At 40.7% G+C, this 144,179-nt stretch overlaps 1 protein-coding gene across 5 annotated transcripts; it reads right to left on the bottom strand.

Moving 5' to 3' along the window:
* Positions 1 to 85,503: 85,503 nt before the first annotated feature.
* Positions 85,504 to 140,235, bottom strand: LOC134349538 (transmembrane protein 182-like). Of its 5 annotated transcripts, none has more exons than XM_063054020.1 (7): positions 139,912 to 140,235; positions 119,289 to 119,384; positions 118,576 to 118,713; positions 108,760 to 108,856; positions 99,573 to 99,668; positions 98,269 to 98,406; positions 85,504 to 89,929 (listed from the first exon to the last, which is right to left on the bottom strand). In XM_063054020.1, exons 1-7 carry the CDS (start codon positions 140,068 to 140,070, stop codon positions 89,697 to 89,699), a joined length of 957 nt encoding a protein of 318 aa, XP_062910090.1. In that variant the 5' UTR covers positions 140,071 to 140,235; the 3' UTR covers positions 85,504 to 89,696. The 5 variants fall into 5 exon arrangements, with proteins under 5 accessions (XP_062910090.1, XP_062910088.1, XP_062910091.1 ...); XM_063054018.1 differs by having other exon boundaries at positions 119,289 to 119,390; positions 139,912 to 140,234; XM_063054021.1 differs by having other exon boundaries at positions 118,576 to 118,710; positions 139,912 to 140,233.
* Positions 140,236 to 144,179: the final 3,944 nt, after the last annotated feature.

The following is a 144,179-nucleotide window of genomic DNA, read 5'->3' as shown; positions in this document are numbered from 1 at the left end:
TTACAACATTTTCAGTTTCTGTATAGATGCTGGAAATGCTTTATTTGATATCCTCGTTACCCACTCTCTTTTTTGTAGCTATTAATTTTCCTAATTCTTTTGGTAACTTTACCTACAATTATTCAAAGTGTGGGTAGCCAAGCTTTTCTCTAAAGTGTATAATCATGTATTGGCAATAGCAAGTTCCATTGCTCAGCAGTAATCTATACGGTGCCATACAAAAATATCACCTTCTCTCCTCAAGTGTAATTAATTAAGGCGCTATCTCTTGTGTCACATAGTTGAAAACACCTTAATTATTCACCTACTCAAACTGCAAAAATAATTGACAAAAGAAATATCTTTTATAATTGAAAACCACTAGTAGAATGATTAATATTTTTACAGAGAAGACTCCAATAAATTTGGACTTTGTTTATCTGTGCTAATAACTCAAAATAATTGGTGTTATTAAGATATGGTGTCACACTGACAATATGAATTAGTACAACTAGAAACAGGGTGCTGCAAGTATCATTTTCTACCCACCCGTACTCTTTTCAACATCACTTTTTTCGATTATTCCAAAGAATTTGTGCTCATCCTATTGCTATCTCTCACAGAGTTTGCAGCAAGTTACAAATTTAGGATAAAAGTCAAGGTCAGATGAGATCAGAGTGTTGCTAAGGTTTTGACACAACAATGGAATTTGGTGCCAACCTGAACTGGACACTTTAAGCGAAGTCTGTGTGCTCTTTAGCAGGTGAGCAGATTCAGTCTAAATTTCTCATCCAGAAGATTAAATGTTTGGGCAAGTATATAAAATAGCTGTGTTGATGGAATACCAAATAACTTCAGCTGCTGTATAATGTTAGTCTTAGACTGGTCACACAGAGCAGGAAAGGCAGCATGTTTATCATTAAAGTCCAGTCATGTGAGTCATCTTCACCCAAAATTCAAGAGTGTCATGAAAAGCTGGTAGGTAGGATGGAGATCATACACCAGACATTAAAGTCAGGCTTATGATAGCAAGCAAGAATAATTCCAAGCTTGAGGGTTCTAACGTAAGGGTAACATTTGTTGCGACTGTGATCGAAGTCATTGTAGAGACACTGAAGCTGGTGAAAGAGAAATCATTATTCATCACAACAAGCAAGCATTTTTCTGGAGACCCTCACAGTAGAGTCTCACAAATTCAAAAGTGTATCACATATTTATTCCTTTACAATCAATGGTAACATTTTAAATGACATTGTTTACTTCAAGTACTTTTGGTTGACAATTGCGTATCTACAATGGGTGAAACCACTGAATGTTCAAACACTTTTGCTGGGACAAACTAATTGACATAATAATTTATTAGTCTGGTCTGAAAACTTCAGTAAACTCATGTCACAATGATGCAAATTACCTAAACCCATAGTTGCCTGGATTGATGCAAGCCAATTAATACAATCTCATTGTTTTACAGTATGTCTGATGCATATGCAAAGTCTCAAGGTCATAATTTGCACACCATACCTCATAGTCTGTAAGCCAGCCTGCGCTTTTAACTTCAATTTACTGCTTGCAAATAATGATAAAAACTGAAGAATGGTTCTTGCTTGAATTAATATTTGCTATATTCAAGTAACTCCAGAAAACTCTCTAACCTTCTGATAACAGAAGGACACAAAGAAAAGACTTGGCTAGCATGGTGTTTGATGAGCAGCCTGAAGGGTAAGGATCAAACAGTATAACTGCCACTGGAAAGTGTTCCAGTTTCAAATTTGAAGTGAAGATAGTTGACCAGTGTTTCAAGATGGACATTACCACAATTGCTCAATACTGAATTATGGGGAAAAGCATAGCCAGAGGCAATTTTAAGCAAGTCATCCTAAATTTCTTAGAGAATTTTAAAATAAATTGTTTCTTGTAAAGAGACAGGACACTGTGGAACTCACCACCAGCTGGTTGAAATGCAGTACAGAAACATTTCAGGGGCTAGGCGAAGATATGAGGGTGCAAGATATGCTGATTGATTTAGATGGGCTAAAGTTTGAGGAAGATCAAAAAGAGCATAAAAGACAGCTTGGATTGCTTGGTCAAATGCCTTGCTTCACTGTCTCTGATGCTAGAAAGAGCATGGTTGAGATTTTTATATTCATAATAATGTCTATTTATGTTGGCTCATCTAAGATAGACACATAGTTGTCTAATTCAGATTGAGTTCAGATCGTCTGTGTTCAGGTTGAATTCAGCCATGGGGTCACTTGTACAATCAAGTGGCTCTCTCACAACATAGTTACCTCCTTTTTCTCCTGTAACTCACAAATTACCTTGGCTTCAGCATAAAATGAGTGTTCTTTCAATGGTCGTGGAAGACCTAAACTACCTAATAGCTTGGTTGGAGAATCTTCACTACTCAAAGTCCAGTAACAAAGTCTTAGCTTTGGCCATGCCATTCATAACCTATGAATAAATATTAAAGAACAGAAAAGAAAAACACATAAAACTTCTGCCAAGCCTCAGAAATAGTTAAAGTTTCTCAATCTCCCTAGAGGCCTAGGACAACAGTTCATATACAAAATCAAAAGAAGAAAACAAATGGCATAAAATGGGGCTTTGGGCAAGAAACAAAGCAAAATGTGAATGATCTAATTTGAGTGACAAACAAGGAAGACATTTTGTTCGTGAAGAGGAATGAAAAGCATTCTACAGTTTGACACACCAGACACTCTTCCCAGATAGTATTGGAACCTCACTTCTTGCAGAGATAAAAAAAGGGAGTAAACAGCAAACGTTAACAAAAAATGCTTTAAGTACAATTAACCAGCAAGTCCATTCTATAAGGAAAGTTCAGAAAGTTAATATCATCACCTTTGTTATGGTTTTTAACCCCTGTTTTCCATCTTATAAGCAAACACATCTTAAAAGACATGCAGGATGCATCTCCATTTAGAAGACTTGACATTTGTATCTTCCAATATGTTAAGCTTTTGCGTCTGCAGAGCATTGGTGTGGTCCCATCAAAAAGTACAGACATTTGTCCCATTGGGAAAATATAGAACCTGTGTAAGAACTATATATTTAATCTTCGGTTTTCAAGTTTGTAGGATCTGGAATATAGATTGTAATCTCATTACAGCTGTTTCACAATGAAGGCATCACATCTGGGAAGTCAGATTTGTTTTTTTAATTTTAAAATGTGCCCACTTTCTGTCATCTTCATCACTCACTTTGGGGCCACTTACAGAGGTGCCTGAATATATATCTAAATGACATGGGAACATGTAGATGGGCTGATTAGTAAGTTTGGAGATGGCACAAAAATCCGTAGAGTTGCAGATAGTGAAGAAGATTGCCAAAGTATACAGCCAGAAATAAATCAGTTGCTTTTTATGGTTAAAGAAGTAGCCAATGGAGTTAAATCTAAATAAGAGTGAGGTGTTACACCATGGGACATCAAAATAAGGGAAAAGTAAATGGCAAGACACTTAAGAGCACAGACTTGAGGGATCTTGAGGTCATCAATCCCTGAGAGTGTCACACAAGCAGATAGGCTGATAAAGAATGAATAAGGAATTCTTCCTTCATCGTTCTGGGCATTGAGTATGGATTTCAAAATCATGTTGCAGCCATATGAAATTTTGGTTCGGCTACGTTCAAAGTATTGTGTGCAATACTAATCACACCACTACAGGAAGGATGTGGGGGCTTTGGAGAAGGTGCAAGAGAGGTTTATCAGGTTCTGCTAAGATTAGGGAGTATTAGCTAAGAGAAGAAGTTGGACAAATTTGAAGGCAAAGGGGAGACCTGAATGAGGATTATAAAATTATGACTGCAAGGCAAGGTAGATGGTGTCTTTTTTCCAGAGTAGAAATGTCAGTTACTAGAGGACAGAGCTTTAAGGTAAGAAGAAGACGGTTTAAAGGAGATGTGCAGAGTAAATTTTATCACAGAGAATAGGAGGTGCCTGGAATGCACTACCAGAGATGTAGTGGAAACTGATCTGATAATGACATTTAACAGCCATTTAGACAGGCATATGAGCATGCAGAGAATGGAGGGATAATGATCATATAGAGGCAGACAGGTTTGACTTAATTTGGTATTATGTTCGGCAGAGACACTGCAGGCCAAAAGGCCTGTTCCTGTGCCATGAAGTTCTATGTGTTAACTTAACCCCAAACCCCACTGTAAAGTACATAGCCTTGTTTCTGCTGTTTCATTTCAGAACAATTTACAAAGTCATAATGAGATACTATCAAAATAGCAATAGATTTTCGCAGGGGTCTGTATTTAAGGTGCTGTAACAAAAATCTTAAGGATTGAAGCATGCTGAAGTATGATGGAAGTATGCTTTATACTCTAGTAATGCTGTAAGCTCAGACTGGAGAAAACAATATATTATTTTAACTGTCTCATAATGGAAATCTTCGACAAATGGTCAGGTCTTTGGTAATACCAGCTATCAGTGCAACAGCTCTCACATCTGAATTGCTTCCAAAAGCATGATGTAATCCTCAATGTTCTTCTGAAGACATATCAGTTTTTTGCTACATTTCAGCTTCACTGGGAAGAATACATTTTAAAACACTGGATCCACTGGAATGTCTGTATTCACAACAGCTGGCGTGCATTACATTTTAATTTCTTTGCACCTGACACATGAAGTACAGAAGTTCTGAAATGCATGAGATTAAACCTGCTCTGAAATAATTATGCTGAGAGAAAATACCATATGGACATAGTTTTCCAAATATGTGCTAACACTAGTTTACTATCTATGAAAAATGGAACTCATTCAAAGTATCAAACAGGAAATCATGGATAAGTACACCTGTGATTTTTGGAAACAGGTTGGCAGAGGGTAATTTGACATGGTGTGCATGCACATGAAAATGATACCTTATCCCTGACAATGACATGGTTGATTTTTCTGGCATCAAATACAGTGTCTTTTGTTGTCATCTGTATTGCAACTTAAACATCCTGGTGAATCCCAGCTCATTTCTTCCACTCTGTAATGGCATGTAACATTTGTTACTACATACTGTGAGTTATAAGCATCAAACACTTCAAAGTGAATTTGATGTGATCTTTACTCTACATGTTGAATCAACAATGCGACTGTCAATCATAAAGCAACATCTGGAGCAGGGGGTGGGGGGCCAGTTATGAAACTTCTCAAAATTCCACATCCTGTTATTTTCAATCCAATATCAACACAACTGTCACTGTAACAATTGCCTTCAGTTGAACAGTTAAAAAAACTGTTGGTTAAAATAAAACAATTAATTTCTGGTGCTGGTGCTCATGTTTTTCTACCATCATATATTCTATTGCAACAAATGTTGCATCACCTTGGAGCCATTAAACACATGGTTATGTTTTAAAGAAAATAAGCATGTGTGGCAATCAAAAAGGCTGCATTTCAAATTTCATTGTCACTCATTGACTATATTTCCATATTAAAAGGTATATTTTTGAAGAGCTTTTTGTAGAATGACTGTCATTGATTGCACAATTGTTATGTTTAGCAAAAGCAATTATACATTTTATGTTGTAGCTAAATCAATAAAACATTCATAATTTTTAAATCTGTGATTTGCTAATGTTTAATTTGTGAATCTATACTATGAAGCATAATGCAGATGGAATAGAAGTGAACATGAATTTCCATGTTACAGCTTTAGGAATTAAATTATTGCTTGTTGCAAAGGCAGATATAAAATGATGTAGAAATCAAAGGGCTGATATTACAAATACAAATTCTCAATAGGAACACACACTTATCAGGGAAAATAGTTTGCAGCTCACAAGTAAACTCCCAATGACCTTTCCGAAATACTGCTAAGAATATGTGTCTATATATTGAACATTTAGGGTAACATGTTTTAAAATATCTAGAATTAATTAGTTCATAATTATGTTAAATGCTACAGTTATGGATGTTTATGCTTTTTGGATTTATCTTAAAATGCTACCAACGAGCTAAATTTTGATCTCCAGCCATATGTAGATTTGAATCCAGACAAATTGACTTCCCAGGTTTCTGGAAGGGGGTGTTACAAATCTTTCGGTATGTTTCATGCTTTAAAAATTGTGACATAGATTGGCTAGTTGAGTTGTGTCACAGCAAACAAGCTCACACTCAATCTCAGCATGAAGAAGGAATAGATTGTGGACTTCAGGAAGAGGGTGCTGGGAGAACACACACCTCTCCTCACTGAGGGGTCAGTGGTGAGAAGGATGAGCAGCTGCAAGTTCCACAGTGTCAGCATCTCAAAGGATCTCTCCTGGCCCCAACGCATTGAAGCAATCGTGAAGAATGCACACCATTGGTCATACCGTATGTCATTAGGAGATTTGGTATGTTACTTAAGACTCTTCCAAATTTCTATAGATATAGAGTGGAGACATTCTGACTGGCTGCATCACTGCTTGCTATGGAGTCTCAAATCATAGGATCACAAGAAGCTGCAGAGAGTTTTACACCCATCCAGCTCCACCATGGGTTGAAGCCTCCCCACCATTAAGCACATCTTCAAGAGGCAGTACCTCAACGGTGCAGTATCCTCACCATCCAGAACATGCCCACTTTTCACTATTCCCATCAGGGAGGAGGCACAGGGGCTGAAAGACCCACACTCAACGATTCAGGAACAGACTCTTCCCCTCCGAAATCAGATCTCTGAAGTTCCACAAATCCATAAGCCCTACTTTATTATTCCATGTTTTGCACTATATTTTGTAGTTTATAGTAACTTGATGTGTTTGAACTATACTGCAGCCCCAAAAGAACAAATCCCGTGACATATAAGATGGTGATAATAAACGTGGTTCTGATTCTGAAGTACTCTGTCCATTTAATTTCAGTAAGTGTTCAGTAGATGTTGGTTTCAAGCAGCTTACACCAGAAGCATGGCAGCTGATACAGCTTCTCAGCAGTAGGAAGGGTAAAAATCAATCTCTCAACTACATATTAGTTAGGGATCAAAAGAGCAAGAGAACACAAGATCCAGTTCATTTCAGGAAGATCTGGGAAGGGAGCCAGGCCTTGCAAACAATAGATCTATCTTCTGATAGAAAGACGTGAATGATTTTACAGAAAAATAAGTCTTCGGTCCACTGGCAGGAGTACACAGGGGCAGATGTCTTATTTTTGTTAAGACAAATGATCAGTCTGCAACCCTAGCAGATTGCAGACTGATAATTCAGTGAAAGAATGTGTTTACCTTTTGAAATTCCGAGAAAGTTAGTGTGTAGGGACTCGTAACAGTATTGTATCATAAAAGGATTTGTTTCAATCTCCTGATATCATTCCCTGCCACAAACTTTATCACCAAGACATCAACTCCATCTCATTCTCTGGTAGCTTTCTAGGGCTGAACCAGTGATGAGCTTCCAACTACTGTATACACCTATTACGCCATGTAGGCCATGTTCTTTTGTCTGCATAGTATCACTAAACAATGTCTTGATGTTAAAATTCTTATTTTCATATTCATATTCAATCAAGGTCTTTCTGTCTTCTACCTTTATAACCCATTCTCTGTGCTTCCCCAGTTCTGGCCATTTGTACCTTCCTAATTTTAATCACTAAGCCATTGACACTCATGTCATCAGAAGTCCAGATCGAAGCTCTGAACTTCCTGCCTGTTGTTTACTTAATATTTGAGTAATAGTCTAATCTATTGTTTGATTAAGCATTCTTTGTTGTTTATATAATTCATTATGGGTATGTGTAAAAGTATGTGAATGGTATACATCATAAAGTCATCACATCAGATGTGCACGCATCACTTAAAGTAAAAATGAAGTTAGACATGTTATTCCCAGCTCCATGTTTTTACTTCAATTAGTTTTATGTTTGAAGTTACAAAACATAACAATAGCAACAAGGAAGTTCCAAATGAACCCAAGACAACTACCTACCTGTTGAAGCGCGGCAAGATGTTGGAGTTAAAAAAAGCATATTGAGGCATTCGAGTTAAAAAAATTTGCAGCACTGTTTTTTCTTTGCAAAAAGAGAAGCATGGTTGAGCTATAAAAAAGGCAGAAAACAGAAGAAATGTGCAGGTTCATAAACAGTGAGTACCAGATGATAATAATCATAATTTTTTTTAAAAAGCAGGAATTGCTGGCTACATCAGAAAGGTATACTTGTTCAATTGCATAAAATGTAATGGAATATGTACACTGAGTGATTTGAGCTGTATAATGAAGCAAATAAGATAGCCAATGAGAAGTGAGTGCCAGTTTTACTGAGTACAGTAGATTTAAAGGAATACAGTTTGCTTAGAAGTTTAACTGCTCTAAGCAAACCAGTCAAAATGAGCTATGCTGATATCATGAACATTTAAAACCAGAACTATTGATCATTGCAGAATGCTTTAGGATTCATTAGCAGAATCAAAAAGAAGTGGAGTCTGTTTCAGCATATGTGGCTGAATTGAAAAGATTGTCTAAGCATTATACCTTCAGTGATTGGCTTAATGAAGCACTGAGAGATTGTTTAGTTTATGGAATCTTACAAAAATTATTCAAAAACGGCTCCTAACTCAAGCAAGATTTACATTTACAAGTGCAGCTGAAATGGCTGTATCAATGCAAACAGCAGCCAGAGATGCAATTGAGTTGAAGTCAGTAACAAAAGTGAGTGTGAGCAAAATTGTAACGTCTACATAGAAACTGGCCTGGTAAAGATATTGTGTTACCATTGTTGCAGGGGCTTTCATGAACCAGATCAATGCAGATTTAAAGGTGAAAATTGCAGAAAATACAACAAAGGAGGACACATACAAAGAGCATGTTGGGCAGATTAAAATAAATGGACTGCATAGGGATGAGAAAAAGAGAAAAAATCAAGTTGCAGTTTCAAAAAGAGCACTAATCTGCATGGTTTTGAAAAATCTGATAATGATGAGAGTGACACAGTACTGAGTAGCTTTGAGATTTATAATATGAAAAATAACAAAAGACAAACAAATGGCTTACAACAGAAGTGAACAGCAAATTAATTAAAAGTGAATTGGACACTGGCTCGGCTGTTTCAGTCATTCCACAAAATTAGTTTAAATCCATTTCAAAGATATTAAACTAAAGCTTGCATATATCCATCTAAGAATTTATATCAGAGAAAGATAACTTCTGTGGGAATGACATTTGTAACAGTGAAATACAACAACCAACAAGCCATATTGGTCTTGTATGTGGTAAGGTCAGCATTTTGGTGTCATGATTGGCTGAGACAACTACAACTTGATTGAAGATCTATTCACTATTTGCATGCCACATCCCCTACAATTGATTCAAATAAAAGCAATTTCAGAAAGGTACTGTTATGATGCCACACAGTGGTCATGGATGGCATTGGAAAATCCAAACATATCAATGGTAAAGTAATGTTAAATGAAAATGTCACACCCAAGTTTTACAAAGCCCAAACAACAGGAATTCTGCAGATGCTGGAAATTCAAGCAACACACATAAAAGTTGCTGGTGAACGCAGCAGGCCAGGCAGCATCTATAGGAAGAGGTACAGTCGACGTTTCAGGCCGAGACCCTTCGTCAGGACTAACTGAAGGAAGAGTGAGTAAGAGATTTGAAAGTTGGAGGGGGAGGGGGAGATCCAAAATGATAGGAGAAGACAGGAGGGGGAGGGATGGAGCCAAGAGCTGGACAGGTGATAGGCAAAAGGAATACGAGAGGATCATGGGACAGGAGGTCCGGGAAGAAAGACAAGTGGGGGGGACCCAGAGGATGGGCAAGGGGTATATTCAGAGGGACAGAGGGAGAAAAAGGAGAGTGAGAGAAAGAATGTGTGTATAAAAATAAGTAACAGATGGGGTTCCACCACTAAGCACATCTTTCCCTCCCCCACCTCTCTGCATCCCGCAGGGATCGCTCCCTACGCGACTCCCTTGTCCATTCGTCCCACCCCCCCATCCCTCCTCACTGATCTCTCTCCTGGCACTTATCCGTGTAAGTGGAACAAAGTGCTACACATGTCCTTACACTTCCTCCCTTAACACCATTCAGGGCCCCAAACAGTCTTTCCAGGTGAGGCAACACTTCACCTGTGAGTCGGCTGGGGTGATATACTGCTTCCGGTGCTCCCGATGTGGCCTTTTATATATTGGCGAGACCCGACGCAGACTGGGAGACCACTTTGCTGAACACCTATGCTCTGTCCGCCAGAGAAAGCAGGATCTCCCAGTGGCCACACATTTTAATTCCACATCCCATTCCCATTCTGACATGTCTATCCACGGCCTCCTCTACTGTAAAGATGAAGCCACACTCAGGTTGGAGGAACAACACCTTATATTCCGTCTGGGTAGCCTCCAACCTGATGACATGAACATTGACTTCTCTAACTTCCGCTAATGCCCCACCTCTCCCTCGTACCCCATCTGTTACTTATTTTTATACACACATTCTTTCTCTCACTCTCCTTTTTCTCCCTCTGTCCCTCTGAATATACCCCTTGCCCAACCTCTGGGATCCCCCCCCCCACTTGTCTTTCTTCCCGGACCTCCTGTCCATGATCCTCTCGTATCCCTTTTGCCTATCACCTGTCCAGCTCTTGGCTCCATCCCTCTCCCTCCTGTGTTCTCCTATCATTTTGGATCTCCCCCTCCCCCTCCAACTTTCAAATCCCTTACTCACTCTTCCTTCAGTTAGTCCTGACGAAGGGTCTCGGCCTGAAACGTCGACTGCACCTCTTCCTAGAGATGCTGCCTGACCTGCTGCGTTCACCAGCAACTTTTATGTGTGTTGCGTTTACAAAACCCGCCCAGTTCCTTATACCATCTGTGATAAGGTAGCCAGAGAGATAGATCAGGCTGTAATATGCTTATTTTAGAAGAAGACTCTGCACCTGCACTCTGGCAAAAAGCTATTGATCAGGTAATGCAAGGCCACTCAACCACTCAGTGAAAACTTGATAACATCATTGCACCGGTAAGGATGACAAAGAACATCTCCAAAATCTTAAGACAGTGTTAAAAAGATTAGAAGATCATGGTCTCAGAGCATAACACAACAAGTGTGAATTCTTTAAATCAACCATCGCTTGCTGTGGTCACATCATTGATGCTCAAGTATTACACAAGAGTGTTGAGAAATTTTACGCCAAGGTGGATGCCCCAAGGCCAAGGATGTGTCACAGTTGTGGTCCTATTTAGGATTACTATAACAGGTCCCTGACAAACCCCGATAATGCACTCCTGTCTTTGAACTCATTACTACAGTTTGGGAAGAAATGGCAATGGACAAAGCAGTGTGAGGTGGCTTTCCAAAAGGTAAAGGAAATGGTGATGGCAGAAAATGTACTCACACATTATAATTCACGCTGTCCAGTGAAGCTTACCAGTGATATCTCACCTTATGGTATCGGTGCAGTTATGTCACATATTATGAGTAATAGAAGTGAACACCCCATAGTCTTTGAATCACGTTCCCTTACCATTGCACAGAAGAGTTAAGCACAGGTTGACAGAGAGAGACCTTGAATCTGGTTTGGGGTATAAAACGTTTCAACCAGTACTTGTATGGGAGAGAATTTACCCTCATTACTGATCAACAACCACTGGTGTCCATTTTCAATCCACTAACAGCAGCAGCACAAATGCCTAGAGGGCACTGTTTCTTCGAATACACAATTACAAAATCGAATTCAAGAGGACAACGAATCATGGAAATGCTGGTGGAGTATCTTGGAGAAGGGAGAACCACTTCGTGAAGTCCCAGAACTTCTACAACCACCACAGAGGAGGCTCCAGAACCTGAGATTGTTTCACAGCCATAATCCTCACCTGCCAAGCGGAGTGATCTCCCTTGTCAGGAATGACAAGGTTATCCCAGAAGAGAAAGGAAGACTCCATAGAGATTTAATCATTAGGCCTGAATGGGACAATTTATGATTTACTAAGCTGTGGATGTTTCTGTAGTAATTGTATTATATAGTATACTGTATATACAGTGGGTATGTATATGTTGAGTTGCATTCCATATTGAGTTGGAGTTTATAGCTAAGCAGGGAGGAGTGTTGTGTACTTCAATAATATTTGAGTAATATTGTAAATAAATTGTTTGATTAAACCTTCTTTGTTGTTTATATAATTATTTATGTGTTTTATATATGAAAGTACGTGAATGGCATATGTCATTACACCACCATTGCAGAAGTGCATGTATCGCTTAAAGTAAAAACAAAATTAGACATGCTATTCCTGGCTCCGTGTTTTTATTTTGGTTAGTTTCATGTTTTGGATTTACAAAACATAACACTTCCGAAGCCCCTTTACCTCTCTATTCCTCTCTCATCTGAGATACTCATTAAAAATGTTGAGCGATCAGCCTCTACATGGTAACATCATTCATTCCAACTTCCTTTCCGTTGCACACTTGTCTAAGTGGACATGATTATCCTGGAATTCTCTTCCTAAATCCATGCTGGAGCAGTAACATCACAAAGGATACAGCACTTTAAGTAAAAATATGCCCTTACATTCTCAAGATAACAGGTATCAAGAGGCACTTAAAGTAATAAAGCAAAAATGTGTTATTGATTGCATATAGTAAAGGACATTTACATATAATCCTCTTCTGAAATCTCATTCCAATGAAGATGGTGGAATTGAACTGCAGAAGCAAATTACAGCAACATATACCACTGTGTTGAATATTTTACTCTGCAATCAGTAAAAAAAACATACTATAGAATGCACAACACCAACGTTGAGCCAGAATACAACCTTCTTGCTACAACTCTTCATTTGACTTTTAAACATGTAATTGTGGTTTTGCCTTTAAATGTGTCTACTTTACTTGCCTATGTGATTGACGTTCTTAACTCACTTCGGGTAAATAAATTAATATTGTTTGATTTGGTTATTCCTTATGTTCTTAACTCACTTTGGGTAAATTAATTAATATTGTTTAATTTTGTTATTCCTTATACAATGATTGACCTTTGGTTTTGGACTTCATCCATGTTACAAGTATTTTACCTTCTTCATTTTCATTGAAGCTTTTCATTGCCTTAAACACTTTGGTCTGGCTACTCTTCACTTCAGTATTTTTTTTCTGGAGCAAATAGCTCATCATGTTGCTACACTTATGAGTTATTTTACACCTAGTTTTGTAAGGCAGCATCAAGAGAAAAGAAATTATAATGACTGGTTTGGGTCGATAATCTTTTGTCAGAATAGAAACATACAGTTTATAGAAGTTGAAAAAGGCACAAACTACTGTAGAAAAGGGCTGTGTAGCCATCATGATAGAATCAGACTACCTCCACATCAGGATTCTGTCCTTACTCCTTTGCTGAACCTCTAACAGTTTTGTCTTCAAGTGTTTATCTAATTCCCTCTTGAAAGTTGTTATTGATTCTGCTTCAATAGCTACTTGTGGTAATGCATTACATAGTCTAATAACCTGTTGCCAAAACAAAAAGCTTTTGGTTTTCTTTTTAACCTCGCAGAACTAAACCTAAATTTAAGCTGTTGAAAACCCACAGAGACCATCCCAATAATCAATTGGTCATGCATTTGATTAAGTAATGTTTCTACCAGGGAATTGATAAAACCAGTAGGATCACATCTGTTTTTCAATGGACATGGAAGTATAACAAGTCTATTCTATATTGAAGAAACCAATGTATGCACCATATCCCATGGCATGTACCTCTTCCATAGTATATGGTTGCCCTCAGTGAGCTGATCCATGTAAACGTAATTTCTCACCGGGGGAAGGAAATATGCAAGTATTCATTTCAGACTAACTTTAAGGATGGCTTTACATTATTTAATACATGTAACAACTTTGCCTGGCAACTATAACCTTCATTTTACATTGATGTTAAGTCAAAAGTGCATTGTATTGATTAGGAACATATAAGGCATTTCACGGAATATGGCTTGATTTAAACCAAATAGCTTTTTTCTTGTCATGCAAGCTACCAGGTAACAATGATGAACTTTCTCAGCAGTAATAGTACATTCACACCAAAATTTGTGGCATTGTTGTGAATAAGGTAAAAATGTTATTAAAGTACCTCACATTTAATGTCACATTTCTGAACTGGTAGCTACAGTGCAAATGTGTACTGATGATTTTATACAAACAATGTGTGAACAAAACAGTAAAGATTCTAAAGATTCTGTTTGAAAGAACATAGCAAAGGGGACAAAATTGGAAATATTTGGGAATACTGTGCAAGATTAATTGTGTTTATTTTAATACAATGCAGAATGGACATAATATTTATCCCCTGTCCTCCATTATTATTATTTCAGTGACCAGTCCTACCTAATTATACTGTTAATAGCATTGATACATAACCACAGACTCATCTTTAGGAATAGACAGCAAGCTGAATAATGCTAACTGAAATAATTAAGAATCTCTTAAAAGAGGGGTGCTGTAGGGCTGGAACCCATGAAGGTTATGCCATGTCTTTTGAGTTACCAGAAGAGGTAACAGTGACACCCAGAATTTCAAACAGAAGACATTGGTGGGAGTGTAAGAGAGGTACTTGTTCTGCAATGTACCAGGTATTCCTCCAGTCAAATACTAGGTTGACAATGGAGAAAATTGCATTCAAGATCAAACTGACAACTCATCCCAAGGTACCACAATGCTAGCATGGGGCAGCATGTTAATGTAATGATTAGCACAACACTTTACAGTACCAGTGACTAGAGTTCCATTCCTGTCACATTTTGTACATTCTCCCCGTGACTGCGTGGATTTCCTCTGGGTGCTCCAGTTTCCTCCCACAGTCCCAAGATGTACCAGTTGATAGGTTAATTGGTCATTGTAAGTTGTTGTGTGATTAGTCTAGAATTGAATCAGGAGATTGTTGGGCCTTTTGTATCTCAATCAATAAATAAATACAGATGTTGCGCAGGGAGAAGTTCGATAGCCTCACGTGTGAGATCAAGCTTTGGAAATACATTTTCAAATCCCACTTCCCAGTAATTCCTCCACTGGTTAAATATCAAAGTGAACATTAGTTTTATGATCATATGCACAAGGTCATGTATGTCCACGTGAAAGGAAAAACTTTCCTGCAGTAGCATCAGATCAGCAACATGCACGAGGAAAGCATCAAAGATACTCAATTTTTACAAAAAGGAGCATCATTAGAACAAAATAAGAATGAAGTCCATTGTAGTGCAATGTAGTGAAAATAGTCATAACATTGCTATTAATGAGGAAGTGATTAGGGTAGTGCAGGTTGGTTCAAGAACTGTATTGTTGAAGGGAAGTCGCTATTCTTAAATTTGGTCATGTGAGACTTTAAGCTTCTATACCTATTGCCTGATAGTAGCTGCAAGGAGTTGGATTGGACAAGATGGTGGTAATCTTTGAAGACAGATGTTGCTTTCTAGAGACAGTACCTCATGTAGATACTACTGATGATGGGGACAGATGTCAGTGATGTATTGGCTTGAGTTCACTACTCTCTTCAGCTTCTGATGTTCCTGTACTTTTGATTTGCTACACCAAACAATAATGCAACTAGTCAGAATACTTCCAAAAATACATCTGAAGATGTTTGTGAGAGCTTTCAGTGACAAGCCAAACCTCCCAAATCTTCTAAGAAAATAAAAATGCTGACATGTCTTCCTTGTTATTGCCTTTATGTGATAGACCCTAGACAAGTCACCCAAAAGGCCACACTCTTACTGAGCACCTGAAAACAATATATACTTTATTTGCCCTATGAAGCCTTTGCACTTCCCTTCTTTTGCAGAGTAGATGACGCATCACCAAAACCACTAATAGCAACCCAGCAGGGACATACATTAATTCAATTGTTCTAAATAAGTAAGCAAAGGAGCTTAAAGATTGTTGTATACCTTCTGTCATAACCATAGTTTGAAAAGTTAATGCTGGGTCATGTTTTGATGTGGTGTTTTGGAGCCACACAGAGAATGAAGGTAAGAACTCCAGTGGAAAGACAAATGTGTTCACTGGAAGTGCAAAAGATGGAATGAACCAGGCTCTGTCCAGCCAGGAAGGAAATACTGAATCTATTTTCTCTGTCTTTTTACCCTCCTTCTCCACCCTGCCTTCTCCTCCCCACCCAATCTCTCCCACCCACTCCTCCCCACTCACTCTCTCCCACCTACTCCTCTCCCACCCATTCTCTCCCACCCACTCTCTTTGGATTATCCTTCACTTTGACTGCCAAGGCAACCTCATGTCTTCTTTTTGCCCTCCTGATTTCTTTCTTAAGTATTTTCTTGCACTTCTTATACTCCTCAAGCACCTGATTTACCCCCTGTTTCCTATACATTTCATACAACTCCCTCTTCTTCTTTATCAGAGTTGCAATATCCCTTGAGAACCAAGGTTCCTTATTCCTATTCAATTTGCCTTTAATCCTGACAGGAACATACAAACTCTGCACTCTTAAAATTTCCCCTTTGAAGGCTTCCCACCTACCAATCACATCTTTGCCAGAGAACAACCTGTCCCAATCCACGCTTTTTAGATCCTTTCTCATTTCTTCAAATTTGGCCTTCTTCCAGTTCAGAACCTCAACCCTAGGACCAGATCAATCCTTGTCCATGATCAAATTGAAACTAATGGTGTTATGATCACTGGAAACAAAGTGCTCCCCTACATAGACTTCTGTCACTTGTTCTAACTCGTTTCCTAACAGGAGATCCAATATTGCATCCCCTCTAGTTGGTCCCTCTATATACTGATTTAGAAAACTTTCCTGAACACATTTTACAAACTCTAAACCATCTAGACCCCTAACAGTATGGGAGTCCCAATCAATGTATGGAAAATTAAAATGCCCTACCACCACAACTTTATGTTTCCTGCAGTTGCCTGCTATCTCTCTGCAGATTTGCTCTTCCAAGTCTCGTTGACTACTGGGTGGTCTGTAATACAATCCCACTAATGTGGCCATACCTTTCCTGTTTCTCAGCTCCACCCATAAGGACTCAGTAGACAAGCCCTCTAATCTGTCCTGCCTGAGCACTGCTGTAATATTTTCCCTAACAAGCAATGCTACTCCCCCACCTTTCATTCCTCTGCCTCGATCACATCTGAAACATCGGAACCCTGGAATATTAAGCTGCCAGTCCTGCCCCTCCTATAGCCAAGTTTCACTAATTGCTACAACATCATAATTCCACGTGTCAATCCACGCCCTCAACTCATCCGCCTTCCCCGCAATACTCCTAGCATTGAAATATATACACCTCAGAAGATTTTTACCACCACTCACAACCTTTCTATCAGCGGATTTGCTTAAACTTTCAATATCATTTATTTTCACCCCAGCCACACTGTCAGCTCTGGCACTCTGGTTCCCATCCCCTGCAAATCTAGTTTAAAGCCTCCCCAATAGCACTAACAAACCTCCCTGAAAGGATATTGGTCCCCCTGTGGTTCAAGTGTAACCCATCTCTCTTGTACAGGTCCCACCTGCCCCAGAAGAGGTCCCAATGATCCTGAAATCTGAAACCCTGTCCCCTACACCAGTTCCTCAGCCACTTGTTCCTCCTCCAGAGCATCCTATTCCTACCCTCACTAGTACCTAGCACAGGTAGCAATCCTGAGATTACCACCCTTGAGGTCCTGCTTTTCAACTTCCTACCAAGCTCTCTATACTCACTGTCCAGGACCTCTTCACTCTTCCTTGCTATGTCATTGGTGCCTATGTGCACCACGACATCTGGCTGGTCACCCTCCCACTTCAGAATGTCATGCAATCGATCAGAGACATCCTTGACCCTGGCACCCGGGAGGCAACAAACCATCCTGGATTCTCTGTCACGACCACAGAACCTTCTATCTGCACCTCTAACTATCGAGTCCCCTATCACTACCGCTCAGTTACCGCTCAATACATCACAGAATTGTTTTCATTTTACAATCCCGTTCAAGCTCTCAGTTCTTCTTCTGCCAGACTCTTAAATTTAAGCAATCTCACTCAAAAGATAATTGGCAGGTCAGATTTTTTTTTGAACTGTGCAATCCTAAACTGTGGAATTTAATGCCTAAAACAATAAAGGATGCAGACTCAGCTGACACTTTTAAACATCAGCTCAAAACCTATTTATTTAACCTTGCTTTGAACTAATTTTAATCTTTCATTTTTATGTTTACTTTTATTTTAAAAAATTTTTATATTATTTTTATGTTTGCACTTTATCCCATTGTAAAGCGCTTTGAACTATATTATTTGTATGAAAAGTGCTTTATAAATAAATCATTATTATCATTTCTATACTTGTTTGTCCTCCCAACCAATCTCATTTCACAAATATTCTGCTCTTCTCATTTCACCTACATCTCCCCTTCATACTCCACCACTTCACATTCCTTTGTGCCTGCTCTTTCCACTCCTCCTGCTCCTCATGCATGGTCCCTGCCCCCTCCTCCTCCACCTCCTGCTTCTGGAGCTTCTGAATTGTGCTGCGCTGACAAGGTGTGCAGAAAAGAAGTATGCATAAATGCTGCCTTTTACACATCAGAATTCCTCCTTCCATGCGGAAAACCAAATAGAGTCATCATTTCACAACACTGTGTGGAACACTGGAACTGCCTTGCAAGTGGAATACACTCTAGCTGCATTGTTGGGTCCAAATCAATATAATTAGCATCAATTTAATAACCTACCTGCCTGCCATGCATCTTTACAGTATGTGAGTGTGCCATTCAGAGCACCATGTCTTCCAACATGGAGAATTACACTTCAAATATGGGCATGCACAGTACGTGATGCATCAAATTCAAAACAAAACGGCATCAAAGGAAATCTCCCCCACCTCCAAACAATAGGTGCCATGAGGGCAAACTTCACAGCCAATATCACTGGTTGACAGAAATCAAGTTTTGCTATACTGTCTTCTGATCTCACTTAATTGCAGCTTTGTAGAGAGTGTATTCAAAGATACCCGTGTTTTTATGATAAAAACATTATTACATTAAATCAGCTGCCTTTGATGTACAGCACTTGTAGACCACCTGTAGCTTTGAAAAATAAAGTCATATGATAGATTCTGTGAAAATGAAGAGGATGCTACATCACTCTGATGTAGAGCCTGAAAGAAAATAAAACACGTATAACAATGTTTCATATTCAAGCTTTCATTAATTTACCTTTTATTTTGATCAAGAGGAGGTTTGAGAAAATTGTTCTCACATCTTAGATGCTTTTCATGAGAGTACTTTCAAAGAAAATGTCTCTTTTTTTATATTGCTGTGTTCTTTGATGCAACAGCAAAATCCAATCATCTAACAGCAAGAACTGCAGCTTCTACTTTCACAATTAAGGCACAAGGTTCAAGAAAGTTTGGTGCATTGCTTGAGAACAGCAAACTAAAGAAGACTGATGAGAATATTCAAAAATACAACTTTGAGAAGTTTTATTTCCCTGCCTGAGCAGCAAAGAAAACTAACATTTAGTTAACAGACATCTGATGTACTTTGCAGCTTTTGAGGTCCTTTTGAATTGCACTCACAGTTGTAAGGTAGTAATTTTAGTGCCATTCAGCTCTGAAAAAAGGTCACGAATCATGATTTGCCATTTATTTTTGTGTAATGTGAAGCGTGTTGCACAACTTTCATTTTTTATTGCTAAGAAATAATAAGTACTGAGAATCTTCCAGCAGAATTGTTAATTTTACAAAGATTGTCAGCGCTGAAACGTTTGTCAGATTGTAGAAACTCATTTAATTTTGAAAAGAAAACTAGAGATGGGAAGGGTTAGATCAGTGGTGGAACAAGAATGTGCAAAGTGAAATATCAGAAAACTGCAGTCAGGGTTTACCCCATCCAGTTGCACTTTAACCCCACAGGCTTCCTTCTTCATACATTGCCTGTCTGAAAGTCAGATGGATAGACTGGTTGTACTTACAGTCTGCCAGGCAGTACTCTGGAACAGTTCTCTCCGGGACTCCTGGAGGATATAATCTCTCACATAGAGGGTTTGATGCTGGGGTGAGGGTAGATATAATGTAATGCGGTCTCCAACATGAGCACTCTTCCTGTTCCTGCACTACAAATCTCACCATGAAAGCACTTCACTTTCCCTGAAGCTCAGCTTAGTCATCGGTTTTCCCAATGCTTAGGAATCCAATGGCCTGCACAGCAGGTTGACTCATAAGAGGCCAAGCTCAATACTTAAATCCTCATTTACTTTCTGAATGATAGATCCATTGAATCATAGAGCATGGAATTAACTGTTCGGTCCACTGGGCCTGCATTAACCATCAACACCTATTTGCTTTAAACCCATTTTATTCATCCCACATTACCACCAAGTATCTCCAGATTTTACTCTTCACACAGGGACAATTCACTGCATCCGATCAACCTACAAACCTACATTGTTTAGGAATGTTCCTTCCTGCTTCTGATTATGAGCAGGCTGCAATTGGCTTGTGATCAGGCTTCAGGTTTTTAATATTTGGACCTTTGACCCTACAGCCAGCTTTCTTCATTAAAAAAATGAGGTTTTCCACTGACTTGGTAACAAAAAGCAGTGGGTATATTGAGATTATGAAGCAAAAAACTTGCAACTTGTTTTTGAAAGGTGTGATCACAAAAAAGATGAGATATTATGGGAAGACAAAGGGAAAATTGCATGACGAAATGAGAGCAGAATATGATGTGGCAGAACAAGAAAGAAGATAAGGTTGCTTTGGGATGGAGAATGAGAGCAATTCATAGAGAGCAAAGGAAAATAGACTATTGAAGTCAGGTAAAGAAATGGTGCTGCTTTTAGTGAATAAAACCATGAACAATTTTAGGAGGAGGAGTGGTAAAATTAGGAAGAGAGATCAAAGAGTTAATAACCATCTTAAATATAGTAAATAGTCTGGTCCCTGGCAAGCTCCAGGGCAGAGAATTCCCGTGATTCACAACTCTTTGGAGATCAGGTGATGGGAGGTGAGGAGGATGCACCAGCAGCATGTTGCTTCAACTTCAAACAGCCAAATTCAATACATCCTAGGAGAGAGGACATGTGTAAAAGAAAGAGAGGAGAAACTGAATGTCCAAAGGAAACAGAAAAATATTTGGTAGTGAGTAAAATGGAGTATGATGAAGTATTGAGACTTTATAAAGCACTGTGTTGAGGCCTCACTTGGAGCATTGTGAGCAGTTTTGTGTCCCTTATCTTACAAGGGATGTATTGAAACTGGAGAGGGTTCAAAGGAGGGTTACAAAAATTATTCCAGGATTCAATGGCTTGCCATATGAAGAGCATTTGATGGCTCTGGGTCTGTGTATACTAGAATTCAGAAGAGTAAGAAGTGACCTAATTGAAACCTATTGAATGGTGAAAGGCCTTGATAGGGTGGGTGTGGAGAGGATGCTTCATATGTGGGAGAGTTTAGACCAGAGGACACAACCTCAGAATAGAGGGGCGTCTTTTTAGAACAGAGATGAGGAATAATTTCCTTAGCCAGAGAGTGGTGGATCTGTGAAATTAATTGCCACCTGCAGCTGTGGAGGCCAAGTCTTTATATAGGAGGGGCGATTGAGAAGTTTGTGGCCTAATGTAGAAGGAGTCAATTTTAGAAAACCTAGCACATTTATTTTTCAATATAGTCCCCTCCTACATTTACACACTTAGTCCAGTGGTCGTGGAGCATACGAATCCCTTCTTTGTAGAAGTCGGTGTCTTGGACTTCCAAAAAGTGGTCCACAGTAGGGTTGATTGATAAGTTCGTGGCCTAAGGTAGAAAGAGATGAGTTATACAGCTCCCGTTACACGCACGTGCAGTTAAACTCTGAGTGATTATGCAGAAAGTTTGAAGTTAATAAATCATCTCCTTCTACCTTAGGCCACAAACTTATCAATCACCCCTGCTGTGGACCAATTTCTGGAGGTCCAAGATGCCAGCTTCTACAAAGAAGGGATCCGTATGCTCCACGACCATTGGACTAAGTGTGTAAATGTAGGAGGGGACTATGTTGAAAAATAAATGTGCTAGGTTTTCTAAAATTGACTCCTTCTACCTTAGGCCATGAACTTATCAATCACCCTCATATATTTAAGGCAGCGGTTGCTAGATTCTTGATTCATTGGGGCATAAAGGAATACGGGGACACGGGGGGGGGAATGAGACAGGAGATTGGGGCTGAGGGGAAATATAGATTAACCATGATAAAATGGTGGAGCAGACTCAATGGGCCAAATGGCCTAATTCTGCTGTTATATCTTATGATCTTATGGTCTTACAGTCTTATTTATATGTGCTGTATGAGTTCTTTATTTGTAAATTTTTGGAATCAAGTTATTAGCATACCGTATCACAGTCCCAATAAAACATGAAAAGTAGGCTTATTGATTATCAATGAGTCACTCCCCCCCCCCCCACCCCTGAATGCAGAATCATGCAGAGTACAGGTCAAATCATTTGGTAGAATCGTACATAGGTCAGATCACATATTTGGTCAAATCAATTCTCTCACCTTAGATCTGAGAACAGCCACTGGTGACAGATAAGAGACTATTTCACATCCTGACATGGAAACTTCTATCTGAGTGAAGGAAATACCCTGAGTACTGATTTATCTCACTGACAGGTAGCATTGGTTTGAAATATCTTCTAATTGCAGACGTCTTCCAATGGCTGCAGAATTACTTCAGATTCGGTAAAAGAAATGCACGTACGGTGAAACCTCCACTCTAATGGAGAAAATACTTCTCTGATGATGAACTGAATGCATTAATTGGAGAATCACTTCGGGACAATTAACTTTGTGATGGTGAATTGGATGATAGGTTATGGAAACTGCACACAGAGACCCTGGTGATGTGAAAGTTTCAGTGTCCCAGGTGGAGTGGGCATTCCTCAGTTAAAAATTTCAATTCAAATGAAAAATACTTCTCAAACATCACTGCACTCTTGATCAGAGAGTGCTTGTGAGTATTTTGACAAATCACTTGGGAAAACTTTCCTTTTCGATCCCTTTTTGGATGATGATTGGCATCTTACACTGAGGCTGAAAAACCTTTACAATATGAATAAATCTGAAATTAGCAAAGGAGTTGGTGGCAGTTTTATATTAGATTGGACTTTATGAACATTTTAATGGAACATTTTATACTCCTAAAACAAGTTTAATCTTCTGACTCCATTAATTAACTCCACTAGAAGTCTTAAGCACTTGCCATTATTTTTTAAAATTAGACTCATCTTTGTTCAATACTGACTGGAACTTACTTTTTCTTAATATTGTTATTTTTTCTATTCAATTGACAATTGGTCAGAATCTGTTGCTTGATTTAAAAGTAAGTTGTATCACTTTCATTGTGAAGTGCACTCAGTGGCCACTTTATTCGGTACCTCCAGTACCTAATGATGTGACCGGTGAGCATATGTCCATGGTCTTCGGCTGCTGTAGTCCAACCACTTCAAGGTTCAACGTGTTGTGCTTTCAGAGATGCCTTTCTACACACCACTGTTGTAATGTGCGGCTATTTGAGCTGCTATCATCCTCCTGTCAGCTTGAAGCAGTCTGGCCATTCTTCTCTGACCTCTCTCTTTAGCAAGGCATTTTCACTCATAGAACTGCTACTCCCTAGATTTTTTTTTTGTTTTGTGTACCATTCTCTGCAAACTCTGTAGACTGCTATGTGTGAAAATCCCAAGATATCAGCAGTTTCTGAAATACTCAAACCACCCCATCTGGCACCAATAATCATTCCAAATCAAAGGCACTTAGATCACATTTCTTCCCTACTCTGATGTTTGATCTGAGCAACAATTGAACCTTTTGACCATCTCTGAATGCTTTTATGCATTGAGTTGTTGCCACATGATTGGCTGTTTTGATTTTGCACAAATGAGCAGGTGTAGAGGTGTGCCTAATAAAGTGGCCACTGAGAATGTATAACATTGTCAATATTTCAAAAAGCTCTATTCAAAAACAAGGTTTAAAGTACGTTTTCACATGTTTGTAAATCATTGTTACAATGCAATTTAGTTGATCCCAATGGGACTAATTTTCTCATTGTAAATGGACATTGCACTTATTATCTGTTAGTGGCATTTACATAGTTGCATTAGAGTTAATCTAGAACACTTCAAAATGTACAATGTAAGCAGAGATGTATTATGAGTAAATTCATTATAAGAAAAGCTGTCCACATGAAGAGGTATTATATTTACATAATTGGACACAACCTCATCTGCTTTTCATTGTGGGCTCACATATTTTTCCAAGAGTTTCAAGTTTTTTAATCAATTATCTGTGCAAAATAACTTGGATTTGCTTAGGAATGTGTTGCTTCATCTAAATGTGAGTTACATCAATTTGCTTGTAGGTTGTAGTATTACTAATATTTACAAATGCAGCTAATTATATTAAAAAAAGATCTAAAATATTTTATAGTTATATCTTTGTTTATTGCAGTTCAATGGGCTAATTCTAGCATTCCAAAGGGACTAACTTCCTCATTATAGATGGCTGATATATTTATTACCGGCTAATAGTGTTTACATCACTACATACATTAGAGTTAATCTAGAAATCTTTTAAATATAAAAAAGTAAATAGAGATTTTTAGGAATAAATTCATTATGGGCAAATTTGTATATATGAAGACAGAAATGTTTTTTCTTAGCTTATTTGGTAAAGGCATTAAATATAAAGCTGAAGATTCTTGGATCAGTTCTGAATTTTGGTTGGGTAAGATAGGTATCTCAGTTAGAGTGACAGCATGGCAGTTATCATTGCCTTTAATCTGGTTAAGATTTTAGGGCTAATTCTCTGATCCCACACTCCCAACATGACCCTCACTTGAAAGGAGAGCTAATTGAGGTTACAATGTTTTAGCCCCATCTCTGACCTCCTGGGAGCACAGGCTGTTAGAATTAACCTTTGTAGCCTCTTGCATGCCAGCATTTGATTCTAAAACCTTGTAATTAATCGACATTTAACTTCAAAGAAATTCTAATCCCAAATTAAAAAGTATTTGAATGTTCGTCCACCATTCAAACATAAATAGTCCCATCCAGTCCCTTCAGGGTAGTTGGGACTCCATTTCAAGAGCTTTCCTTAAACTGCCATTTGCAGTAACCATTCAAACAAAGAATAATTTAGGAACATAATTGGCATGTGGTATATGAAATGTCCAGTCACCAAGAAGCACAAGGCATGTGAAGGAGTGTAACTGAAAGTGAAATACTATAGTTGTAGTTAGCTGATTGGACAACAGCCTCACCAAGTTTTCATTCAGTTCTCTGCCCACATTCTTTACCACAGTCTCAAATTTCTTAATCAATTGTTACAGTCCTATTCATCATAATTTTGTTTTAGTGTAGTAAATTCAGCAGGTTTGTTTTCTAAAATGTATTTTTGGAACACTAGCGAGGCACTTTAGATGATAGTAATAATAGGTACAAAACACTGCAATTTGTAAATGAAAATTATATTTTGCAATTACGTGCTTCAGAAAAATACACAATAATAAACAGTGTACACAGGGAGAGCAGAATAAACTCAAACATAATGACTAAAGCTGCAAAAGCCTGAAAGAACCATTGCACAACTTATCTATGTTGAATGGCTCAAACCTTCACAAAAGAAAAATATTTCATTTGAAATCTGAAATATAATGGAAAAGAGTGGAAATGTTAAGGCTGAAAATCTTCGATGAAGAGACCAACAGTTAATATGCCAAATTGTGACAGATGTGACTCACACTTCTAGTTCATTGTCTTTGTGTACTGCCAACATCATACTAACCTTCTGCAGCCACACAGCCCCTTACAACCTCACTACCACAAAATAGAAGAGCAGCAAAAACTTCAATCTATACCCTGAGCAAGAAAATTAGATTTAAAAGGTTACGAAGAACTCATTGTTCTCAACCAAAATTCATTGGTTTAGGAAAATCCATTGCCATCAAATGACAAAATACAATAGGAGTCTGGAAGTTTTTTGACAGAGAAGGATTTTCATTGCTGATTAACACAAGGCAAGGAAGTGACCCAGTGATTCTTCATGGGCACAGAAAAATAAATGAAAGTTATTTTCTTCAAAAGAAGTTGATATCTGAAATTATATCATATTGCCTACATACACAAAGGTCAAATATTGTACAACTATAGAGTAAATTATGGAGCTTAACATAATCAATTCAACTAGAGACTCGTGATATTGATTTAATGAATGGATACTTATCATACTCTGATGTTAATTAGTTTACTATGTTAAGTTAAACATTAATCTATTTATTTTAAATGGTTGAAACATTGTCATTAAAATAAAGAGAGCAATTTGAGAAAGGCATATTAAATGTTTGCCCACTAATGTCACCAGTAGCTAATTTCTAGCAATTTTTCCCCCTGTTACTTTATTGGGGTCAGGTTTCCTCTGCAATTTTAGTGCAACTGTGACAAATTTGGCAAGACAGATGAAGGTGGGCATCAGGACAATGCCTTATTGATTGGCAAACCCATCCATTTCTCTGCCTGCAAAAATTTCTATCCCCTTTGGGAATGGTTGGACAATGGAAGTCTACCCCACAACTACGATCAGTCTCTCCGGGGGAACACATCCACCAGAAGAACTGGATTGCACATAGTTCCATACCTGAAAAGGTGAACTAAAACAGAGCTGTTTAGGATCCTGACAATAATGGTATGCAACAAAAAACTCATTTCCACAGCAACTCAAGGCACTGTATGCCATTGGACAGTACTTTCACATATTGCTGTATAAAGCCTATTGCGCCATCCATTTCTGCCATTGTATACCTAGAGGAAGATGTCATTTGGGCTCGAGATGGGTAAGAAATAGAGATAGATCATAAAGTTTGTAGTAATATTGATATATTGGGGAAGTGAGAAAATGGTGATGGCGGAGGTAGAGGTGCAAGATAGAAGGGGTTAGAGTGGAGGCCAAGCAAAATAGTGATCTGGGGTTTTGAGGATATCAACAATTAGCTTTGGATAGGGAACAAGCACTTAAAGAAGAATTTACCTGGAAGTCTTTGAAAGGCTCCAACTTCCCTAAAGCAGAACAGATAAAGCTGAATCAGCTTTAAAATTGATAGAGCCCTTAAAACCATAGCTAAAACCTATTTACTTGAGTGAGGTCAGAGACATTTCAAGGCCACTTAGATCCATTACAATCAGTGTGCATTGTAAGCTGTTTGATATCACTATACATGCTAGTGCCTCTGCATGTCATATCTGGGAAGGACTTCCATCCAGTAATTCAGGAGGGAATTGGGTTTTAATGAAGTTCAATCTGGTATCTCCAAAAACATTCAATTTTTCAACAAATAATTCAGTCCAGGCTTCATCAGAATAAAATTATTGCTTTGTACCAGGCTTCACTGCAAGTTTCCTGAGGCACTGTGACTGATGCAGGTGTCTTCACAACGTATGGAAATGCCCTGACCTAAAATGGGACAGGGTCAGAGTGCAACTCACGGGTAAGCAGATGTTGGTCTGAAACAAAAATTCTAATCAACCCATCAAAGAGTTCATTTGTGCAAAATGCCTATGTTGTTAGATTTAATATGCAATTGTTTGGTTTAGCAATTGTTTGCATGTTATATAGATAAGAAATGTGTGATGACGACTTTGGCTGTGTTTTTGCTGTTCATAAATGATATTGTTAGGAAAATGTCTTTGACAAAATGTTTTTAAGAGAAGTAGGATACAATTACACAAAAACATTTGTGTGAATTATTAGTTTATAAAAATAACAACAACTCTGTTCATTAAATATCAGCAAAGTCAATGAAATATTCCTTCAATGATACTTCAGCTAATTCCTGGTACCAGAACCTTTTCTTTAATCCTTATTAATCTCAGTTTCTATTGTAGCCACAATATCAACAACTACTATTCTTGGTCATTTTTAGCTGTAGGAAAACCACCTCAGTAAGACACAGTGGTAAAACACGGCTCTTAGTTATTGGTATTGATTTTTTTTAATATTATATGTCTTGTATGCTGTTCGTATAGATCAAGTTATTACTCAGTGCATTGAGCTAGAATAAGGTAAAATAATAACAATGCAGAATAAAGTGCAAAAGCTACTAAAAACGTGCAATACTCGTAAATGATAAAGTGCAAGATCATAATGAAGTAGATTGTGAGGCCAAGAGTCCATCTTATCATACAGAAGGTTCATTCAAGAGTCTGATAACAGTGAGATAGAAGCTTTGCTTGAGCCTGGTAGTACGTGCCTTTCAGACTTTTGTATCTTCTGCCCAATGTCTAGTATAGACTGTGGGTTCAAATCTTAATCCAAAGAGTTAAGCACAACATCTAGGTTAAATCTGCTATGTAGTTCTAAGGGTGTGCTATGTTGCTGAAAGTGGCATTCTTTGGATGATATATTAAACCAAGGTCTCAGATGGGTATAGAATAATTGTTTTTTTAATTACCCTAGACAAATATCCCAAGTTGTAGCAGCCAATCATCATTATAATCACTGATTCTGGGATTTGGTTGCACATAATTGGCTCTTGAATGCTCTATATTTTTCATAATGTGGGTTCAGTCAGCAACTCCACCTCAATAGTACTTCACTGTTTTGAAAGCAGTTTGAGATAATGAGGCTGTGAGAGAACTGTGTTAATGTAAGTCTTTCTTTTACAGACACGTACTGATTAGTACATGCATATCTGAGCCCAGGAACCCAGGTGAAAATAGCTTCATCTGACCAGTGATATACACTGAGTGCCACTTTATTAGATACAGAAGTGGAACCCATGCGGCTTTCTGCTGCTGTAGCCCAACTACATCAAGATTCAACATGTTGTGTACCCAGAGATGCTCTTCTATACACCGCTGTTGGAACGTGTGATTATTTGAGTTACTGGCACCTTCCTGTCAGCTTGAACCAGTCTGGTCATTCTTCTCTGACCTCTCTGATTAACAAGGCAATTTTGCCTACTGAACTGTGACTGACTGGATGTTTTTCTGTTTTTTGCACCATTATCTGTAAACTCTAGAGACTGTCATGCGTGAAAATCCCAGGAGATCAGCAGTTTCTGAGATATTCAAATGACCATGTCTGGCATCAGCAATCATTCAGAATCAGAATCAGAGAAAACAATAATAATAATAATAATAAATAAAATATAATAAATAAACAAGTAAATCAATTATGTATATTGAGTAGATTTTTTAAAAATGTGCAAAAATAGAAATACTGTATATTTTAAAAAGTGAGGTAGTGTCCAAAGCTTCAATGTCCATTTAGGACTCAGATGGCAGAGGGGAAGAAGCTGTTCCTGAATCACTGAGTGTGTGCCTTCAGGCTTCTGTATCTCCTATTTGATGGCAACAGTGAGAAAAGGGCATGCCCTGAGTGCTGGAGGTCCCTAATAATGGACGCTGCCTTTCTGAGACACCGCTCCCTAAAGATGTTCTGGGTACTTTGTAGGCGAGTGCCCAAGATGGAGCTGACTAGATGTACAACCTTCTGCAGATTCTTTCGGTCCTGTGCAGTACCCCCTCCATACCAGACAGTGATGCAGCCTGTCAGAATGCTCTCCACAGTACAACTATAGAAGCTTTTGAGTATATTTGTTGACATGCAAAGTCAAAGTCACTTATACAACATTTTTCCCCATTCTGATGTTCTGTCTGAACAGCAACTGAACCTCTTGACCATGTCTACATGCTTTTATGCATTGAGTTGCTGCCAACAGATTGACTGATTAGATATTTGCATTAACAAACAGGTGTGCAGGTGTACCTAATGAAATGGCCACTGAGTGTACGTTTGTTTTCCATTAAAATGGAGTATGTAATCATGTTATTACATTTTTTTTCCTTTTTTTGTAATTGGGAGAGGGTTTCGTGCCTGCATTCCTAATATTCTTGTGGTTGTGGGCCCTGAACAGAATAATACCATTTCATCTATTGATTGATTTGGAAATGGCTCTATTGGAGCTATGCCAGTCTTGTTAGTTTTGCTATTTGAATTACTAAGTATTAATTAATTTAATTGGAAGATAAATGGACATCTTATTTCAAATATATCCCTGTTACCAAGGAGCTAAAGAAATTCTAAAACTGATCAAAATCAAAAGACAGAAATGTGCTTAGAACTACTGGCGATCTCAAGGGTTAATAATTCAGAGGACTTAACAAAGCAGCAGCTAACATAAACAGAACCTGAACGGATAATATCTGACGTTAAAGAAAAATAAAGATAGTTTTGAGAGATGTTATTGTACTAACATTGTCAAGAATTACTGAGTTTCTAACAAGGAGGGAAGAATGAGTGGCATTTCATTTTTTCTAGTGTTACCTTTCTGTCTTCAGCCACTTCCACATGTTTCTTGTTCACAGATAATTTGTAGAACATATTTTATCATTCAGTTCAAGACAGAGTTGAAAGCCTTTTGCCTAAGGCTCAGAACACTTTCAGAAATTATACACCATTCTCCCCGTGCGTTCGTCTGCTTCACTGTGCAATTAGGTGACTGTCTTTCAGAACACATTAAGGTTGGCATCACCACTATATTTAGGTAGCTAGGTGAGCTGGTAGGAAAAAAAGTGCTTGTGTATTGGCTAATGAAGAGCTGCAGACTAAGTACAATGTCAATTACATTGATTTGACAGGAGCTGAACTTGCACTGACATGAATAGCCTATTCATTCCACCAGAAGACAAGGTTAAGCATTGCAAACAAAAGAACTAAACAGCTCTGGATAAGCCATAGGAAAGTAAGGGGAGGGAGAAAAAGCAGTTAAACAACACTTGGAACTTCCTACAGAAGTACGTCCACTTTAGTTCAGATTATCTCTTGGGCTGCTGTCAGATAATTTTACTGGTAACTATCTAATTGTAAGGAAAATTGATCTGAAACAAATGAAGTACAATTCATCATTTCTGGATGAAAGGAATGAGATAAATGGACCAACTTCGCCACCTACTGTAAACTGAAGGCATTAACATAGCTTGAAAATTCCCAAAGAATCATCACTGGAAAATGGTAAACTTAGATATTGCATCACACAAGGACTTTCCAGACATGTTGTCCATTTAATTGTCCAGTTAGTTGATTCTATTGAGTTTGTAATTTTGTTCTGTTGGCACAATGCTAATTTTACAAAGCAGGTGCTATAATGACATACTACTTGCTGCAAAAGATTAAAAAGCAAAAATATAAATTAATGCTATCAAACAAGATTTACAGTAGGTTTTGTCAGATAAACTTATGCAGCATGCAAGAAGAATTTATTTGTACCACTGAGTAGATATAATTTGGAGAGGGATAGGGAAAATCAAGCTGACTCCTTTTGCTCAGTTTGCAGAAATTATTTGCAGCTTTTGTGAACTTGGCATTTGACTATTGTAAACAACAAAGAAAATTAATATCAGCTCCTGAATGAATCTACGATCAAATGTTAAAAGGAAAATCATTAAGGAGTTGCACGCTTGCTTGTCTGGTTTCTTTCACTTTTATTTCTAACTCCTTTGAACATCAGACATCTGTGTAACAGAATCATGTTAGTCAGTGATGAATGTGCTTGAGGCACAACTGCATTTAATGAAAATTACAACCTTAAGCGCTGTACATAAACATGATCTTAAAGCCTTACAAATGTCTATTAAAATGAGCCTGATCGTCATGACCAAAATACTTAGGACAGAAGCAAAAACAAAAAATGCTAGCAATACTGCCAGTACAGCCTATGGAGTACTGATAAGTAAGAGATTTAATTTTAATAAGAACATAATTTTTCTTGCAAAGTCAGATTAAAGTTGGAACTGAAGTGAAGTCTGATCCATAAAAACACAGAACAATAGATACCACAATAGGAAGTAGGAATTAAATTGTTTCTGTCAACAAAATTGTTCAAATTGTTGAATGTGTCATCTCATTCGTCATAGTGGTAAACACAATGAATTTGGTCTCAGCTTTACTGGAGTAAAATATCACTGGATGTTCACGCTCCTACTCATTATCCCACAGATTCTGCTGGAAAATGCCCGCGCGCAACCATCAAAAGATGATATCATTGAGTTCTGCTATTGCCTCTTACCCCCTCACGCAATACAGGGTCAAATCAATTCTTGATAATGACTGTTAAAGAATGGACAGGGATGAGGTTCAGAAACAGATCTGGCACTTACAGTGGTGATAAAAAAATATTTCAAACCAAACTCACATCTGGTCTATCATAAACAACTTAATTTTGCCCTGTAGAATCACACAGTTTTATCCCTACCTTATTTCTTATTATGAAGATAATCATCACAAATTCATAACTTATCTTTAAATTCCTTATTGGCCACCTAGTTTCAATCCTATCTAAATTAGAACTCATCTAAAGCTTCAGCAGCCATGTCACAAGAAAGTTTAGCAACCTTGCTCCACTTTCTTTTTCCCCTGTACATTAAGCTCAACATGCTTTTCATAAATTTACATTTTACCCAACAGATTCCCTCTATCCCACCACCATAGTACCCATATTATATCTTCTGCTTTGCCAAGACAGCTGTGTTTATGCCTTTCTTTTACCGTTGATGACATTGCGTGCTGAAATCTCACTTCAACCATTTCCACTTTTCTTCTCATTTTCAAAAGTCTATTGCTTTAACTAACTTCCTAACTTGCCTTTCTCTTCCTTGCTTTGATTCTGGGGAGGCACCTTGGGACATATTACTACCACATCGATGCTCTCCAAGGGCTGTTATTGTTGTTAAAGAGAAAACAGTTGAAAGAAGGCAAAGTAATTGGTGCAATTTGTAGTGTAATGTGATCAATACATCTGAGACAGGAGGCAGAGTTTTTGGAAAGGTCAGAATTTGAACTTCAGATTTGACTTATGCAGTGCATAAAGTAATCTGTGCATAAAGCTCCTTGAGAAGTCTTGACATAGGAGTCATTGTCTCAAAGTATATGTTATTATGCTTGTAAAAAAATGCTAAGAAGTGTCAAATAATTATTGCCTGGTCTTTAAAGACATAAATATGTCATGAAGAGTTAGTATTATTGTTAAAAGTATGTGGCTATCTCCATTATCTACAAATAAAAATTGTCAGATTAATAGCTAAAACTTTCATTTGATTGCATACTGTCATATAATATGGTTATTATTTTACAACTCTCACACAAAAAACTTTAAAGATATCCCATCAAAAGAAAGAGGTTTTCAAGATATTGATCCCTTCCTATGGGTCACTCAAAATATTATGAGCTCACTTACAATAGCCTTAATAATTACTTCTTCACCCTCAACTTTGTCTAAAATTCAACATCTTCAATATTAATATATGAAGCATTCTGTGGTTCAGCTCCCTCCATCCCCTCTGTCAATATGTCTTCAAGTACAGTTGATTCAGCCAACTTTCCTTTCTGGGGAACAGAGTTAAAAGCATTAAGAAATTAAACGCATTAAGTAATTCCAGCATTCAGAGAAATGCAAAAGAAAACTAAGGGTAATGTATTGAAATTTTAGAGCTAATTTCTCCTCACATGTAAAAAGCGTCTTACTTCCAGTAAGAAATCCCTTGTAAAATATGGACCTCACTGAGGAAGTAATAGTGATGTAAACCAAATCTTATTTTTTTAAGTAGAATTAAGTAATTTGAACAAGAGAAGATAGCATATTTGTACATTTGCTTTCTGGCACACCTCCAACAGGTCCCGTAACACTGCAACATTTTAATTTGAACCCCTAACAGTGCTAATTAACTTGCACACAGAGACGGGAATTTGCTTTTGCTGATTTTCTAGTTTAGATCTGTTAATCTTTAAATTTCATTTTTATCAAACATAGTGGAAATTACTGAAATCCATTCCTTCAGTAATTTGGAAATAAGTCCAGTAAATTTGTTCGGCACTGACATCAAATGCTTTAAGAAGGACACACAAAAATTCATGGAGAAATGATAGTAGAGTTGGAGTAGAGCAGGGCTGAAATAGAATTTTTAATTTTGCACTAATTGGATGTGATTATTTATATGCAGTAGGCATTCTGTATGTATTTGTCTGGACATTGAGTGATGTAAGAGATTCCACACATAAGCAGCTTCAAGGGTGGCTTTTGCTGTTTGTGACGAGAAGATTTATTGTTACGATTAATTTATTGTCATATGCATCAGGGTGCAATGAAGTTCTTTGCTTGCAAGAAGCTTGCAGTGTAAACGTTATACACTGTAATGCTAAATACAAAATAAATATAGCGATGAACCGAAAAAGGATACAAAAATAGTAGTGCCATGTGAGGCAGTGCAAAAATGTAGTGAATGCTACACTGACACTACCGGACTAACCGAGAGAAGTAGAATTAAGAGTCCGGCAACGTGGCAACACTACCAGGAAGGGGATGTAAAGGAGGCGATAGGTTCAGAAATCTGAGAGCAGTGGAGAATAAGTTTTTTATGAGTCTGGTCATCCAGGCTGTTGAAGAGAGAGAAAGAGGAGGAGGAAGAAAGGAAGGAACACGTGTGCTGCCTTTGCAAATGCTCGCTCAAAATTCTTAAACAAATTGTAACAAAACATGTTTGCCTTTACTGCCTTCTTAGGGCTTTCCCTGTCTTTGAAAGATCTAAATGAGTGCAAAGTTTGCCATTTCATTACAGCTTTGCCTGCCCCCACATGCTAAGTGAAAGAGGAAATTTGAATTTATATATATGCCACACTTAAATCATTCTTTGGCAGTGTAAAGTGTGTCAAATTTTAAATTAATTTGAATCAAATTCATTAAATCTATTTCAAAAGAGAGATGCAGGAGGTGGTGTTAAGGTAGCTGCAGTCTGTGGCATTCAGAAGATCTGAAAGTGGGGGAGGGAAACTTTTAATAGCCTCAAGATGTCTGTGCAGTGAAGGCAGGCTGGCAGAGCACTACATCAAATAAATGTGCTAAGAATGCAGGTTCTAACAATTTAATTTCATCTTCTTGACCGAGGCTGCATGATGAACTCTCAAACAGCAGTTCTTTGCATGCTTCACATGTAAAATGCATGTTTATAGATTTGCTTGCAGGCTGGGAAGGAATTGGTTCTCGTCTCACTTTACACTCTTCGGATTGTCAGGAGATCTGCATGTGTAGGTGGCTGAGTGGTATAGCGGTTAGTGCGGCTGTCCAAGGCTCTCGGGACCTGGCATCAGTCCCAGCCACACATGCCAGTGGTGTGGAGTTTACATCTTCTTGCTATGATTAAATAGGTATATCCCTGGGCACTCCATTTTCAAGATCCAGGATTAAAGATTGTGTATCGTTTAGTACATGAATGTAGAGGAGAGCAAGTTGATTGTTATTCCGGATGCAATGTAACATAATAAAGCACAATAAGCATAACCAACACAATAAAACACAAAAAGACAATAAACGTAAATATAAATGAAATCCTATGAAGCACGATGTACAAGTAACTGTTATATACATAGACTGTGATGTATCACCATAAAGTGATGCTTGGTGATGTACATGTAGCAGTGATAGATTGGTGAGATGGATGATGGGTGGAGGTGTTTATCAGCTTGATGGCTTGGGAGAAGTAATTGTTCTTGAGTCTTGTGGTCCTGGTGTGGATGTTGTACAATCCCAAACAAATCCATAAGCAGGGTTGGATCCTTGATGATATTGCTGGCCTTTTTCTGGCACCTTTCTGTATATACGTCCTTGAAGGCAAGTAGGTTGGTGCTGGTGATGCGCTGCACAGTTTTGACTGCTAGTTGTAGAGCTCTCCTGTCCACCACAGTGCAGTTTCCATACCACACGGTGATGCAGCATGTTTGGATGCTCTTCACTGTAGAAGGACATGAGTATTGGTGTGCATAGTCCTGCTCTCTTCAGCCTCCTTAGAAAGTAGAGGGGTTGTTGATCTTCCTCGACTGTGGCGGATGTGCTCTGGGGCCATGGGAGGTTTGTGCAAGATGTGCCCTCCCAGCAGTTTAAGGCTACTCGCCGTTTCCACTGCTACACCACCGATGTGAAGAGGAGTGTGAATTTCTCCCACATCACAAACACATGCTGGCTTGTAGGTTTTCCCTCTGAAACCCATTCTTCTGCCTTCTCCCCTTAACCTAAACAAGAACCTGTCAGACTCCACTTGAAATGGAACCAATGACTTGGTCACAATGACAAAGGAGAATAAAAAGACAGAAATGCTCTCTGTACTAAACACATCATGTAGCATCTATGGAGAGGGAAATAGAGCTGGTATTTCAGGTAAATGACCCCAGAAGCATTAACTCTGTTTCTCTCTCCACAGATGGACTATCCACAATATTATCAGATATTATTTCAGGTGCCAGCAGATGCATTTGTTTTTCAGGCATGACAGATGTGTGGCATTCAAAAGTAAAATACAGCAGATGCCAGATGTCTAATATAAGTCAGAAAGTGTTGGAAAGGCACAGCATATTGAGCAGTTTGCATGATGATAAATGAAATTACATTTGACTTGCTGAATGTTTCCAGATTTTCTTGTTTTATTTCAAATACTAAACTTTATTGCAAGGGAAACTTTACAGGATATTATATTGTATGTTATTTTGTTGTTTCTATTAGCATCTTTAAACATGGGAAAATGGCCATGTTCAACCCATAAATACAGCACTTCACTGCACTTGGCATCCCTCATCCTGCCTGCAATAAGTATTGGGATGGGTGATCCACTCTATGGGAGTTCAAGTGCACACACACACATAGACACAAACACACACAAATGCAAATACACAGATACATATACACACAAACACAAACGCACACATACAAACACGCACACAACACACACACACACACACACACACACACACACACACACAATGCACATACACACATGCACACACACACACACACACACACACACACACAAAACACAGAAAATGCAACAAAGTAGGTGTCAGGCTGACAAAAATAAATGGACTGCACAAAGAAAAGAGAAACATAAAAAGTCAAGTTGCAGTTTCAAAAAGAGCACTAATCTGCATGCTGTTGAGGAAAAATCTGTTAATGACGAAAGTGACACAGGACTGAGTGGCCTTGAGATTTACAATGTGAAAACTAACAGTGGACAAGCAATATGGCTTACACCCGAAGTGAATGGCAAATTAGTTAAAATGCAATTGGACACTGGCTCAGTAGATTCAGTTATTCCACAAAATGAGTTTGAATGACGTTTCACAGATACTGATTGGGTGTGTATGCGGTAAACATAGGAGGGTTAGGACTGGCTGAGAGACAATCCTAATTTGAGATCTAGCTGCAATTTGTATGCCGCATCCCCTGTGAACAAACTAAGATAGATAATGGATAATGCCACAGCCATGTTCAAGGATGGCATTGGAAAACTCAAATATATCAAGGGCAAAATAGTGTTAAATGAAAATGCCACACTCGAGTTTTACAAAGCCCATCCGGTTCCTTATACCATCTGTGATAAAGTAGTCAGTGAGCTAAGTCGCATGGAGGTTGAAGGAATTCTTTCCAAGTTTGAATGGAGCCCAAGGGCAATGCCAGTGGTCTGTGTAGCCAAGAAGAATGGGTCTGTCAGGATCTGTGGCGATTTTAAGGTCACCATCAGCTCAGTTCTGAAAGTAGGTCAATACTTTCTGTCCAGGGTAGAGGATATTTTTGCAAACTTTTCTGTAGGAAAATACTTCTGCAAAGTGGACTCAGCTAAGGCCTACCTTCAGATCAAAACGGAAGAAGAGTCCAAAATGATTCTCACCATAAACACTCTCAAGAAGGCTTTATCATTGTAATAGGCTTGTTTTTGGAGTAGTATCTACACCTGAAAGCCATGGACCGAGTGCTGCAAGGCTGCCAGGTACTCAGCATTACCTGGATGATGTCATTGTTACCAGTGAGGATGATGAGAAACATCTCCAAAAGTTATAAGATTATGGGCCCAGAGCCCATGGCGCAACAGATGTGAATTCTTTAAACCAAGCATCATTTACTAAATTCACACCATAGATGCATCAGAATTACTAGAGTGTGCTGAGAAAATTCAAGCAGTGGTGGATGCCCCGAGTTCAAAGGACATTTCATGGTTGCAGTCCTTTTAGGATCTATCAATTACTATAACAGGTTCCTGCCAAACCTGAGCACTGTGCTCCACGACTTGAGCTCATTATTACAGATCAGGAAGAAATGGCAATGGACAATGCAGTGTGAGGTGTCTTTCAAAAAGGTAAAGGAAATGATGACATCAGATACTGTACTGACACATATTGATCCATATCGTCCAGTGAAGCTTTCTTGTGATGCCTTGTTTTATGGTATAGGTGTAGTTATGTCACGTTATGAGTGATGGAAGTGAATGTCCTATAGTCTTTGCATCACATTCCCTTACCACTGCAGAGAAAAGAGTACTTACTTACATGTACACACAGATTGACAGAGAGCCCTGGAGTCTGATTTGGGGTGTAAAATGTTTCAACCAGTACTTGTATAGGAAAAAGCATACCTTCATTACTGATCATCAACCATTTTCAATCTGCAGACGGGTGTCCCACTAACAGCAGCAGCATAAATGCAGAGATGGGCTCTGTTTCTTGGAGGACACAATTACAAGATCAAATTCAAGAGGACAGCTCATCATGGAAATGCTGACGGATTGCCCCGTTTGCCCTTGGAAAAGAAAATTTCTGAAACATTTGCAAAAGAGGACACTCCTCTTGATGTATTCTCCTTAATACAAATTGAAAGTCTTCCTATTATGGCAGAGGTTATACAAATAGAAACCAGGAAAGACTTCACACTGCCTCAGGTCTACATGGAACCCAAAATGGCTGGAATGTGCAGCAGAAATTCCAGTTCTCCCATTTTTTTCAGCACCGGGATGAACTTGCCCTATGTAGGGATTGAAGAATTGTTGCATCATCCAAGCTGAGAGATAAAATTTCAGAGCAGCTATCTGCAGGTCATCTAGGCATGGTCAAGATGAAAGCATTGGCTCAAAGCATTGTCTGGTAGCCTGGCATAGATCAGCAGATCAAACAGCTTGCCATGCACTGTTCAGGATGCCGACACGTTCAGAAGATGCCAAAAGCAGTACCTTTCCATTCCTGGGAATTCCCTGCATTGCCCTGGCAGGAGATAAGTATGGATTTTGCCAGAACATTTATGGGCGCAAATTTTCTCCATAGTAGTGGATGCAGCTACAAAGTGGCCAGAATTGTTCTCAATAGCCTTCTCAAGGCTTTGCATGCTGCTGATGTGTTGAGAAGCCTCTTCTCAAGGACTAGTGTTCCAGAACACTTTGTCAGTAGCAATGGACAGCAGTTTGTTGCAGAACAGTTTCAGTCATAGAAATATAGAAAATCTACAGCACAATACAGGCCCTTCGGCCCAAAATGCTGTGCAGAACATGTACTTACTTTAGAAATTACCTAGGGTTGCCCATAGCCCTCTATTTTTCTAAGCTCTATGTACCTATCCAGAAGCCTCTTAAAAGACCCTATTGTATCTACCTCCACCACCGCTGCCGGCAGCCCATTCCATGCACTCACCACTCTCTGCGTAAAAAAACTTAGCCCTAATATCCCCTCTGTACCCACTTCCAAGCACCTTAAAGCTGTGCCCTCTCGTGTTAGCCATTTCAGCCCTGGGAAAAAAGCCTCTGACTATCCATCCAATCAATGCCTCAAAATGATTCCTGAAAATGAATGGAATAAGACATATTACATCTGCACTGTACCACACAGCTACAAATGGCTTGGCGGAAAGGTTTGTCTAGAGTTTAAACAATGCACTGCAGGCAATGTCAACAGGACATGCTACACTGGCACTGAATCAGAAGGTCACCACATTCCTCCTTGCATATCGCAATGCAGCGCAGTCCACAACCAACAACTCAGCAGCTATGCTGTTCCTGAGTCGACTCTCTCACATACATTTGGACCACCTCAAGCCCAATCTCAGAAGGAGTACGCAGGATAAACAGTTCAGGCAAATTGAAGGACCCTCAAACAAGAAGGTTTGATATTTCACTCCTGGATAAGCAGTCCCGGTGAGGGACGACAGGTGAGGGACGAGAACTGGAAGTGCAAATCTGCAGAGAGATAGCAGGCAACTGCAGGAAACATAAAGTAGTGGTGGTAGGGGATTTTAATTTTCCATATATTGATTGGGTCTCCCATACTGTTAGGGGTCTAGATGGTTTAGAGTTTGTAAAATGTGTTCAGGAAAGTTTTCCAAATCAATATATAGAGGGACCAACTAGAGGGGATGCAATATTGGATCTCCTGTTAGGAAACGAGTTAGGACAAGTGGCAGAAGTCTATGTAGGGGAGCACTTTGGTTCCAGTGATCATAACACCATTAGTTTCAACTTGATCATGGACAAGGATAGATCTGGTCCTAGGGTTGAGGTTCTTAACTGGAAGAAGGCCAAATTTGAAGAAATGAGAAAGGATCTAAAAAGCGTGGATTGGGACAGGTTATTCTCTGGCATGGATGTGATCGGTAGGTGGGAAGCCTTCAAAGCAGAAATTTTGAGAGTGCAGAATTTGTATGTTCCTGTCAGGATTAAAGGCAAAGTGAATAGGAATAAGGAACCTTGGTTCTCAAGGGATATTGCAACTCTGATAAAGAAGAAGAGTGAGTTGTATGACATGTATAGGAAGCAGGGAGTAAATAAGGTGCTTGAGGAGTATAAGAAGTGCAAGAAAATACTTAAGAAAGAAATCAGGAGGGCTAAAAGAAGACATGAGGTTGCCTTGGCAGTCAAAGTGAAGGATAATCCAAAGAGCTTTTACAGGTATATTAAGAGCAAAAGGATTGTAAGGGATAAAATTGGTCCTCTTGAAGATCAGAGTGGTCGGCTATGTGCGGAACCGAAGGAAATGTGGGAGATCTTAAATAGGTTTTTTGCGTCTGTGTTTACTAAGGAAACTGGCATGAAGTCTATGGAATTAAGTGAAACAAGTAGTGAGATCATGGAAACTGTACAGATCAAAAAGGAGGAGGTCCTTGCTGTCTTGAGGAAAATTAAAGCGGATAAATCCCCGGGACCTGACAGGGTGTTCCCTCGGACCTTTGAAGGAGATTAGAGTTGAAATTGCAGGGGCCCTGGTTGAAATATTTAAAATGTCGCTGTCTACAGGTGAGGTGCCAGAGGATTGGAGAGTGGCTCATGTTTTTCCATTCTTTAAAAAAGGATCGAAAAGTAATCCGGGAAATTATAGGCCAGTAAATTTAACGTCGGTAGTAGGTAAGTTATTGGAGGGAGTACTAAGAGACAGAATCTACAAGCATTTGGATAGACTGGGACTTATTACGGAGAGTCAACATGGCTTTGTGCGTGGTAGGTCATGTTTGACCAATCTATTGGAGTTTTTCGATGAGGTTACCAGGAAAGTGGATGAAGGGAAGGCAGTGGATATTGTCTACAAAGACTTCAGTAAGGCCTTTGACAAGGTCCCGCATGGGAGGTTAGTTAAGAAAATTCAGTCGCTAGGTATACATGGAGAGGTAGTAAATTGGATTAGGCATTGGCTCGATGGAAGAAGCCAGAGAGTGGTGGTAGAGAATTGCTTCTCTGAGTGGAGGCCTGTGACTAGTGGTGTGCCACAGGGATCAGTGCTGTGTCCATTGTTATTTGTCATCTATATCAATGATCTGGATGATAACGTTGTAAATTGGATCAGCAAGTTTGCTGATGATACAAAGATTGCAGGTGTAGTAGACAGTGAGGAAGGTTTTTAGAGCCTGCAGAGGGACTTGGACCAGCTGGAAAAATGGGCTAAAAAATGGCAGATGGAGTTTAATACTGACAAGTGTGAGGTATTGCACGTTGGAAGGACAAATCAAAGTAGAACATACAGGGTTAATGGTAAGGCACTGAGGAGTGCAGTGGAACAGAGGGAATACACATACAAAATTCCCTAAAAGTGGCGTCACAGGTAGATAGGGTCGTAAAGAGAGCTTTTGGTACATTGGCCTTTATTAATCGAGGTATTGAGTATAAGAGCTGGAATGTTATGATGATGTTGTATAAGGCATTGGTGAGGCCGAATCTGGAGTATTGTGTGCAGTTTTGGTCACCAAATTACAGGAAGGATATAAATAAGGATGAAAGAGTGCAGAGAAGTTTTACAAGGATGTTGCCGGGACTTGAGAAACTCAGTTACAGAGAAAGGTTGAATAGGTTGGGACTTTATTCCCTGGAGCGTAGAAGAATGAGGGGAGATTTCATAGAGGTATATAAAATTATGATGGGTATAGATAGAGTGAATGCAAGCAGGCTTCTTCCACTGAGGCAAGGGGAGAAAAAAACCAGAGGACATGGGTTTAGGGTGAGGGGGGAAAAGTATAAAGGGAACATTATGGGGGGCTTCTTCACACAGAGAGTGGTGGGAGTATGGAATGAGCTGCCAGACGAGGTGGTAAATGCGGGTTCTTTTTTAACATTTAAGAATAAATTGGACAGATACATGGATGGTAGATGTATGGAGGGATATGGTCCGTGTGCAGGTCAGTGGGACTAGGCAGAAAATGGTTCGGCACAGCCAAGAAGGGCCAAAAGGCCTGTTTCTGTGCTGTAGTTTCTATGGTTTCTATGATCAAAAGTAGATGTTTGAAAAGATTAAGGACAGAACTGGACTACTGTCCTGCATGATGCAGATTGTGTCTGACGTCATCTGGAGATGGCACATCAATCAGCTGAGGAGAGCAGAATCAATTGTTCGAGAAGAAAGGCGTCCATGCTGTCAGAACCACGTCCTACAGTCCCAGAGTCAATTCCTACAACCACCACAGAGGAGGCTCCAGAACCTGAGATTGTTTCACAGCCACAAGCCTCACCTGCCAAGCAGAGTGACCCCCACCCCCCACCACACACACCAGCCAGGAAAGATGATATCCCACAACAGTAAGAAATCCTCCATAGCGATTAAATCTTTATGCCTTAATGAGACAATTTAAAATTTACTATGCTGTAGATGTCTGTATAGTAGTTGTATTGTATAGTATACTGTGTATGTAAGTTGAGATGCATTCTATGTAGAGTTGGAGTTTGTAGCTAAGCAGGAAGGAGTGTTGTGTATTTAATATATCAGTAATATTTGAGTAATCTTGTAGATATATTGTTTTATTAAGCATTCTTTGTTGTTTATATAATTCATCATGGGTTATATGTAAAAGTACATGAATGGCGTACAATATGTCCTTACGTCACCATGTCATAAGGTCACGCCTCACTAAAGTAAAAAGAAAATGAAGTAGACACACATTTTCTCGGCTCCCATCTTTTTCTTTCAATTGGTCTTGGAGTTACAAAACATAGCAGCTCCCATTCATACCTGGCTACTGGAGATGGAAAGTGAAACCTTAATGCAAATAAAATCTTTTCTTACCACCTACTGTGTCATCAAAGGCCAGCAATGTTTAAGAAATGCCAGTAGGACACATGATACAGCCTGAAATTTGGCCGCATTTTATTTCAACTATTTCAAACAAATTTGCTTGAAATTGTGCATAATAAGTTTAGAAGATATGAGGGGATCTAATCGATGGTAGTTTATACATCCGTACATGAAGAAGTACAGAGACAAAGCTCTGACAAACGAGATCCTGCATTTATGAAGATTGCGACATGACAAGTAAACCGAGTTGGAATATCTTCTCCCTCCTATTTCTAATCTTGTTTTGTCAGAGGCTGCACATTGGCTATTCTGTTTCATCGGTTGGCAATTTTTAAGCCATAATGCAGATTGTGATAAGCTGAGAACTCTTATTAAGTATCGAAGCCTCTGAAATACTACTTAACAAACCGTACTTATGTTTGATAATAGACCTGATTATGTTTACCATTGCTGTTTATGATGCTTCCAATCAGCACTGAATAACAGAGCCTACGGCATTAACGATCCTAATATTGTACAGAGATTGTGGCACGCAGGTAGTCCTTTGTAAGAGAAAATCTGCAGAAGCTGGAAATCAGAACAACGCACACGGAATGTTGGAGGAACTCAGCAGGCCAGGCAGCATCTATCCTGGCAGGTTTCAGCCCGAAACATCAGCTGTATTTTTTTCCATAGATCCTGCCTGGCCTGCTGAGTTCCTCCAGCATCTTGTGTGTGTTGCTCAGTAATCCCTTGTATAAGGTCTTGAGTTCAGCTCTGCAGCAAAATTTGAACACTAAAGTGCACACTGACTTTTGTGCACAGCTGAGTGAATATTACCATGGTTTGGAGAGCAGCTTGCTGATACACCATGGTACTGCTACTAATGGACAATTATGCATTAATGTTTGAGCAATGTTTGCAACTTAATCAACATCACAAAATGATTATTAGCCATAATCATATTGTTATTGTAGTGTTTGCTGTGTTCAGATTTTTTTCCTCCATTATAATTGATCACAAACACCTTTGGATTTTCTAAATGGGATGGAAAGAGCTTTATATAAATGTATTTATATCTTTCTTTCTATGATCTACTTTTGATCGAAACTGATGGAGTGCTATGATTCATAAGGACCAAGAAACAAAAGAACTGTAAGAAAACTTTCAGTGACTCCTTGGGCTCAAGGGAGTCTTACCATACAAAATCTTCTAATGCACTCTACATGGAATGCCAAGGCGAAGCTAATGAAGCTGATGAACTATTCAATCACTCACGCGACATGTTTACAAAATGCTGATTGATTGATATTGCTGATGTTCCTATCACAACTTGGAAACAAATATGAAGCATGGAAGATCAGGTCTGTGGTACTGTGGCAGTGCAGCTCCTTCAACGTGTTGAGCTTAACTTGGCAAAGAAAGTGCTGTGAACACTCAACAAGTCAGCCAGCGTCTGTCAAAAGAGAAACAGAGTTAAGGCTGATTTACACTTATGCGTACCAGCTTACGCCATAGCCTACGCAAGTGGGCTACGGTGTTGTGAGTAATTATCCTTGTGCGTTGGTGTGTCTGTGTCGCTCTGCAATTCGTGCACATCACTCATGCGCAGACACCTGCCTGTGCAAGGCTTCATGGTCATGGTAGTCTTTCTCGGGGTAAACAAGGTAAAGCGAACGCCTTTTTTCGTAAAAGCGAAATGTGTCCTCCATAATTTTGGAGGTCTGTAAAGCTTTATGGAAAGTATTGCAGCCAGAGTTCCTTCCCTGCCCTTCAGTCGCCCAATGGGAAGCTATTGCAGCGTAGGAGGAAATGTAATGCTACCATGCAGACCAATCGCAGTCATTGCGGTCTGCGTTGTGCGACGCGTAGTTACATTTCGGGAGAGGGGCGCGTCAGCCTACAATGTAGGGATCCACGTCAACTCTGCATAGGGTTCGTGGCTACGCAGTACCTACGGCGTCGATTTGACGCAGAAATATAAATCAGCCTTTAATGCTTCAGGGCAGGACCTTTCATCAGAGATGGAAATTAGAGAAAAATGTTAGTTTTTAGTACGAGACGGTAGCAGGGGTGAGAACAAATGGGTTGACATAGCAAAAGGAGCAGCAGTTAGGACACAGATTATGCCTTTTTTGTCATGTAATGTGTTGCTAATAGCAAATGTTCTGTATATGCTCAGCAGGCCAACTTCACAAGTAATTAAGAAAAATTAAGGCAACAGAAAGACAGGCTGTGATACAGACAGAAAGAAAGAGTGAGGTTCGAGAATTCAATATTGAGTCTTGAATCCAGCAAAATGCCCAGACAGAAGATGAGGTGCTTTTCCTCAGATATGCGTTGTGCCTGATGTAAAGTGCAGGTAGGCATTAAACTACCAGAAAGTCTTGATGAAGGGTCTCGGCCGGAAACATCGACTGTATATTCCTTTCCATAGATGCTGCCTGACCTGCTGAGTTCCTGTAGCATTTTGTGTGTTCCTCTGGATTTCCAGCATCTGCAGAATCTCTTTAATCATCTATTTTAAATAAACTTACCAGAAGACTATTTGAAACAAGTCTGGAAAATATTCCACAAGTATTTTCTGTGTGTAGGAATGCTTGTGTGTGTCTGTGTCTGTGATTGCCTGTGTGTGTATGCATGCGTAGCTGTGTGGGTGTATATACAGTATGTGTGTGTGTGTATATATACATCTGTATGTACGTGTGCATATGCATTTGTGCGTGTGTGTGTGTGTGCGTGTGCAAATACGTGCGAAACAAAAGGACAAATACAGGATGCAGTCTGTCATTCATATTCTCTCTCCAGTGCAGCAGATCCTGAGGGAGCTGAGTTCCCTGACAGTTTAAGGTTCACAGACCCCTCCACCAGAATTGTGTTCACAAATATAGGTGGGCAAGAATAACCTGCCTTTAATCAATCCAGTTGCTGCTTTATTAAATATTTCATTTTGACAACATGAAATCTTTAGATGGGGGTATTGGCTGCTCTGAAGCACTTAATGTGTTATAGGAAATTAACTCAAAGAACATAAGGGAACACCATTTCATCTGTAGAGTCTGCTGCTTCCAAAGACTTGCTGTAATTTATTCTGCCCTCTACCTAACTCATTTGACCTCAGGAGGAAACATTCTACAAAATTCCTCTTGGCCCCAGAGGTCAATTTGCTGAAACTCTATGACATCCAGCCTGCATTATTCATCCATGAGTGACTGACTTCCTCAGCACATTTTCATAGCTCACATACCATGTTCTGAGAAGCATTCAATCATTCCTCATTGCAGTTATCCTTATCACCCTTTGGGCACTGGGCTTCTTTTATTATTTTCATCTTGATGACAGATTTTTAACTTTGATGCATGATATGACTGACTGAACCTGCAGAATAGCTTTCAAATTATATGCATTTCTACAAGTTACTTAAACCATAAGTAGATTATTATCAAGTATTGCCCATTTTTAGCTCTATATAGTAGATGTAGTTACTGAGATATTGACAACAAATCAGATGAGGGAAGTTCACTTCTCAGTAAAGCAAGTGTATTCAAATCTAAAAGAAAATGCTTTAAATTAGGGTACTATATTTTCCTTAGTTAAATAGTAGAGCTAATAAGACGATGTTTCAATCCCTATGATAAGTCGGCATTCTCGATGTTGGCAGTGGGCTTGGAGTGGTGACAAGGAGGGTAGGTACCTCATCGGAGTCATCAGGTGAGCACCCTCCTTCTTTGACGTTTCATTGATAAGCTCACGACATCTCCAGAGGGCTCAACGGTGCTACCTGGTGTCCCAGATACACCCCCCTCAGTTCCATACCCTCCTGTCTTCATCTTGCAGCCCAGTTGTTGTCTTTCCTTTTAATCCAAATCCAATTGTTGCTTTCTTCTGCTGCATTTGACAAGGACTTGATTGCTTGTTGGAGTGAATAACACCTCACCCCCATCTTCTTCAATAGACTGGTCGTGGATGTAGCCATGAATCCCCTGCATCCCACTTCTACAGGGAAAATCTTGGTCTTCCAGCCATTCTGGGCAGCTTCAGTTGCCAGTTCAGAGTACCTGGTCTTTTTCCTCTCATAAGCTTCTTCAACACCAACTTCCCGAGGTACTGTCAATTCCTCAGCATATGCCAGCTTGGCTGTTGTGGACCACAGGACCACGTCTGGCCAGAGTGTTGTAGCGGCAATGTCTGGGGGGAAACACAAGCTTTTTTTCCAAATCCACATCCATTTTCCAATCCCAAGCAACCTGCAGAATGCTTACATCTTTTGATGTTATATGGTGCTCTGGAGGTTGGCCTGCTGGTACAAATCGTGTGACGTGAACATTTCTTGCTGATATTTGTGGGAGAACATTTGTGGTGATTCACTTCTGTTCCAAGATTGTTGCCACCTGTCTGAGAACTTGGTCATGCCACCAAGTATACCGCCCCTGGCTGAGGCTCATGGTACATCCTGTTAAAATGTGCCTTGGTGATCCAGGTGCTTGACAAAGAGAGCAAGCGAGATCTTCTCCCAACCACTGGTTCAGGTTCTGGGTTGTGGTTAGGAGGTCATAAATGGCTCTAATGACAAAACTTAACCAAGATCCCTCCATCTCCCAGATGTCACGCCAGCTGAGTTTCCTCTTTTCCAGGCTCTCCCAATTAGTCCATTGGCCCTGCTTGGTCATTGAGACGGCCCTGGCGTGTCGCTCTGCCTCCTCCTGTCTTCTCACCTCCTCCGCCATGAGCCATCTCTTCTGCACTGATGTTGCCTTGTGCCACTGAGGAGCTTTTGGGACGAGCTGAGACCAGCTCTCCCAAGTTGGACTTGGCCAACCACACCCCTGAAGTGAAGAGCAGACTTAGCACTCTGAGTGGCTTCAGATGGGGCTCACTTCCTCCCCGTTACCACACAGGGGGTGGGAGCACTGTTCAAATAACAGTATCTTCAGATTCAGTGAGGGTCATGACCAACCTTGCTTTGGTGCATTTGAATTCTTCCACAAGACTTGCAATTGGTAATTCCAATTCGCCGTTCCTGTACACTCCAACAGGACTTAAGCATCGTGGAAGTCCAAGCCACTGTTCCACATGTGTGCTGATCACTCTTTTGAGCTTTTCCACTTTATTAATGGGGATTTCATACACTGTTAAAGGCCACATGAGTCTTGGGAGTAAGCCGAACTGGAAGCACCACAGCTTGACTTTTCCTAGCAGTAAGGTCTTGTTGATGCAAGCTATGTACATGATGGTATCCTTTTCTAGTTGTTTAAACTGCTCAGTGTCCTTGAGCTTAGCATCATACCATCAGTCCAGGATCTTCACTGGCGTTTCTGACACAGTTGGGACAGGTGTACCGTCAATATGAAATCTTTGATCCGTAAACTGTCTAAAATTGTCTCTAATTGTCTATTGGCTAAATAAATTGCTGGATCATCAATTCAAGATTGAATTAGTGAAATTTCATATTTGTTAACAAATTAGAAAGGAGAACTTCCAGTTACACCAACAGTATCAACCTTCCAGTACTTTTGTGCCAGAGAGTCAGGCACCAAATTGATCTTCACTGTGGAACACCCAGTGAGTTATCAAGCATCAATGACAAATTGGCACTGGGGACAAGGAGTGATAAAGAGCCAACTGGAATAGGGCAAGTACTTTATTTGTAGTATGGCCGTCATTTGAAGTACCGTCTCTAGTAGATCATCTTTCACAGGCTGGTTCACATATTGTATAAAGACTTACCTGTTCAGGCAAGTGAACTGAAGTGGTCTGTATTATGAGGGGAATCAGCATCTCAATGTGCACTGTCATTCAGAAACACTGCAGTCTACCATTGCACAGATTTGACACTGGTGGCATTTGCAGTGGCCTCCCTTGTCTACCTACACTATCCATTGGATTTCCTTTCCATCACGCCTAGGGGATTGATTCTTGGTAATTGTTTTGGAGCTACAAACCCGGGGCTTGGGATGGTTGTTTACCTCCTACACCATCAGTATTGCAGGGCTGAATTGCCTTATCGTGAACTGTTTGATATGCTAGTTAGTGGTTGCTGCTCTAACAAATGTATTGTGTGCAATCCTGATTTCTGCTAAACTTTGTAAGAAGAAGAAAATATCAGCCATGGTTTATTTAAAATACGGTCCACAGAACAATGCACAAAAGTAAACTGACATAACATAAGCCAAATAAGTATGTAACAGGACTGAGGCTTCTTGAAAATTAATTGCTTAATATTGTCCACACAACTCATGCAGTGATATCACTTCTCTCACTTTGCACAACCCACAGTATTCTGGTATTCTGTTCATACAGTGTCTGTAAGACTCTTCCCTTATTTTCAGATGTTTTTGTTAGCATGGCTTTGGTTTGGAGCCCGTTTATTGTCCTAGCTGTGTACTGAGCCACAAAACAGAATAGTGCTTTTATTTTCAAGACCCACTTGAGACATAAGTTTAGGGAGCAACATTGTTCAGCCGCATGGTGGCTCACAATCCATCTAAGTGGATCAATCATCCAAATCCCTTCCCTATGACCCACGTCCAAACACCATTAAATTCATCCAGAAAATCAAACATAGATCTTCACAATTCAATCTGCTTCTCAGTTTTTAAACTTCAGTTTATCCTCTTCTCTCTGTGGAGCATTGACACTCCTGATGTAAGTGATATTTGCTGGCTATGCAATTGATAGTGTGATATGATAATGTCTCTTTTGCTGCCACTCATTGGAGATTAAACCTTTCAGTGTGGTCCGTGTGTGCTAAGTAACCTGTTTTACATAGTGGTAGCTATAAAACTTGCATCCAGTTCAAATCTCAAAGTAAATATATATTTGCTAGGAAATCGTATGCCAGGTTTCATTTAAGCAATACCCTTTAAAGATTACCAAGTGACCCAGAGTCCAGCCTGGGCACTTTTTCACATTCGATAAGCACAGTAGCAGCACTTACCTTACAGATAGCTTTTCCTCTATATTTAATCATTGTTACTGAAAAGGCAGTACCTAATCTGATGTACTTCAACAGGGCAGTTTAGTCTGACTGAGCCCTCGGGCTTCATTAACTCCACATATTTCTAATAGCTGTAAGGTAGTCCCACATATAGCTCTTCACAATTTACAACACGCTCCATATTAAAGCGCAGTACAATCACCAGATCCAGTTAGTTTGATGCAGTTGGTGCAAATGAAAACAGTAAAGGATAATTAGGTATGTTACCAATCCAGCAGCTATTTTTACCTTCCTCTTGATGAGGAGCTTTGTGGAAGAGAAAGTTTATTCATTCTCAATAACTGCAATCTCAGTAATCATGAAACCCAATTAGCTTTCAGTGTACTCAGCTATCTAAACTATCTCCTTACTGCTCTACGTCGGTACTTTTAGACGATCTCTAATTAGCCTTCATCTTAAGAGGCTAGTCAAAGGAGAGAAGGGGGGGAGGGGAGGCTTAAGTGATTGTACCACCCCACTCAGCTTTCAGCAAAATAATCATAAGCAATTTCAATCAGATTAATTTTGTCACAGATATCACTGAAATTACCTTCTTCTTCTCTCTCCTAGGATTAGGATCAATCTTCGTTCCCAGAATACTGGCAGCAGAAGAATGCTAATATAATTACAAACTATTTAAACTAGAGCAGCCTAACAAAAATATTTTCAGTAGGTTTCCAGATACACCAGGTACTGTTTAACAAATGCCAGACATAATTGGGTTTGTATAGCTATATTCAGGAGCAACTGAATACAATGGAGGAGTACAACCAGGTACAGCAGTGATGTATAAAAGCATCAAGTCTGTGATAGAGGACCATAATGACAGCACTTTGACTCCTTCAACATTGTGTTTGTTTAGGAAGGTCCCAGAAATTGTATTTCACAGACCACATTCACTATCAACACACAATTATCTGGCTTAATCATGTGGAACGGTGGCAAATTCACCTGGGGCTTAGGAACTAATGACATTCTCGTATGAGCTGCTTTAGTGAAATAGCCCAGTACCTGAAGCAGGAACAGCAAGATTGTTGAAGAAATTTGGTTTTCTTATTTTTATCTCATTTCACAGTATAGAAACTCGACTCAAATCAACAAGCACTGTTGATTTTACAGTGGGATAGTTATATTATTTTCACGTGTCGGTGTCGAACAGAATGCCTGTCAAAAATCTGTTCTTACAGAGTACCGTCTTTTCCTTTTTCATGAATAAAGCATCTGTCAATAAATGTGCGAAGAAAAATCACAATGCTTCTAGTATTTTTAAATGTATGGCAAAGTAGGTGAAAATATCATTGAAACAATGAAGTAGGGTGAGATTAGAGTTTTTTTTAAAATTGAGATGGCTTGAAAAATGAATTCACCAAAAGCCATTGATTTTGAATGCGAATGTGAAAGCATATTTTTTCTGATAAATAATCTAAAATCTCAAGATATTTTACACACACCTTACTGAAATATTTCTCAAGCCTCAGTGAATTTCTTCAGTTTATATCTAAAATCAGCACTACTTATTGAACCAAACAATGTTCAATTGTATAAAACTGAATCATCTGTCTGAAATAGCCAAGTTATTATCCATGCAATGAAAGTCCACAGACAATTACACTTTTTAATTGTTTTCATTCCCATGCTTCTATTGAGAACAGATGTGGTCTGAATATTTGTACAAAGTATGGAACAATTTCAAGATTTGCTCACAATAAGTGCAAATTTTATTAATAGAATGTAAACCCCTCCAACAATTAATGTCAGGAATTAATGGTAGGAATCTTCTTAGCTTCTTGCTTGGATGCATATTGCCCTTCCAAATAATTTGTTAAGGAAGTGCAGCTTGTATCTGAGCTATAATACTAGAACAGGACCAGACTCAACTTTCCAACAGCCAGTTACAATCTCTCAGGGAGGCCACACTTGTGTATATGGCTTTCTGGGCAAAGGAGAAGAAAAATATTTGACTTGAAATCATTATTCTGTCACAATGGCAGGACATTGGGAGCAAGGGTGGACCCAAATGCAAAACACATCTCGTGAGGTTACTTAGGTTTACTTTATTGTATGATACCAGGAGAGCAAGACAGAAGCAGGAATAGCGAACAGGATAAGGACTCAGGACTATGACTAGGCTGGGACCAAGGGTCTGGACTTGGACTTGGAATCAGCTCCCAGAACTAGAGGAGACATGAAGAAGCTAGGATATGGACTCCGAGCCAGAGACTGGGCAAGGGCCCAGTACCTGGGTCTTGCCTCGGGCTTGGACCCCTGAACCAGGCATGGACATGACATGGGCTAGGGAGAGGAGGAACATGGAAAACAGCCTCGGTCTCGGGAGAGCAGGTACATGGAACCATGGACACGTACACAGAACAGAGAACCGGGACTCCTCCTTGGGTAAAGGACATAGGGCCGGGACTCATGACCCTCCACAGGGCGATGGCAAGACGGCCTGACTTACCCCACGGAGGCAAGGACAAGACAAGACAAGACACGACTCCCCGTGGGGCAACGGCAAGACGGCCTGACTTACCCTATGGAGGCGAGGATAGGACAAGACAAGACACGACTCCCCGCGGGGCAACGGCAAGACAGCCTGACTTACCCCACGGAGGCGAGGACAAGACAAGACAAGATCAACACGAATAGACACCAGACAGTACCTATCTAGCTTCGTTGATGGAACTAGACCGAAGTGCAGGCAGGGGCTGCAGACGAGGGCTAGAGGCGAGAGGGGCAGAGAAGGGATTCAGACAAGGGGGTAGGACAGGAATCAGACTGCCAGGGCCAGGACTTGACTAGAACTGGGAAGCTGCAAGGGACAGGACTTGATGTGGTACTTGGATGCCGCCGGAGCCAGGACATGGACGTGGTTCTTGGATGCCGCCGGAGCCAGGACGTGGTGCTTGGAACCTCTGGGTAGTGCAGAGCTCTCGACTCAGCCCGGGAACAGTAGACAGCGGCTCTTGATTCTCTCCAGTGGGTTAACTGACGGACCCACCTTGATGAGGAAACTTTGCAGGCTTGCTTCGGCGAGGTAACTGGACAGGGTTGCTCCAGTGAGGAAAGGCGAATTACTGACAGTCACTTTGGGCGGAGACAAGGCTTGATCCGGCCAGATGACAGTGGCATGCCGTGACTTTGCAGACGCTCCCGCGCTGAACGGCTGAAAGCCGAAGACTATAAACTACCAGTTCAGCCGAGTGTTAATTACCTCTAATCACCAAAGTCGAGGGACATGGGAAAACAGGGAATCAACGGTCCGGATCATAACATAAACAAGCTAAATTTAAAGGGACCCCGATCCGGACCATGACATATTCAGGGATTCGTGCTGCAAAATGAAAGGTGACACCACAAAAGTTGAATGACCCTTTGACACACACACTCTGTAGGTTTGCAGATAAAGAATGACTTCTTGGTGAGACACCTCCAGCACCTGTAAAAGCATCTAACCGTAGGACCTGATAAATTCAGGATGAAAGAAAATGAGTAAAATAGAAGAAAAATATAACAATTTCAAGTTGAACTGGGAGTTTGCTGTAGTTCACCCACTTTCTAGCCCAGAAAGCATACCTAGCCACATACTGAAGGCCTGTGCTCATCATCTGGCTGAAGTGCTTAAGGACAAATTCAACCTCTTGCTTTAACAGTCTGAGATTCCCTGCTGCTTCAACCATACTGGTCCCCAAGAAGAACGTGGTAACCAGCTTCATTGAGTATTATCCGGTCACACTTACATCCACTGTAATGAAGTGTTTTGATCATGTGAGTGGCTGGAAGGTGAAATAGGCTAGAATGTTACAGTAAACGAAATTTTAAAAAAAAAGCAACTGCAGACACTGGAAACCTAGAATAGAGATATTTATGATATGCTTCATAGAACCATGGTGCATATCAACTGATGCCTGAGGAGTGACCTGGATCCACTCCAATTTGCCTACTGTCACGACAGGCCAACAGCAAATACCATCTCATTAGCTCTTCAGTCAGCTCTGGAGTGCCTGGATAACATAGGTGTACATGTCTTCATTGATTAGAGTTCAGCATATCATCCCCTCAAAACTCAACTCTTCCTGGGCCTCATTATATCCCGGTGCAACAGAATCCCCAATTTCCTCACTTGCATAATCCTGACTTGGGACCAGAATGCAAGTGCCATCACAAAGAAGACTTGACATCACCTCTACTTTCTTAGAAGTTTGCGTAGATTCAGCATGTCACCAAAAACTTTGACAAACATCTATAGATGCGCAGTATCCTAACTGCTTGCATGACAGCCTGGTATGGAAACACCAGTGTCCAGGAACGGAAACATTGACACAAGGTGCAGATACAGCCCTGTCCAACAAGGGCAAAGCCCTCCCCACCATTGAGCATGCATACACAGAGCACTGTCACAAGAATGCAGCATTCGTCATCAAGGGCCACCACCATCCAGGCTATGCTCTCTCCTCACTACTACCATCAGACAGGAGGAACAAAGTATTTAGGTCCCAACCTACCAGGATCAGGGACAGTAATTACCTCACAATGATCGGGCTCCTGATAGGCATGGGTAACTTCACTCACCATAACTCTGACCCGATTCTACAATCTACAGACTCACTTTCAAGGACTCTTCACAACTGATGTTCTCGGTATGATTTTGTATTTGCACAATTTTCTTCTTTTGCACATTGCTTATTAGTCTTTGTGCATGTATTGAATTTTGTAAGTTTTATTGTATTTTATTTTCCTTTATTTTTCAAGGAAATGTATCTCAGTGTAGAATATGGTAACATATACGGTATATACTTTGATAATAAATTTTACTTTGAACTTTGAAAAACCTTGGTGTTCTTCTTACTTGATCACACTGTCAGTCAATAATACTCAATTAGTTAACTTTTGATACACAGCACATCAATGAAGGGAGTATTTTTATGGCAAGATAAAAGCATCTGAAGACCTTGGTATTCCAGAAGACAATACAAACCTCTGAGCAGGCTATCTATCTTTCTGTCAATATGTTGCTGTCACATTAAATAAAATGGAGATGTATTCATCAGCTCTTAGTGGAGCATGGTGATGTGAAATGTTTAATAATAAGGTTTAAAAGTCAAATTAAAAGTGGATTGCACTTGACAAGCCTACCAAAGAAGGCCTAATGCAATCATTTTATATACTCCTCAAAATACTCAAATTATTATTAGTATACCACTGAGTACATACCTCTGACATTTTGTTAATTCCCATTGATTGCAGGTGCAGTACTGATATAGTGATCACAATCTTTATATTCCAGTATAAATGTTACAGAGGCATTGTTTTGCAATGAAGTTCACTAATTTTTTGGAATACCGATGTCACCAGAAAGGTCTAGGTACATGGCTCATGCATAATTGCCTTTGAGAAGGGTGGGGAGAGATACCTTCTTGAACTACTCCAGCTCTTCTCCCGCAGGGATTTAAAGTCAATGATATTGAGGGAGTGATTACATATTTCCATGAATGCTGCATGACTTGAAGGGATCCCATAGAGTGTGTTCCCATGCTCTTGATAGAGGTCTCAGGTTTAGGAGATGCTGTTGGAATAAGTATCCATGGTCCACCGTGGTGGGACAAATGAGTGAATGAACAGATGGCATAAAATATTGTATATCACAGTTTCACTTGTTGGAAAGGAAAATCAATCCTCTTTGCATCTTTAAAGTTGTGCTGTTTGGGTTGTTGGGAGCTTCATGACCTTGGCTACTATTGAATATGCAAAGGAGATTAAAGCTGCAGAACTAGGCCAAATATATGAGGGTGGGGAAAAGTGAAGACTGACTGGCCTGTTTAGGGCTTGAGAAGTGGTGGAAATGACTGGTGAGAGGTTAACACTTTGTAGTGGGTGTGACATTAATAGGTGATGGCATCTGAAGTGTCCAAAAGTTCAGATGGGAGGCAAATGGGCATATAAAGTGGAGTCTTAGCCAATATGGAGTGATTGATCATGATTTTCCTTAAGATTTTTCTAAGAAGTAAAGCCTGGATGATTTGGGCTAAAAATGTTGTACAGGAATTACACAAGTTATGCATCTGCAGCAGAAATTGTGTGAATCATGAAGAAATTTCAAGAGTGGCAAGATTTCAAACAGAATTGGTCACAATCATGTCCAGTTTGGAAAAATTTTAATTTTATCTGGATAGCCCTTAAAAGCACTGTATTATGTGTATGAATTTCCAGACCATATACATCCTTTTATACATCAAGGTAAGCTAAAAATTGCATGATGCTGCAAATTCTTACAGATACCATTAAGGCTTCTAAATGTCAAACAAATTCTTTTGTTATTAGTTGCCAATACTAGGGCCAGATTTGCAACCTTCCCGCTCATCTTGTCTCACCTATCACCTGCCAATTTGTACTTCTACCCCTCCCTCCACCTTCTTACTCTGACTTCTGCCGCCCTCCTTTCCAGTCTTTGAAGAAGAGTATCAGCCGAAAACATTGAATGTTTATTCTTCTCGATATATCTTGCCTAACTTCAAAGTAATTATATTATTAAGCATATATGCAACTGTCTACAACCCCGAAACTCATTTTCTTTTGGGCATACACAGTAAATCCAAGAAACACAATAGAATCAAAGAAGAGCCACACCCAACAGGACGGACACACAACCAACATGTAAAAGACAACAAACTATGCAAATCCAAAAGGGGAATAATAATAATAATAATAATAATAAAAAGCAATAAATATCGAGAATATGAGATGGAGAGTGCTTGAAAGTGAGTCCATAGGTTGTGGAGTGAGTGAAGTTGAGAAAAGTTATACCTTTTGGTTCAATAGCCTGATGGTTGAGGAGTAAAACTGTTCCTGAACTGGTGGTGTGGGTCCTGAGGATCTTGTACCTTTTTTCTGATGACAGCAACGAGAAGGGAGCAGGGCCTGGGTGGTGGGGGTCCTTGACAATATATGCTGCTTTCCTGCAACAGCACTGTGTAGATGTGCTCAGTGGCGGGGACGGCTTTACCTATGATGCACCGGACCATTTCCACTACTTTTTGTAGGATGTTATGTTCAAGGGCATTAATGTTTCCATACCAGTCCATGATGCAACCTCTGCATATACTTTCCACCACACATCTATAGAAGTTTGTCAACGTTTTAGATAACATGCCAAATCTTTGCAAAAATCAGATGCTGCTGTGCTGTCTTTGTAATTGCACTTCTGTGCTGGACCCAGGACAGATATTAAAATGATAACACTGAGGAATTTAAAGTTGCTGACTCTCTCCATCTCTGATCCCCAATGAGAACTGGCTCGAGGGCCTCCAGTTTCCTTCTCCTGAAGTCAATCATCAGCTCTTTGGTCTTGAGGACATTGAGTGTTATGGCACCATTCAGCCAGATTTTCAATCTCCCTCCTATATGCTGATTCGTCTCCACCTTTGACTCACCCAATGATGGTAATATCAGCAGCAAATTTAAATGTGGCATTGGAGTTATGCTTAGCCACACAGTCATAAGTGTAAAGTGAGTAGAGCAGAGGCCTAAGTACACTGCCTTGTGGTGCAGCTGTGCCAATGATATTGTGGAGGAGATGTTGTCAATCTGAATTGACTGGAGTCTGCAAGTGAGGAAATCGGCAATCCAATTGCACAGGAAGGTATTGCGGTCAAGGTCTTGAAGTTTATTGATTAGTTTTGAGAGGAATGATGGTATTGAAAGCCAAGCGGTAATCGATAAGGAGCATCCTGATGTATCCATCTTTGCTGTCCAGATGTTCCAGGCTTGAGTGAAGAGCCAATGAAATGGAATCTACTGTGGATTTATGCTAGTACGCAAACTGGAGTGGATCCAAGTCGCTTTTTAGGCAGGAGTTGATGTTTCATCACCAACTTCTGAAAGCACTTCACCACAGTGGGTATAAGTGCTACTGGATGATAGTCATTGAGGCAGGTCACCAAGTTCTTCCTTAGTATCATTATAATTGAAGCCTGTTTGAAGCAGATGGGTTGCTGAGTTCCTCTGGCAGCTTGTGTACATTGCTCAATATTTCTAACATCTACAAAATCTCTTGCGTTTATGAACTCCTTAAAGCTGGGCTGTTTGAATTTTGCCCTTTATATTAGCAGATGACAGCCAAATAGTTTTTTCCTAAACACGGCATTTAAGTTTTCCCCTGTGATATACCTGCTTGAGGAGAGTCTTGTGCAAATGTAAGCAGCTACTGTTATTGCAACCTTTGTGAGAAAAAAAAATAGGCATTTTAGTGCCTCAGAGTATTTTCAAGGAGTCAACTAGATTTCACAAGTGCTGGTCACCAGAGATCTCAAAGAGAAATTTGCATGAAACTGAATTTACATTCAGTTGTGCATTCAGCTGTAATCCATTTATTTAGTTGATGAGATACTACTTGCCTATCTATATTAGCCTTCATGAGATTTATACAAATTCTTCTCACAGAGAATGGTCAGCCTCTGAAATTCACCACTGCAGATGGCTGTGAAAGCAGGATCACAGGGATTTTATAAGCGGAAATAGACACATTTTGAAAGATCAGAGAATTGAGGGCTCTGGGGAACCGGTAGAAAAGGAGATGAGGCCATGACTGGCTGGATAGGCTGAAGGTCTGATTAGCCTACTGTTGCTGTATTATATTCCTAATGGATCACCATCCTTACATTTCCAAAGGCTGACCTCACTGAGTGTCAGCAACTTCCAGTATTGCAGCAAAAACAACTTCAAACGACTTGAGAACAAAAAACAATGAAACCACTCTCTTCATTTGAAATGCTAGCACTTTTATACAGGGAATAGAATTATCCCATATAATACATACATTACAAAATTACTTACATACATACATTACAAAATGACATTACAAAATACTGCATAACTTTGCACATATGCTTTTGATGTCAACAGAACTACTTATTGTACTAGTGTCTTATAATAACTTCCTCCCAAGATTTATCATTTTATTCCTAATCCTTCCTATGCTGTGAGCTATTTTATTCTATCAGATTTATCCTGTTGTAATTTGACAGCTTTACTGAGATCTAATATATCATAATATGCTAGCTATAAGGTTGAGCAGAAGGTGACAGTGTTTGTTTAAAAATACACAATGGATGAATGACGATGAGAGCTAAAAATGACAGGTTTGTTCCACGGCATATTTTGAAATCACAACATAAAAATTACAAGATTATTTTCCATTCTACTGCATGTCTCTTTGCTGCTCAGTGAGGGGCAGTGGCAAATCCCGATTCTTTCATTTATATTCCACAAGATGTAACTGGTTAAGTACTTCAAGTCGTCCACATTTAATGCTGAACTCTGATGTGTTGAGATAATTTTTGCTATATAATTTGTTTATATTTAGTAATAGCCTCATGCAAAGGAGAAAGACTTCACAAAACACAAAAGTTGAACTAGAGTGCTCAGGATAATGAGATTGACGAGAATGATCCCAGGAATGAAATGGTTAACATATGAAGAGCATTTGATGGCTTTGGGCCTGTGTACTCACTGGCATTTAGAAGCATGTAGCACCTCTACTTTCTCAGGAAACTGCGGAGATTCGGCATGTCATCTGAAACCTTGACAAACTTCTATAGATGTGTGGTGGAGAATGTGCTGACTGGCTGCATTGCGGCCTGGTATGGGAACACCAAAGCCTTTGAGCAGAAAATCCTACAAAAGGTATTGGATTTGGCATCATGGATAAAGCCCTCCCAACCACTGAGCATACCGACATGAAATGCTGCCATAGAAAAGCAGCATCCACAACCAAATATCCTCACCACCCAGACCATGCTCTCTTCTCACTGCTGCCATCAGGTAGAAGGTACAAGTGCCTCAGGACTGGCACCACCAGGTTCAAGAACAGTTACTACCCCTCAACCATCAGGCTCTTGAACAAAAGGGGATAACTACACTCATTCTACTTCTGATGTTCCCACAACCATTGGTCTCACTTTAAGCACTCTTTATCTTGTTATTTCATACTCGTTATTTACTGCTATTTATTTATATTTGCATTTGCACAGTTTGTTGCTCATTGATCCTGTTCACAGTTACTGCTCTATAGATTTGCTAAGTATGCCTGCAAGAAAAAGAATCTCGGGGTTGTATGTCATGACATGTATGCACTCTGATAATAAATTTTGCCTTTACTTACTTTACCTTAAAATCCTGAAATGTGGCTATAGGCATCTGATCACTGATATGTAGCCATTAAATCATGCGATGTATAGAATCAGATTACATTGGTTTCAATATACTGAATGCCAGATTTAATAGCTCAGAGGAAGGTAGTGTTCAGGAATCAGGGAGACTGCAGAAGGTCTTGGACAGATGAGTGGAATGGACAAAGAAGTGGCAGCTGGAATACAATGCAGGGAAGTCAGTGGTCATGTACATTGGTAGAATGAATACATATGTGTATTATTGTCTCTACAGGCAGCAAATTCAGATTTCAGATGTGCAAAAAGACTTGAAGGTCATAATGCGCAGTTCCCTAAAGGTTTACTTGCAAGGTGAGTCGGTGATAAGTTCAGCAAATGCAATTTGTTTGAAGAGGGCTAGTATATAAAAACAGAGGGGCATTGCTGAGATTTTATAAGGCTTGGTTAGTCCATATTTGGAGTATTGTGAGCAGTTTTGGGCTGCATATCTATGAAAGAATGTAATGGCATTGGAGAGGATCCTGAGGAGGTTTACAAGAAAGATCCCAGGAATTGTGTTTGATAGCTCTGGGCTTGTACTCACTGGAGTTTAGAAGAATGCAGAGGAATCGATGAAATATTGGAAGGCACAGACAGAGTAGACAAGGAGAGGATGCTTCCAATAATCAGAGAGTCTAGGTCCAGAGCGCATGGACTCATAGTAGAAGGATGTCCCTTTAGAACAGAGATGAAGAGGATTTTTCTTTTTTATCCAGAGGTGGTGAATCTGTGGAATTCATTGTCACAGACAGCTATGAAGGCCAAGTCATTGGGTATATTTAAAGCAGAGCTTGATAGGTTCTTGATTAGTAAAGGTGTCAAAGGTTATGGGGAGAACGCAGAAGAATGGGGCTGAGAGGGATAATAAATGAGCCATGATGCAATATGAGGTAGACTCAATAAGGCAAATGGCTCAATTCTGATTTATATCTTATGGTCTTATGAAAATTACATTGAGTAACGTCTACTTCAAAATGCTTAACATGTTTATGTCAATTTTTTATCCCCAGTGTCTTAATATAAAGCAATAACAATTGAAACAAAGTCAATGGCTCTTTAACAATTATGATATTTATGATATTTATAAGGTAGTACTGGGTTAGCATTGTGTATAACTCTAGAGGAATAATTTGTATTTGCATCACTTTAAAGCTAAAGCAGGACAATAATGAAATAATTGCTCATGTTGATTTAGTTTTTGACAATTAACCTTTAACCTTAATTTCCAGGACAAAGTATTAATTAAACCAGAAAAATCTGAACTTTGCTGCAATAAGTTTCAAGGACACGTAAGAGGTTCAGAGCTATTGGTTGTCTATGTGTAGAGCCTCAGGAGATGGGGGATATCTTAAACAGCTCTCGTTTTCTCAGTATTTACTCAGGAAACTGGCAGAGTGTTATATGGAAGTAAGGGAAACAAGCAGTAGTGTCATGGAACATAAAGAGATTAAAGAGGAGGAGGTGCTTGCTGCCCTACAGTGAATAAAGGTAGATAAATCCCCTGGGCCTGACAGGATATTTCCTCGGACATTGAGAGAGACTAGTGCAGAAATTTCAGGGGCCCTGGCAGAAATATTTAAAATGTCCTTAGCCACCGGTGCGGTGCCGGAGGACTGGAGGGTGGCTCATGTTTTTCCGTTGTTTAAAAAAGGCTCTTTTTTGAAAAGGCTCTGTGTGGATGTTGTTTACATGGACTTTAGTAAGGTCTTTGACAAGGTCCCACATGGGAGGTTAGTTCAGAAGGTTCAGACACTAGGTATCCATGGAGAGGTTGTAAATTGGATTTGAAATTGGCTGTGTGGGAGAAGACAGAGAATGGTAGTGGATAATTGCTTCTCAGACTGGAGGCCTGTGACTAGTAATGTGTCTCAGGGATCTGGGCTTGGACCATTGTTGTTTGTTGTCTATATCAATGATCTAGATGATAATATGGAAAATTGGATCAGCAAGTTTGCTGATGACACTAAGATTGGAGGTATTGTGGACAGCGAGGAAGGTTTTCAAAGCTTGCAGAGGGATCTGGACCAGCTGGAAAAATGGGCCAGAAAATAGCAGATGGAATTTAATGCAGACAAGCGTGAGGTGTTGTATTTTGGAAGGACAAATCAAGGTAGGACATACACAATAAATGGTAGGGCACTGAGGAGTGCGGAGGAACAAAAGGATCTGGGAGTTCAGATACATAATTCCCTGAAAGTGGTGTCACAGGTAGACAGGGTGGTAAAGAAGGCTTTTGGCATCCTGGCATTCATAAATCAAAGTATTGAGTATAGGAGTTGGGATGTTGTGGAGAGGTTGTATAAGACATTGGTGAGGCCAAATTTGGAATATTGTGTGCAGTTCTGGTCACCTAACTATAGGAAGGATATCAGTAAGATTGAAAGTGTGCAGAGAAGATTTACTAGGATGTTGCCGGGTCTTCGGGAGTTGAGTTACAGGGAAAGATTGAACAGGTTAGGACTTTATTCCTTAGAGCATAGAAGAATGAGGGGAGATTTGATAGAGGTTTACAAAATAATGAGGGGTATAGACAGAGTAAATGCAAGTAGGGTCTTTCGACTTAGATTAGGAGAGATAAATACGAGAGGACATGGCTTTAGGGTGAAAGGGAAAAGATTTAGGGGGAGCTTCTTCACTCAGAGAGTGGTGGGAGTGTGGAATGAGCTGCCATCTGACGTGGTAAATGCAGGCTCACTCTTAAGTTTTAAGAACAAATTGGATAGATGCATGGATGGGAGAGGTCTGGAGGGTTATGGACTGGGTGCAGGTCAGTGGGACTGGCAGAATAAAGTTTTGGCACAGACTAGAAGGGCTGAATGGCCTGTTTTCTGTGCTGTAATGTTCTATGGTTCTATTCATGATAAAAGATCCCACTTGATGGTAGCACACTGAGCAGCATACACATTGTGTTCCTCCACCAGCAATCATTGTAGCTTTGTTATGTACCCCTACAGAACTGATTGTAATTACTCATCATGGCTACTCTGATTTTACTTTCTAACCTGTGACCACTACACAGTGGAGGGTTAAACACATGGAAAACACTACCAGCAGTGTCAAACAGTATTCTTCATCAGAAGTACAATGCATCACTAGTCCTTCATCATCACTGGATCTGAACCCTAGACTCCCTGCCCAACAACAGTGTGGAGGTCTCTTCACAAGAAGGACAGCAGAAGTTCAAGAGGGCACCTTACTGCCACCTTCTAAATGCTATCCTTAACAATAACACATTCACCTCCACCATTAGTCAAATAAAACAGAGACAGCAAAGGCTGGTTATGTATTTAAACACTTGACAGATAGGAATCCGTAGAGATTTACAAGGGTCCTGAAAAAGAAAAAAAACAACAGAATGTTGGTGAGATAAATAAACTGAACATTCAATGTATAGGTTTGCTGTATTGTTTTTGTTTGAATATTTGCCTTGGTTAACAGAGGGAGATGAATGAAAGCTGTAGATCAGAAAGAGTTATGACTGCAGGTATTGAAAGCACCTTTGGTAAATCTCAGATGGTTATGAGGTTCAGTGTGCTGAAACCCACTCTAATGAAAGGTCTGTAAGCAGATATGATAACTTTACTTCCCTTTTCACAGATGCTGCCTGAATTTTTGTTTTTCAAGCACTTTGTGACTTTATATTTTTGTATTAATGTTTTCACAGGTCTTTATCTTCACACTATATTTCACTCACTATAACTGAGTGAAGTTCTTGGAGCTTTGGTCAAAATGCATACAGGGATATTGGAGTTATGTTTCACAAAGTTACCCACAGTAATTTGATCAGGAGGTTATATAGCAGACAGGGTTTGTGGACCATAAAGCCATAAATTGAAGAGAAGTGGAAAACCCCCAGCATGTCATTAGAGAAGCAAAGTCTCCGCAAACATACAAGCTCAGACAAGTAAGACATAGATGGAGTTTAAACATGTCCATTCTTCTTGCAGTATTTAACCATCTGTAAATCTGTAATATTCACTGTGTAATCACAAACAAAAGATCTACCGTATATGGTGGCATGCAAAAGTTGGGCACCCCGGTCAAAATTTCTGTTACTGTGAATAGTTAAGTCAGTAGAAGATGAACTGATCTCCAAAAGTCTTAAAGTTAAAGATGAAACATTCTTTTCAGCATCTTAAGCAAGATTAGTGTGTTATTTTTGTTGCGTACAATTTTAGAGTGAAAAGAAAGGAACACCATGCAAAATTTTGGGCACCCCAAGAGATTTGAGCTCTCAGATAACTTTTACCAAGGTCTTAAACCTTAATTAGCTTGTTAGGGCTATGGCTTGTGCACAGTCATCATTAGGAAAGGCCAGGTGATGCTAATTTCAAAGCTTTATAAATACCCTGACTCCTCAAACCTTGTCCCAACAATTAGCAGCCATGGTCTCTTCTACGTAGCTGCCTAGCACTCTGAAAATTGAAATAAATGATGCTCACAAAGCAGGAGAAAGGTATAAGAAGATAGCGAAGTGTTTTCAGGTAGCTGTTTCCTCAGTTCATAATGTAATTAAGAAATGACAGTTAACAGGAATGGTGAAGGTCAAGTTGAGGTCTGGAAGACCAAGAAAACTTTCTGAGAAAACTGCTCGTAGGATTGCTAGAATGGCAAATCAAAACTCCCGTTTGACTGCAAAGGACCTTCAGGAAGATTTAGCAGACTCTGGAGTGGTGGTGCACTGTTCCACTGTGCAGCATGTCGCACAGTAGAACAAATATGACCTTCATGGAAGAGTCATCAGAAGAAACCTTTTCCTGCATCCTCACCACAAAATTCAGCATCAGAAGTTTGCAGAGGAACATCTAAACAAGTCTGATGCATTTTGGAAACAAGTCCTGTGGACTGATGAAGTTAAAATAGAACTTTTTGGCTGCAATGAGCAAAGGTTAGTTTGGAGAAAAAAAAGAGTGCAGAATATCATGAAAAGAACCCCTCTCCAACTGTTAAGCATGGGGGTGGATTGATCATGCTTTGGGCTTGTGTTGCAGCCAGTGATACGGGGAACATTTCACTGGCAGAGGGAAGAATGAATTCAATTAAATACCAGCAAATTCTGGAAGCAAACATCACACTGTCTGTAAAAAAGCTGAAGATGAAAAGAGGATGGCTTCTACAACAGGATAATGTTCCTAAACACTCCTCAAAATCCACAATGGACTACCTCAAGAGGGGCAAGCTGAAGGTTTTGCCATGGCCCTCACAGTCCCCAAACTTAAACATCATCGAAAATCTGTAGATAGACCTCAAAAGAGCAGTGCATGCAAGACAGCCCAAGAATCTCACAGAACTAGAAGCCTTTTGCAAGGAAGAATGGACGAAAATCCCCTAAACAAGAATTGAAGGCCTCTTAGCTGGCTACAGAAAGCGTTTACAAGCTGTGATACTTGCCAAAGGGGGTGTTACTAAGTACTGACCATGCAGGGTGCCCAAACTTTTGCTTCAGGCCTTTTTCCTTTTTTCCCATTTTGAAACTGTAAACGATGGAAATAAAAAAGTAATGTTGCTTAAAATATTGAGGAAATGTGTCATCTTTAACTTTATGCCTTTTGGAAATCAGGTCGTCTTTTACTCGCTTAGCTATTCACAGTAACAGAAATTTTGACCAGGGGTGCCCAAACTTTTGCATACCACTGTATATCTAAGTGCAGTACTTCAAACCATTGGAAAAGTTGATGGATGGAAACTACTAAGTTTTAAGAAAAAAGGAAGAGTAATTCAGCAAGCAAAGCTGTAACAATACTGGAACCCACCTGTGTGTATGGAAGAGTTGTCCTTTGATAAATGGCATTTTATTTCCAAGTGTGATTAGTTTGTTTCAACAATTGAGAAGAAGGCAGAGGAGTTTTGAGTTTTGAAATTTGATCTTTCACATCTAAATTTTAAGCACGTTGTGAATATGTAAGTCATCAAATAGAGAACACAGATACCCAGCAAGAAAGAGGGCCAAAACCAGAAACATATCTTTGTTTAAAGCAGGATGTGAAAGGCAAGTACAACACTTAGTGTTAGGTAAAAGAGAAAGATGTAATTACAGTCGTTTCTGGATAGCAAAATTACACCTTTAAAATAAGTCTTTTCTGCCACATGGATTTAGCAAGAGTGAGCCAGTTGCCTGAAGCTAAGACTTATCAGATCATCAGCAGATTGACCTCTGAGATGATGGTGAGCACTTGGATGTCAGCTCTTAGCATCGGGGGCTTGAGAGAATGGGAGGGTTGTAACAATATCAGCTGGCACATTAAGATTTAGCTTGTCCTCTCAAACATTAGTCAAGAATCTTTACTGCAAAATGTGGAATTTTGGTCTTGTATTACTTATTTATTCCCTAATCAGGACTTCTATGTAAATAGCAATAATTGAAATACTGACTCATTATAAATTTAGCCAGGCAAGTGTAACCCTCGGTTCGCCTAGAGGCTTAATCTAGAGGATGATAGCCCCCAGCCCAGCCAAACTTAAGAAATCTTGTTTGGGTGGATGCTGCGCGATGTGTCCCCTGTTACAAATCAGTACCACAAAATAACAAACAATACAGAATATGCGATTAAATGACTGAGCTTTATAATTCTTAATGTCTCTATATGGTTAGTAGAGAAACAAAAAGGAAAAGGGTCCATTCTCATGAAACAGTCTAATGTGCAAACATTGAAGCTCACGGTTTCGTCCCTTTGTTCCCGTTGACCTCCGAGCATAGTTGACCCTCGGACCCTCAGACCCTCGCTCCTCAGTCCACTCCGTCCGGCGGTCTACCGACTCTCTCCATTCATGTCCTCTCTCTTCATTGCTTCCCAACAAAAGACCGCAAAATCCCTGCTCCCAGACACACAAGAAAGAACAACATCCCGCTCATTGGCTAACATACCCCATTATCTCTAGTCATAATCCAAACATTGTTGCTAGAGAGAAACCATTACCTTAGCAGTGGAACATTACTGACAGGCCATTATATTAGCAGTGAAACCTTACAGCGTGTTACATAAGTACCAGTCTTATAGCACACTATGTCACTGTAGTGGAACTTTGACCTTTTAATTTAGATCCCTCACCTGCCACTAAGCCAAAACATACATGTTGTGAAGGTTGTGTGTAGTTTTGGACTCTGCATTATAGAAAGAACATCAAAATTATGGATGCCTTTACAATATAATTGATCTAGGAATGCAAAGCTGGAGATATTTTGAATATTTCCATTAGAACAAGGAAAGTTATGAGAAAATTTAATAAATTACAAATTATGTTTCAAAGCAAAGACAATACAATGCGAGTTTGTACATTGAATGATAAAGGTGGTTTTCAATTCGGTGGAATCATTAAGAAGGTAAGGAGAGAGAAATGGCAGGACATTGGATGCATTGACAGAGTGTATCTTGGAAGTAGTGACCTCTGGAATCTTTAAAAGGAAGGTGGATGAATATTCAAAGCTGAGGTTGGAATAAGGATATAGACAAGATGAGAAAAAAGCAAGGCAATGGCATTAGATTTGGATTATACCACTAAATTGTTGGCATCAGCATGCTGGGCTGAATAACATCCTTACCATAGTGCCACTGGAGGCACTGCTTATTTCTGTTTCACTAGCCACGCAGATTGTGGTCACATTTTTTTCATTAGAATTTTCAGTTAGGGGCCTGCCACTCTCTGCTGCTTTCTGCAAGATTGGACACATTTGTGATCCCCTACTGTCCTTTCTATCAGAACCCTGCGAACCCAATCTGCCATGATAATGATGGACTGATTGCACTGTCCCTTCTCTCTCACTGCACCTTGCCACAGTCTAATGTAGAGTAAGGACACAAAGGAGTAGTTGTAAAATATATCATTAACACTGTCCTGTAGGAAATGAAAAGCTGCCAATGAGATAATTTTATCTATTTTATTTGCCTGATGGACTTTGTCATTCACTGCTGGCCCATTGTTTAAAGAATGAACCTCGTATTAGCTTTCTACTTCATAAGACTTTCTCATCTTACAGGAAGAATTTACTGGCTAGCTTCAAGGATACTGGAAATATATTCTCTCCAGCTATTAATGCAAACTCAGCTGGGTTTTATATCTACAAAGTGCAACTTATTCTACATTTTCGGTGGTAATTACATAAGAAATCATGTATACTGAGAATTGCCAACTGATAATTACTCTTGTGTTGTTTTTGTCCTGACGAAAATAAAGTGCCATTTTTTTAAAGTATGTTTTGCCTTTTCAGGAAATAATCGACACACTGTTTGATGAGTGAGCAAGAGATTTTTGAAAGTCAGATCTTTGTTGTATTAATGCTTCTTTCATCTATTTGCTTATGAAGATAAATATTCAAACACAGGAGATTATGGCTTCAAATTCCAGCAGCAATTTATGTGAGGCATACTGATAAGAGAAAACATTTTTTTAAACTGGTGTGCAGATATCTTGCAGACCTCAGGTACTGCTTGACTCGTATGTTGGTGCATTTTTACCTTGTTTTAGCTGTGCTGAAGGTTGTAATGAGAAATTACTCCATATAAAAGCAAAAAAAAAATCTAATAAGGAGGTGGAGATTATTAACAATGTCTGTACTTTGTAGATTAAGTATTTTAATACACTTCCTATAACTCAGGAGTTTCCTTCTTATTAGTTCTAACTCTCATCTACCACCTATATATTTTTTCATTGTGCAACTCAGGCAATAACAAATACAAATATTTAGAGATGTAAATAAATGCATTGCTTTTTCTTTTAATTTCAGTTATCGGTATATAAGTAATTTTGACTGGCTTGACTGATTTTGGATCTAGCGTCGGAGATGCAGAAGGCTAAGCTGAATGTTCAAACCATAAGCAAATTTAGTTATCCACAAGAAAATAAACATTTGTAAGTTATAATTTGGGCATGGCTGGGTACAATATTTCTGCAATGTGTGAATTTCTCCAGACATTAAAAATATCACCGACGGATAATGCTGAAACTCCTGGAGATTCACGTTCCCAGAATCATGATGGTGGAGATCAGCCCCTGCTTGCCAGCATAAAGGTTTTGTCACAGGTCTGTCCATCAGAGTTATCTGTTTCATCCACAGCTCCAAGGGACACTAGCAGGACCAGCTTTTCATTACAAGCAGAATGCAACATCATTGCAATTATGATAACAGGAGGCTTGCTGATAATTTGCCTTCTCTTTGGGTCCTTTCCTCCCAGTATAGCAGGCAAGTCCAGTTGGGAATTAAATTTACGGCACCTTGTATAGGTGACATGATTTGAGCTTTCTGAGAAAATGAAAGAAGATGGACATGGCCCACATTGACTCCTGAATTTTCACCAAGAAATGATAAAACATAAAATGAGGATGTAATAAATTTGCATCTCTTTCCTGGACCCACTGTAGACATATACAAGGAAATTACTCAAACCTACAAATTGAGTTTTAATATTGTTTTAATGGTGGTGTTTTCCATCCAAAGCCCTCATTAACAACAAGCAAAGAAACATAGAAATGCTAAAGTACAGGATGTGTAAGGGAAAATAATGTTTTGCTGATATTGAAGACCAGTAAATGTCCTAGAGTTAGGTAAATGAATCATGGTATAAAACTCCTGTTATACAACATGGAGTACTGTCCCATACTGATGACTTATAATACCCTCAATACTTTAAGTAATCCTTCACCCCAGAATATCATCTAGAATGTTATGGGCACTGCAAAATATTGTATGGTTGAGAAATGGATACTTGGGTTTAAAGTTTGACAGATTTTTGCTAACCACGCTTGCAGCTGGCATTCTGGGAAAAATTCATTTTCAAGTAAGTATCATTCAAAGTTCAAATTTTTAAATAAAATATATTATCAGAGTATATACAGGTCACCAGGTACAACCCTAAGATTATTTTCCTGTGGGCATACAATACTTCAATGACTAATCAATGGACACAAAAGATCATCCATGTTATGGAGAGAGAGAGATTAAAAATGCACAGTTTGGACTGCCCAGTCCCTTTTTTTCTTGTTTTATTATAGTGTATTGTTGATTTTTCATTTAAAACCCAATGTTTTTTCCCTTTCTCTTCATAAACTAGTAAGAGAAGAATTGTTATTTTCATTTTTTAATTATTATATATTTTATACTAGTTTAACAATATCTATGATTTTGACGTTTGTCTTAATCTTGGTTTATATTGTTACTGATATATATTTGAACTAATTCTCCTTTTGACTTTTGACTGTATTTATGCTTTTTTAATCAATAAAAAGATTAATAAAAGAAAACTGCACAGTTGATAATTATTCAACAAAGTGAAGCTTCTTTTCAAATGCAGCAAGCAAACCTTTCAAATGATTGAGATGAAAGGAAATATACCCCAAAATGAATTAAGACTAAAGACAAACATTTCTCCACATTGACATACCTGTCTGGCAATGATTATAGAGGAAATGTTTCTCAAGCTTTAGGACAACAGATAGATGGTGCAGAGTTTTAAGACCATTAGATATAGGAGCAGAATTAGGTCATTCAGCCTATTGAGTTTGTTCCCATCATGACTGACTATTATCCCACTCAACCCTGTTCTACTGTCTTCTCCTCATAAGCATTGATACGCTTACTAATCCAGAACCTATCAACTTCTGCTTTATATATACCCAATGACTTGACCTCCACAGCCAACTGTAGCAATGAATTCTACAGATTCACCACCCTCAGGCTAAAGAAATTCCTCCTCATTTCTGTTCTAAAGGGACTACTTTGTATTCTGAGGCTGTGCCCTCTGATTGTAGACTCACCCACAACAAGAAATATCCTTTCCAAAGCCATTCTATCTAGGTCTTTCAATATTCAATGGGTTTTAATGAGATTCCCCCTCCTTCTTCTAAACTCCACTGAGTATAGGCCTAGATCCATCAAACACTCCTCATATATACAGACACAGAAACAGAATCACTAATATCTGAAGCATTGCATTTCAAAGATGACCTCAATGCCAAGTGTGATCTGACCAGTCCTTATAAGTCACAGCATTATACCCTTGCTCTTATATTCTAGTCTTCTTGAAATGAATACTAACATTGTATTTACTTTCCTTACCACCAACTCAACCTGCGATAACCTTTGGGGAATCCTACACAAGGATTTATAAGCCCCTTTGAACCACCAAATTTTGAATTTGCTCCCTATTAGAAAATAGTCTATGCCTTTATTCCTTCTACCAAAGCGCGTGATTATTCGTGCCCCTACACTGTATTCCATTTATCATTTTTTTGTTGAAGTCCATGTCTACAACATTCATTGCCTTGCTTTCATCAATTTTCCTTGTAACTTCCTCAAAAGACTCTATGAGATTGGTTAGACTCCACCTTCCATGCAGAAAGCCATACTAATCATCTTTAATCTGTCCATATCTATCCAAATACTCATATTTCCAGTCCCTTAGAATATCTTCCAATAAATCTCCCATTACTAATGTCAGGAACATTGGTCTATAATTTCATGGTTTATTTTTAAAGCCGTTCTTAAACAAAAGAAGTATATTAGCTATTCTCCAATCCTTCGGTACCTTTCCAGTCACTGTCACCTGTATCAGTGTTACAGCAGACTAAAGGGAATTACAGAGGCATGAGAGAGGAGTTGTCCAGAGTTGATTGGAAAAGAACACTGGCAGGGATGATGGCAGAGCAGCAATGGCTGGAATTTCTGGAAACAATTTGGAAGGCACAAGGTATATGCATCTCAAAGAGGAAGAAGTATTCTAAAGGAAAGATGACACAACCATGGCTAACAAGAGAAGTCAAAGCCAATATAAAAGCCAAAGAAAAGGCATGGAATAGAGCACGAATTAGTGGAAAGTTAGAGGACTGGAAAGCTTTTAAAAACCATCAGGCAGCAGCTAAAAAAAAATCATTAAGAAGATAAAGCTGGAATACAAAAGTAAGCTAGCTAATTATATTAAAGATGATACTAAAAGTTTCTTCAGATACAAAAATGTAAAAGAGAGGTGAGAATGGATGTTAGACTGCTGGTAAACAATGCTGGAGAGATAGAAATGGGGGACAACAAAATAGCAGACAAACTGAATAATTATTTTGCATCAGTCTTCACTGTGGAAGACACTAGCAGTATGGTGGAAGTTCCAGGTGTCAGGGCATGAAGTGTGTGAAGTTACCATAACTAGAGAGAAGGTTCTTGGAAAACTGAAAGTTCTGAAGGTAGATAAGTCACCTGCACCAGATGGTGTGCACGCCAGCATTCAGAAAGAGGTGGCAGCAGAGATCGTGGAGACATTAGTAATGATCTTTCAAGAATCACTAGATTCTGGAATGGTTCCAGAAGACTGGATGGAAAATTGCAAATGTCATTCCACTCTTCAAGAAGGGAGACAGGCAGAAGAAAGGAAACTATAGGCCAATTAGTCTGACCTCAGTAGTTGAAAGATGTTGGAGTCGATTATTAACAATGAGGTCTCAAGATACTTGGAGGCACATGATAAAACAAGCTGTAGTCAGGAAGGTTTCCTCAAGGAAAATCTTGCCTGTCAAATCTGTTGGAATTCTTTGAAGAAGAAGTAACAAGCAGGGTAGACAAAGGAGAATCAGTTGATCTTGTGCACTTGGATTTGCAGAAGGCCTTTGATGAAATGCCACACGTGAGACTTACATAACAAGTTACGAGCCCATGGTATTACAGGAAAGATTCTAGCATGGATAATGCAGTGGCTGATTGACAGGAGGCAAAGAGTGGGAATAAAGGGAGTCTTTTCTGACTGACTGCCAGCGACCAGTGGTGTTCCATAGGGGCCTGTGTTTGCGCCAATTCTTTTTACATTATACGTCAATGATTTGGATGACAGAATTGATGGCTTTGTTGCAAAGTTTACAAACAGTCTGAAGATGGCTGGAGGGACAGGTAGCTTTGAGGAAGTAGAAAGGCTACATAAGACTTAGACAGATTAGGAGAATGGGCAAAGAAATGGCAAATGGAATACAGTGTCGGGAAGTGCATGGTCATACACTTTGGTAGAGAAATTAAAGGGTTTCCTATTTTCCAAATGGAGAGAAAATACAAACAACTGAAATGCAAAGGGACTTGGGAGTCTTTGTGCAGGATGCTCTAAATGCTAATTTGTAGTTGAATCTGTGGTGAGGAATTCAAAAGCAATGTCAGCATTGATTTCAATAGGACTAGAATATAAAATCAAGGACATAATGTTGAAAATTTTTAAAGCACTGGTGAAGCCTCACTTGGAGGATTGTCAGCAGGTTTGGGCCCCTTATCTTATAAAGGATGTGCTGAAACTGGAGAGGGTCAAAGGAGATTCATGAAAATGTGCCCAGGATTGAATGGTTGTCACAGGAAGAGCACTTGATGGTTCTAGGCCTTTATTCACTAGAATTCAGAAGTATGAGGGGTGACATTGAATCCTATCGAATGATTAAAGGTCTTGATAGAATGGATGTGGAGAGGATGGTGGGAGAGTTTAAGACCAGAGGACACAGCCTCAGAATAGAGGGGTGTCCTTTTAGAACAGAGCTGAGGAGGAATTTCTTTCGCCAGTCAGTGGAGAATCTGTGGAATTCTTTGCAACAGGCAGCTGTAGAGGCCAAGTCTTTATATATATCTAAGACAGAGATTGATAGATTCTTGATCAGGAGATGAAGGACTATGGGGAGAAGGCAGGAAATTGGAGCTGAGAGGAAAATTGGATCAGCCATGATGAAATGGTGGAGCAGACTCATTGTGCCAAATGGCCTAATTCTGCTCCTATATCTTATGGTCTTATGGTTGCTAATGATAATTTAAATATCTCTTCTACAGCTTCTGCACTTGACTTCTCCAGGGTCTAAAGGAACCCTGTCAGGCCCTGGGGATATATCCACCTGATTTGCCTCACGAGAGCAAACACCTCCTCCTCGGCTCACTGTGGGATCAGGACCGAGGGGTGAGCCGCAGACACCCAAGGAACCAATATCCACAATGTCCAATACCCAGGGATATGGGCCAGCAGAGATCACTCAGGAACTAATATTCACAATGTCTGATACCCAGGGACATGGGCCAGCAGAGATCACTCAGGAACCAGTATTCATAATGTCCGATACCCAGGGATATGGGCCAGCAGAAATCACTCAGCTACCCAGTTGGCTGAGACACAGTGGAGACCAGCAGTAGAGTTTATTTCCAACATTATTTCTGAATAAAGTCACATCGATTTGCAGATGGGTCCAATCTATTATACAAAGCTGTGTTCTAGGAACTTCCAGGTCCTTCTTAATTGCATGAATTTTGTTGATCCGAGCCTTCCTTCACATCCAGTCTTGTGGCTGTGGCAAGATATCAAAGAAACACAAGGGGTATTTTGAAACTTACTCAGTGCTTGACTAAATTATCATTTTTAGCATTAATACAGATCCAAATATGGTTTACACAACTAGTTACAACTTTTTCTGTTCCAGAGTATTCTGTAAAATTGATGGAGGGAATAAACAGTTGATGTTTCGGGCCAAGGTTCATCATCAGGACGGGAAAGAAAGGGGGAAGAAGCCAAAATAAGAAGGTGGGGGGAGGGGAAGAAGTACAAGCTGTCAGGCATTAGGGCAAACCATTTGAAGGGCAAGATGGGTGGGCAATAGGGTAAACCGTATGAAGGGGAAGGTGGGTGGTAAGCGAGGGGAGATGAAGTAAGAAGGTAGGAAGTGATAGGTGAGGAAGTAAAGGGCAGAAGAAGAAGGAATCTAATCGGAGAGGATGGTAGACCATGCGATAATGGGAAGGAGGAGGGGAACCAGAGGAAGGTGATAGACGAGTGAGGAGAATGGAAGGAGTGAGGGGTTATCCAGAATGGGGATTGACAAAAGGGGGGGGGGGAGAGAATGGAGTAATTATTTGAAGTTAGAGAAATCAATGTTCATGCCATCAAGTTGGAGGCCACCCAGATGGATTATAAGGTGTTGCTCCTCCAGTCTGAGTTTGGCCTCATTGGACAAGGAAGGAACATAGTGAGTGGTCCTATTGACAGCCATTGTGGCGGTGGGGAGAGGGGGGTGGGGGAGTGGAGAAGACGAGTTTGGAGGAAAACGTGTGCTTAGTGGTGGAGTCCCATTGGAGATGGGCAGAAGTTGTGGCGAATCATGCCCTGGATGTGGAGGCTCGTTGAGGCTAGGTAAGAAGATAACCCTTATCCCTGTTATGGTGGCAAGAAGATGGGGTGAGGTCTGCTGTGCAAGAAATAGAGGAGATACAGGTGATGGCAGCATTGATAATGGTGGAAGGGGAAACCTGCATTTTTCAAAAAGAAGACATCTCAGATGTTCTAGAATGGAAAACCGCATCCTGAGAATAGACAGAGGAACTGAGTGAAGGGAATTGCATTTTTACAAGTGACAGGTTTGGCTGAGGTAGTGTCAAGGTAGCTATGAGAGTCAGCGGGTTGTAAAGGATGTCAGAAGATAGTCTCAAGGTAGCTATGAAAGTCAGCGGGTTGTAAAGGATGTCAGTAGATAGTCTCCCTCCAAAGATGAAGATAGAGGCATCGAGAAAGGAGAGAAAAATATCAGCGATAAACCAAGTAAATTTGAGGTCAGGGTGGAAGTTGGAGGCAAAGATGATACATGAGTGCAGAAAGCAACATCAATGTAGTCATCAATGTAGCAGAGAAAGAGTTGGGGAGCATTATTAATGTAAACTTTGTCTGCCGCATATTTCAACTCATTCCCATTCCCATACAAACATGTCTGTCCGTGGCCTCCTCTACTGTCACTCTGTCTGCAGTTCATCCCTCTCCTCCTCCAACCCGCCCACCTTACCCCTCACTTAGTCTCAGCTATCACCTTCAGACTGTACTTTCCTCTCCCACCCCCACCTTGTTATTCTGACTTCTGCCTTTTTCCTTTCCAGTCCTGATGAAGGGGTCTCAGCTGGAAGTAGTGACAGTTTATTCCCTTCTCTAGATGCTGCCAGACTTACTGAGCTCCTCCAGCACTTTGCGTGTCTTGCTCAAGATGTCCAGCATCTGGAGAATTTTGTGTGTTTATTCTACAAAATGTACTTTTGCACTTCCTTAAAGAAAGAAAATCTTGGAAATGCAGCAAGTCAGACAGCATCTGTGGAAAGAAAATGGAGCTAATGTTTCAGGTTGAAGATCTTTGGTTAGAACTGGGAAAGAGAGAAAATAAACTTGTTTCAAATTACAGAGAAGGAAGGAGAAATATAAAAAGGACAGGGAAAATCTCTGTTGGGTGAGGTCAGGGTTGATGTGAGAGGAACCATATACGCGATATTCCATCTCCATTTGATGCTAGTTTAATTGCTTTATTCATTGTAGTTATTATGTTTCCCTTCTGAGCACAAAATATAGAACTGTACAGTGCAGGAACAGGCCCTCAGCCCACAATGTTGTGCTGATCTAATTATTCTAGTTAAACTAATCCCTTCTGCCTGCACATGACTCATACCCCTCCATCTTCTCCACATTCATGTACCTATCTACAAACGACATTAAGAGCCTTTATCGTGTCTCCACTACGACCCCGACAGTGTATTCCATGCATCCATAACTCTCTGCGTTAAAAAAAAAATTGCCCCACACATCTCCTTGGAACTTCCCCACTCACTTTAAATGTATGCCCTCTAATATTAGACTTTTCAACCCTGGCCGTTCTGCTGGGAGTTTTCAGTGAATCGTTCATCCCAGATAACCCTGTCGCTGATTTCTGCATCCGTGCATTGTAGTGGGGAGGTTGAAGGTGAGTTGAATATCAGCTGTTGCCAGATCTCAGCTCTATTCCAATGCTGGATTCATCACTGAGGTCAGAGGCAGAGCACAAATGTCCTAATCTGGGGGGTTGGATGCAAACCAAACTACCTATTGACTCAGAGAGAATGAGGGAATTGAGCCCAATACCCACTAATCAAGCTATTCCAGTTGTGTGTGTAAATTCATCCCTTAGACTGACAGGATGGCTTCAGTCAACATTTCTGTTCTCGCTTTGCTTAAGTAACATTTTATAGTTATAAAGTCATAGAGCATGGAAACTTGTTCTCCAATCTAACTAGTCCATGCTGACCAAGAATCTCATCTACAACTGGTCCAATTTGTCTATGTTTGGCCCAAATCCCTCTCACTCTCTTTTATCCATGTGCCTGTAGTCATCCATACTAGCCTGGCTTGGCACATCTAATTATGCTTTTGTTTGTTTAAATGGTGTTGTTGACTTCAATAATCAAGTCCTTGGTTTTAATATTTAATATTAATATTTTAAATATTTTCTAATGATTAAAGGTATTTTAAAGTATGTTTATTGTTAATTTATTTAAATATTTTTAAATGATTTTAAGTGTTTATTATCACTAGAGACTTTCAAAATCAGTAATAAACTGAGAAAAGGCCACTGATGGTTTGGAGATACCAAATCTCAAGATCTGCCGCTTGAGGAGTAGTTACCACATTGGTACCAAGTAGTTCCAAGTCACAGCCCCAGTAATGAAGCATGGAGCATGAGTGATCAGCAAGGTTTTATGAATAAAGTGGAATCCAACTCAACATATTCCAGAGTCATGACGAGATCCCCTCCCATTGCTGTGAAAGATATGCAACAGCTCCCTCTAGTGGGCATGCTTGGAATATATTGAGAAATGACTTTGCTATTTAACTTTATTTGAAATAGTACTGTATGTAACAAAAGGCCTGCAATATAAAATGCTTTAATGCACCATAGCTGCAGCATACATAAACACTGAACCAGCATCATGTCAATGTCACCTTGATGTTCTCATACTGATATGTATTTTTGAACAGTTAACATGTGAATGTTTTCCTCTTCTGCCCTAAGATTTGAAGATTCTGAGTTTTATACAATGATTTAATGTACTGCAAATATACAGTATTTTATTGGTGTGAGTATGTAATGAATGAATTATTTCTGCTAGTGAAAGGGGGTAGACTTAAAAATACTTTTGCTCCATCTTATGCTAGAATAGATATTGATAGGAGAAAATGGTTTCTCCAGATTTTGTTTAATGTGTTTCATAACTGTGTGTAAATTATTAGCAGCAAAACCTATCGACTCAGACAGAATGAGGAAGTTGAATACAATCCCCACTAATCTAGCTATTCCAATTGTATGTGTTAATTCAGCAGAGAGAGAGAGAGATCTCTTCCTTATCATTTCTGAATATAGAGTGTTCGCAAGGAAATATCTCCAGTGAATGTCGCGTTTGGTTTCTGCAAGATGATCATTTTCAATCGGAGCATATTAAGCCACTGAACTATTTGCTTAGAAGTTAAAGTGTGAACTGATAACCAGATAAATCTCTTAAATTATGAGATGGAAAGAGTAGAATAACAGCAAATCGAATAATGGCAGAGAGGACTGTAAGCGGAAGGCTGTTTACAGTTCCCCCTTATGTGGTAAGGAAAGGCCAGTATCTTCAGCACTATTACTTTACTTGCATTCACTGCTCACAATATGGACAATTCGGGTCAAGACCCTACATCTGGACTGAAACATAAAGGATATCCTCATATTTTACTCCAGATAAAGGGTCTCAACTCAAAACATCAGCTGTCCATTTCCCTCCACAGATGCTGCCTAACCCATGGAGTTCCTCCTGCATCTTGTTTCTTCGCTCTATTTCTCATCTTCTGCAGCCTTTTGTTTCCATTCTGCAATTTACTTTATCTAAATTGATAAGTGACATTTTCTAACCTGAAGACAAACTAGCAGTGTTTTGAGAAACTTTTTATTTCACCTCCGGATCAATCTGAATCCAGTGTCAAACTGCGCCCAAAATTAATGTTTAGTAAATCTCCCAAGTCAAGTTATGCTTGAATATAATTAGATTAAACAACTAAAACTGAAGTATTTTAGACTTCATGGCTATCACTGCAAGCAGCAAATGCAGTCTTTGTATTTATTACAATCTGAGCAAAACTGATCCTTATAATCATTCTTCATTAAAATTAAACTTCTCAGCAAATAGAAATATGTGATTGTTGGTATGTTTCATGAAAATGCGTAGTCACAGAGGGATGGCAGCTGAGCTCTGATAAAACACATATGAATTGTTAACACTCCATCACTCTCACTTAATTGCAGATCACACAGTTCTTTTGTTAAACATTTTCCAGAGAGAAAAATATTGCATTACTTTTCTCTGCTCCTGGAACTCCTCATCGACATTTATTTTTAGATCACAAAGTTTTATGACTGAAAGGTTAATTGACAGTGGGCTGCATTGTTCAATACTGAGTGACCTATATTAGTCTTTCATTTTAACTTGCTACGTAACAATTATTGCTGACAGGCCTAATGCAGTACAAATTAAGCGAGTTATGAAGATATTGCTGGTGTGCAATGGTGAGTGAAGAAGAGAGCAAATTATGACTGGGTCTCTTCTGGGTCAGTCACCATTTCATTGTGAAAGACATAAGTGGCTATGTCTGCTGGCACTTGGCAACTGTGCATTTGATGGATTGTAATTTTACATTACACCAACATTTGCGGACATGAGGACATCCTGTTATCACTTGTTGCTGTCAGACCAACCATGTTAAGATTGCCATTAGCTGTCTGATTATCCAAAGTGGTTGAAGCTGGAAATGAGGCTGTTCCTAAACTGAACGACAGATGGCAGTGTTCACTAATATTTTGAGCACAGAAAGACAATATTTGATTGTCAACAATTGCAGTGAAACTCATTAAAATTTTTCATTGAATTGACTTTATTAGAGACTGTGAGTTCTCCGAGGGCAGCCCTCACCTCCTCCAGAAGAGCCATAAGGTTTGGCTAACTTTAAAAGTGCTGATAAACTAAACAGAAGCAAAATAGAAATACGTGTTATAATGTGGTTTTTATATTCTCAATTTTTAAAAAAAATCATTTATTCATTTCTTTTTCCCCACCTAAATGAGAATATATACATGGGAGGAATATAGGGAAATCATTTCTGTGTAATGGACATAGTTTTTTTTTTACTTACTTTTATGGGTACTGCAACGGGGTCCCTCAACCCACAGGTAGGAAGGACTATCCCCCACGGCTAGACTTTTCTTCTAGCCCAACCCAGGGTCATCTAGAGACTCCAGCCTTGGAACCACACCTTCCTTACCTTTCTTTTTATTATTCACTTTTCTTGGTTCTTATTTGTTCAGGGAGTAGATCGATTAAGTTATATTCTGCAAATTTCATTGAGATACTAACTTAGAGAGTGAGACCATATATTTTGGGTATATACCTCAAGAATGGTTGAAAGGAGGGAAATATAAATATTTAATGAATGTACTGCTGGTGACTGGTAAAAAGACCCTTACCAGGAAATGGTTATCACAGGAGAGCCCAACTTTAAATGTATGGATGGAAATTACAATGGACATTTACAAAATGGAGAAGATAACAACATCTGTTAATCATAAGTTGGAACAATTTTATTCATACTGGAAAAAAATAGTTTAACTACATAACATCTTATAGGCCTGATTTTATTCTCACAAACAATGAATATGTTGTTTAAAAAATCACTCTCTACTCTGCATATAGTTTTCCTCTTTCAATTGTTCTTTCTTTCCTCTTCTTTCTATAAGAGAAATATTATGTGGAGATTTGTGACAAATATGATTATATGATATATATGTACAGTATCTGAAATACATCTTATGGAAAAGTTTATTTGATGATGAAATTCAATAAAAAATAAATTACAAAAAATGAATTGACATTATTGCTTACATCCTTCACATACATGAGGAATAAAAATCTTTGTTACATCTCGGTCTAATGTGCAATGTGCAATTTATAGTAATTTGTAATAAATAGTATGCACAACAGGACAGTCAGTATCTCATAGGAATACAATTGTATCAGCGTGAATTAATCAGTCTGATGGTCTGGTGGAAGAAACTGTCTCCGGAGCCTGTTGGTCCTGGCTTTTATGCTGCAGTACCGTTTCCCGCGTGGTAGTAGCTGGAACGGTTTGTGGTTGGGATAACTTAAACCCCCCATGATCCTTCTGGTCCTTTTTACACTCCTGTCTCTGTACATGTCCTGAATAGTGGCAAGAGTTTATTTTCACTGCAAATTTAATTTTTCAACTATAGTAACTTTCTTGGGTCATCAATTAGTTGCCACTGGGACGGAAAAGGAAAATAGATAAACAAAAGACTCTACCTTTTACAGCTTCAAATAAAGTAGATACTCAGATAAAAAATAATTGATTTCTATGATAATCTCTACTTCTTCCTTAAAGCCTCATCAGGAATTCTAGAATTCCTTCCTCCAATCCAAGCGACTCAGTTTCACCCCACTAGTTTTGGTTCCACTAAATTGCTTGAGCTTACAGATATCTGTCTGCCATTCTCCCAGAACTTACATTAATAATGCCTATCTTTGTTCCTTTCACCAAAATATATAACTTTGAACTTCTTTAACAGTAAAATTCACATCTTAACTCATCTACTCTGCTAGGGCAGGGCTTACATACTAAATCATGTACATTGCTAACACAGCACATCCCTTTCCAATGAATTTAACACATTCTATGTGCATTTGAACAGAAGGGTATGTCAATACTCACCCTCACAGTCTCCAGTGCACCTCAATTTACCCTCACTGTCATAGACATGAGTCTTCTGGAGGGTGAACCCACAGAAAGGATCAGGCCTAGATGGTGCCCCTTGCCAGGTTCTTAGATCCTGAGCAGATCAGCTGGCAAGGGAACTTGCAAACCTTTTAACCTCTCCCTGTTTCAGGCTATGGTTCTCTCTTGCTTTAAGAAGACCACTATCATCCCAGTACTCATGAAAAACAAAGTAACATATCTTAACAACTATCATCCATTGGCTCTGACATCTACCATCATGAAGTGCTTCAAGAGGCTGGTCATGGTATGCATCAACTCCAGCTTTCCAGACAATTTTGACCAACTGCAATTCTCCTACCACCAAACCAGATCCACAACAGATGCCATCTCCCTGGCCCTACCCTCATCTCTGAAGCATCTGCACAGTAAAGGCACTTACATCAAACTACTGTTTATTGATGACACTTCTGCTTTTAATATTAGTATTGCAAGCAAACTCATCACCAAACTCTGGATGTGGGGAGTCAATGCCTCCCTCTGCAACTGGATCCTTGACTTCCTGACTAAACAGTAAGTATAGGCAGCAACACCTCCACCATGATTATCCTCAACATGGGCACCCCACTGGGACACGTCCTCATTTCTCTATTCTACTCTACTTCTTGTACATTCATGATTGTGTGACTAGATTCCATTCTAACTCCATCTACAAGTTTGCAAATGTTACAACCCTAGAAACATTACAGCACAGAACAGACATTTTGGCCCTTCTTGGCTGTACTGAACCATTTTTCTGCCTAGTCCCACTGACCTGCACCTGGACCATATCCCTCCATTCACCTCTCATCCATGTACCTGTCCAAGATTTTCTTAAATGTTAGAAGTGAGCCCGCATTTACCACTTTATCTGGCAGCTCATTCCACACTCCCACCACTCTGTGTGAAGAAGACCCCTCCACCCCAATGTTCCCTTTAAACTTTACCCCCTTCACCCTTAACCCATGTCCTCTGTTTTTTTTCTCCCCTTGCCTCAGTGGAAAAAGCCTGCTTGCATTCACTCTATCTATACCCATCATGATTTTATATACCGCTATCAAATCTCCCCTCATTCTTCTACACTCCAGGGAATGAAGTCCTAACCTATTCAACCTTTCTCTGTAACTCAGTTTTTCAAGTCCCGGCAACATCCTTATAAACCTTCTCTGCACTCTTTCAGCCTTATTAATATCCTTCCTGTAATTAGGTGACCAAACCATGATGGACCACATGAGTTGGAGTACAGGAAGGAGAGAGAGAGAGCCTGGTGATAAGGCATCATGTCAACAACCTTTCCTTCAATATCAATCATTGACATTAGAACGGGGGCAATGCATGTGATCCTATATACATTTGAAACCCCTTGGTTTCCTTGGCTGCGTAAGTCTAGGGAAGGCACACGGCAGTCTAGCCAAACACATGAGATTGAGATGGCTCTCCCACCCCAAATCCTAGTTTGTGTGGATGCTGTGTAATTTGCTACCCTGTTACAAATTAGTGCTACGAAATAACAGACAGCACACTGAATGCAATCAAAGGAATTATATTTATGAAACTTAATTAACAGGAAAACAAAAAGGAAAAGAGCCCATTTTAATTAAACAGTTAAATGTGCACAAGTTGGAGCTGAACACTTCACTGATATGTCAGCGATCCTCAGTCGATCTTGGCACCTGGCTCCATCGAATTACTGTCCCGTGACTGGGTCCAATCCCACAACCGGTTCTCTCTAGTGTCTTCTCTCTTCATCTCCCACCAAACAAAAGTCCCGAGATCAACCTTAATGTCCGTCACCAAAAAACCTCCCCCCCCCCCAGTTCCACAATCCTAATTGGATGGCACACATTCCTCATCATCCCTTTTCAGCAACAGTAACCCAAACAGGCTGAAAGCTCTTACAGAACGGCTAAATGAAATACCTATAGCATAATAGTAAAAATATGAACCAGGCATTACTCATTAATGGTGTCGAAGTCAAGAGCATTGAAAGTTTCAGGTTCCTAGAAGCGACTATCACCAGTAACTATCACCTGTCCTGGACCAATCATATTGATGCAATGGCCAAGAAAGCTGACCAATGTCTCTACTTCTTCAAGAAACTAAAGCCATTTAGCATGTCTCCTTTGACCTCACCAATTTTCATCACATTATCCAAATGCTTCATGGCTTAGTAAGGGAACTGCTCTGCATGTGATCCCAAGAAACTGCAGAGAGTTGTGGACAAGCCCAGCAAACCATGGAAACTAGCCTCCCCTCCATGGATTCTGTCTATACTTCTCACTTCCTTTGTAAGGTAGCCAGCATAATCAAAGACCCCACCCACCCCGGACATCCTCTCTTCTCCACCCACCCCCCCCCCTTCCATCGAGCAGGACATACAAGTGCCCAAAAGCATGTATCACCAGGCTCATGGAAAGCTTTCATTCCACCATTATCAGATTCCTGAACGGACCTCTGATGTGCTAAGATGGACTCGTCCGCGTAATCTACCTCATTTATTCATGTGCATTGCACTCTCTCAGTAGCTTGTACGCTTTATTCTGCATTGTTACCGTTTCACCTTATTCTAGAGGAATGCACCATGTAATAAGCTGATCTGTAAAAACAGTATGCAAGACAAGATTTTCACCGTATCTCGGTACTTGTGACAATAATAAACAAATACCAATATCAATATAGTACTGATTCCAAATACAGTGCCTACAAAATGTATTCATTCCCCCCCCCCACCAGAAGTTTTCATGTTTTATTGTTTTGTTACATTGAATCACATTGGATTTAATTTGTTTTTTTACACACTGATCAACACTGAAAACTTCCAAAGGGGGTTGGGGGCAGACGAATACTTTTCATAGGCTCTATATATTGATTTAGCTTTGTCCAAGTTGCTCTACATGTACTTGCGCAAAGCTGGGTAACTAATTGTGATCTCCAGGAAAGAGAGGTTATCGTTATAATCGCATTTCAGTGATCTGATTTATTCTTACTTGTGCCATCTTCTTATCCGACTAATAAAGCAAGTTTACCATTGGTGAGGCCAACAATGTATCTTGTCTCACAGAGTATATGTTCGTAAGCTCACATAGAACTACAAACAAGAATTGTAAAAGACAAATAGACTTGAGAATACATGATAGCAACTGTTTTATGGTGGTAATGTGGGTTCAGAAAACAATTAAAACACAGATGGGATTGTGGGTTTGTAGATGCATGGTGTAGAAAATTAAGGAATTACCTCAGTAAGGCACTGGCTTGGCTACAGCTGAAGCATTACCTAGTTTTCAGGTGATTCGTGAAAGATGTGAAGGTTTTAGAGGAGTTAAATAAAGCATCTACCACAATGGGCCCTGGCATTGGAAAGAGTGGAGAAATTCGGGATGCTCTCCTTGCAACAAAATAACTGAAGGTACGATGTGAAAGCAATGTTCAAGATCATGACTGCTCCACAGGAACGTAACGCATATGAACAGCTTGCACTGTTGGAAAGATCAGGAACCAACAGACACCGGTTTAATGATTTAATGATATAAACATATTTTAATTATAAAAACATTAAACTTTTAAAATACAAGTGTATACAAAGTCCAAATGTTCCTGTACTTATAGAAGCATTGAATTCTCTACTGAGACTTAACTATTATTCCATTAACAGCTTACAGCCTTATTTTGTTGAACATGATTATAGTTACAGTCTGATACAAATAATATCAGTTAAATGGTTTCATTTTCATAAAGCTCAAAATATAGATAATACAAAATATCTGAACTATGAAATCATATTTAGAGTACTTCAAATTTCCTTTTCATGGATTGATATAGAACATATACAAAAATACATATCTCTTTCAGAAAAGCAGTGCCACCATTTCTATGATGAGATGTGGGGTGAAATTTTGTATCATGGAAATGCATATTCCAAAAGAAAAATGCTCCTGAAATAATTCAAGGTTGTTAAAATTCTGGAAAGAAAATACAGAAACTCACAAAAATAAAACTTCAAACTCTGGTGGTTATATTCCAGAACACTGCTTCACACATAGATAACTATTCAATAATGAATTATATACGTTCAAGGGATAATAAAAACTGCCTATTTTACCAAAATCCACCAAGCACAATTAAAAGCACTAAAAAAATTGACCTAAATTGAAGAGCCAAGCATGGATATAGGGGGTTGGGGGATGGGTTGTACTTGTTGGAGAGGGTGATACAGGAGTAGGGTCCTGATGCTGGGCTCAATTAGCAGCCCAAAAGCAATGGATGAATTCATGTTGGTCTCGTGGTTTGCATTTAGTTTTGCTATTCATAGGAGGAATGCAGCAGTGCAATGAAATGTTAGAACTGGAAAATAAAATGTATAAATCTGGAAAATGTAGTCTTCTTCAGCAGAGTTCTGATGTATATATTTGTGCCAGATACATTAACCTTCTATGCACACCAACCAATCACATTAAAAAAACAACTTTTCTTAAACTTAGATGTAGAGACTTTCATTTTGATTGTTACTTGCTTCTTTTCTGAACCTACTTTGAAGATAAATGTCAAATGAAATTTTAGGAAGGAAGGAAAATTTCTTTTAATGCAGAAAATTACATGTTTTGAAAATACATAGGCAACAATACTGAGGGAATAGTTTCCTCTATTGTATGCAATAACTATGGTGAAAGAATATACCCCATCATATCTCATTTTGGATCTTTGACCAAGTCTGACTCAAGTTCTTAAGTGAGTCATATATTTCATACCAGAAAAATACAAAGCTGTTCCTCAGTAAAGGCAGTTGGCAAATTGCGAAATTTGTCTCTGCTATATCCAAGGTCTATTAATATGTATCTATCCACCTCCTCTAGATATGCAAATAATGTTCCATTGCTTCCTGCTTTTATCCTTTTCAGATCTACAGTGGTTCTCCATAAGATTATAGATCATTATCACTGAAAATGATCAGTTTAAGATCACCTTTTCTCACCCATGACCCGATGGTTCACCATGTAGATCCCCACATTGCTGTGTTATATCTGAAAAGTCACTCAGAATTCAGTTTTACTTTTTGCATATCCATGGTTTTCCTTTGTTTACTCTGTCTACCCTTGTAATCATGTAGAGATATATCCTACGGATATCCTTGTTGTTCAACAGGAATTTTATCAGATCCAGACTTCAAACTAGCATACCTCATGGCTCTTTTGGCAAAACTTTCTTATTGTTCTCTGCAGTTACAGTTTACATCATAACAAAGCCAGTTATAATACAATTTTACCTGAAACTAATTCATATTAAACAACATATCTGAATATTAAATGTACTCCCAGGGGGTGTAAAGGAAGATTTCATAGGTAATGGCATATAAAGGGGGTAATTTGCTTGGCAAGGGGCAACGAGTGGCTGAGGTTGGACAGTGTAAGGATGGGAAGAACAGAGAGTTTTGAAAAGCATCTCAGTGTGTTGAGGTGTTTGGGTTGAGTGAGGGAGTTCCGACAATGGGTATAACTGGATACCTCATCAAAAGGCATCCGAGCCAACTGACTGAATGCACTGTCTGGATTTATGAATTGCATCCGAGAAAATAAGTTGAATTCTGTGCACTATACAGTTGTAGTCTTCATTGTGAAATGCATTAGGACCTCTAATTTTTATTATTCTATAATACGAAATAAGCACTTGGCAGTAAATTTTTAAATTGATGATTATCATATTATAAAAGAATCAAACATGCATTCAGAATTTCATATGATGTATTTTTCTGACACACTGATTTAACGTAGAATAGTACCGTACAGGAACAGGCCTTTCAGCCCACAGTGTAGTGCTGAACCAATTAAATTAGTATCAAATGGCTAACTAAATGTATCTCTTCTGACTACACAATGTCCATATCCTTAAATTTTCCTCACATTCATGTACCAATATACATGCCTCTTAAAAGTCTGTAATGTATCAGCCTCTACCATCACCCAGGCAGCATATTCCAGACACCCACTACTCTCGGTGAAAAAAACTTGCCCCTCACATCTCTTTTGAAATTACCCCCCCTCACCTTCAATATATGCCCTCGGAAATTTGGCATTTCAACTGTTGGAAAAAGATATTGTCTGTCTACTCTATCTATGCCTCTCATAATCTTATAAACCTTTATCCGGTCTCCCCCACCCCCTGCCAGTCTCTGGCACTCCAGAGAAAATGACCCTCTTGTTATAGCACATGCCCTTTAATCTAAGAAAGGTCCTGCTATATCTCTTCTGCATTCTCTCCAAAGCCTTGACATCATTCCTATAATGAGGCAACCAGGACTGTGTGCAATACTTCAGATGCGGCCTAACTAAAATTTTGTAACACCTCAAGGTAACTTCCTGACTTTTGAACTCAATGCCGCGACTAATAAAGGCAAGCATGCCATGTGACTTCTTAACCACCCTGTTAACCTTGTGCAGCCACTTTCAGGGAGCTATGAACTTGAACCCAAAGATTCCTCTGTTCATCAACAATGCTAAAGGTCTTTACTTTTAGTGATGTACTGCCTGGTTACATTTGACCTACCAAGGAGCAACACTTCATATTTGGCTGGGTTAAACTCCATCTGCCATTTTTCTGCCCATATTTGCAACTGATCTAAATCCCTCTGTATTCCCTTCCAATCTTCTAAGCTATCCACAACACCAGCAATCTTCGAATCATCTGCAAAATTACTACATTAGATGTTTATAATTATGAATACAATTAAAGCTGAATCTTAAATTTATGAAAGTTTGATTCATAATTTTCACTTTAATAGAGTAGCATTTTGCTTGACCATATCCATGTATACAACTTAGATTCTTAGGTAAGTTTAATATCATGTTTGTATTAATTGTTGAACCTCTAATTTCTATGTAAAGTTCAATATATTGGCTAATCACAGAACAGTGACCATAATAACAATGTGAAAGATGAACTGTGGGTCAATGGAATGGAACTATATCATACTACAGAGTTAACATATTTTCTGACCAAATGTATAACATGATTGGATTAGTTAAAGAGTGGCCAGATGGATTTCGACATTGGTAAAGCAAATAAAAATACCTTAAGTGTACTTGGAGAATTTGAAGTATAACAAAACGTGTGAAATATGTTAAAGATTCAAAGGTAGAGCCTTGGACCTGCCTGCTTCCTTGCACCAGCATTTTGTCCAGTGGTGTAAGTAGTAGCCAAAAACGCTCTAAGTCAGAGGGCCAGATCTTCAATCAACATCAATGCAAATCATAGGAAACCAAAGAGGATTTGTCACCTGAGACCAGCAATAGCTCAGTTTTAAACTAACTGATGATTGTAACAGAAAATTAGTTCGAAATTACCTTGCGGTTTTGATTATTTAAAAGCAACATTCTTTTGGAAACTTGTTACAAACCCTTTGCAGAGTCCCTTATCAATTTATAAGTCGAATTGTCACTATAAGAAATAGTGTGCCACTCTTTGCATGTAGGAAAGTGCAGCATCAAAACAGTATTTGCATATTGCCCAGTCTTTTATATTTATGAAATAACAGCAGTTTCTAAGAGTGCAAACCTTTCATAAAAGATGAAAGGTTATGGACGCAGTAGGAAATTCATAATGTGAGGATGCAGTTTAAAATTACCATCGGAAATTAAATTCATTAATATAAGGGGTCTTCAAATTATAATGTCTCAATGTTGTTATATTTTAATATATTTTAATGCGTAATGCTTAAATCAAATCACTTCTCTTGCAGTTCATACCTGCGATTTTAATGAAAAGTAAGCCAGAAATTAAAGAGAACAATACTGCAAAAGGAGCTGCCATAAAAGACCAGCCATAATTTACACCAAACTTCAAGTTGGTTGTAGTGGAAGTGCAATTAACAATGTCTCCCGCAATCATCTGAGATACCGCTGAAATCCAAAGGGCGTACATGATAATTGACACGGTGAAAGACACACCTAAGTACAAAGGTGATAAAATGAACTCAGTTAAAACATTTTTAGTAAAACTTATACAAAACAAAATGTACATTGACTTGTTTTAATAAAATACACTTATACAAAATAAAACAGGCTGCATCATTGTCTGTTATGAGGGGGCTACTGCACAGGATTGGAAGAAGCTGCAGAAGGTTGTAAATCTAGTCAGCTCCATCTTGGGTACTAGCCTGCAAAGCACCCAGGATATCTTCAAGGAGCGGTGTCTCAGAAAAGCAGCGACCATTATTAAGGACCTCCAGCACCCAGGGCATGCCCTTTTCTCACTGTTACCATCAGGTAGAAGATACAGAAGCCTGAAGAGCACACTCAGTGATTCAGGAACAGCTTCTTCCCCTCTGCCATGGATATTGAACCCTTGAACACTACCTCACTTTTTTAATATATATTATTTCTGTTTTTGCATGATTTTAATCTATTCAATATACATACTCTATAATTGATTCACTTATCATTTATTATTATTTTTTTCTTCTATATTATGTATTGCATTGAACTGCTGCTGCTAAGTTAACAAATAAACCCGATTCTGATTCTGATGTTTCACTGTTTTTTTTAAGACGGCAATTTTTTCAGATAAATTTTAAGCAGCTAACTTTTACCTAGTTGATACCTCTAGTAAATATCACTCTTTTCATTATTAAAATGTAAACTATTTATTTAATATCTGATATTTGCCACATTATACATTGGAAAGTTATTAATCACTTATAATCATATGGTTTTCCAGCAGTACATAAATATACAGTGAGGCAAAAATGAAGAATTTAGGATAAAGAATAATAAAGCTGTTCAGGAAAACTGAGGTAGAAACACATGTGTGTTTTGTAATTTTTCAGGATCTAATTAAGCAGCCCAAACTTCACTCTGAACCATGAGCTTTTGAATCAGCCCAAGTACCCTTCCAATACATTTAAGTAAAAATCTACTGCATAAGTTGGAATTCTAATATAAAACATGCTATCTGAAATGCCAACACGAGGAAATCTGCAGATGCTGGAAATTCAAGCAACACACACGAAAAGTGCTGGTGAACGCAACAGCATTTTTTGTGTGTGTTATGTGAAATGTCACTTGTTTTTCTTGCCACAGATATGATCTGACCTGACCTATTCAGTATTTCCAACATCTTCAACAGATTAGTCCAAGCAAAAAAGTTATCATCAATGTCTAAAAATAAATGGAAGCACCATAGAAGAAGGAGGTTGGCTATTTAGCTCGGTCTGCCTGTACCATTTTTCACTGCGGTCATCACTAATTAATGAATTAACACTACATCCATTGAGCTTTTCTCAATACCTTTTCTCATTGACCTCTTCTCGTTACTGCCATCGAGGGGGAGGTACGGGAGCCTGAAGACATACACCCATGGTTTCTAGTAACAGCTTCTTCCCATCCACAATCAGATTTCTGAATGGCCAATGAACCCATGAACACTTCCTCAATATTTTCTCTTCTCTTTTGGCACTACTTATTTAATTTAATTTTTAATATATACATCTTACTTTAATTTATAGTTTTTTATTATGTATTGCAATGTACTGCTGCTGTAAAACAACGTATTTCATGACAGTGATATATATGCTGGTTCTGATTCCGATACCTCTTAAGACCTAACGGAGATTTTTGTTTACCAATCTCAGAGTTAAGTTAAGCAATGTCATAAGATCAACTTCCAATTTACAGGCCACTTACTGTTGCTTCTAAATTTACCCAACAGATAAAAGTAGGAGCAGTGGGTAGCAGCTTTAAATAGTGGTATTTGGAAGACATTTATTGAGCTGGTTGGTTGCTCGTCCTTTTGTTAAAATGGAAGTGGGAATGATGGAGGCAGGAATACAATTTTCCAGCCCATCCTACTAAAATCTATTCAATTATGTGGTGAAAATTCTTTTGCTGTTCCTGTCAGAAGTCCAGGCACAGATACAGGTTGTCATTCGAAGGCAAGGAATCTGATTGAACAAACCACTCACATCTCAAAACGATAGCTCTGCTGTCTGGATTCATGGGGAGGAGCCACGGAGTCACCAAGTCCTTAGGAAACATTAGGTACAGACTAACACCAAATACACACTCATCCAATTTTCCACACATTCCCAAAAGGTGAAAGAGCAAAGTGGCTGAGGAAAGGAGAAACAGGTTCACAATGGAAGTCAGATAGCGGAGCAACAAGTTAGCTGGAAGGGAATGTCCTAAACCATTCTCCCTTTCACAGAGCATTAACTCTTCTTCCTTTGATCTGAGTTCTCACCTCCAGCCTATCGGCTACTTCAAACAGCACAGCTGTTTGACTGTTCCCATGAGAGCATTTAAAATATTGCTGACCAACTGCAGATGTGCATTGCAGCAAATGAGGGAATAAAATACGAGAGCATTGTTTCCATCAAAATACATATAAAAGCTGGATCTTATGTAAAATGCCTAAGTGAGGAGTAGCATGCTAGTGAAGATAGTGCCAGGATCGCTGATCGATCTTTGAAGGGTTTCCGGAAAGGTGTCATTGCTAGGGATACCTTGCCTCAGATTGGGAACTGAATCCAAATGTTAACAGAGGAAAAGATGCATTAGGCTGTTTAAAGCCCAGCATAAAGGTCAAGTAGAGATAATGAACTACCATCATTGCATTATAGAATACTATTCATCACCATGGTTACGGCACTTCCAGGATGGAAGATGGAGGAATCTTATTGGATAGGGATAATCAGAGTTAGAGAAAAGGAACCTAACAATTTTAAGGGCTTTGGAAAGGAAAGGGACATTGTACTGTAGTAGATGGGGTGGTGACTTGAACTCACTTGTGTAGTCTATCAAAAATAGTTAGGCTTTAGAGCCAATAATGGATTAGCAACAACAAATGTATTGATTTGGGCAACAGCACTGCCACATATTGTTTAAAAGTGAATCAAGGTTCATTCTCTTGGTGTGTTCAGCTAAATGCTGTTAATGAAATGCACCATTAAACTGAAAACCTAATCTGGTGAGTTTTACAGACTAGGCAAATGTAATGCATAGCACAACACAAAAGGCAATGAGCAGCAAGCTAGGACAATGAGTCAACAGATGACATGGTGAAGGACTAATTGAGGTCGGTCAAGCCAGATAGTGAGAATACTTTCACTATTCATGCTTCAAAGTTTCATCATGATGCAACAATGGAAGGGAATGATATCTTTGAAGGCAGCTTAAAGCATACTTTTGTTCCCGATCCAAAGCTGCTTGACTGCAAGCCCAAATGTGTCCTGTGTGATCTGAAGTCAGTCTGAGAAGCGACTGAATAAGTCAGAATCAAATCAAGCACTTGTGAAAGCTGACCAGAGGTACAATCAGAATCGGGTTTAATATCACTGCCATATGGCAAGAAATTTGTGGTTTAGCAGCAGCAGTACAGTGCAGTACATAATAAAAACACTATAAACTGCAATAAGAGAAATACATATGAAAAATTGAATTAAATAAGTAATGCAAAAAGAAAACAAAAAAAATAATGAGGTTGTGTATATGGGTCAGTGTCCATCCAGAAATCTGATGGCAGAGGGAAAGAATCTAATACTACTAATAATACTTTACTTTATTGTCGCCAAACAATTGATACTAGAGCATACAATCATCACAGCGATATTTGATTCTGCGCTTCGCATACCCTGGAGTACAACTTGATAGCAAATATCAACAATTTAAATTATAAATGATAAATAGAAAAAAGAAAAGGGAAAGTAAGGTAGTGCAAAAAAATTGAGAGGCAGGTCCAGATATTTGGAGGGTACGGCCCAGATCCGGGTCAGGATCAATTCAGCAGTATTATCACAGTTGGAAAGAAGCTGTTCCCAAATCTGGCCGTATGAGTCTTCAAGCTCCTGAGCCTTCTCCCGGAAGGAAGAGAGACGAAAAGTGTGTTGGCTAGGTGGGTCATGTGCTTGATTATCCCGGCAGCACTGCTCTGACAGCGTGCAGTGTAAGGTGAGTCCAAGGACGGAAGATTGGTTTGTGTGATGTGCTGGGCTGTGTTCACGATCTTCAGTAGCTTCTTCCGGTCTTGGACAGGACAACTTCCATACCTGGTTGTGATGCACCCTAGAAGAATGCTTTCTACGGGGCATCTATAAAAATTAGTGAGGGTTTTAGGGGACAGGCCAAATTTCTTCAGCTATTGCTGAAATGCTGAGTGTGTGTCTTTACACTCCTATACCTCCTCCTTGATGGTAGCAATGAGAAGAGGGCACCCTGTGTGATGAAGGTCCTTAATGATGGATGCCGCCTTTTTGAGGCATTGCCTATTGAAGATGTCTTCCATGCTGGGGAGGCTGGTGCCCATTATAGTGCTGGATGAGTCTGCAACTTTCTGAAGCTTTTTCTATTCAATGCAGTGGCCCCGCCATACCAGACGATGATGCAACCAGTTAGAAAGATTTCCACGATACATCTGTAGAAATTTGCAAGAGTCTTTGGTCACATACGTAGCAAATCTCCTCAAACTCCTAATGAAATATAGCCACTGTCGTGACTTCTTTGCAGTTGAATCAATATGTTGGGACCAAGGTAGATTCTCAGAGACATTGACTCCCAGGAACATGAAACTGCTCACCCTTTCTACTTCTGATCTCACTATGAGGACTGGTGTGTGTTCCCTCAACTTCCCCTTCCTGAGGTCCATCATCAATCCCTTGTTCTTACTGACACTGAGTGCAAGGTTTTTGTTGTGATCACCACTCAACCAGCTGGTCTATCTTGCTCCTGTATGCCTCCTCATCACCATTTTAAATCTTGACAATAGTGGTATCATTAGCAAATTTATAGATGCCACTTAAGCTGTACTTAGCCACACAGACATGGCTATAGCAAGAGTAGAGCAGTAGGCTAAACATGTATCTTTGACGTGTGTCAGTGTTAATTGTCAGCAAGGAGGAGATGTTATTTCTGATCTGCACTGACTGTGGTCTCCTGATGCGGAAGTCAATGATCCAGTTGCAGAGGGCCCATGTCTTCGAGCTTGTTAAACCGTGAACATGAATGTGTGGCTACATGCGGAGCCAAAAGAGATGGCGGAGATTTTGAACAATTTCTTTTCTTCAGTATTCACTAAGGAGAAGGATATCGAATTGTGTAAGGTAAAGGAAACAATAAGGGTAATTATGGAAAGTATGACAATTAAAGAAGAGGAAGTACTGGTGCTTTTAAGGAATATAAAAGTGGTTAAGTCTCCAGGTCCAGACAAGATATTCCCTAGGACCTTGAGGGAAGTTAGTGTGGAAATAGCAGGGGCCCTGACAGAAATATTTCAAATGTCATTAGAAACGGGGATGGTGTCGGAGGATTGGCGTATTGCTCATGTGGTTCCATTGTTTTAAAAAGGGTTCTAAGAGCAAACCTAGCAATTATCGGCCTGTGAGTTTGACATCAGTGGTGGGTAAATTGATGGAAAGTATTCTTAGAGATGGTATATATAATTATCTGGATAGACAGGGTCTGATTAGGAACAGTCAACATGGATTTGTGCATGGAAGGTCGTGTTTGACAAATCTTATTGAATTTTTTGATGAGGATACTAGGAAAGTTGATGAAGGTAAAACGGTGGATGTTGTCTATATGGACTTCAGTAAGGCCTTTGACAAGGTTCCACACGGAAGGTTAGTTAGGAAGGTTCAATTGTTAGGCATTAATATCAAAGTAGTAAAATGGATTCAGCAGTGGCTGGATGGGAGACGCCAGAGAGTGGTGGTGGATAACTGTGTGTCAGATTGGAGGACGGTGTGTAGCGGTGTGCCTCAGGGATCTGTACTGGGTCCAATGTTGTTTGTCATATATATTAATGATCTGGATGATGGGGTGGTAAATTGGATGAGTAAGTATGCAGATGATACTAAGATAGGTAGAGTTGTGGATAATGAAGTAAGTTTTCAAAGCTTGCAGAGAGATTTAGGCCAGTTAGAAGAGTGGGCTGAAAGATGGCAGATGGAGTTTAATGCTGAAAAATGTGAGGTGCTACATTTTGGTAGGACTAATCAAAATAGGACATACATGGTAAATGGTAGGGCATTGAAGAATGCTGTAGAACAGAGGTATCTAGGAATAATGGTGCATAGTTCCCTGAAGGTGGAATCTCATGTGGATAGGGTGGTGAAGAAAGCTTTTGGTATGCTGGCCTTTATTAATCAGAGCATTGAGTATAGGAGTTGGGATGTAATGTTGAAATTGTATAAGGCATTGGTAAGGCCAAATTTGGAGTATTGTGTACAGTTCTGGTCACCGAGTTATAGGAAAGATGTCAATAAAATTGAGAGAGTACAGAGGAGATTTGCTAAAATGTTGCCTGAGTTTCATCTCTTAAGTTACAGAGAAAGGTTGGACAAGTTAGGTCTTTATTCTTTGGAGCATAGAGGGTTGAGGGGGGCTTGATAGAGGTGTTTAAAATTATGAGGACGATTAATAGAGTTGATGTAGATAGGCTTTTTCCATTGAGAGTGGGGGAGATTCAAACAAGAGGACATGAGTTGAGAGTTAAAGGACAAAAGTTTAGGGGTAACATGAGGGGGAATTTCTTTACTCAGAGAGTGGTAGCTGTGTGGAACGAGCTTCCAGCAGAAGTGGTAGAGGCAGGTTCGATGTTGTCTTTTAAAGTTAAATTGGATAGATATATGGACAGGAAAGGAATGGAGGGTTATGGGCTGAGTGCAGGTCGGTGGGACTAGATGAGAGTAAGAGTTCGGCATGGACTAGAAGGGCCAAGATGGCCTGTTTCCATGCTATAATTGTTATATGGTTATATGGTTAAGTGAAATACTGAACAAATCCGAACACTACCAATGTTACTGCAGTACTAGAAAACTGTGTTCCTACTTCTGAATGACGAAGGAATTCACCCAGAGTACCGGATATCCAGGAAGGGGTAGCACCTTTGATGAAGGGGCTTATTGTGTAATGCCAGAGGAGTTCACTAACCGTTGATCCCCACTGGACACTTAGCTGTCACGTGTGGCTCCAAGTAGCTGTTTGCATGTGACAGTGACCATACCCTGGTGCACCGCTTGAACAGCAGCCTAACTCAGATGACGGTAGCCGGGGGACCTCATACCTCATTGAAATACAGATATGCCTGTCCTAACATGTGAAGTCAGCTCTAGCGGACTGGGTGGATGAGATACACAGTGCGATCCATTGGCCAGGAAGGCAGTTCTGCGGCACTTTGTACATGAAACATTTAGTAGTCTGACTTTCTCGGGAACTACTACTACTATATTGAATTTCTGCATTGAATTTTAAATGTTTGTAGACTGAAAAAAAAACCTGGAAAGATTGTAGATCCATGAGAACCAGTTGTGGAATACTTAAGCTGGTGGAATGAGTAGCCTATGATGGAACTTCAATACAGTAGGTTCTAGTTACTTTGGCCATCGGCTAATCAGAGCAGCCATTTATTTCAGACAACTCTTAAGGAACAAAAACAAATCGAGAAAATGGCTGGGATTGTCTTCGTTTATTTTCCACTATGCCACTTAATTGGGATGGAGACTGTCACTGAACAGTTTCTAACTAGCGTCAGTCGTGTGTACTTGTGTGGCTGCTAGACACTACACCGTGCTTAGAGTGAACAGCTTCTAAATAGTACTAGTTGCATGTGTTTGTGTTCAAAATGCAGTGATTTTTGTCACTGATATTGGTGAGAGATAAGCAGCAAGACAATTCAGAACTGTTTTGCACATTGCAGTTTCAAATATTCAGGCTTAGAGTTGCCAGAAACGGACAAGAGTGAAAATGAAACAAGTTAAGAATTGCAAAGAATTTGAAGGTATCAACAATCAACTTGAATGTTACAATGAAAATGAAAATTTGTTAGATGCAATCATTGAAGGTCTTGTATGAAAGCAGTCCATTATCTGCACTAGGTGTCTGCGCTGATTTTGTTCATTTACAGTCAACCAAAAGGACATGATAACATACACTGGAAGAATTCCTCCATTGATAACTATTCGGAACTAATACACAGTTTTATGCTACTGTAGTCATATAGGTAGTATTCTAATTTGTTCTGTATTTCATTTACATACATAATTTGTTACCCAGTTAAATGGTAGATTCTCTTTTTAAAACTTTTTAAACTATTTCCATGAAACTTTGGCTAATCAGGGCTGCCGCTGAGTTCGGCCAAAATGTACTAGTCTCGATGTGTCCCAATTCCACAGTACTCAAATATGAAGTGGTCATATTTTTGACAATAGATTTAGAGCAAACAATATGAATCAATGTGAAAATATTTGAGAAGGTTTGAAGTGTAAGTAAATGAGATATACAAGGCTTTCAGTTACCAGCAATCAAGAATACTACTCCAGTTGTTTTATACATGTTGTCATTCTGACAGCATGCATAGTAGATGATGCAGAGAAATCCAATTGTTACAAATATTACTCCGAAGAACATCAGTCCACTCCACAGTTTACGGTAAGCTAGGAAAATAAGCACATGGTGTTAATAATCTAATAAAATTCAGTGGAGCAACTCGCAAATGAACAAACTGACTCATTGTAAAAAGTAATGGTGAGCAAGATGCTACCTCATGATGGTACGGACTAATTATTTCCTTGGGGTACAGTCAAATACCATCAGCAAGAATACAAGAGTCATGGTGAATAAAAAGTTGACTGCACTTCTTATCCTGAGGTATTGTGGAGATTCAGCATCAGTACCAACAATTTAAACAAACTGCAAACCAAAAAGTAAATCCTGAAGGGTTTCTTTATGAAGCATCCCTCTATGTGACAATGCCACCAAGTCAATGAGTTATCAGTAAGGTAGCATTGACATCAAAGTTGGCAGCTTACAAGTGCACACAACAGAAGAAATAGCCAACAGTAAATAAAGAATGAGGTGGTAAGTTGTAAGGAGCTGTTAACAGAATATCTTGATTTTTGCAGGGGGAGAGGGAGAGAGATGGAGAGAGAGAGAGATGGGAGCAGGGGGGTGAGAGAAAGAGAGATGAAGAATGTGATATTTAAATGTAGCAGTTAGGGGAGAGGTTGAGGAAGGGAAGCAAGGGAAAGAAAGGGAGGAGAGAGGGGGAGATGGGGGGGAGAGGAAGCTCAGGGGAGGGGGAGGGGGAGAGGGTGAGGGTGAGAGTGAAGGTGAGGATGGGGGAGAGGGAGACGGAGAGAGGGAGGGAGAGGGGGAGTGGGAGACGGAGAGGAAAGAGAGAGGGGACAGAAGCAGCAAGACATGTTATAGCTGATGTTTTATTTATATTACTTAATTTGTAGCATTTTTTCAGGTTTTAGCAAATGCTTTTTAAAAAAACTGATTTTTATGCTGCTCTGTGAGGCTAAACCTGATTTTTGCCATCCAGAGATTTCCGCCCAAACTCAGAGAACAATAGTAGAAGAAATCTACCTCCAAAGCTGGGCAAATGACTAAACCCTTACCCTTAAGAGTGCTGTAAATAGTGATTGTGTATCGTAATCTTAACTCACATGTAAAGCTCTTTGATTTATGAATGTAGATACCTGAAATATTGCTCCATCTGACAAAGCTGAGCTAGCCACAAATACCAGTGGTTAAGTAAGAAAAAATACACCTTATTGCATGTTATATAATAGTTTGCTTAATGAAAAGTACTTACTGATTGAGGATTCAAATCCTTCAGTAGTTTTCCCTTCACTCTTTGGAAATGGGGAATAAAAGGCATGTGTACAGCATTTTACAGGTGGTTGGTAAACTAAACGGAGAAAGCAAGATATCAATTTCGGAATCACTTAAACAATAAGTCCACAATATCAATAGCATACCACATTAAAAGCAGGATTGGAAGTTGGCATAGCAGCTCATGGTTTCCTTACTACTTATTGGCTTCACAATTGGAAATATACTGTTTAATTGGAAATAAACTTTTTCCTGGGAATTCTGTCCAAGTTTTGTCACTGGTATGTATTTACTGCCAGAATGTGCGGGAACACTTGCAGGCTGCCCCAGGACACCCTTAGGCATGTTGGCTGTTAACACAAACAACATATTTCATTGTATGTTTTGATGTACACATGACAAATAAACTTGGATCTGGAAATCTTGGGTCAATTATCATGTCAAACTCTTAAAAGCTCAATTAATAGTTTTGCTTGCACAGTCTGATGCCAATTCCAGTGAAAGCACATATATTTAAATAACTACTACCAGATATTAAAAGCTGTTAAAGAAAGCATGATATGGTAGTGTAGGAGTTAGCACACAGCATTACAGCATCAGCGATCAGGGTTTACTTCTCATTGTTGTCTGTAAAGAGTTTGTACGCTCTCCCCGTGCATTTCTTCCGGATGCTCTGGTTTCCTCCCACATTCCAAAATTATATAGTTAGTTGGTTACAGGGGGTCTAATTGGATGGTGCAGATTCATTGGGCCAGAAAGGCTTGTTACTGTGCTGTATCTCTAATTCAAATTAGGTTAAGTTGAAGCCACTGCAAATTTAACAGCGACATAATCTAAATTTGAAAATGATGACGTAACTGCATATTTCTTTACTTCAATATTTCTTTGCATTGGTTTTTTTTCCATACGGGTGCAAACTGGCAGCATGAAATTGTCACATTGTTCAAGAAGAAGTCTTGATGCCAACACCTTTCCTACTTTTCCCCTGCTTTCTCACAGGTAATGTGATGCACACTAGTAGTGAACTGCGATGGATTTTGAAGGAGAGCTCCATTAATGTGTACTTGGATTGAATAGGTGGATAAAAACTGACTGTTTTATTCATAAGCAGTGAAGATGTATTGAATAACACAGGAGAAATCTGCCAGAGATTTCTGGAAATCATGACTAAATGAACCATTGGATCTCTGTTCATGTGATAGCCTCTTGCAGATGGGAATATATTCAACTCCTTTGGCTTCTAGATTATTACTCAAATATATGTTCACTACAGAATCTGACTGATCAGGAGATGTAACGTGTGGGCTAGAAGCTGACAGACATCCCACCTCTCCCGGAAGTTCCAGGAGTCTCCTGCATATTGATAGCAGCACCCTGACACCTGCAAATTATATACAATATCCCGGAAATCGATTTTTTTGAGAGCAAGCGAGTGAGGGGGGGAGGGGGAGAAGAGAGAGAGAGAGAGAGAGAGGGGAGAAAAGAGAGAGGGGATAATAGAGAGGGAGGGAAGAAGAGAGAGAGAGAGGGGAGAAGAAAGAGAGAGAGAGAGAGAGAGAGAGAGAGGGAGAGAGAGAGAATGAATGAATCCTGATTGGTCTCTCTTTGTGCTAAGTAGACCCATCAGTTTTCTCTGTGGGTGGGCTTTACAGTCGACCCCTTTCTCTCTTTCATTGTCCATCAGTTCAGTTTAGTGTCCTGCAGCGCCATGGCAGAGAGTTCCAAAAAAAGAAAATATAAAACGTACTTCATCCCAGACTACACCAAAGTGTACCCCTGCCTAAAAGGGGTCAAAAATAATGATAGTGTTGCTCACTGCGTTGTTTGCAATAGTGACTTTCCTATTGCCCATGGTGGGTTAAGCGACAGTAAAAGACATGTTGAGGTGTATTTAGCAAGTGTCAGTCTTTCATTAGCATACCTAACGTTATTTAAACTAGCTGGCTAGCTGCCAAGGAGCTACTCTATTGATGTCCTATGTGATGAGGCCAAACTCCTTGTAGACTTGCTTAAACTTGTAATAGAATAAAAAAACGACTCCATGACTCCATGATAAGTTGAGATTCAAAGAGCTCTGACAGTTGATGAAGCCGCCTTTGGTGCTACCAAATTCTAATTGTGATGTAGAAAGGGCATTCAGCATGGTGCATCACATTAAGACAGAATTCAGAGTCAGCTGTCTCACAAAACACTTGTAAATCTGATGTCTTGCAAAATTAACAAATTCATTGACACAGACTGCTATGAGGTTGAGACTTCCAGCAAAATGCTCAAACTTGCCAAGCAAGCCACATCACAGTACAAGGAAATTTTGCGAAAGAAATAGAAAAGCTATTTGCATTAGCATTGAGACTGCCAACAAAATACTCAGCAAGGAATATATAAATATGTGTGTGTGTGTGTGTATAAACAGTTTCAATATGTGATCAAAAAAATTGTTGTGTTCTTTCGTAATCAAATGTCCTGTATACATACACCCTTGGAGGTCGACCGGGGTGATGGGGGGGAGATATGGGGTTGTGGGGGGCGGGGGTGGTGGTGCTGCCTCCCTGAAATGTGTTTTTGCAGGGTGGGATGTCTGAGATGGATACAGAAAAGAGACATTCCTACGTATGGGACACCCAACACTTTTCAGGGACATTGTAGTACTGATAAGATGACCTACACCCACACAAGAAAGGAATTAGTATCCTTGGATAGAGGGTAAATGGAGCAATGGTGTTAAAGCTATTCCATTTGAGTGTATGTGTGGGTGACCCAGAACACCACTTCCATAAGCATTGTTTTAATACTACCCATATGTGTGATATCAACTAGCTGATCAGGGAGTAAACATTGAGTAAACAAAGTCATTTTCAGCAAAAGACTAAATGTTAATGTTTTAATTGCAGACATTGGCATTTGAAAAACAGTAACCTTTAATCACCTACAGATAAAAATGTAACCTTGCTATTGTCCATATCTAAGCCAAAAGACCTTTTAAAAATGTTGCTTTACTTCCATTACGGAAATAAGAAGCTTTCTCTTTTTACATCATACCTATACTGAAATGAATAACATCAATTACAATTTGTGAAAGGTCTCAGGGAAATGTTGACTGTTCATTTCCCTCCATAGATACTGCCTGACTGGCTGAGTTCGCCCGGCATTTTGTGAGTGTTCTTCAAGCATCAACAGAATCTCTGGGCTCAAATCTAAGCATTAGTAATTTGGGATTGACTCCTCTCAAGTGGAGTTTTTGTGAAGCAAGATGAAACCACAGATTTGATTAGTTAACAATGTTACTGATAGTTTTATGATCATGTTTGGTTTTGCATAATGTCGATTCTGTGTGCAATTTCAAAATCCAGTATAAAATAATAAATTGTTTGAAAGGCTGCCTGTGTGAATAAATGTAGAAATATTAACCCTTTCTGCTGACAGCTCTTTTATGCAGCACACCACAGAATGGAGTTTGCAATGGAGAAAGCAGAGATAAACATAGACAACATCTGCCAGTTCTAATGAGAGACAGTGGTCTTCAAAGAACCTGAAGGACTGGGGTGATTGGCCACAAAATAACTTGTTCCAGATTGGTTAAGAGACATTGACCAAAACTTTTTTCATTGGTGGATTATATTTTAAATCTAAAAATGTGTACAAAAATGCTACATTCTGTACAATCAGAAAAAGCGCGAGGACCACTCCTATAAGGCAATCAAATTCCTGCCCCCTCTGGAGAAGATCAATGAAATAAATACACTTCTGTTGCTGAGAAATGACTTGCTTAGGTGATCATTTCCTCTGTTTGCTCTAGTTTCCTCCCATATCCTAAAGACATATGGTTGGGGTCAGTAAACTGTGGGCATTCTATGTTAGTGCTGGAAGCATGGAGACACTTGTTCAACGCAAGTGACACATTTGATGTTTTGATGTTCGTGTGAGAAATAAAGACAGCTTCCATCTTTATAACAGTCGTTTCAGTTGTGGGCTTGCTTTAGCAACGTGCAGGACCCCATTTCTAACTCTTCTAATGTTATTTTTAATCTAGAAATGCAGCAAAGTAACAGACACTTCTGGCCCAACAACTCCAGGCCACCCAATTACACCAGTACTGAGGTACAGTGAGAAGCTGGTTTTGAAAGCTGTTCATACAAATCAAATTATTGCTCAATATATTCAGAGTACAAGGTAAAACAAAGTACAGAATAAACTGTAACAGCAACGGAGAAAATATAGTGCAGGAAGACAGTAACATGATCATTTCAAGGTAGATTGTGAGGTCAAGTGTCCATCTCATCGTACTTGTTATAAGGGGGGCGTTGGTGGAGGACCCAAATGCAAGACACAGACACCGAAGTACTACAAACAGGACTAGGTGTGTCAAGAAACCAAGGGAACTGGGGAAGAAAGAACACTGGACATTGACGCAGGCCCTGGACGAGACTAGGATACAGGGCCTGGGCTAGGACTAAACTAGGAAAGCAGGACCTGGACGAGGAACTAGGAACTTGGAACCTGGACAAGGACTCCAAGCCAGAGACTGGACAGGGACCCAGAACCTGGGTTTTGACTCGGGCTCGGACTCCGGATCTAGGCAAGGACAAGACGTGGCTACAGGACATGGCGTGGCTACAGGACTCCATGTGAGACTCCAGGACAGGACAAGGGAACTCCAGCCCAGGACAGGCTGGGCGAGGTACATGGACAGGACGAGAACATGAAGCCTTGACTTGGTCTTGGGAGAACAGGAAACACAGAGCCTTGGTCTTGGGAGAACAGGAAACACAGAGCCGTGGTCTTGGGAGAACAGGAAACACAGATCTTTGGTCTTGGGAGTACAGGAACCGAGAACACAGAGCTGAGACTTCTCCTAGGGAGCAGGACATAGGGCCAGGACTCGTACGCAGCACACAGAACCAGGACCCCCTCCTTGGGAACAGGACCAAGGGCCGGGGCTCCTTCTATACACAGAACACGGAACACTAAGAGACAGTTCTCTACTCAAGTGGAGGCGAGGACACAGAGATAGTTTCCAACTCAAGATAGCAGCAAACGGCCGGACCTACCTAGCAGAGTCAAGGACACAAAAAGACAATTCCAAACAATGACAGACTGTTCTTTATCTTGACACAGCAAGGCCCCAGTCTTGCCCTGGAGATTGAATGTGACTGCATTACAGGTGAGGCTTCAGGCGAAGGTAGCAGGCGGAAGGAGAAGGGAAGGGAACAGTCCAGCCATTCAAGCAGCAGCATCTTCTTCTTCTTCTTCGGCGGTTGGCACCCAGCTTAATGGTGCATTACTGCCACCTCCTGCTCCGGAGTGTGCAATAGACTTACATTCTAAATCCCTTCACCCAATCACACACACACACAGACATACCCTAACCTACACTTTATCCTCCCATCTTTGGCCATCCTAGTACCCTATTCCTGCCTATCCGTCATATTCTATAAAAAAACTCCTGTACCCCTTAAGAAAGCTAAAAATACCCTGACCTGTGCTCTCTCACCCATGCCCAGCAACCCTTTTAATTTGAATTCCTGCACCCCCAGTTCCCTTAGATTAATTCTCATCATCTCTCTCTGTATCCCATACTTCCTGCAACTCAGAACTACATGTTCTACTGACTCCTCTTCCTGACATTCCTCACACAATCATGTCTGGTGTTTCCCTATCATTTTCAATGTTTTGTTTAACGTACAGTGACCCGGCCTTAACCTAGTCCACACAGTCTCCTCTCTTCTGTATCCACTACCTACCCTAGTACCTGCAACACTCTTTTGTATTTGATATAAATGCCTCCCTTTTCCCTCCCTGTCCCATCTTTCTTGCCACATTTGGTTGATTTTTTTCCCAGATTACACACTTAACTTCTGCTTTACTGATACTAATGTGCATTTCTATATTTTCTTTCTTTAATGTCCTCTTTGCCAACTCATCTACCCTCTCATTCCCCTTCACCCCTACATGTGCTGGAATCCATAAGAATTTTACCTGACCTCCCTGATTTGCAATTCTTGTGACTGACTGAAGGACTTCATAAAGTACATCTTGCCGATTGTTTGAGTGAAAAGACCTTAAACTTGCTAGAACTGAGGATGAATCTGAGCATATCAACAGTTTCACTTGTCTAGCTTTCTCCACCCATCGCAATGCAACCAACACTGCCAGCATCTCCACTGTATACACCCCTAACTTATTAGATGTTCTTCTGCAGATTCCAATTTCTTTTGCTGGTATAGCCACCCCAAACCCTGTCACTCCTGTTTCAGGTCAGCCACTCAAGCTGAACCCAGGAGCTATTTATGTAGCAGCCCAAAATGAGAATCATGTGCTTCAATAGAGGCACCCCAACAGAACAAGAGAAAACCTGGAATGAGGATCGATGGACCGGACCGTGAATTGGAAAGCAGACTTCATGGACCAGACCATGACAGTACTGGGAATCATTCAGTTGCCTTATAACAACAACAGGATAGATGTTGTCCTTGAGCTGGTGGTATATTACTTTCAGGCTTTTGTATCGTAATACCAAGATTGAGGCCAAGGTAGAGTGAAAATAGGCAAAAGGACGATCCTATATTAGTCAAAATATGTTTCCATGTGAAAACCAACCACTTCAAGGTGAATTTCATATTGGCTGCTAGGAGTTTGCCATGCAGCACTGAGAGCAGTATTTCAGACCTCAAGGGCACACTCCCCGCAATAACCAGCCTGCAGCATCACAACCTGTGGATGCCATGAAGGAAGTGAGGATGCAAAATTAAAATGGAGTGGGCACCAAAGTTTTATATGAAATCCTGACTCTGTGAATTAATGCCAGGAGGGAGCGACTGTGTGCCAGGATAACTTATTGTCAAACATCTTGTACTGTCTGAGGAATAGCTGAGTGAGAAAAGGTCATCAAAATGATTACAGTTTTAATTCAAAAACTGATCCAAAGTTATACTTACGTTTAGATATAAAAAGTAATTTGGAAAACAAACAGAATTTTTATGCACGGCAATTTTAAAGCAGAAGTATGAAGGCTTTTGTTCGGTTACACAGAATGCTCATTAGACCGTATTTGAAGTGCTATGTATGCTAGAAGTGGATGTCACTTGGCCGAGGACAAGGTCCTGTAAACTGCTGGGGGGTCGGGGAGGGAAGACATTAGAAAGGACCTGACCATAAACATACAAATATCTTTAGAACAGGATAGACAAACCTTTTTTATGCCATGGACCAATACCATTAAGCAAGCGGTCTGTGAACCCAGGTTGTGAACCCCTGCATTAGATTCTGGGATGATGCCCAAGGACTGTATATCTCTTCAAGAACTAAGGTGCCATTGAGATTGAAGGCCATGGAATAAAATACGCTGTGTTACCATCAATAGAAAATTAGTTACAAGGAAACAGAGCAGTAATGCAATTTCCTTCTCAGGATTGAAAGAAGTGTATAGTGCAGTTCCCCAGGGCCAACACTACTCTTAATATATATGTTTTATGATTTGTACATGGCTACACAGGGTACAATTTTCAAATCTGCAGATTACCTGCAGATTACATAATCCTAGGGGTCCTATTGAAGTAGGAGGTGGTTCACCATGGGGTCAGACCTTCACACCACTGAAAGCATCTGCATGAGGAGCTGCCTCAGGAAAGCTGCATCTATCATCAATGATCCCCACCATCTGAGACATGTCCTCATTTTGCTGCTGCCACCAGGAATCACAGCAACCTGAAGCCCCACAGCAGCAGGTTCAGGAACTGCTATTTTACTACAACAAGATGTTCTTGATCCGACCTGCTCAACCCTAATCCTACCTCAGCAATGTAGCACTATGGATGACCTCTTGCACTAGCATGGACTTGTCTCTGATTACGTTTTGTTGTTGCACAATGTCTTGCTTTGCACAATGGATTTTGCTTTGCTGTCCTGTGTAATTTATGTCTAACTTATGTTCTGCACATTGTTGTTGAAATCTGCATGCGTGCAATGCTGCTGTATGGAAGTTTTTCTTTGAACTTATACCTCATGATATTTCTGTGACAATGACAGTAATCTCAAATTGACTTGAAAGAGATATTGTCAGGTTGGTGAAATAGGGGTGGAGGAATGGGGATTAGAGACTACAAAAGAAGCTTAATGATGAGAAATGTGAACTGTAACATTTTGATGGTAAGAATATTGAAAGGGTAGGTTGAATGAAAAGTTTAAAAATCATTGGGGAGCCCGAAATTTATAAACAGAAACATAGCTTACAAGATCAAGGAAGATAAGACAAACTTTCCTAAAACACCAAGTTCAGCCACAAACTCTTCTCTTTTTCTCCCCCACAGACAAGACTGTACAGTACATCCATAATAAGTAATCTGACACATAGAAAATTATTCACATGAATAACATTAATTTACTCACTTAGAGATGAGAGACTTTAGTTATGTGGAGATAACAGATCAACTGGGAATGAAGGCAGTTGGGAGTGTTCGAAAGTTAATGGATGGAGTAGATGCATGCAGCTGTTCCCATTTGTGGCAGGTTCAGGAAGGTCGGGTACATCAAATAAAAATTACTGGCGAAAGAGCCAAAAGTATGAAAAAAATAAGTTAAGATTAGTATCTGAGAGCAGATTTGGAGGCAGATTCTTTTGAAAGAGAGCTAGATGAAAGTGCAGTAGAAAAAGATTTGCAGGGCTTGTTGAAACAGAGTAGTTGAATTGCTCTTCTACAGTCGAATATCCACCATTTGGTCATTCTACAATTGTGTATTGCCTGAATAATCAAAGTCTAATGGTGACAGTCCTGTGTGAATCCTGTTCCACGAATCACTGCAGAGGCAAGATTACCAGTTGACTGGCATTGAAAGTAACAACTGATGAGACTACAATGGAAGAGTCCAGATGAGTCCAACAGGGAATTGATGCCATGATCAGGGTAGAATACTATGTGTAGACAAGCTTGGACTATCCTCATGGATTTCCCAGTACGGCACTCACCACATATTGGAAAATGAAACAATGGAACAAGATGCTACAGTTAGCACCTAATCCTGGAAGGTTAGAGCAGTGTCATACCATCAGATCCCAATCAAATTAAAGAGATTCTACAAAATGTAAATGTTCATAGTCAGCACAATTACCATGGGCCAAAAGCCTGTTGCTGTGCTGTACTGTCCAATGTTCATTGTTTATATTCACTTACTGTAAATGAATACTGCATGTTGATTCTTTTCCTCCTTGTCACTAAATGAACATCTCCAGAAGAAACCCTCATGATGGTAATTTACCCAGCGATCCTTCTGTAACAGCACACAAAGTAAAGATAGCCATTTATTAGCAGAAAGATTTACAATTTTACTTAAGATTTTTACTTCAGTATTTTATTTCTGAGTGTCGTTATACAAGTAGTTTTACACAGTTTGCTGATTTCCAGTTAAGAAAATATTAATCTATGTACAACACAATCAACTGTAAAGCGTAGCAACTGATTGCCAAGTATGCAGCTGGATAGTATGATTGAGATACTTAGAGGGAGAAAAGAGGAAAAACAATATAAACTCCAAATGCTAGAAATCAGAAATTAAAATAAACTTCTGGAAATACCTTATAGATCTGACATGATCTGTGGAGAGAGAAACAAGCTGAATGTCTGAAGCTAATCAACTCTCCTCTGAGTTCTGTTTCTCTCTCCACAGATGCTAGCTGACCCACAGAGCACTTCTAATAAGTTCTTCATATGTTGTTGCAGCAAGTGTTTATTGATTCAATGTTAATATGTATTTGAGGCAGCTAAGGTGAAAGCACATCTCCACAGCTAGACGTGTAGAAACACAGAAGTAGAAGTTACAAAATGGAGTCTAGTCACACATTAAATTACAAAATGGAGAAATGACTAGGTATTGTGTGATACAACCATAATTCTATTTCTATGGTCTCACAGACATAACTGGCCAGCTAAGCATACATTATTAGTACTGAGGCAATTTGAGCTGGGTACACTAGAACACAGAATGCTACAGCAATTTCTGCCTCAAAGAGAGTGAACGTGGCATCTGGTTCAAATAATGGGACAACCCAAAGCCTATCATCTGTCCATCAGGTAGTTGAATCAAGGTGCTGCTTGACCTGCTGAGTTCCTCCAATATTTTGTGTGTGTTGCCTTGGATTTCCAGCACCTGCAGATTTTCTCGTGTTTGAAGATATATTCACATTGTTTTGTAGAGAGGGGGAGGGAACGCTGACTCAGACCATGAGAGGCCTGCATCAGGCATTTTCATACCTTACAAGGCGCAGATTGGATGTCTGTGTGGGGCGCCACTCCTCACACAGACACTAGAGCAATGTGTGATTAAGTGCCTTGCTCAAGGACACAAACACGCTGCCACAGCTGAGGCTCGAACTAGCGACCTTGAGATCACTAGACGAATGCCTTAACCACTTGGCCACATGCCCAAAAGATTGTAGAGAGGTTGTCTGAAATATATGCTGCTTCTCTTCACTAGTTCCTTAAGATCATAATCGCCAGGGCTAGAAGTGGGGATAAGTTCCCACTACCTATTAAATGGTCCCAACAGAGTAGTCTCAAATAGCCTCTGACACCTAAGTCTAGCTCCTCGTGTTCACATGTGGCTTACCTACTAAGCTTGGCGAATTAATTTGCACTGATAGGAGAAGGGGCAAAGGCAAGTTACTAGCACCTTCAAACCAGTTGCTCCGGGCAGATAGAGCTCACCAGCTGTGGTTGGCAGCTCATGTTGCAGAAGGAAAACTCTGATCTCACAGCTCTGCTGTCAGTCATGAGGAAGGCTTCAGGAATAAACCCAGGGGTAACATCTAGACCTGGAGTCCCTAAGGCAGTACTACGTTGAGTTCAACGCTGACTGGCAACTCCTGCGACACTGCAGGTGCCAGACTGTATTGGTCTCTGCTGTTCCTTTGGATTCATCAGCTGCATAGAGAAGGAGGCCTGTTACATGGGCAATAGCTTGCTCTCCGTACTGTACTGCCTGACTTGTGTATCATGTAGGCAGCTGGGATATAACATCCATGACTGACCCTGACCAACGGAGGGCCTCTCTTCATTGGCGGTAAAAATAATAAATCTTAGGCACTTGAAACAAAGCTCGATAACCATGGTTCTTCAATCATTCATTTTCCCTAACAGTAATTTACAAAACAGATGCACTCCTGGCAAATGCATTATTAAATGAGATTGTGTAAATCAAACAGACTGGCTGAGGGAGTTAGGAACTGAACTTGAACTTGGAATACATTATGGGCATTTTGGTGCAGTGTATTCCTGTGAATGCACTGTACACTTTAGCCAGAAGGTGGTCAATCTGCAGTATTCATTGTCTGAGGAGGCCAAGTCTTTCTGTATATTTAAAGTGGAGGTTGATATGTTCTTGATTGCTAAGGGTGTGAAAAGTTACGGGGAAAAGGCAGGAGAATGGGTTTGAGAAGGATAATAAAACGGTGATGATCAAATAGTGGAGCAGACTCAATGGGCCAAATGGCCTAATTCTGCTCCTGTGTCTTATGGTCTTATGGAATGGAGAATAATATGTCATAGTTGCAGTATAACTTCAGACTCTACACCGTAGCCCTCCAGACGCAAGTCTAACAAGCTCTTCATCAATCTGATCATTTAATGTTCATGATATGTTAATAATATCAGAATGTGGACAACCATATCTCTATCGATCTCATCAATGCTTCCAGTTTTTGTTTGTATTCTAAAGCCTAGGTAGCACTCCGAACTGCAAACGTGCTGCTTCCAAGGCCAAGTTTCTAGATCGTTAAACCTGACTTAGCAAAGCCAGAAAATAACTTGCATTCCTTTCCAATTATTGAAAGAGTCAGTAAAATTAAATACTAATCTTTGATTATATTGTACATGGGTGTAAATTCACAAGGGTACTTTTTGGACCTCTACTTTTAATGGTATTTCACCAATTAAGTAATCTCATATATTCTTAAATTGTAATCCAAGATATTACCTGTGTAGCACAGGTTGGCTCACTGAAGTAATAACACTTCGCAGTTTCACACTTGATGTTCACAACCTTATGATGTTCACAATGTAGTCAGATAGGAAACGTGATTGTGTGGTTCCTCATCCCATCACCAAAAAGTCAACCATTGCATACACACATAAAAAATATGTTGATAGTTTCCCTCTCCTTTATGGAATGAGGTTGCTGTCCTGCAGAAGAATTGGAGACAATCTCTCCTGTTACATTTAGTTAGTCAGAGGAGCGTGTGCTAGAGATCATGGGCTCAAATGTCACAGAACCAGCGACCTTCAATGGAATTCGCAAGAATCCAAGGGTACATTCCTATACAATCTCACATCCATCTTCCATTTCTCCCACAAACTGACCAAACTGGTAACATGAAAATGGTTGAAAGAGGCACCGCTCATCTGCCCTTCCTCTAACCAGGAACATACCCTTTGGATCATTCCCAAGTCAGCAGCATAACACACATCTTTTGAGTGTGTTCCATCTCTTATCATATGAGTGATTAGGTATGAGGATATAAATTGCTATCTTTTGCCCAGGGAAAAGAAATCAACATACAAAAGTGATTAGTTCAAAGACAAGAGGGAAAGCATTTGAAAGGGATTTGAAGGGCAATTTCACACAGAAGGTGGTGTGCTTATGAAGCAAGCTCCAAGAGGAAGTAGATGACACAGATACGATAACATTTAAAAGACACTTTTAAATATGGATCAAACACAGACAAATTGGACTGACTCAGATGGACATCTCAGTTGGTATGATTGAGTTGGACAGAAGTGTTTGTTTTGTGCTGTATTACTCTATAACCCCATGACAACAGAGCACCAGTTCATCTGTTATCCAATCCATAAAGAGTTTCTGGATAATGGATTTAAAATGGGATCAGTACTTAGTGAATTTTCAGCCACAGATTGTGCTGGGCTAGGGGAAAGAGTAACCTGTGTGCCATCTCATTGATAGGGAAGAATGTTGTGAGCAATAGATATGTCCTCATGAAGGGGAAAACTTAGATTGTGGGTGGAGGTGAGGAATTGCGGATATTAAAAAAATCATTTTGAACCTATGTAACCTCTAGCTAAAAGAATAATTGGGACTGAATAGGAATTTTTGAACTGAAGTAAACTCTGTCTTCAGCAGCCAGCTAAGACAGGCTCATTACCAGTTCTCCCTGGCTTGCAAAGAGGCATTGAGAGTTTAATAACATTGTATATTGTACCCTCGTTTGAGTGTGGGGGGGTGGGCTGACTGATAAGGACAGGAAAGAATATCCATCTGTAATTAAGTCAGGGCCTAGCAAAGGGAATAACTGATAAGGACAGGACAGCACATCCATCTGTAATTAAGCCTTGATCTAACAGACTCTCTCATCTGTAACTAAGTTTTGTACCAACAGACTTGTTGGGCGTACCAGTTCAAATAACATCTGGCAACAGTAATGTATGGGGCTTACTATGCATTAATATATGGTTGTAACCTGAGGGAACAGGGCCACTTGTCGGATGGTGGCAGTTCTTGCGTGCCTTCCCTTTGACAACTGGGTCTCAAACTCCTGCAGGAGGCGCAATAAACTGTTGTAACTATAAGGAGTTGGACTCCCGAGTTTCATTCAGATTCAACTTTAACAGGGCAGGAACAAGTTATCAGGAACTGAAAGTACAGGAATAGTACAGAAACAAGTACAGAAAAAAATGAAGACTAAGGTTCTGCTGACAGTGTTTCTTGGAATACGTTTCTCAATAATATAAATCACATCCCAACAAATAATTTCTGGATTGTTGCTTGAATCATGAAGAAATTCTAATCTACAAAAAGATTAGCATCTTAAGGAGAATGTTATGGGAGACAGTAATTTTTATTTCTAGGACATAAGCAACAGCTTTAGGGAAAAAAAGGAATGGCTCCATTAGGACAAATTCCAGTTAAAACAGGCTAGGGGCAATGTTGTCAGAAATAATGTCACTCATGCAGTAGGTAGGGATTTAAATCAAGGAATGAGGTAGATAGATCGATCAAACAGGGAAAAAGATAGTACATCAACAACTAATAGCAATGGTGTTTTTCACCTTACTTAGGTCTCTGTTCCATCAACTAACCAAACTATGGAGTACACCTCTCAAATTTGGCTGCTAACAGAAATCTGAATCCGTTATTCCATTTTGTACATAATGGCACACAATCTAAGACACTAGCCAAATTTTCTCAATTCACCCAATGTTATTGCAAACTGGTGTTAGGTAAAGCAGTGCTATTCCTCTAACTTCTTTCTGAATCTTTCCCACCGAGGCACGACAACATTTCTCCAACATACTTCTGTTAGAGTGGAATTATCCTTCAGGGCAAATGGCACTGCTCAGCCGACATTGCTTCTATTCCACAGTTAAACTCATCCGGTCCAATACAGAAATGATGCCAGTGTTTGTGCATTTTTGTAGGCCAAGCTCTAACGCCATCAATGTGTTTGCTAAAACAGATGGCAAAATAGGTGCAATATTTAAATCAATGAAAAAAAAATGTCTCTCCTATTCTGTCAGGCCTGCCCAGGCAGACACCACCCTGCTGACAGGAGTAACTTGTCGCTTGTTTACAACTCCTCACCTGCAGGCTTTTTAAACCCAGCTCTCATCCACAGTCACTTGTTCACCTATCAAACCAGCCAGCTCAACAGCCAGCCTCAACCAGTTGCTTCTGGCTTTTAGTTACCTTGTCGGGTTAAATACCTGCTCCTTCTTGTTTTGTGGCCCCCTTATGGCTTGTTATTGTGCAGTTTATTAGTAAAATAATACTGTTAAATCAGCTCCACTGCTCTACTTTTGGGTCACGCCTCCCCTACAATTCCTGAGAGGATGGGTTGTCCAATGAGTGACCCAGCAGAGTACATTCACCTAAAGGAAGTCATCCATCAATTGGAGTACACGATCTCAAAGAAGCACAAAACCATTAACCATCTATTCCCCACTTTCAATGGACAATAGGTGCAGAAGTAGACCATTCGGCCCTTCGAGCCTGCACCGCCATTCTGAGATCATGGCTGATCATCTACTGTCAATACCCGGTTCCTGCCTTGTCCCCATAACCCTTGATTCCCCTATCCATAAGATACCTATCTAGCTCCTTCTTGAAAGCATCCAGAGAATTGGCCTCCACTGTCTTCTCAGGCAGCACGTTCTACACCTCCACAGCTCTCTGGGAGAAGAAGTTCCTCCTCAACTCTGTCCTTAATGACTTACCCCTTATTCTTAAACCATGCCCTCTGGTACTGGACTCTCCCAGCATCTGGAACATATTTCCTGCCTCTATCTTGTCCAATCCCTTAATAATCTTATATGTCTCATTCAGATCCCCCCTCAATCTCCTTAATTCCAGTGTGTACAAGCCCAGTCTCTCTAACCTCTCTGCGTAAGACAGTCTGGACATCCCAGGAATTAACCTAGTGAACCTACGCTGCACCTCCTCCACAGCCAGGATGTCCTTTTTTTTCCTGAAACACAATAGCCAAAGCTATTTCAACCAACTCTCTGTCTCAATTCAGCAACCCCCTCACCAGTCAATCTCTTCTTGTGGGGCCCCGGATTATGGTGCCCGGATGCTTCAATGGATCCCCAACCCAATGCCCTAACTTGCTGTCCCGGTGCATCTTACAATTTGAGTTTCAGCCACCTCTGTATTCTCTGGACTGAGCCAAGATTGTCCTGACTGGGCCAGGTCTGACTGACTGGGGCAATAAAACTACCATTTGCAATAAATATGAGGAATTCTCCACTGATGTGCGTCAGGTCTTCGACTATCCCGGAGGTGGAAGAGGGGCAGTAGATTGAACACTTCATCTTCATCAGGGCTCATGCTCATGGAATTCCGGATCCTCGCAATGCAAAAGTGCTGCAGGCTCACTGCTGTTGCGGCCCCTCACAGGGCTTGAAAGACAAGCTGTCCGGCCAGGAAACACCCACCAACTTCAAAAGCATCATTACTTTGCCCCTCTGAATTGACAAGCATCTTATAGAACAACCCTCCAGATCATCAGCCAGACACCCCATTCCTAGAACCCTTTCAGCCTGCAGGACCCTCATCATCAACACGACCACAATCCATATAGTTAGGGAGAGCTCCTTCAACACTGGTCCCCTCCCCAAGAGCACGAGCTCTTCTAATGTGGCCATGGCGACCATGACAGTGATGGAACAGTTCTCCCAGGCAGCCTGCTTCATTAACCTCCTCAAACTATATCAGCCGCTGAGACAAGGACCTGGTTCTCCAGCATGTAGTTCACTTCCACGGTTTCCCTCAGGACATTGTGTCGGACCCCGGCTCACAAATCATCGCCCATTTCTGGCAAGCCTTCTGCTCCCTACTCTGCAGCTCAGTGTGTTTGTCCTCTGGCTATCATCCACAGACCAACGGTCAATCAGAAAGAGCCAATCAACAAGTGGCGACGTTTGGATGATGTTTCACCAGCACTAACCCTTCCACGTGAAAGAAAAATCTGCTCTGGGCCAAACTGTCCTACAATCTACACACCTCCTCTGCCACAGGTATGTCACCCTTTGAAGTGCTTCATGGCTACTAACTCCCATTGATCCTCGTACAGGAGCCAACGGTGCAGGTTCCATCCATCAGGGCCCTGGTTAACCGATGCCAGAATGCTTGGAAGAGGACACGGGACAGCATCCTAGCTGCCAACAGTGCCTACTGCCACTAGGCCAACTGCCAGTGGTGTCCCAGCAGACTACTCTGGCCTGAGGACCTTGTCTGCTATCCACCCAAGATCTGCCCCGTACACCAATTGCCACAAGCTCTCTCCCCAGTTCACTGGTCCCTTTAAAATTACCCATTTCATCAATTGAGTCACTTGCCACCTGCACTAACACCATACCTTAGGATCTCACCTACCTTCCATGTGTCCTGCCTCAGGCTCACTTTCCATTCATCATTCAATCCAGCTGAGCCTGCACCTCCAGAACCAATGATGCTGAAAGGTGGTCCCATGTACATGATTCACGTCACTAAGGATGGGGTGTGCAGTACCTGGTGAACTGAGAAGGATATGGCCTGAAAGAGAGGTCTTGAGTGCTGTCCAGTTTAATCTTGGATCCATCGCTCTTTGAGATGTTCCACCAGACCATTTGGATCATCCTGGCCATCAGATGTGGCCTTAGGGGGAGGAGGGGTCCTGTCAGACCTACATAGGCATGCACCTCCCAGTCTCCATCCATCTAGTAGAAGTCACCTGCCACTTATTTTCAACATCACCTGCAGCCTATTTAAACCCGGCTCTCATCCAAGGTCCTTTGTTCACCCATCAAACCAGTCAGCCTCATCCAGTTGCTCCTAGCCTTCAGTTATCTTGTTGCTTTGATGCGTTAAGTATCTGTTCTCTCTCGTTTTGTGACCCCTTGTGGCTTGTTATTTTTTAGCTTATTAGTAAATTATCATTTACTGCTAAATCATCCCTACTGCTCTGCTTTTGGGTCAAACCTCCTCTACGTTTCCGGAAGCACTCTGCCCCAACATGCAGCACAGTGTCCCAACAGGAAAGAAGCAATGAGACCATATAGTATTTGCAACAAAATAATGAAATTCAACATTGCCTTAAGTACAACATCACAGCCTGTGGCTATTTGAGGAAAAATGTGTTTGAAAATCAAGTCTTTGAACCAGACACAAAACCAAGACAGCAGTTATCGGTGCTGTCCCATGTACGGCCTATAATACACAGCCCAAAGAATTGAAGACGTATCACCAATGTTCACTCTGCAAGAACCTCCAAATCTACTGACAAGCTAAGCAAAGCAATCTCAGTGTCTTAATCGAAGAGTTCATAGAGTTAATTCCACTGAATGGACTTAAAGACAGGCAACACACACAAAATGCTGGAGGAACACAGCAGGCTAGGCAGCATCTGTGGCAAAGAGTACAGTCAACATCTTAGCCTGAACACATCGACTGTACTCTTTTCCATGGATGCTGCCTGGCCTGCTGAGTTCTTCCAGCATTTTGCGTGTGTTGCTCGGATTTCCAGCATCTGCAAATTTTATTTTGTTTGTCTATAAACAGAAATGTCATTGACACATGCAAAACACCAGACTCACTAAAGTCTAAGTTTTGTTAAATCAAGCAATCAGCAGACTGACAGAGAAAATAATTTGAGGATGTTCTCGGGAAGATTGAACAAATACAGAGAAAATGTTTGTGATGGCTAAAGAGAACTGAAGGGTCCAGAATCAGTGCTTTATGAGGATTACTCAACACTTGCTTTTCATTCCACAGGAATCAAAAATGGGAATTGGTACAGGTTATATATGTGTGTGGTGAGCTCTATTCTGACACTTAACCAATTTCCCCCGGGATCAATAAAGTATGACTATGACTATGGTTTATAGATTATTGAGGATGAAGTATTGCAAGGCTGTGTAGCCAATTGGAATGCACCTCCTGCAAAATACTGGGGTCCAGAATACTTCCAATGTTCCAAGTATGATAGTTCTGGAGACAGAATTATAATAAATTACTATCAAACAACAAATGTTGAAGAGCAAGCACATGGTGGTTTGAGTATGACATAAATCAGAAAATTACAGATGCTTGCAATGGGGTAAGACCTTGGCCTACGTATTAACTGTGCATATCAAGTTTCCTCTAACAGGCTGGAAGATAATTCACATAATGTACGGTATTTGAGGCTAATTTGTTTGCCTGTCACATAGAGCTTTGGTAGCAACTTCGTGCCTCACATCATTTTGTAAATGGCACACAAGAGCATTGACAAGGAAGTAAGATCTATTTCACCTCTGCCTATATTTTGATTTTAATTGTGTCAATGTAATCTAGCTATATTCTCACAAGCAGAAAGAAAACAAGTGAAGATCCAGTCTCACTATGACACTTTTAACAAACAAGGTTCATATACAAGGCTTTGAGATTGATATAGTCACTAAGTCTAAGGAGATGAATATGTAAATTTGTAAACAACATTTCATTTATTTGGCTATTTTACTCACCAACGCAAGAAGTGTGTAAACACCTCTGCGTGTCGAAGGGCGAACAAATTTCTTAGTGCGCTTCCAATACTGAACGATTCTATTTCTAGGCAACACTGGTTCCATTCGACTTGATTTGGTGCTTCCACTGGAAGTCTGCTGAAACAGAACTATGTGCTTAATCGAGCATTGCAACACCATCAGTCCCATCCATATTCATTAAGTGCCCTTCCAATTCCCTTTTGAAAGCCCAAACTGATGTTGTAACAAAACTTAAAATATTGTTTATGGTTACTTTGGTTAAAAGGTTACATTCCAAGAAGTATCCCAAAATAAGTTTTATTGTATTTGTGTCTACAAAATTACTCATGCTGTTAGTTAGTTCGAATGCATTTCCATCCCAACTTTATAGTAATTTAATCTTGTTAGGTCCACTAGCAAAATAAATATTAGCTTATGATTCTATGCTTTACCTTTTTGACAACTATAAAGGATACAGACTTCTGTAAAGGTTGGATGGTGAATACATGTTGAACTGTTTAGTAAAAGAAAGTTTTAAAAAGCAGGATTTTGGGCAGCAAATGAAACTAAATCATGGAGAATTACTTGCAGTGGTTTTGTTAACAGTTTTGTTTACTGAAGGGGCCAGTGTCAATTCATTTGTAACTTGTCTAAAAGCACAAAAAGAAGCAAAACACAAATATTCAGAAAAAAACTAAAAATGCAAACCTTACCATGGGAAAGGTTGACACTATGCCAGATCTCAGGTCAGTTGTGTTGTCAACAGATTCGGTCAGAATCTTAGGTGAACCTTGCAACCCACCAACTTCCTGAATCTCATAAAAGGAATGTGTACAAGACAACATCACACTCATTAAATGCATCATAGACAAAGCAACATAATGAAATGTTAAATAGTGAGACCATGGATTTACGGTAAAGATTGGATTTCAAACTATGAACTGCCGTATGTAACAACCTCAACCAAAGGTGTAGCCATTGACATTCAAGTGGGCCTTTCTATGCCCGCCTTTTCATTTGCTACATGAAATAGCCCATGTTCCAAATATAACACAGCACTATTATGCAATTCTTTTCTATGACATTGTAGACAGCTTTTGTGCTGCATCCTGCATGAGTCGTCGGAGCTCGCTAAATTTTATTAACCTTTCTACCAACCATCACCCCATCCTCAAATTCACTTGGCCCATGTCTGATATCTTTTTCCACTTTCTGGATCTCTCTGTCACTTAGGAGATGGACTATCTGCTGGCAATTACTACAAACCCACTGACTCCCACAGATACCTGGACTCCACCTCCTCTCTACCTGCTCCCATTCACTCCCAGATAACCTTGTTTACAACTAATCCTCTTGGTTGCCCCACTTTTACCCTATTAGATACACACCCCGTTGCCACCTTCCTTGCATCTAAACAAGCTTCTTTTGTCTCCATCCCAGTTCTGACAAAGGATCTTTCATCTGAAATATTAATTCTGTATCCCGTCCAACATACATGACCTGGCCTACTGAAGATTTTCACTGTTTTCTGTTTTTATTATTATCTCCTCCTTTCCTACTCTATGCAGATGCTGAACATAAGACCATAAGATATAGGAGAATATCTAGGCCATTTGGTCCATCAGGTCTGCTCTGTCATTTCATCACAGCTGATCTATTTCCCTCCCAGCCTCAATCTCCTCCTTTCTCCATGTAACTCTTCATGCCCTGTCCAATCAAGAATCTATAAACATCTGCCTTATACATACGCAATGACTTGGCCCCCACAGCTGCCTGTGGCAATGCATTCCACAGATACATCATCCTCTTGCTAAAGAAATTCCTCCTCATCTTCATTCTAAATGGATGTCCCTCTATTCTGAGGCTCTGCCCTCTAGTCCTAGATCCACACCATAGGAAAATTCCTTTCCACATCCACACAATAGAGCTCTTCCAAAATTTGACAGGTTTCAGTGAGATCCCACATCATTCTTCTGAATTCTAGGGAGTACAGGCCCAGAGTCATCAAACACTCCTCATGAGATAAGCCTTTCAATCCTGGAATCATTTTCATGAACCTCCTTTGACACCTCTCCAATGTTAGGATATCCTTTCTTAGATAAGGCACCCAAAACTGCTCACAATAATCCAAGTGAGACTTCACCAGTGTCATGTAAATCCTCACCATTACATCCTTTTTTATATTCTAGTCCTCTCAAAATGAATGCTAACATTACATTTTTCTTCCTCACTACTAACTCAACCTGCAAATTAACCTTTAGGGAATCCTGCATGAGGACTCCCAAGTCCCCTTGCACCTCAGATTTTTGAATTTTCTCTCCATTTAAAAAATAATCTACACTTTTATTCCTTCTACCAAAGTGCATAACTACTTCCTTACACTGTATTCCATTTGCCATTTCTTTGTCCATTATCTTAATCTGCCTAAGTCCTTCTGCAACCTCTCCATTTCCTCAACACTACCTGCCCCTCCATCTATCTTTGTATCATCCACAAACTTAAGTCACAAAGCCATCAATTAGATCATCCAAATCATTGACGTATAAAGTTAAAAAAAATGCAGTCCCAACACAGACCCCTGTGGAACACCACTAGTCACCTGCAGCCAACCAGAAAAGGTTCCCTTTATTCCCACTCTTTGCCTCCTGCCAATCAGCCAATGCTGTATCCATGCTAGAATCTTGCCTGTAATACCAAGGGCTCTTAACTTGTTAAACAGACTCATATGTCGCAACTTGTCAAAGGCCTTCTGAAAATACAATGACAAAACATCCACTGATCCTGCCTATCCTGCTTGTTAGTTCTTCAAAGAATTCCAACAGATTTGTCAGGCAAGATTTTCCCTAAGGAAATCATGCTGACTATGGCTTATTTTATTATGTGCCTCCAAGTACACAAAAATTATGTCCTTCACAATTGACTCCAACATCTTCCCAACCATTGACATCAGACTAATTGGCCTATAATTTCCTTTCTACCGTCTCTCTCCTTTCTAGAAGAATGAAGTGGCATTTTCAATTTTCCAGTCCTCTTGAACCATGCCAGAATCTATTGATTCTTCAAATACCATTAATGCCTCCACGATCTCTTCAGCCACTTCTTTCAGAACCCTGGGATGCACACCATCTAGTCTAGGTGATTTCTCTACCTTCAGAACTTGCAATTTCCCAAGCACCTTTCCCTAGTAATGGCAACTTCACTCACTTGTGTCCCCTGACACTCACAAACTTCCGGCATACTGCAAGTGTCTTCCTCAATGATGACACGTGCAAAATACCTACTCAGTTCATCCGCCACTTCCTTGTTCCCCGTTTAATACCTCTCCAGCATTGTATTCCAGAAATCCAATATCTACTCTCGCCTCTCTTTTACTCTTTAAATATTATTAGCTGGCTTACCTTTGTATTCCATCTTTTCCCTCCTTATGACTTCTTTAGTTGCCTTCTGTTGGTTTCCAAAAAATTCCCAGTCCACTAACTTCTCACCAACTTTTGCTCTATTATATGCCCTCTCATTGGCTTTTATGTTGGCTTTTACTTCCCTTATAAGCCACGGTGGCGTCATCCTGCCTTTAGAACACGTCTTCTTCTTTGGGATATATCTATCCTGTGCCTTCCAAGTTGCTCCCAGAAATTCCAGCTATTTCTGCTTGCCATTATCCCTGCTCATGTCCTCTTCCAGCGAACTTTCTCATGCCTCTGTAATTCCCTTTACTCCACTGTAATACTGATACAGGTGTCCCCCGTTTTTCGGACGATCACTTTACGAAACCTCACTGTTATGAAAGACCTACATTAGTACCCTGTTTTTGCTTTCAGAAGGTGTTTTCACTGTTACGAAAAAAAAATTCAGCGCGCGATAAAAGGCAGCACGCCCCGAGCAGCCATTCTCCCCCGGATTCGGAACTGCTTTACTTTAACACGTGCCTGTGAGCAGCTGTTTGCAAGATGAGTTCTATGGTATCGGAAAAGCCTGAAAGATCTCCTAAGGGTGTTACACTTAGGGTAAAACTAGACATAATTAAGTGTTTTGATCGTGGTGAACGAAGTAAGGACAACACAAGTTTGGCTTGTGGAAGCTGACAAATATGATTTTGAAGAGGTTTTGGCATCCCATCACCAAGAACTGACAGATGAAGAGCTGATGCAATTGGAAGAAAAAAGGATAACAATCGAAACCAAATGAGTAATGATAAAGTACGACTTTAATTTTGAAAGGGTACGTAGGTTTAGGGGATATTTGCAGGATGGTTTGTGTCCTTATTAAAGAACTGTGTGATAGAAAAATGCACGAGGCTCAGCAATCAAGCAAGCCTTCCACATCAGCCACAGCAGACGATGAACCTCGACCTTCGACATCCAGGCGGGCAGAGATAGAAGAAGATGAGCTGCCTGCTCTAATGGAAACAGGCGATGAGATGACACCCCAGTGTCCCACCACCCCAACCCCCAGGCCACGGACAGATACCGATTCACGGAGAATGCAACGGTAGCCGGGAGGCACCCAGCACATCTGTAAGAAAAAAGCCGAAATAAACATGCCAATTAATTAGGTGCCGCCAACACGTAATTGTCGGCCCAGATCAGAGACGACACAATTGGAAATCGGCACTGATCTGGGCCGACAATTACAGGCGGCACCTAATTAATTAGCATGTTTGTTTCGGCTTTTTTCTTAAAGATGTGCTGGGTGCGTCCCGGCTACCGCTGGACCCCTGCGTTCTTCACGGCAATGTATTGTTCAGCGGCCCGGAGGGTGGGGTCCATTGCACCACCCCAGCCTGCGACGACTCAGTCTAATACACCATCACCAGTGTGCTCGCTGTCTTCGCGATTCCCGTAAGTGATACTACACTGTACATACATTATTTCTACTTTATATAGGCTGTGTATTTTTACATGTTACTTGGTATGATTTGGCAGCCTCATAGTTTAAAGATTACTGGACAGCGCTTGCGACGTGTTTTTGCCAACAGCGCTTGCGTGAGATTTTCGCCACAGAGATCTGTGCCAGCAATGATTGTGGAAAAGTATTTCTACTTTATATAGGCTGTGTATTTATCATATTATTCCTGCTTTTACTATATGTTACTGTTATTTTAGGTTTTATGTGTTATTTGGCATGATTTGGCGGATTATTTTTGGGTCTGCGAACGCTCACAAAATTTTCCCATATAAATAAATGGTAATTGCTTCTTCGCTTTACGACATTTTGGCTTACGAACCGTTTCATAGGAACGCACTACCTTCGGATGGCAGGGGAAACCTGTACGCAAAACCATAAGACCATAATATATAGGAGCAGAATTAGGCCATCTGGCCCATCAAGTCTTCTCCACCATTTCATCACGGCTGGTCCATTTTCCTCTCAGTCCCAATCTCCTGCCTTCTCCTCATAACTCTCATGCACTGACCAATCAGGAGCCTATCAACCTCTGCCTTTAACATGCGAGCACCAACTTGATTTTCCCAGTTTACCTGAATATTGAAATCCCCCATGACTCTCATAACAGTGCCGTTTTTACGTGCATTTTCTATCTCCCATTGTAATTTATACCCCACATCTATACTGTTCAGATGTCTGCATATAACTCCCATCGGGGTCTTTTTATCCTTGCAGTTTCTTAGCTCTTACCTACAATGATTCTACATCTTCCAATCCAATGTCTCCTCTCTCTAAAGATTTGAATTCATTTTTTACCAACAGAGCCACCCCACTCCCTTTGCCTACCTGCCCGTCCTCTATGTATCCTTGGATGTTAAACTCCCAGCCACAATTCAGTGATGCCCACAACATCATTTATGCCAATCTCTATCTATGCTACAAGTTCATCAGCCATAATCCACCTAAAGCATGCATTCAAATATAACTCTTTCAGTCCTGTAGTCATCACCCTTTTTGATTTTGTACCCCTTATACATTACAACTCATCCAGTCTTTGCCCTATCATTAGCCTGTCCTTGCTAGCAGTCTCACTGCACACTGCCTCACTTGGTAAACCTTAAGACCATAAGACATGGGGGCAGGATTAGGCCATCTGGCCCATCGTGGCTGATCCTTTTTTTTCAATCTCCTCCTCAACCCAGGCTCCCAACCTTCTCTCCATAATTTTTGATGCAATGTCCAGCCTGTCAATCTCTGCCCTAAATACACCCAACGACCTGACCTCCAGAGCTGCATGTAGCAACAAATTCCACAAATTTACCATCCTTTGGCTAGAGAAATATCTCCACATCTCTGCTTTGAAAGGGCACCCCTCTATCCTAAGGCTGTGTCTTCTTGCCCTAGACTCTCCCACCACAGGAAACAGCTTTTTCACATCTACTCTGTCTAGGCCTTTCAACATTCAAAAGGTTTCAATGAGATCCCCCCCTCATCCTTCTGAATCCATCGGGTACAAACCCAGAGCCATCAAATGTTCCTCGTATGATAACCCTTTCATTCCTGGAATCATCCTTGTGAACCTCCTCTGGACCCTATCCAATGCCAGCACATCTCTTCGAAGATGAGGGGCCCAAAATTCTTCATAATACTCAAGGTGAGGCCTCACCAGTGCCTTATAAAGCCTCAGCATCACATCCCTACTCTTGTATTCTAGACCTCTTGAAATGAATGCTAATGTGAGTTCTGCCTTCCTCACCACCGACTCAGCCTGCAAGTTAACCTTTAGGGTGTTCTGCACAAGGACTCCCAAAGTCCTCTGCATCTCAGATTCCTGCTTTTTTCCCTCGTTTAGAAAATAATCAACACATTTATTTCTACTACTAAAGTGCATGCCCATGCATTTTCCAACATTGTATTTCATTTGCCACTTTCTTGTCCATTCTCCTAATCTGCCTAAGTCATTCCACATCCTACCTATTTCCTCAACACTACCTGCCCCTCCACCAATCTTCGTATCATCTGCAAACTTGGCAACAAAGCCATCTATTCCAAACATACAGCATAAAAAGAACTGGTCCCAACACCAACCCCTGCGGAACACCACTAGTCACTGGCAGCCAACCAGAAAAGGATCCTTTTATTCCCACTCGCTACCTCCTCCAAATCAGCCAATTCTCCAACCATGCTAGTAACTTTCCTGTAATATCATGGGCTCTTAACTTAGTAAGCTGCCTTATGTGTGGCACCTTGTCAAAGGCCTTCTGAAAGTCCAGATATACAACATTCACTGCATCCCCTTCAGCTATCTACTTGTAATCTCCTCAAACAACTCCAACTGGTTTATCAGGCAGGAAATCCCTGAACGAAACCATGCTGACTTTGTACTATCTTATCCTGTGTCACCAAGTACTCCATCACCTCATCCTTAACAACCGACTCTAACATTTTCCCAACCACTGAGGTCGGGTTAACTGGTCTATAATTTCCTTTCTGCTGCCTTCCTCCTTTCTTAAACGGTAGAGTGACATCTGCAATTTTCCAGTACTCTGGTACCATGCCAAAGTCGAATGATTTTTGAAAGATCACTGCAAGTCAGGACTGGCCGAGGGATAAGTGGGCTGTTCTACTCCAGAGCATGCTTAAGGGGAAGGCTCAGGAAGCTTACTCACCGTTGTCAGCAGAAGATGTCCAGAGGTATGATGTGGTAAAACAGGCTATATTCAGGATTTATGAGTTGGTCCCGGAGGCATACCAACAAAGGTTCCAGAATGTGAGGAAGCAGTGGGGCTGCACGTATTTAGAGTTTGCCCGTGAGATGCAGATGTATTGTGAGCGTTGGTGCGCCTCGAAAGGGGTCACTGGGGATTATGACAGACTGCTACAGCTAACACTGATTGAGCAATTTAAAGGTTGTGTCCCTGAAGGTATGAGGCCCTATCTAGATGAGAAAGAGGCAGAAAACTTAGCCGCAACTGCTAAGTTAGCGGATGAGTATGCGTTAACACACAAAGCAAAATTTACCCCGAGTGAGAGCTACCAGAAGGGTAGTCGAGAGGGCGGAGAAAGTCCGCCGGCAAAGCCAGAAAGTAAGCCGGGGACTAGTGAGAAGGATAAGGAAGACGGGAAGCAGTTTGGTAGGAAGTCTACTGGTTTTGTATGTTATAATTGTGGGAAAGCCTGTCACATTGCGTCCAGGTGCTTTGCCCCAAAGAAGGAGACGGGGAAAGGAAAAACGACGACTCCGACTGGCTGTATTGAGCTGGCAAACAAACCACTAGGGGAGAAGAGGTCTGACAGAGTTCAGGAAGGGCGCGAGAAGTTTACTTCAGCCGGATTGGTGTCAGAGAAGGAAGGGTCAAACCCAGTTCCAGTACGGATCTGGAGAGACACTGGGGCTTGTCAATCATTGATCTTAAGGAGGGTGTTAGAATTTAGTGCAGAGACCAAGACTGTGGAGGTCAGTGTGATAAAAGGCATTGGGAAAGGGACTGAAGCAGTACCTTTGCACCAGATATACCTGAAAAGTGACTTGGTCTCCGGACCAGTCACGATAGGCGTGAGGTCTGAATTACCGATGGAAGACGCGGTAAGACCTTGCAGGTGGAAATGTGTACCCAGCAGTAAAGCTGACGAGCAAGCCTGCCAGGACTGAGGACCCGCCCATGGACTCACAGGTTTATCCCGTTTGCGCAGTAATTCGACGCATGTCGAGAAAGGCTGCTGAAGCGAATGTGGATTTAGCTGAGATGTTTTTACCAGCCTTGTACCAGGAGGGGTTAGAAAGTGAGAAGAAGGAGCATAGTTTAGCAGAAGGAAGTAAGGGAGTTGAGGTAGATTTATCATTAGCGAGGGAGGAATTTATACAGGCACAGGAATGAGACGAGGAGCTGATGGGTTTGACAGAGACAGCTCTCTCTGAAGCAGAAATAGAAAGGGAACCAGTGGGCTATTCTGTGAAGGAGGGAGTACTAATGAGGAAGTGGAGACCAAGTACCGTGCCCGCAGATGAGGAATCAGGGGTGGTACACCAGGTGGTAGTGCCAAAAATTTATAGGTACAAGATTTTTAACCCGGCCCACAAGATACCCCTCGGTGGACATTTTGGGGTGAGGAAAATAGTCGATAGAATTATGAAAGAGTTTTACTGGCCGAACATGAGGAAGGATATTATTGGGTATTGTAGATGGTGTCACATCTGTCAGGTGGTAGGAAAGCCGAACCAGGACCTGCCTAAAGTGCCCCTTGAACCGATACCCGCTTTCGGGGAACCTTTTTTCCAAATAATTGTGGATTTCGTCGGTCCCCTGCCCAGAACTGCGAGTGGGCGAGAGTATGTGATGACTATGATGTGCGCCGCCACCAGGTTTCCGGAGGCAGTGCCCCTGGCAAGCGTCAAGGCTCCCGCAGTGGTAAAGGCACTTGTGAAATTTTTTACTACGGTGGGGTTGCCCGGGGAAATCCAGTCAGATCAGGGGAGTGTCTTCACATCTCACACATTCTGACGGATGTTGGATGAGATGGAAGCAAAGCAGATATTGGCCTCCGCATACCACCCGGAGTCTCAAGGGCATTGGAAAGATTCCACACAATGTTAAAGGCCATGATTAAAACTTATTGTCAAGGGAATGCTAGAGACTGAGATGATGCCTTGCCTCTATTGTTATTTGCCGTAAGGGACACGGTTCAGCAGTCATTGGGGTTCAGCCCATTCGAGTTTGTCTTCAGTCATAGGCCCAGAGGACCTCTGACCTTACTGAAAGAGCAATGGTCCAGCCCAACAGTACAAGTCAATGTGATTGATTATGTTTTAAAATTTCGTGAGAGGCTTAAAAGGATCTGTGACCTTGCCAAAGAAAATCTACGAAACTCCCAAACAAAAATGAAACAGTGATATGATAGACAAGCCCCAGAACAAGTGTTTCAAGTGGGCAATAGGGTCTTAGTTCTGTTTCCAGTGGTAACCAAGGCCCTCCAGGCGAGATTCCACGGTCCATACAAAGTGATTAAAAAGATAGACTCTTTGAATTATGTTACTGAAACGCCGGACAGGCGTAAGCCGACACAATTAGTGCATATTAATATGTTAAAAGCTTACCACGATGAGAAAGCAGATCTAGTCAGTGTTATCACAAAAATAAATGAGGCTGGGGTGCCAAATGATAAGGGGAAAACCCATCTTGAAAAGATAAATATGGTGCCGACCAGATTGGAGAACTCTATTGTTTTCGCCAACTTTGCTGATAAGGTCTCTCACTTAACCCCTGAACAGAGCGAACTGCTGATAAAGCTAATTAACCGGCATGCAGATGTATGTCCAGATGTCCGGAGGCGATGCAAGGGGACGGTACATGATGTTATAGTTACATCAGATCAGCCTATCAGGCAACACCCCTACAGGATGAACTTGGAGAAGGGCAAGCTAGTGGAGAAAGAAATTGAACACATGCTAGCCACAGGTATTATTAGGCTTTCCAAATCGGAATGGGCCTCTCCCTGTGTGGTTGTCCCGAAACCCGACGAGAGCATATGATTCTGTACAGATTACAGAAAGGTGAACGCCATCACAAAAACTGATGCTTACCCCATCCCAGGGTAGACGATTGCATCGATAAAGTGGGGAGGGCTAAGTACATCACAAAGATCGATTTGCTGAAAGGGTACTGGTGTGTTCCTTTAACCGACCGGGCTAGAGAAATCTCAATATTTGTCACTCCATCCGGGTTATACAAGTATAATGTTTTACCTTTTGGCATGAAGAACGCCCCAGGGACCTTCCAAAGGTTGATTAATTCAGTGATAAAAGGGTTAAAGAACGCAGAAGCGTATATTAACAATTTAGTGGTCTGGAGTGACACGTGGGAGGAGCACGTTGTGGCAGTAGAGGAACTGTTTAAATGGCTGTCTGAAGCCAACCTGACAGTGAACCTCGTGAAAAGTGAGTTTGGCCACGCTAAGGTCACATATCTGGGGTATGTGTTAGGACAGGGGCAGCTGGCACCGATGCAGGCTAAGGTGCAGGCTATCTCTGAACTTCCCATCCTGACGGACAAGAGGGCCCTGAGAAGGTTTTTGGGGATGGTGGGGTACTATCGGAAGTTTTGCAAAAACTTTGCGGATATTACCCCCCCTCTTACTAAGCTCTTGCCGAAGAATGAGAAGTTTGTGTGGAACGACCTTTGTCAACAAGCCTTTGAGAGTCTGAAGGCGATTCTGTGTCACCACTCTGTATTGAATGCGCCTGACTTGTCAAAACCCTTCTCCCTAGCAACAGATGCTAGCGACGAAGCGGCAGGGGCGGTGCTGTTGCAGACAGACAAGGAGGGAATTGAACACCCAGTGGCATATTTTTCTAAGAAGTTTAATGTCCATTGGAGAAATTATTCCATTGTGGAAAAGGAATTACTCGCAATCATTCTGGCATTACAACATTTTGAGGTTTATATTTGTCCGGCACGGAAACCACTGATAGTTTACACTGATCACAATCCATTAGTGTTTTTGACCACAATGAAGGATAAAAACAAACGCTTGTTAAGTTGGAGCCTGGTATTACAGGAATTTGATATAAAGATAAAACATGTAAAAGGAACCGACAAATGTGATTGCTGATTGTCTGTCCAGGTGTTAAAATTTAAAGTTCTCTGTATTACCCGAATAGCTGATGACTACCTGTATATTAGTGTGTATTTTATAATGTGTATTTATGCCCGTAATTTTTACCCCCGGTAAAAACTCTTTTATGGGTGGGAGTGTCATGTGTGAAGTCAAGCAGAGCTGCAGAACGGATGATGCTAATGAGAGAGATAACAAGAGACAACGGAGAACCATTCAAAATGCTAATAAGAGAGAAGAGAGAGATTAACGAGAGACAGACACATAATTCAGTATGTGGCGTCTGCCACAGACAGTTTGTTTTGAACCTGAACTGGTCAGTAACAAATCCGGCTGAGACAATAGAAAGTGTGAAGTTTGATGGACAGGTGATACCCCATCAGGGGGATAAAAATAGAGGGTTTGCTAAGGCACGGGACACACGCCACGAGACCCTGGAAAGAGCATCGTGCCCCACAAGTTGGTGGGAGTTTGGAGGACCGATTCGCGGGAATCGGTCAGAGGCTCACAGGGTGTAAAGGTACGATCGGTAGGAACCTGGTGTGTGTCCGCCCTTGCCTGGGTGCCGGGTTCACCACGGAAGAACGATCGCATCCGGAACGGAGGGGTCACAGTCGGTGACCACAGCAGGATCAGAAGGCATCGAAAGGTTTGCCTGAAACCAACTGTATCTCTCACTCTCTCTCTCTCTCTCTCTCTCTCTCTCTCTCTCTCTCTCTCTCTCCAACAGTACAACAACAGCAATTACTTCGAACTACACTAGACTGAACTGAACTCTGCTTCACCTTAAGACTGATTATTTTACCCCTAGACTGCAATAGAGCTTGGTTGATTCCTATTGCCCTATTTCTGTGTATATGTGTATACTATCATTGCTAACCTGTTACATTTATATCCTTGCGGTTAGTGTACTGTATTACTTATTTTTGTTAATAAAACTTTATTAGTTCCTAGTAATCACAGACTCCAACAAGTGGTCCATTTCTGCTAGTCTGACAACCCAGTTACAGGGTACGTAAAAAAGCAAGCATGCAAGTACAGCAGGCTGTGAAGAAAGCTAATGGCATGCTGGCCTTCATAACAAAGGGAATTGAGTATAAGAGCAAAGAGGTCCATCTGCAGCTGTACAGGGCCCTGGTGAGACCACATCTGGAGTACTGTATGCAGTTTTGGTCTCCAAATTTGAGGAAGGACATTCTTGCTACTGAGGGAGTGCAGCGTAGGTTCACAAGGTTAATTCCCGGGATGGCAGGACTGTCATATGTCGAAAGATTGGAGCGACTGGGCTTATATACTCTGGAACTTAGAAGGCTTAGAGGGGATCTTATTGAAATATATAAGATTATTAAGGGATTGGACACACTGGAGGCAGAAAGCATGTTCCCACTGAGTCCAGAACCAGAGGTCACAGTTTAAGAATTAAGGGTAGGCCATTTAGAACGGAATTGAGGAAAAACCTTTTAACCCAGAGAGCGGTGGATATATGGAATGCTCTGCCCCAGAAGGTTGTGGAGGCCAAGTCTCTGGATGCTTTCAAGAAAGAGATTGATAGAGCTCTTAAAGATAGCAGAATCAAAGGTTATGGGGATAAGGCAGGAACTGGATACTGATTGTGGATGATCAGCCATGATCACAGAGAATGGCAGTGCTGGCTCGAAGGGCCGAATGGCCTACTCCTGCATCTATTGTCTATTGTCTATAATGCCATCAACATCCTCTTACCCTTGCGGTTTCTTAACTCAACCCACAAGGATTCAACATCTTCTGATCCTATGTCACATCTTTCTACTGATTTTATGCCAGTTTTTACCTGTAGAGCCCACACTATCCTCTCTGCCTACCTTCCTATCCCTCTGATATAAGGTGTAACCTTGGACATTCAGCTCCCAGCTACAACCATCCTTCAGCCACGATTCAGTGATGGCCACAACATCATACCTGGCAATCTGTAATATTACAAGATCATCCATCTTTTTTCTTATACTTCGCTCATTTAGATACGACACCTGGAGCACCATATTTGCTATCCTTTCTGACTTTGCATCCCTAATGATTTGATACTCAGCCTGTTGGCTGCAACTAAGTCCCAGCACCTGCCTTTCCTTCCTGACAATCTGACTGCATGCTATCTTTACCTTTTTACCATCCATCCTATTCTGAATCCCTTCACTCCGGTTCCCAACCCCTGCCAATTTAGTTTAAACCTTCCCCAACAGCTCTAACAAACTTGCCCATGAGAATATTGGTCCCCCTCGGGTTCAGGTGCAACCAACTGCCCCATCCTCAGCACTATCACTCTGGTTCCCATCCCCATGCCAAATTAGTTTAAACCCTCCTGATCTGCTCTGGCAAACTTGCCCACAAGGATAATGGTCTCCCCATGTTCAGTTGTAACCCATCCCTTTTGTATAGTTCATACTTTGCCCAGAAGAAATCCCAGTGCTCCAGAATCTGAAAACCTACCCCCTGCACTAGTTCCTCAGCCACACATTTGTCTGCCAAATGCTCCTATTCTTACCCTTGCTGGCACATAGGACAGGCAGAAATCCAGAGATTACTAACCTGGAAGTTCTACTTTTCAGCTTTCTACTTAGCTCCCTAAAATCTCTCTTCAGGACCTCATCACCCTTCCAAACTATATATTTGGTGCCAATATGTACCAAGACATCTGGCTGCTCACTCTCCCCTTTCAGACTGCCTTGGACATGATCCTAGACATCCCTGACACAGACACCTGGGAGGCAACATACCATCTGGGTGTCTCTATCGTGTCCACACAATTTCATCTCTATTCCTCTAACTATGGAACCTCCTATAACTACTGCAGTCCTCTTCACCTCTCTTCTTTTCTGAGCCACAGCATCAGACTCAATGCTGGAAACCCAGTCATTGCAGCACCCCCCCCCCACCCCCGGACGGTCATTCCCCTCATTAGTATCCAAAATGGTATACTTATTATTGATGGGAATGGTCACAGGTGTACTCTGTGCTGGCTGCCCACTTCCCTTTCTTCTCTTGCGAGTCACCCAGTTATCTGCCTCTTGCAACCTAGGAATGACTATCTCCCTGTAGTTTCTCAGTCTCCTGTATGAGCCGAAGGTCGTCGAACTGCAGCTCCAATTCCTTAACGTATTCTCTGAGGAGCTGCAGCTCGGTGCAGCTGGTGCAGATCTGGTCATCCGGGAGTCTAGGGGTCTCCCAGAATTCCTACATATCACACAAAGAACACAACACAGCCCCGGAGCCATTTTCACTACATAGCTATGCCTTAACAGATGAGGAATGAGGAATAAAGAAGAAAAAGAAACTTACCAGATAGTTACCTCGCCCATGCCACATCTCACCTAGGCCTGATGAGTCAAAGCCAATATTTCCCTTCTCTAACAATGGCCCACTCACACAATGGCCGCTCTGCTTGCCGCTGCCTTATTTTTATTCACCCTTGATGATGACCCTTGTTCACTGATTTGGCGCAATTCATCTCTGAAAACTGCCATGAAGTGCTGCTTTTTTAATCTTTAATTGCGGACATGTGTGAAGTCACCTCTTCACTGATTGGGTGCAATTCAAACTTCAAAAACTGCTGCAAAGCCCTGCTCATTTAATCTTCAATCAAGACCTGTGTGAAGTCGCCTCTAGTTGCGCTCTCATTCACTGACTGGGCACAGTTCAAACTCCAGCACAGTTATCAACTGGTCATCTCCAGTCCAAAGCCACTGATCCCACGTTGTCCCACTGCTCATGAGCCCTTAACAACTCATCCACTTCTGCAGCCAAAGGCTTCCCTAGTGAAAGTATGCAAGGCTTTTTCTAAAGTGCATGATTAGTTAGCACTTGTGCTGTATTGTGCCAACATCAGAACATTCACTGGACCATCTACAGTAAGTACTAAATGAAGAACTAGCAATATCTCTCCATGCCAGATGTTACGTACCCTGTAACTGGGTTGCCAAACCAGCAGAAATGGATCACTCAGTTGGAGTCTGGATTACTAGAACTAAGGAAGTTTTATTAAAGAAACAAGCAACACTACTGTCGGGGGGAGACAGCCTACCTGGGGTCAGCAACAGTGGCGTGCCTCTGGCACAGAGACCAGCCCTGTGCTCAGAAAGGTAGAGAAAGGAAGAGGAAGGCAGTAGTGATAGGGGATTCTATAGTTAGGGGGTCAGACAGGCGATTCTGTGGACGCAAGAAAGAAACTCAGATGGTAGTTTGCCTTCCAGGTGCCAGGGTCTGGGATGTTTCAGATCGCATCCACGATATCCTGCAGTGGGAGGGAGAACAGCCAGAGGTCGTGGTACATGTTGGTACCAATGACATAGGTAGAAAAAGGGAAGAGGTCCTGAAAAAAGTCTACAGGGAGTTAGGAAGGAATTTGAGAAGCAGGACCGCAAAGGTAGTCATCTCAGGATTACTGCCTGTGCCACGTGACAGTGAGTATAGGAATAGAATGAGGTGGAGGAGAAACGCGTGGCTGAGGGATTGGAGCAGGGGAGCAGGGATTCAGATTTCTGCATCATTGGGACCTCTTTTGTGGCAGGTGTGACCTATAAAAAAAGGACAGGTTGCACCTGAATCCCAAGGGGATCAATATCCTGGCAGGGAGGTTTGCTAAGGCTACTGGGGAGAGTTTAAACTAGAATTGTTGGGGGAGTGGGAACCAAGCTGAAGAGACTGGGGAAGAGGCGGTTGGCTCACAAATAGAGAAAGCTTGGAGACAGTGTGTGAGGGAGGGTAGGCAGGTGATAGAGAAGGGACGCGCTCAGACCGACGGTTTCAGATGTGTCTATGTTAACGCAAGGAGTATTGTGAACAAAGCAGATGAGCTTAGAGTGTGGATCAGTACTTGGAGATAGGATGTGGCGGCCGTAACAGAGACTTGGATAGCTCGGGGACAGGAAGCGTTACTTCAAGTGCTGAGTTTTAGATGTTTCAGAAAGGACAGGGAGGGAGGCAAAAGAGGTGGGAGTGTGGTACTGTTGATCAGAGATAGTGTCACAGCTGCCGAAAAGGTGGACGTCATGGAGAGATTGTCTACGGAGTCTCTGTGGGTGGAGGTTAGGAACAGGAAGGGGTCAATAAATTTACTGGGTGTTTTTATAGGCCGCTCAATAGTAACAGGGATATCGAGGAGCAGATAGGGAAACAGATCTTGGAAAGGTGTAATAATAACAGAGTTGTCGTGATGGGAGATTTTAATTTCCCAAATATCGATTGTCATCTCCCTAGAGCAAGGAGTTCAGATGGGGTGGAGTTTGTTAGGTGTGTTCAGGAAGGTTTCTTGACACAATATGTAGATAAGCCTACAAGAGGAGAGACTGTACTTGATTTGGTATTGAGAAATGAATCTGGTCAGGTGTCAGATCTCACAGTGGGAGAGTGTTTTGGAGATAGTGATCATAATTTTATCTCCCTTACAATTGCATTGGAGAGAGATAGGAACAGACAGGCTGAAATAAATCTAGCCAAGAAGAAAAGAAAAGCTTACAAAAAGTTCACAGACTTAGGTAATGTTAGGGATCTAAAAGATTATAAGGCTAACAGTAAGGAGCTTAAAAAGGAAATTAGGAGAGCCAGAAGGGGCCATGAGAAGGCCTTGGCAGGCAGGATTAAGGAAAACCCTAAGGCATTCTACAAGTATGTGAAGAGCAAGAGGATAAGACATGAAAGAATAGGACCTATCAAGTGTGACAGTGGGAAAGTGTGTATGGAACCAGAGGAAATAGCAGGGGTACTTAATGAATACTTTACTTCAGTATTCACTATGGAAAAGGTTATTGGTGATTGTACTGCTCACTTGCAGCAGACTGAAAAGCTTGAGCATGTAGATATTAAGAAAGAGGATATGCTGGAGGTTTTGGAAAGCACCAAGTTGGATAACTCACTGGGACCAGTTGAGACGTACCCCAAGCTACTGTGGGAGGTGAGGGAGGAGATTGCTGAGCCTCTGGCGATGATCTTTGAATCATCAATGGGGACGGGAGAGGTTCTGGAGGATTAGAGGGTTGCGGATGTTGTTACTTCATTCGAGAAAGGGAGTAGAGGTAACCCAGAAAATTATAGACTAGTGAGTCTTACTTCAGTGGTTGGTAAGTTGATGGAGAAGATCCTGAGAGGCGGGATTTATGAATATTTGATTAATATGATTAGGAATAGTCAGCATGGCGTTGTCAAGGGCAGGTCGTGCCTTACGAGCCTATTGAATTTTTGAGGATGTGACTAAACACATTGATGAAGGAAGAGTAGTAGATGCAGTGTATATGGATTTCAGCAAGGCATTTGATAAAGTACCCCAGGCAAGGCTTATTGAGAAAGTAAGCAGGCATGGGATCCAAGGGGACATTGCTTTGTAGATCCAGAACTGGCTTGCCCACAAAAGGCAATGGGTGGTTGTAGATGGGTCATATTTTGCATGGAGGTCGGTCACCAGTGGTGTGCCTCAGGGATCTTTTCTTTGACCCTTACTCTTCGTGATTTTTATAAATGACCTGGATGAGGAAGTGAAGGGAGGGGTTAGTAAGTTTGCTGATGACACAAAGGTGTTGTGGATAGTGTGGAGGGCTGTCAAAGGTTACAGCAAGACATTGATAGGATGCAAAACTGGGCTGAGAAGTGGTATATGGAGTTCAACCCAGATAAGTGTGAAGTGGTTCATTTTGGTTGGTCAAATATGATGGCAGAATATAGTATTAATGGTAAGACTCTTGGCAGTGTGGAGGATCAGAGGGATCTTGGGGTCCGAGTCCATAGGACACTCAAAGCAGCTGCTCAGGTTGACTGTGGTTAAGAAGGCATATGGTGCATTGGCCTTCATTAATGGTGGAATTGAATTTCAGAGCGGAGAGGTAATGTTGCAGCTATATAGGACCCTGGTCACACCCCACTTGGAGTACTGTGCTCAGTTCTAGTCAGCTCGCTACAGGAAGGATGTGGAAGCCATAGAAAGGGTGCAAAGGAGATTTACAAAGATGTGCCTGGATTGGGGAGCATGCCCTATGAAAACAGATGAAGTGAACTCGGCCTTTTCTCCTCGGATTGACGGAGGATGAGAGGTGACCTGATAGAGGTGTATAAGATGAGAGGTATTGATTGTGTGGAGAGTCAGAGGCTTTTTCCCAGGGCTGAAATGCCTGCCACATGAGGGCACAGGTTTAAGGTGCTGGGGAGTAGGTACAGAGGAGATGTCGGGGTAACTTTTTTACTCAGAGATTGGTGAGTGTGTGGAATGGGCTGCCGGCAACAATGGTGGAGATGGATACTATAGGTTCTTTTAAGAGACTTTTAGATTGGTACATGAAGCTTAGAAAAATAGAGGGCTATGGGGAAGTCTAGTAATTTCTAAGGTAGGGACATGTTCGGCACAACTTTGTGGACCGAAGGGCCCGTATTATGCTGTAGGTTTTCTGTGTTTCTGTATTTCTATGATCAATCGTTTAAGACAAGTCAATTATCTCTCTATGCGGGTCTAAGAGTTCTCTTTGTTCCCTTGTTATCAGGACTCATAATCTCTGAGCACAAGTCTAACAGTCCTCTCTCTTTCCAGATTCCAACATTTTCAGTTTCTCTTGTTTCAATTGTCACTTATTGACTTTCAGCGCCCCCTAGCAACTGTAGGGAAACGAATCGCATTTAAACAACATTTTTTTAACAATCTCTAATGCTTTCAAAGTACATTCCATTGAAAGCAGCAGATGCACAGAAAAAGTACACCTACTCCTTTTATATAGTACGCAATGACTTGCCGCCCCCTCCCCCCCCCCCCCCCCACAGATGCACAGATTGCATCTGTGGCAATGAAACCACGGATTCACTGTCTTCTGGCTAAAGAAATACTTAAATCTCTGTTCAGGCCGAAATGTCACCTGTACTTTTTTCCATAGATGCTACCTGGCCTGCTGAGTTCTTCCAGCATTTTGTGTGTTTTGCTCCTTCTTCTCTGCCCATCTTTTTCCTCTAGCATCTTATCCCTTCCTTCCCAACCTTGATCATGGTAGAACTGGTTAAAACTCGTGTATGATGGGATACTTGACCACTCTGGAGCAGCTGGACTTAAGACTGCTGATGCGAGTCAAGAATAACCTTGTATGATAAGTGCAGTGACAAGAATTCAAATAAACAAGATGCTAAGCTCCTGGAACCAGGAGGGTGGATGCATCCGAGAAGACTGTTAGAGTCGTGCTCAGAGATAAATCATGAATCCTGGTAACAGGGAACACTGTTAGATTTTGTGCTGAGAGATAATTGACATGTCTTTTAAACAATTGATCATGTACTGATGTGGGATGCTAAACCAAGTTATGTGAAGTTGTTTGTCTTGCTCTATAAATAGGAGCTCTGCATTACCAAAAAATCAGAGTTCTGGTGGTGGTGGAGACTGCTGCAGACTCTCCATGATATCATGTTAATAAATTCTTAAAATGAAACTCGAAGTCGCTCTGGTGTTCTTAGTATTTCCACGACATGAAGGGTCTTGGCACAAAATATCGACGGCTTATTATTTCCATAGATGCTGCCTGGCTTGCTGAGTTCCTTCAATATTTTGTGTGTGTTGCTCTGGATTCCAGCATCTGAAGAATCTGTGTGTATAAATCCCGTCCCTTAGAATAATCTCCAAAATCTTCCCAATGCTGATCTAAGACTCATAGCAGTAGCTTCCAAATTTATCCTTACTGCCGCTTTTGTTCATGGGCATAACATTAGCTATCCTCAATTTGCCTGGAACCACACGCTGGCTAACAAAGACATAAAAACTTTGTCAGAGCCACAGCAATTTCCACCCCCCACCCCTCATTTCCCTTTACCTTTTAGCATCTTGGGCTAGATCCCACCAGGCTCTGGGGATTATCCCCCATTATGCGCTCTAATCACATTTCACCCTTCCTGATAAAGAGCATCTCCAGAATATCACTGTACCTAACCCCCTAACCCTTCAATCTCGGCCCCTTTCTTCTTGGTGAACACTGATGAGAAGAATTCATTGACTACCTCCATGCACAGGTTACTTATTTGCTCCTCAAGGGAACCTATTACTTCCTGAATTTCCCTTTACTTCTTATACACTTATAAAAGTTTGCTAAAAGGGGATTAAGAAATTTCTCCTTAATCATACTTGACACAATCATTTCATGTCTCTGCCCACCCAATTTATTAATTACGTTCTTCTTTACATTCCCTTTAATCTTCATGTGACTGATTCAAAACCAATTTCCAATAGTTGACAAAGGCTTGCCTTTCTCTTTTGCCTCACTATCTTCAATATCCTTCGTTCACCGCGGTTCTCAATGCCTCTTACTCCTACAGGGGCAAGGAGACTCTGAATTCTTTCCCTGTGCCTTTCAAATGCCTCTTACTGATCAGATGTTGTCTTCCCTCCGCCGATTGTAACGCCGCAGCCCCCACCTCCCCCATTTAGTGAACAAACTCAAAGTGAAACATTTATGTTTGTCCTTGAAACTTGACGGAATAGAGTTTAATGGAAGTGGTTAAGCGAAACTCAGCAATCAAACCCCAAATTTTTAAACCCCTTGTGAAATTCATACAGCGGCCAATTTTGAGGGGCCAGGAGGAGTTGTGCAGGGAAGCGATACAAGACGCACACGCACCACACACACACACACACACACACACACACACACACACACACACACACACCCCTACCTACCTGGCTCGGAGATTTAAATCTTTTAAACATTTTAAAGCAGCAAGATTAAATAACCTATTGAAAGATTCAGCACAAACTTCACATCATATCATACTCGACGGACCGCGGGATTATTCGCCCAGTGATAAATTGGCAGACCCACCCCTTGTCCCACACCGCCCCACATCCCCTGATTTTACCTCACCAACCCGGAGGTTTTCATCTTCCAGCGTGTCGTTCACGGTCTGACATGTTACAGCGTGAAGCCAGTAATTGGTGCACGAAGATGCGAAGTAGAAGATCAACGCAACTGCTGCGAAGAATCTAGCACAATACAAAAGCAGTCTATACCGCTGCATGCTGCTGGGTCCTGAGATTTGTGTGTGCGTGTGTAGAGAGAGAAACCAGACTCCCCAAACCCCTCCTCTTCACATCCTCAAGTCTGATGCCTTAAAAATTCTCGGAAACCTCTTCCAGGAAGGCTCTCATTAGAATAGCGACACTGAAGCGTCAGTCGCAGAATGGCATAACTACAATTGCTACATTAAAGACCCGATTGGATATGTTATGCTTACACTCCCCTTTCCATAGTGCTTTCGAACCTATCCAGCAGCTGCAGTTTGCTTTCGTCCAACCCACACGTTATTGGCCATCCAAAAGCAGACGCCTCGCACAAAATGCTGGATGAACTAACTCAAAGTGAAACTTTTATAGTTATCCTTGATACAGAACGGAATAGAGTTTAGTGTAAGTGGTTAAGCGAAACTCAGCAACCAAACACCAATCCAACTTTTAAACCCCTTGTGAAATTCGTCCATCGGCCAATTCTGGATGAAAACATAGATGGGTGGATTGGCAAATACTGTATTGTACTTGTCAACATGGAGCGGATAGTGAGTTTATTAATCTGGTGATAAATATCACTCACGTGTCACGAAATTCGTCTTCTCTTACAGCAGTGTAGTGCAATACATCAAATTAATTAGTACTGTGCAAAAGTCTGAGGCACACTAATTACATAAACACAAAATAATGCGCAGATGCTGGGGTCAAAGCAACACTCACAACACGCTGGAGGAACTCAGCAGGTCGGGCAGCATCCGTGGAAAAGATCGGTCGATGTTTCGGGTCGGAACCCTTCGTCAGGACTGAAGAGGGAAGGGGCAGAGGCCCTATAAAGAAGGTGGGGGGAGGGTGGGAAGGAGAAGACTGGTAGGATCCAGGTGAAAAACCAGTAAGGGGAAAGATAAAGGGGTGGGGGAGGGGAAGCAGGGAGGTGATAGGCAGGAAAGGTGAAGAAAGAATAGGGGAAAACACAATGGGTAGTAGAAGGAGGTGAAACCATGAGGGAGGTGATAAGCAGCTGGGAGAGGGGGTAGAGTGACATAGGGATGGGAAAGGGTGGGGGAGGGAATTACTGGAAGTTGGAGAATTCTATGTTCATACCAAGGGGCTGGAGACGATGGTATATGAGATGTTGCTCCTCCAACCTGAGTTTAGCCTCATCATGGCAGTAGAGGAGGCCATGTATAGACTTATCTGAATGGGAGTGGGAAGCAGAGTTGAAGTGGGTGGCTACTGGGAGATCCTGTCTATTTTGGCGGACGGAGCAGAGGTGCTAAAATGAAGTAGTCCCCCAATCTGCGTCGGGTTTCACCGATGTAGAGGAGGCCGCACCAGGAGCACCGGATGCAATAGATGACCCTAACAGACTCACAAGTGAAATGGTGCCTCACTTGGAAGGACTGTTTGGGGCTCTGAATGGTGGCAAGAGAGGAGGTGTAGGGACAGGTGTAGCACTAATTACATATATGTGCCTAAGACTTTTGTACAGTACTGTACAAAAAGATCAAAGTTCAAAGCAAATTTATCAAAGTCCATCTACAGGGATAAAAGAAATACAAAAGAATTTCATGAAAGACTTCCTTCCTTCCTTGTGCCCTTATCTCCTGGTGGAGTCGTCGGGGCGCCGTCATGACAAGCTTTGCACCAGTCTGTTCCATCTGTTGTGGTTGGGTCACTGCAAATGTTTTCCCTGTCCATTCGTTAATGTTGTCTGTCCATCTTTTCCTCTGTCCACTTCTGCTTTTCCCCTCCACATTTCCTTGCAGAACAGTCTTTTCAAGGCCACTGGATCTTGTTACATGGCCATACCATCTCAGCTTTCTTTTCTTCACCATTGTGAGAAGGTCTTCATGGGAGCCAATGTGGTGCTGGATGGTCTTGTGGACCTGCTTGTTTGTGACGTGGTCCAAGATGTTGCGATAGCATCTCGTTTCCAATGCCCATATCTTCCTCTGTAGCTCGGCTGTGAGGGTCCATGTCTCACATGTGTACAGGAAGATGGAGAATATCAATGCATGCAGGAGTCTGATCTTGTACTTCATGATGGTGTTCCTGTCCCTCCATATTGTCTTGAGTTTGGATAGTGGAGTCATTGTCTGTGCAGTTCTTGCCAGGACATATGGTCTTGATCCTTCATCACTGATGATTGCCCCCAGGTATTTGAACTGCTGCACTGTCTCAAGTTTCTGACCATGGACTGAGATGTCTGTTGTGATGGCACCATTGGTATTTGCCATGAGCTTTGTTTTCTCGGCACTTATTTCCATTCCAAACTTTGTGGAGGCTTTATGAAATTTTATGAAAGACTAAAAGTACACAAAGACTGGCAAACACCTATGTGTAAAAGAAGACAATCAATTCAAAAAATAATACTGAGAACATGAGATGTAAAGACGCTTTGAAAGTGATTCTGTAGGTTGTAGATCATAGAATCAGTTCAGAGTAGCGGCAAATGAAGTTAACCGCACAAGTTCAGGAGCATGATGGTTGTAGGGTAATAACTGTTTCCGAACCTGGTCATGCAGGACCAAAGCTTCTATATCTCCTGTCCAATTGGTTGTAATTATAGTGAGAACAGGGTGGGGATCTTTAATGATGAATGATACTTTCTTGTAGTAGCACTCTATCTAAGTGTAATCAGTGGTGGAGAGAACTTTGCCCGTAGTGGACTGGGCTACTTCCACCACTTTCTATAGTAGTTTCCATTCCTAAGTATTGGTGTTTCCATACCAAACCATGATGAAACCAGATATTCTTCACTGCATGTTAACAAAAGTTTGCCAATGTTTTTGGTGGCATACATACGAAATGCACAAACTTCTAAGATATTAGAGGCACTGTTGTGCCTTCTTCATGATGTCGCTTATGGTATGTGTTGGTCCGAGGACAGATCCATGGATAAACTGGTGCCAAGGAATTTAAAGCTACTCACTCTACTCCAATCCCATTCCTCTAATGAGGATCATCTCATAGACCTCTATCTTCTTCCAATAATCAGCTCTTTGGTTTTGCTGATGTTGAGTGTGAATCCATGAGGGCATCTGGCCAACACAGATCCAGGTCATTTCATCCTGGCCAGATGCTTTCTGTGGATCTAACCTCCTGAAGGATGCTCGCAAGCTGGCCTCAGAGACTGAGGTAACTGGCACACAGCAGTGCAACACAGAAAGACAGAATGTGTTATGGTTACAGTGAAAGTGTGGTGCAGGAGAGCAAACAAAGTGCATGGACCATGATTCGCTAGAGTAAGGGATCAAGATTTCATCTTTAGCTAATGAGAGGTCAGTTCAGGAGCCTAGTGACAGTGGGATAGAAGTTGTCCTTGAGTCTGGTGGGAAATGTTCTCTCACTTTTGTGTCTTCTACCTGATGGGAGTGGGAAGAAGAGAGAATGACCAGGGTAGGAGAGGTCAATAAGTTCATTCTTTATTTATTCCACCATATACACTTTTGCATGTGGAGTGAGATCTTGAATGAATCCCAGATGTTCTTAATCATCTCATCTATAAGGTTCTCATTTTTATCAACTAACTCCTCTCTCATTTGCCCTTCAGGCCTCCACTGCAGTTCCCTTACTCATGGTATTAGATTGCTCGTCAGGGTTTATTTGAGCAGCCGTATGCTTACCCAGCTCTCTCCTGAGCCCTAACATGCAATTTATGACCAATACCAGTTAAACAATCACAAGAATTCGTGATAGCCAGTCCATTCTGTTCTGATGTTAACCTTCACCTCTCTTACCCCCTTGAACCGAACCATTTAGATTCTTGATCTGTGATGAGCCTTGCAATCCTGAGTAGGTCTAATTTAGCATGAATGCACAGGTTCTCATAGAAACAAGCATGTGAATATCCAGTGGGATGGATTTGCTAGCTGCTCGCTCTTGCATGCACCTTTTGCTGTGTGGGATGTTCTAAAGAGTTGAGTTAAACACCCTGGTTTAACTATATGTTACCCTTGGTTGGCCTCTGTTTTTATTGAAATATATTGGCAAGGGACCACATTTACAACTTGCAAACTGTCCGTTTTTTTATGAGCAGTCCTCAGGAACGGAACCCTATCAAAAACTTGGGAGGGCATGTACATGATACACAAATAGCAACTTGTCCTAATTTCCCCCAGTG

This window comes from Mobula hypostoma, chromosome 7 (genome assembly GCF_963921235.1).
Source record: "Mobula hypostoma chromosome 7, sMobHyp1.1, whole genome shotgun sequence".
NCBI lineage: Eukaryota > Metazoa > Chordata > Chondrichthyes > Myliobatiformes > Myliobatidae > Mobula > Mobula hypostoma.
The sequence above is the reverse complement of the archived record's forward strand: the minus strand, read 5'-3'. Positions and strand labels throughout refer to the sequence as shown.

Excerpts from the sequence above, each read along its gene's own strand:
- LOC134349538 (XM_063054018.1), bottom strand. The coding sequence starts at position 140,070 with ATGCAGCGGTATAGACTGCTTTTGTATTGTGCTAGATTCTTCGCAGCA. Across the intron at positions 98,407-99,572 it reads AGGATTTGAATCCTCAATCA|CTTACCGTAAACTGTGGAGT; the intron begins GTAAGTACTTTT and ends TTATTTTCCTAG. Across the intron at positions 89,930-98,268 it reads AGTAGTATTCTTGATTGCTG|GTGTGTCTTTCACCGTGTCA; the intron begins GTAACTGAAAGC and ends CTTTGTACTTAG.